Source organism: Dermacentor silvarum, chromosome 3, assembly GCF_013339745.2.
Source record: "Dermacentor silvarum isolate Dsil-2018 chromosome 3, BIME_Dsil_1.4, whole genome shotgun sequence".
In the NCBI taxonomy this organism is placed as follows: domain Eukaryota; kingdom Metazoa; phylum Arthropoda; class Arachnida; order Ixodida; family Ixodidae; genus Dermacentor; species Dermacentor silvarum.
Genome location: NC_051156.1, coordinates 182,082,664 through 182,224,132, shown reverse-complemented (window position 1 = coordinate 182,224,132; position 141,469 = coordinate 182,082,664). Strand labels below are relative to the sequence as shown.

General features: G+C 47.3%; 7 protein-coding genes and 1 long non-coding RNA gene across 23 annotated transcripts in view; 3 read left to right on the top strand and 5 right to left on the bottom strand.

Moving 5' to 3' along the window:
* The window catches only part of LOC119446199 (inositol polyphosphate 5-phosphatase K-like), a 33,380-nt gene extending 11,348 nt beyond the window's left edge, over positions 1-22,032 (bottom strand). For 6 of the 8 annotated variants that reach the window (XM_037710560.2, XM_049663987.1, XM_049663986.1 and 3 more), the window contains exons 1-11: positions 19,668-20,030; positions 19,036-19,137; positions 16,678-16,794; positions 9,343-9,451; positions 8,187-8,303; positions 7,409-7,516; positions 5,307-5,374; positions 5,108-5,219; positions 4,100-4,209; positions 2,686-2,842; positions 1,094-1,231 (exon numbers count right to left, since the gene is read on the bottom strand). In XM_037710560.2, coding sequence (XP_037566488.1) covers positions 1,094-1,231; positions 2,686-2,842; positions 4,100-4,209; positions 5,108-5,219; positions 5,307-5,374; positions 7,409-7,516; positions 8,187-8,303; positions 9,343-9,451; positions 16,678-16,794; positions 19,036-19,082 — 1,083 coding nt within the window. In that variant the 5' untranslated portion in view covers positions 19,083-19,137; positions 19,668-20,030. Of the gene's footprint in view, positions 1-1,093; positions 1,232-2,685; positions 2,843-4,099; positions 4,210-5,107; positions 5,220-5,306; positions 5,375-7,408; positions 7,517-8,186; positions 8,304-9,342; positions 9,452-16,677; positions 16,795-19,035; positions 19,138-19,262; positions 19,614-19,667; positions 20,031-21,915 lie in introns of those variants that run through there. The other 2 variants (XM_049663985.1, XM_049663984.1) reach the window with 2 other exon arrangements.
* LOC119446196 (vacuolar protein sorting-associated protein 29) lies at positions 20,471-21,885 on the top strand. Its single transcript, XM_037710557.2, has one exon. The coding sequence runs from the start codon at positions 20,670-20,672 to the stop codon at positions 21,216-21,218; it is 549 nt and encodes a 182-aa protein (XP_037566485.1). The 5' UTR covers positions 20,471-20,669; the 3' UTR covers positions 21,219-21,885.
* Positions 22,033-25,361: 3,329 nt separating the features above from the next.
* LOC119446195 (eukaryotic translation initiation factor 3 subunit C-like) lies at positions 25,362-56,536 on the top strand. The gene is given in 21 exon segments (XM_037710556.2): positions 25,362-25,502; positions 26,142-26,249; positions 26,954-27,019; positions 27,191-27,267; positions 27,814-27,935; positions 29,130-29,301; positions 30,824-30,927; positions 31,028-31,134; positions 32,547-32,679; positions 34,670-34,932; positions 36,376-36,550; positions 38,809-38,967; positions 43,799-44,308; positions 47,043-47,168; positions 49,205-49,358; positions 50,849-50,932; positions 52,882-53,195; positions 54,861-54,974; positions 54,976-55,024; positions 55,929-55,994; positions 56,447-56,536. Coding segments are annotated over 20 exon segments (2,919 nt in total). The 5' UTR covers positions 25,362-25,502; positions 26,142-26,154; the 3' UTR covers positions 56,476-56,536.
* Positions 56,537-66,210: 9,674 nt separating this feature from the next.
* Positions 66,211-87,507, bottom strand: LOC125944096 (titin homolog). 4 transcript variants are annotated; one of them, XM_049663977.1, is made up of 4 exons: positions 85,910-87,507; positions 77,736-85,498; positions 68,796-68,926; positions 66,212-66,622 (listed from the first exon to the last, which is right to left on the bottom strand). In XM_049663977.1, the coding sequence occupies exons 1-2, from the start codon at positions 87,329-87,331 to the stop codon at positions 82,043-82,045; spliced, it is 4,878 nt and encodes a 1,625-aa protein (XP_049519934.1). In that variant the 5' UTR covers positions 87,332-87,507; the 3' UTR covers positions 66,212-66,622; positions 68,796-68,926; positions 77,736-82,042. The 4 variants fall into 4 exon arrangements, with proteins under 4 accessions (XP_049519935.1, XP_049519934.1, XP_049519933.1 ...); XM_049663976.1 differs by having other exon boundaries at positions 77,743-85,498; XM_049663979.1 differs by having other exon boundaries at positions 66,213-66,622; positions 77,743-85,498; positions 86,321-87,507.
* On the bottom strand, positions 77,739-80,060 carry LOC125944408 (uncharacterized). The gene has a single exon (XM_049664862.1). The coding sequence runs from the start codon at positions 80,058-80,060 to the stop codon at positions 77,739-77,741; it is 2,322 nt and encodes a 773-aa protein (XP_049520819.1).
* Positions 87,508-91,916: 4,409 nt separating the features above from the next.
* LOC125944098 (uncharacterized) lies at positions 91,917-95,639 on the top strand. 4 transcript variants are annotated; one of them, XR_007466125.1, is made up of 3 exons: positions 91,917-92,656; positions 93,068-93,145; positions 95,615-95,639. It is a non-coding gene; the product is annotated as an uncharacterized LOC125944098 (long non-coding RNA). The 4 variants fall into 4 exon arrangements; XR_007466126.1 differs by lacking the exon at positions 95,615-95,639 and adding an exon at positions 94,793-94,814; XR_007466124.1 differs by lacking the exon at positions 95,615-95,639 and adding an exon at positions 94,382-94,456.
* A 4,429-nt stretch (positions 95,640-100,068) lies between these two features.
* LOC119446194 (titin-like) lies at positions 100,069-134,130 on the bottom strand. Its single transcript, XM_037710555.2, has 8 exons — positions 131,894-134,130; positions 128,959-129,074; positions 128,208-128,313; positions 105,190-112,814; positions 103,460-103,812; positions 102,895-103,000; positions 102,188-102,435; positions 100,069-101,728 (listed from the first exon to the last, which is right to left on the bottom strand). The coding sequence occupies exons 1-8, from the start codon at positions 134,128-134,130 to the stop codon at positions 100,379-100,381; spliced, it is 12,141 nt and encodes a 4,046-aa protein (XP_037566483.2). The 3' UTR covers positions 100,069-100,378.
* An 86-nt stretch (positions 134,131-134,216) lies between these two features.
* Positions 134,217-137,592, bottom strand: LOC125944097 (collagen alpha-2(I) chain-like). 3 transcript variants are annotated; one of them, XM_049663980.1, is made up of 3 exons: positions 137,512-137,592; positions 135,343-135,528; positions 134,217-135,297 (listed from the first exon to the last, which is right to left on the bottom strand). In XM_049663980.1, the coding sequence occupies exons 2-3, from the start codon at positions 135,513-135,515 to the stop codon at positions 134,217-134,219; spliced, it is 1,254 nt and encodes a 417-aa protein (XP_049519937.1). In that variant the 5' UTR covers positions 135,516-135,528; positions 137,512-137,592. The 3 variants fall into 3 exon arrangements, with proteins under 3 accessions (XP_049519937.1, XP_049519938.1, XP_049519939.1); XM_049663981.1 differs by having other exon boundaries at positions 134,217-135,273; XM_049663982.1 differs by having other exon boundaries at positions 134,217-135,273; positions 135,367-135,528.
* Between the last annotated feature and the right edge of the window lie 3,877 nt (positions 137,593-141,469).

Below are 141,469 nucleotides of genomic sequence, written 5' to 3'. Positions count from 1 at the left end.
TCGCCCCACGCAAGAGGCCGCATTTCTACCAGAAAGCTCGCCTTCGTGCATAGCGTTTGCCGCCAGTGTTTCCCGATAACCATTACGGTTGCTTAAGCTGCAGTTGTCGGGAAGTGCGAGAAGCAGTCAGGGATCTTTAAATGCTATCGCGTTTCACTCTTAAAAGCGAAGCTTAAGTGTCCTCCAATTATTTTTGGCCTCTGACAAGACGTTTAGTACGGAGTCGAGTGAAACTTAAAGACAATCCAACTGGAATCTATTGGAATCCACAGAAATCAGATATATGGAGCTGACTGCAACTCTGCTATTTACCATACAGCCAGGTAAAATAAAGCTCTGTTTACTGTCAGCAGTGAGGACCAAAACAAGACTGAAGTGGTCTAGCTGCAGCTAGAAGTTGAATGTGCTAACCACTGATCTATCACTCAAGCAAACAGCGCAAACAACACCAACTCATGCATGGTGCGCAGTACACATGACAGTTTTAGAGAGCAAAGTCATGCATCCAGTTATTTCGGTAGGAATAGCTGACGGGAAGCATAGGCAAGCAAAGGTTCATTCACAACATTTTGGCGTAAAGTCAAAGCCACTAATTATGATGGGGCAAAAGGAAAAGAACCTAAAGGGGATGTATTGCTGTGATGTGCTGATGATAGCAATCAAACAAAATATTGTGTGGGTGCAAGATTAAGAAGGTATCAGGCAGAAGCCACCAATGAGTCTGAACGTCAATGACAAGAAAGGCGATTCCAGTGCAAACAATGATTAGAACACAAATTTAGTCATCACAAGCCCCTACATGCTGAGGCCACATGACTGCAGCACAACACATGAATGCACCCTCCTGCAGAATGGAAATAGTTGCAAATGTCAGTTGTTTCCCTCATAACCACAATATGTACACAACAAACATCCAACCATGTGCCAATACAGCAGCCATCACGGAAAAAGTTGGAATGAGCTTAGGTATACAGTGACAAGGACAAAAAAAAAAAAAAAGCATTTTGCGCATGTAACTACTTCCTTTTTTTTTTTTTGATTGTCATCAAGGCAGAGACTTGGAATAATGGACAAAAGCATAATGGCAACTTGCCCTGTAGAGGCCGATCCAATCCCAGGACTTGAGTTCGGTGTCCGCACTTGTGTAGTACCAGGCAAAACTGTCCTGATTGATGATCCAGGTACCCACAGGAAGAAAGTAGATGACTGGCTGCTCAGGCTTGGCAAACACCTGGATGCATACAAAAAGCAGAATTTAGTGCTATTGCTATAACGAACCTCCATACTTACTGCAAGCCACAAACGTATGCGGAAATGTAAAAAATTTTCGTACAATGTTCATTCCCTCTCAGTCTCCTGATAATGAAGTACTGTCATAAATCCGCATGCAAATGAGAACTGGAGGATGCATTTTTTAAAATACTCGTGGAAATTTCAAGTTTAGCCAGCTGCTGCTAGACTACTGTGATGAGCACATACCAGGTGCACAACATATTTGAAGACATTATGCAGATTTCAGAAAGAGCAACAATTTTTTAGATAAGAATCGAAGTATTTGTTCCAAAATTTTAGCATTCTCTTACCACTCCTTTGAAAGACAGCTGAATAAAACATCTTTAGTCTCAGTTATTGACTAAACTGAGCTTCCTCTATGCTCGCGTCAGATAGTGCATGTTAATGTTGAGCAGTGCTTCAACAATAGCAGAGTTTAGAGAGTTGTTTTGCATTGTGTGGATGCTTGTTAGTCTGCCTATCAGTGACACCCCTAATACATAGTAGAGTACAAAGTTTATATTGGGAACTAGGGCGCCACATTGAGGGCGACGTGACAACCACTGAAGTTCATAAACAGCCACTCCTGGATTGCACAGGCCCTATGGGAGCAAGCATATCAGTTGCTCAGGAGTGTCGCCTAATGATATCGTGCAAGGGAAGCTTGGCTGTTGACTCTGCTACTTGAAGCTACTGGGCAATGTGCATAATTGGCTCTTCATTGTTCTCACACATAATATGGCCTCTACCTGCTGGAGAAACTCAACCGCCTGAATGGTGTCTGACAACTGAAAGCACTTATTTTTCTTTCTGGACAAATGACAATTGGCTATAGACTGTTTTCATTCCAAAAAGAAGGAATTTGGTGACATTTAGGAAGGCAGCTATGTCCAAGCCGCTGTGGTCAGCGTGCAAGGCAACTAGGTCAGTGTGCGGCTTCATCTCCTCTGTCAGACCTGCAAGCCAATACCCTCGAATAAATGCGCTAGCTAAGTGACAGAACAATGGTGAAGAGGAAGTTAGGCGCCTAGACAAATAGAATAAGAATGATAGCGTCTAGGGCAATTCAAAGCCAGGTTCTCAAATACCTCGCACACCCATTAATCTTGTTGGCTGTTACCCTCACAAGTGCTCTTAATATTAAGAAATTATTGGAACAACGAGTAAACAGTGCTGCGAAGTGATAGAGCGATATACAACAATGTTCTGCCACCATTATCTTGCAACAATTCACTCAAAGATAGGCTCCATTGCATTTGAAAGTACCTACTTCTGTCATTAGCATCTGTGACAACGAGCTTTTCTTGTAACTATTTACTTCAAGCTAAAATACTCCTTCAAGAGGATTGATGCATAACCGCAATAAAGGGAGAAAAACTAAGTAAGCTTTGGACATGCAGCAGTGCAACATACCTTCAGAGTGAAGAAAGCAGACACAGGCTTGTGGTCACTCTGGATGTACAGGTCATGGCTGACATACTGGTGCTGCTTTAGATCAAGGGTCACATTCTCGTAGGCGTTCTTGGTGAAGCGGTAGAGAATCCTGTCAGTCCAGGCCGGCTTGCGCTGGCTACATCAGGAAAAGAAACGAAGAGAAGTTCACAAACCTGCACATAAACTTGATGCTTATGTAATGTGTAGAAAAATATTAGTCACTGCCATGCACAGAAATTCCATCTGCCTGCTCACATCTCTCACTACCATTAGCCCTGCCAAGCCCAATGTATCTACCATATGTGCTACAATGAGTGATACCTCAAAACTGATTTAAGCGTGGGAAACTTAGTGCACAGCACCAAGTAGCGTTTTAAATGCATAAGCATTTCTATGCTGACCCAAAGAGAAAACTGTCCGAGCGTCCGTCCGTCCTTCGTGCAAGACGATCGCTTTCAAGTTTGCCAGCTGTGGAAGGAGACGACGACGAACGCGCGAGCAGTGGCAGGAGCGCGTCTCTGCGACTACGTGACGTGTGCAATTGGGCATGCACTAAGCACACATTTAGTAAGCCAGAACTGAGGAGCAGCCGTGGCTTAGGATCGGAACGTCATTAGTGCACCTGGCGCCGCCACCTTCATTAGTTAACTTGCCTCATCAGTTCACATTGTGCCGCCTTCCGCAGCGGTTTGTGTTGCCCCAGCGCTGTCGCATTTATCGTAACGGTGCCAAGATGACCGCAGCCGCTGAGCAGTGCTATGATTACCAGCAGTGTTGAGTGTGAGCACTCAACACCACGTTATTACTACGAAATGCTTACGCATCATTCAGATAACTCCCTGAGGAGATTCCCCATAAATTTTTTTATGTGCTGGAGCGAGCTGTCAGTTGTGGGTAGTTCACCAAAACAACTCATAATTAATTATACTAATTAAGTTCTAACTCAACTAACATTTCATTTTGGTTTCATTGCCTTTTTTTTTTGTTCACATAAAGGTGAACAAGTTGTTCTAATTTTCCTGGATGTGGAACTGTTGGGTTTTACAGGGTTAAAATCATATTTAAGTTCACTGCTGGACAAGGATATTTGCCTTCTCACAAGAATCTTTAATTAACCCTGTCATGTGCCCACTGTGCACATTTTCCTAGTCTCATTATGCTGTCCGGCCTCTGCAGCCTCTAACTTGTGCTCTTGCCTTGGCATTCAGTCCTCGTATCTTTTTGGACCGCTGGCCACCAGCCCTGCAGACCAAATGCACACAGCAACTCGCACCCATCCTCTAACCCATGCTGCTCCCTTTGCATTTAGTAATGTTATGGCTATCGTTTCCCATTCCACTGTTCGTCGCATTCTTCGTCAGTTTCCTTTCGAGCCTTCCCGGTATCAGCGTACCTGAAGTTGTAGCCCATGCGGTCAATCTGGAACTTGTAGGTTGGTGCGAAGGTAATGTCGTTTTCGCAGAACTCGTGGAAGGCTTCACCTTTGCTGCGCACGCGGTTCAGCTGAAAACACAAACACAGTAAGAAATGGGCCATTGGGCAGCGAGCGGTTCAAAGCACATATAACTGCTAAAGCTGCTGATAACAATGAACCTAACCGACAGTGATCGAACAAACTGAATTTCTCATGCTTATTGACCATGATGATGAATAATGAAATTCTTTCTTTAGTACTATAATCGACCACTAACCGTATACTAGTACCTTTAGTGTGGTGCCCAGAATGAAAATTATATACAAGTGGTGAAAACACAAATACAAAACACAGACGATTAAAGAAATATATGGTAGTACAGTCACGAGCAATAGTTTGTGGACCAAAGGTGCCACGATTTTATGGGGTTTTTTTGCAGCCTGGGCATTCCGGCTGAAATCAAGAGCGCACAGCTACGTGCATGTGTTTGACCAATACAACGTATTAAGCCAATTCGAGGTCGTGGAGCTGCGCTTGATGTATTTAAATTTTTTGCTGATGCCGAGGTCTCTAAACTTTCACTTGCGACTGTACATAGTGGACTGAATGAAAAGCCATTTGCGGTCAAAATGATGAAACAATGGTACTTCACAGGCCCAAATAACTTTTCAAAGGACTCAAGACAGCAGGAACTTAAGGTATTGGTGAAACACTGTAACTGACAATAATAATTGACCATGCTGATGTGACAGCAATACAGTAAAACCTCTATATAGTGAACACGGATATAACGAATTATCGGATATAACGAAGTAAACAAAAATTTCTCGCCAATATTAGTGTGTAGCAAATATATGCTTATAACGAATATCAGATATAACGAATACGTTTTCGTGTCAGATACAACTTTGTTATAATGAGGTCCAACTGTATATAATTTGGCCAAGAGCCCATCAGATGTTTCACCCCCACATCGATTTTTCCCACCTGGTCTTTCGGCAGCATCTGGGCATAGGTGTTGTTCTCAATAGAAGCCTTCATTTCTTCCAGGGTGCAGTCATCCACACGGAAGTTCAGGTCCCCGAACCAAAACGTGTAGCTGTTTCAGAAACAGCACAGTTAAACAGTAAGCGCAAAAGCAAAACACTGCTATCTAGGCAACATGAAATAAAGGGAGTTCACTTACTCGTGCGTCAAAATGTTTGTTGCCTGGGTGTCAAAAAACCTTTGCTTCTCAATTATTGTGTTATACTCCTGCAAGTACAGAGGTGTAATTAATGAAGATATACAAAGGCGCCCGCTCGCTGCTGTGACCGTTTCCTGGGGCGCAAATATTATTATGGACATATCAGCACATTTTGCAGATGTTCAGCACTGACTCACTTGCAGCATGCTGAAAATAACGTGATCATGTATTTTTATTCAAAATAATACATGGCCAGGTCTCACCTGAGAACTTAACATCGGCCAGGCTTGCATTAACCCTAGCGTTTTTTGTGTGTGCAACTCGCATAACCTGAGCCCCATAACACACGCCTTAACTTGGCAGATTGTTTTACGTCTTGATATCAATATTCCTTGCCAACGAGTTTGAAATTTACCTGATTTTTTATGTTGTCTTCGAGCTTTTGCAAAAAAATTTTACTTTTAGTTTGTTAAATATTTAATTTTATTCAGTGAGCCATTAGTATAAGGCATCGGTGCTGTTCATGTTCATGGTACTTAGAAATAAGAATGAATTAATTTATTTCTTGGTGTAATGAGGGGGTAAAAAAGTAATGTTGAACAAAACAACATTAATTCCATAACAATAATAATCACTCTCCCTTTCATACCGCAGAAGTTTAGATTAAGAAAGTGATCAGAAACAAAAGCGCACATAGAATCATTAGCATGCTTTTATTCAGACACAAACTGACAAACCCTCTCCACATTAAATGACATACTCGCTTCAGTTGCAAATTATGGTGCACTATGAATAAATGTCAAAGTTACATAATTTTATTCTGAGGTGATGTAGACTCTATTGAAAAAAAAAAAAACCTAAGGATGGTAGGATAGTGTTTTGTGCATTTTGTAGTGGCTTATCAGAATTAGAAAGTAATTAAAGTTTGATTTGTATTACAGCCAGTCATGTCACATTTTTTCATACAATGATTTGAATCAGTGGCTGAAACCACATGCAAAAGTTAATTATTGGCTGCATGCATTAAGTGGAAGGAACAAGTTTTCCTACACTATTGCTGATGAATCGCATCATATTGAACATGCCGTCAAACATGATACAGTTGAACCTGGATATATTGAGTCTGAAGGGGATCACAAAACAGTTCAACGTATCGGTAATTCGATATATAAAATAACAATTTTATATACAAATTTTCAAGAGGATTTGACTGCTGTTCGTTATACACAATAAGTCATTATACGTATGTGGGTTCGATATATCCGAGTTTCGTAGTGCCTTCAGTAAAGTGGTTGTGTGTACCAATAATGTGCAGTCTAAAGCAATTGGGAGCTACAGTGTTACCCACTGTAGTTCCCGTTCGCTGTAGAGGGTCAAGTGGGCTCAATTGATTCGCAATGCAATGTCCGTTGTTTTTTCCTTACCACTATTGGACAGAACTGGTAAAAACAAATTGTGTATACAAATGTATGAAGCCTGACCATGACTGACCATGACCGTGAGTGATTTAGGGGATAATAATGTGAATTCAGAAACCCTTTTTCATATTGTGGAGGTCGAGGTGCATTGGAATAAAGTTTCCCGTCCCTTGTGTTCAAGGGCCTGGGTTGGGAAATATCGCTACTTGCATATTCTTACAACATTTTTAGCTTATGATCACTTCGCAACATATCTTTTCATAGTACACCTCACTTGTCACTGTCATATTTTTAATACACATATATTTTAAGCATTTATAGAGCAACTGATTTTAGGCCTCTTTACAGCCATGTTACATCCACAATTCATGTACCATTGTCAACTCATCAGCACCAAGTGTATGGCACCCTTTGGCCAGAACTGTCCCTTGCGGCAAGAAAAATCGTTAATCAATTAAATTAAATCGTTAATCTGAAATGAAGCTCCTTTCGACGATTTTTAATCTACCTTCTTTACTGAAACACAGCTGTCAAAGGTTGGAGAGGTGTGTTTATCACTTCCATATGTACAAACTGCCAATGGTATTTAACGTAGTGATCATGTTCTTGTTTTACAAGCTTGCAGCAATCAATTTGCTGTGCTATCCACAACTTCACATAAAAAGCGATCAAAGTAGCACTCACATTTATCCGTTGGAATGTTTCACTCTCGTGAGCAGCCAGATGGCTGTTGACAAAACAAATGGAGCAACCGTAGACACAAAGCCGTATCGTCACTCCGCCTTTGTTGCCCTTTTAAAAAGAAAGGAGACCGTTTAGTTGCTTTACTTTAATACAACTATACTACCAATTTTGAAATAGTCACTTCTAATAATAGTGAAGTCCTGCTGACAAATTTCATAAACTTCTAAAATTCACTGTAGTTCTGACTATTCTCCAGAAAATCCTTTAGGTATCCAAGGTATCCGCACAAATCTGTAGATGCGATAACACTACTCATGACGACACCGTGGCTATGAAAATTAGCAGCTACACTCTAGAGCACCGTCTATAAGCCCAGAACATCAGTTGCAGTGCAGTAGAGTTTACATTGTGGTCCACACTTAAACGAAACATGCAAACAAATGCCTTAAACTGTTTGGTTGGTCCAGCTACAAAGTGCCAACAGAAGCAGTGTGGTCACACCACCTATGGTCATTGCAAAGTATTTGATTACTGTTCGTCTATGTTCCAAGAAGTGTGCTGCCTTTGAAACAATAATGATCTATCAACTAGCTCATCAATATGTCTTGAACCACCTATGGTGCTAGCTGTGTGCTACAAGGCTGGGCGCTACCAGACTTCAAAAAGAAAAATGCACACACATTCCACACTCGCTTGCTCTGCTTAACAGTGGGTCAAACTGTATATACTATATAAAATTAAAACAAAAACAACAACATAAAAATGAAACCAGCCTCACCCAGACACCTCCAAGGCCAGTCCTAGTGTATGTGGACTGGATGCCCCGCAACTGGATCAGGTGCTCGCGCTTGGTAAAGATGGTCAAGATGAGGCCCTGTAGGCGCACATGCTTCACCTGCCAATCAAAGAAGACTGTTTCTTGCTTATTCCACACTTGCGTTTAGGCGAGTGCTCGGATTTCTTAAGTGCTTTTGATCATGAAATGAAACATATTGCACGTTAAGATACATATGGCTAATCTTTCATAAGCTTAGATAAGCTTTCATAAACTTTCATTCGAAACTTGGAAGTAGTAAGAGAAGCACTGTCCGACGTAGCAACAAAATGCACAAAATACAATTGCAGTTCCTCGGTAGATACTATAGAGTGTTCTCTTATTGCATGCTATACAATCTTCCTCTGGTACCAGAACTGTGGGAACACAGAGCGAATTTCTGTTTGGGCTAACTTGTTCATATTTGACACTACGGTGGAAAAGTAGCCCTCGTCGTCCTGTTGCGCTGTCTTTAAGATTAGTAATGTCAAACACAGTGCACTCTTAAAGGCTGCATATACCATTGTGGTTACTTGCCGACTGGGTGTGATTAAGAGTGCAATAGCAATTTCATCGAACATGAATCAACCACCATTTTAAGAGCATACTGCCACAGACTGTGCTTTTATTATGATTCTTACAGGCCACAGGCTGTACACAAGCCTTCCTTCACAGTCATTCTGTACGCCAGTCTGTTCATGAGAAGAAACTGCTCAGATGGATTATCTCAAACCAATAAACAAAAAACAACTCAACAATGTTTGCAGACTTTCCCTGCACAACAGGGGCCAAAGTGCACTGAACACTACGAAATTTGTGATGTCACAATGCCTTTTAATTGGCATTGCAGCCTGACCGTATAGCCTGGCCTTTAGTTCCATTACAAATCAGTCATCTGTTTTCACAAAAGAAATTATGGGAAGAGTTCGTGGATAATATAAACCAGTTTATGCCTGGTTTAATGTCTCCTTCTAGCATCCCTTTGGGGCAACACAGCTAAGCGTGAACCTTCAGTGACATAGATATGTATGCTTTAGCTAGTGTAGAATTAGCGTAGCTGATGTATAACTCGCTTTCAGAGAGCTAAAATAAAGTTACGGCAGCTCGTACGCATACTTGCCTTGACATAACTGTACTTGTGCAGGGCATTCCTGATGGCTTGAATCCAGGGCTCTTCAAAAAAGGCTTGAGACAGGAGGTGCTGAGGTCTCGCACTCACCTCCTGGAACCTGGAGTCATGTTTTTTTATAGAAGTTTGTCAGCTGTATGTATGTAACTTGTATGAACATCACACTGCTTCATCATCTACTGGTGTTTCAAGTAACTTGAGCCAACCTTAAAAAAAAAGGTACATCTTAGGTGGATGAGACTTAATGGCATACCATTTGTAATTGTCCTGAGTTACTCATAGTATTTATTAAAGTGCAATTAGTTGTCTAATTAGGTAAGGTCAATCAATTAAAATTAAAATTTTAGGTGTCTGATTGGTAAAGTTGTATAGCCTGCCCAGAACATCCACTGAAGTTGTTCCTATGACATTTTTTTTTCTTTTTTTCTGGGCTCTGAAGAAAGCATGTGAAATATGGAGGGGAAAAAAAAAAGAAACACAAGGACATCACATGCATACTTGCGCATCTGGTTTTCAGTGCTCACAACCATGTTTCCAAAAAATTAAGCTTGCATGCCCGTTGTAAAAGAAGCTAACAAGTGCATTTCAATATGATTTCCAACACTGGCTAATTGCTAATCATTTAGCACTACAGTGAATTTCTACATTACAACAACGATGGTGATATTGTCACGTACGAGTTTGTACCGCTGTGGACAAAATGACGTTGGTTGGGGGAAGAAGAGGCTGAAGTGTCTCGGAGCTCGGTAGATGGTGTCACCCTGGCCACAGAGCTACAACCCTCTGTATATATTGTAAATACATATATTTTCTCCCCGTAACATTTTGGTGGAAGTGCGGGGTAATCTCGCCACAAGCCGGCCCTGGATCTTCGCAGCGGGCGTCACATCGGTTCCGCTGTTATGGCTACTGACGCTGCCTCCGACGCTGACGCTGCCTCCGCCGCTCAGACACCGGCGGAAGTGGTACTAACCCAGCTACGTCACCCGGGAATCTTCACTGGCACTGGCAAGGTCGACGTCGAAGACTGGCTGACGTCGTATGAGCGCGTCGGTAAGCACAACAAGTGGAATGCCACACATTTGCTGGCCAACCTGATCTTTTACTTGGGAGGAACCGCGAAGGTATGGTTCGAGACGCATGAAACCGAAATTACAAGCTGGGACTCCTGCAAGGAAAAGCTACGCGATCTTTTCGGAAGGCCTGTAGGACGTAAAATGGAGGCCAAGCAAGAGCTAGCGTCTCGTGTCCAGACACCAACCGAATCATACGTCGCGTATATTCAAGACGTTCTGGCTCTCTGCCGTAAAGCGGACGCGGACATGCTAGAGGCCGATAGGGTTGGACACATCTTGAAGGGCATCGCAGACGATGCATTCAACCTCCTGCTTTGCAGGAACTGCTCAACGGTTGAATCCATCATAAAGGAATGCCGGAATTTTGAGCAAGCGAAGAGCAAACGCATCGTACAACGCTTCGACCGACTTCCCAATACGGCTGCCACTTCCTCCTGCAACGACCCTCCGGCATCACATCCGCCTGCCACGCCAAGCTTGACACAGGTCATCCGCCGCGAACTTGAGGCTATGGCTCCAAGTTCTCACTGTCCCCATACGCACGACAACATGACCATCTCGCTCATTCAAGCTGTTGTCCGCCAAGAAATTGCCAACATGGACATCCAGTCTGCCGTCCGCCCACGTCCCACCCCTACCACTCCTGTCATTGCCTCTGCTGCACCTCGCCAGTCGTTCCCGAGTCGATATCGGAACCCATCTGAGTGGCGAACACCGGATGACAGGCCGATTTGCTTTGCTTGCTCCCGGGTCGGTCACATCTCCCGCCACTGCCGTAGTAGCCGCTGGTACTCCTCGCCTCGACCATACGCTGATCGCCGCTTCAACCGAGACCCTCGGTCTCTGTCGCCCCTTTCTGAACCATACCATGCCGGCCTTCCCTCTCAGGGACACACAACTAGCCGCTCGCCCTCGCCGCAACGCCATCAGTCCCGCTCGCCTACACCTCGACGTCCCTCGTCCCCGTCCTACGCGGGCCGCTTCTCGGGAAACTAAGCAATGCAGCCCCCGGAGGTGAGGCTGCGTTGACGACTCGGACTGCAAAACCTCTGCTGACGCCTGCTGCTCGACCGAACCTTGTTGAAATTTTTGTTGATGATGTACCCGTTCAAGCCCTCATCGATACTGGCGCTCAGGTGTCGGTTATGCGATCAGATCTTCGTAGCCGTCTCCGTAAAGTCCTGACACCTGCCGAGTCGCCTGCCGTCCGAGTGGCTAATGGCAGTACAACAGTCGTGATGGGAATGTGCGCCGCCCGTGTTACCATTGCCGGTCGTCCTGTGTTAGTCCTGTTCACTGTACTGGCCGAGTGTCCCCACGAAGTGATTCTTGGAATCGACTTCCTGAGTGCTCATTCAGCACTTATTGACTGTGCAACCGGCACCCTTCGCCTTGAACTGCCCCATTACTTTGCCGACCCGACCGGAGACCACAAGTCACGACTTCGTGCTGCTGAATTTGTTCGCCTGCAACCTGATGCTGCGACCTACGTCCTCATGTCGCCTTCTACTCCACTTCGAGATGGTCCTTACGTGGTGTCCCCACTTTGCGACGTTCTCCTGGCACGCCAAATCGCACTACCCAGCTCCATTGTCACTCTTGTTAACAATCGAGCGTGGCTTCCCCTTCTGAACTTTGGTTCGTGTCTGCAAGTGCTTCCTGAGGGTGTATCTCTCGCTTTGCTGTCTCCTTTGGAAGAGTGTGCAGTAGCTGCTCTTACGCCCGAACCACGATTCGACACTGCTGCAGCTTCCGACCGTCCTACTTCAAGCAACGACAAGTTTACGCCCATGATAGCTACTGACCTACGGCCTGCTTACACCGACGCCCTTCGCCGTATTCTAATGTCCTGTGAAGACATCTTTGATTTTGGAAATCGCCCGCTAGGTCGCACCCGTGTCGTCACCCATCCCATCCTCACTGGTGACGCTCCTCCTATACACCGGAGGCCCTACCGTGTGTCAGCAGCTGAACGCCAGGTGATCCAAACGGAGGTGGACAAAATGCTCTCCAAAGATATTATCGAGCCTTCCTGCAGTCCATGGGCGTCACCTGTCGTTTTGGTTAAAAAGAAGGACAATACCTGGAGATTTTGTATCGATTACCGTCACCTGAATAAGATTACGAAAAAGGACGTGTATCCGCTTCCACGTATTGATGACGCGCTGGACTGCTTACACGGTGCCAGTTATTTTTCATCGATTGATTTGCGCTCCGGCTACTGGCAAATCGCAGTGGATGAACGAGATCGCGAAAAGACCGCCTTCGTCACCCCAGATGGTCTCTACCAATTTAAAGTGATGCCTTTTGGACTGTGTAATGCCCCTGCTACCTTCGAGCGCATGATGGACTCTCTTCTGCGCGGATTCAAATGGACCACATGCCTCTGCTACCTTGATGACGTCATAGTTTTTTCACCGACGTTTGAGAGCCACCTTCACCGACTGTCAGCTATCCTTGATGTTTTTAGACGTGCCGGTCTACAACTCAATTCTGCAAAATGCCATTTCGGCCGCCGCCAAATACGAGTACTTGGTCACTTGGTTGACGCTTCTGGCGTCCAGCCTGATCCTGACAAAGTTCGTGCCGTTGGGGAGTTTCCCCTTCCGCGTTCTCCTACCGATGTCCGCAGTTTTCTAGGGCTGTGTTCCTATTTTCGGCGATTTATCCAGAACTTTGCCGAAATCGCTCGTCCTCTCACAGACCTTCTGAAAAAGGACACCACTTTTCGTTGGGGACCCGACCAGGCTGAAGCATTTTCAACGCTTATCAGTCGCCTTACCAATCCACCCGTGTTGGGTCATTTTGATCCGCATGCCTACACCGAAGTTCGCACTGATGCAAGCGGCCATGGCATTGGCGCTATCTTGTCCCAACGACAGCGGGACACCAATCGCGTGATCGCGTATGCTAGCCGTCTTCTTTCTGCACCAGAGCGAAACTACTCGATAACAGAACGTGAATGCTTGGCCCTTGTTTGGTCCATTGCTAAGTTCCGCCCTTACCTGTTCGGTCGACATTTCACCGTCGTGACAGATCATCATGCCTTATGTTGGCTATCCTCACTCAGAGACCCGACAGGCCGTCTTGGCCGCTGGGCTTTACGCCTGCAAGAGTACACGTTTTCCGTGTCCTACAAATCTGGGCGGTTACATAAGGACGCCGACTGCCTCTCCCGCTACCCTGTCGACCCACCGGATGGCACCGAAACCGATACAGATACCTGCGTTTTGTCGATCTCCGACTTCTCACGCATCGCCGACGAGCAGCGTCGTGACCCATATTCGCGATCCATCATCGAACGCATTACCTCGGAGCAACAGGACGCTTCTCTCCGTATGTTTGTTCTCCAGGACGGGACCTTATATCGACGCAATATGAATCCTCATGGTGCTGAACTGCTCCTCGTCGTTCCCCAGCATCAGCGCTCGACAATTCTCTCGCAGTTACACGATGCGCCTACCGCTGGTCATTTGGGTGTCTCCCGTACATATGACCGTGTGCGCAGACGATTTTTCTGGCCTGGGCTATATCGCTCTGTTCGAAGCTACGTCGCTGCCTGCGAACTTTGCCAACGCCGCAAGAAGCCTCCATTGTCTCCCGCTGGCCACCTTCAGCCTATCGATATCCCCAGTGAGCCATTTTTCCGCGTCGGCCTGGACCTTCTTGGCCCATTTCCTGCCTCATCCTCGGGCAACAAGTGGGTGGCTGTTGCGACGGACTATACCACGCGTTATGCCATAACGCGGGCCCTCCCTACAAGCTGCGCAACTGATGTGGCTGATTTTCTCCTCCATGAAGTCATCCTACATCATGGTGCCCCACGTCAGCTACTCACCGATAGAGGCCCCTGTTTTCTTTCTAAGGTTGTCGACGACCTTCTTCGTTCTTGCTCAACGTCCCACAAGTTCACGACGGCTTACCACCCACAGACAAACGGACTTACCGAGCGCCTCAACCGTACACTTACGGACATGCTCTCCATGTACGTGAGTGATGATCACCGGGATTGGGACTGCACCTTACCTTTCGTGACGTTTGCGTACAATTCGTCGCGTCACGATATTACTGGTTATTCCCCGTTCTATCTACTATATGGCCGTCACCCTCTCCTGCCTCTTGACTCACTGCTCCCTTCTGACGCCACCACTACCACGTTCTATGCTCACGACGCCATTGTTCGCGCGGCCGCAGCACGTCGTATTGCCCGTGACCGTCTTCTGGCATCTCAGACTATCCAGAAGCACCGTTACGACAGTCATCGTCGGGACGCTCATTTCAGCCCTGGGTCCCTTGTTCTGCTTTGGGTACCCTCCCGTCGCGTCGGCCTTTGCGAAAAACTGCTGCCACGATACGTCGGGCCATACCGAGTTCTTCGCCAAGTCACCAGCCTCACATATGAGATCTCACCTGTGAATTCAAAGTCTTCTACCACCCCAGGAACTGATATCGTGCACGTTTCGCGACTAAAGCCCTATAACTCGCACGCTGATTCGACACCCTAAGAAGCATCGAGACGATGCTTCTGCCGCCGGGGGGTTCATGTCACGTACGAGTTTGTACCGCTGTGGACAAAATGACGTTGGTTGGGGGAAGAAGAGGCTGAAGTGTCTCGGAGCTCGGTAGATGGTGTCACCCTGGCCACAGAGCTACAACCCTCTGTATATATTGTAAATACATATATTTTCTCCCCGTAACAATATTGCTGCTTGGACACTGGGGCAGATTGCTTCCTTTTACAATGAACATGTGGCCTTCATTCTTTGAAAACATGATTAAGAGTGTTGTAATCTAAACACACAAGAGCACAGTGATGTCACTTTTTTCTTCTTTTCACATTTCACAGGCTCTCTTTAAAAAACCTGCAAAACAAATAAATAAAAGTGCAAAGATGACATAATATAAACAATTTCATTGAGTGTTTTTGAGCACGTGTTACAACTTTTCCAATTAAACTTATTCCCTAAAGCAAGTAATTCAAATTGTTCCCAATTGATCTTGGCTATAGTTAGCTAACTAATTGGACTTTAAAATAGAATATGAATAACTCAAAGTTGACAGCGAATGGTAGACCATTGGTCACACTTGCCGAACATGTACTAGTACCTTTATTTTTAAAGCTTGGTTCAAGTTCTGTGAAATATCCGGTATATTTTATGTGCATGTACACCCACCCACACATACAGTGATGCCCCACATTCCAGCAGCATTATTTCCTGCTATTGCAGTTTCTTTCTTGATTTCTTTTTATTACCCAGCTGCGTGGAGGTAATAGAACTGTCAAAGAAACTTTGTTCTATGCTCTCAATTGAACAAAAATAAATTGCATTCCTTTTCCTTTTTTTTTATGACATGCTTTGAGCTACAGTTTCACACCAGGCACAGTGCTCCAAATTTATGTGTTTACTTGTTTGTGTTTCATGTTGTATGGGCCTCCTAAGTAAAAAGAATTTTCTTAAAGCAGTAATGACATGTTAGTTTCGACTTGTAATCTTGCACCGAAGTCCTAACGCTCTAAAGCTAAAAAAAAAGAAAAAAAAAAAGATACTGGCAAATGTCATAATGCTCTAAATAAATTTAATATAATATATTTGTTTCATCAACCCAAATTCGGTTTCGTTACCCAGTGGGTTGATGTGCCATGACGTCATGATACAGTGGTGGGCTCCGTTCCTGTGATCGTTGTGGCTGCCACATGTGAGTGCAGCAAGAATAAACATACAGCGTTGTTGTTTATTGTTTTATGACCAACATCGTCACACCTAGCCTTAATGCTACGCAACAAGAACAAATTTCTGTTGTGACGTCACGACGTCAATGACACCATGCCGGCATTTTGAGACCAACGCTATATCAAATTAAAATATCTTTCCAAGTGTTTCCCCACTTTCATACTTCTTAAGTGTGGTCCTTTCACGTACGACCCACCGTGGTCACTTAGTGGCTATGGAGTAATTGCACTGCTCAGCTCAAGGTTGCAGGTTTGATCGTTTGCTTAGATTTGGGTGCATGCTAAAGAACTCCAGGTGGTCAAAATTAATCCGGAGTCCCACACTTCGGCGTGTCTCACAGTCAGATTGTGGTTTTGGTTCGTGAAACCACAGAATTAAATTTTTTAAACAGTTTACACACGTAAAAGGGCATGTTAGAGCCTCCACAACTCCAAAAATATGTGTCAGTGCTCCTTGAGGAGGATGTGCAGCAATATGGAAAGAGATGCACTGTGTTGCACCCACACTCAATAACTCACCCAATGGCGTACATGTCTGGCAATGCCTCTGGAATTATGGGAGGCTCTAGGCCCAAGGCACTGCGGAGGTCTGCGATTGGTGCTCGACAGACTACATTCCATGTCAGGATGTACACCCTGCAAACGTAGATGCTCATTAACACGCATTTCTCCGTTTTCCAGCCATTAAGCCATAGATAGATGGTTCATGAGGTTGACACATTTCGGAGCTCTCATCTTCAGGACAAAACGATAAGAGTTGCAGCAGTGAAGCAGACAAATGTGAAGTGCCAGCGTTTGTCCGCTTTGCTACATCCCTTGTCTGTCGGCGCTCTTTGTTCTGAAGATGAATGTATACCAGCTTGTCAGGGGTTTTGGTTCTTTAAAGCTTTAAAGCCCCAGTTATGTTCTGAAAGGCTTTGAAGGCGAGCTCGTTGGTATGCATCCATGGTAGAACACAGTGCTAAAGACACGGACAGAAGGTAGAGCACAGGACGCAGCACTCATCCTGTCTTCTACCTTCTGTTTGTGTCTTTAGCACTGTTTTCTACTGTGTTCTGAAATATTTTTTTTGTAATGGCAGACATGCTTTCTGACCACTATGGTTGGCATACAATGCAGTAGTCAAATTTTGTCCCATCTGATTGAGTGTCCACTAAGGGATGTACGCAGCACTAGTTTAGTCTTGTAAGTGCACGCAATAGTGTGGTCACATTAACGCGACAAATTCTTAAGTCATTCTACTCTGCATATTAAAAATGTTTTGCAAAATAAATGCACATGAACTGGCAGAGAAGATTCACACAACCTAGCATACCGTTACCCAAAGCAGCAACATTTTGATTCTCACAAATCCATGGATGTTTTTCTTTTCAATACCGAGTTACTTTGTGAGAAGTGGCATGCCATGTTTATGTTCTTCACTTATAATCACAGCTACATTGATCACGAACCAAAGAAATTCACATTCAATTACGCATGGAGAAATGGTACCTCAGTCCATCTTATATTTTAAAAACTACCGCACATTCAGCATTCATCATTACAGTCAAGGGAGCCATATCTTCATTTAAGTGAGGGTCAGAAATTTTTTTTTATTTATACAAAAAGAAAAAAAAAGGTTTTGCAAGAAAAAACATAAAAGAAGCCAACACGTGGAAGTCATGTTATGTCATGGTAACTGCCCTCCACCATGACTGTCAGCATGACTGGTTAATTTCGATAATGATCGGTGAACAGTGTACGTGCATCCCAATTATGAATCCTAATTCATAGTGTAAAGTATTTAATATGAAGACTGCACAAGAACAACTTTCTCACGCAAAATCTCATTTGCTTCTCTCTTTGAAGTTGTTTTATTGCATCCATTTCTTAATTATTTTGTCAGGACACATGACTCGCTTAAGTGAGACACTGTTTTAATTGGTATACTTAATACAGTGCAGTGCGTGGCCTCTCTTTACTGCTGTATCATATATTTAATGTGCATAATATCCCATCAAAAATATAACATGCAGTTATAACAATAGTTGGATTTCGTAAACACACACACATATGTGTGTATGTATATATTACAGGGTGTCTTAACTATCATGCACCAAGATTTAAAAATATGCAAATGCCACGTAGCTGAACATGAAATAAGGTAACATTGTTTGCTGTCACTTGAAGATAGATTATTTTTTTGCATTCTGCCTAATTACATCATTAGTCTTAATTAATCAAATTCTCAAACGTCATAATGAGATGAAAAGTGTAAATTAAAAAATTGTAGAGCAACATGAAAAACTCCCGATACAGCTTTTGATACACACGCAAAGTTGCGTGGCAATTTTGCGGGTATTCGCGGGCTTCTTTCATGGACGGAAAAACACTTTTATGCAGCACGTATTGAGCACCAGAAATCTGTATCGGGAGTTTTCATGTTGCTCTACAATTTTCTCATTGACACTTTTCATCTAATTATGTAATTAGACGAAATGCAAAAAATTATCTCAGTATGTCCAAGCGACGGCAAATAATGTTACCTTGGTTCTATCCAGCTATGTGGCATATTTTTAAATCTTGGTGCATGATAGTTGGGACACCCTGTATATGTGTGTGTGTATATATATATATATAGCCAAAATTGCTTGTAATATGGAAGCTATGAATGTGGTAGACAAGCTAACTTTTTTAACAATATAGTCCTTCATTTGCACACATTGGCAATGTTAACGAAAAACAACAAAGAAGAAAAAAACAGGCAGGAAAGAAGACAAAAAGTAGTTGGAAATTACCTTTACAGTTTCGACTGCAAACACTGTTTTTCCTCACAGCTAGTATATGAGCAGATTGTTTATTGAAGAAAAATTGTGCAGCGAATACCAGGTCACTTACTGGAAATCTCGGAGCATTTTGTTGGCTGGAGTGCTTTCTGGAGGCATGGCAGACACTGTTCTAGTTACCCTTGATATGCAGAGGCACTGGCGTCAAAGAAAACTGAAAAAGAAAGTACAATCAACGTTCGTCTCGCATTACGTAGCGAGGTCGCATTATCGCGCGCGCTTCCTCCCTCCTGAATTCTCAGCTCAAAATTGTAATGCAATTAAGGTTCGCCCGGGTACCTAGCTAGCCGCTCGCCATATGCTCAGAAGTGTCAGACCACAAACAGCGCCCAGTTTCGGTCCAGCGCGGCACCAGTATGCGGAAAGTGCTGCAGTGCACAGCAACGACAGGTTTGGAGCACTAGCCGTCCAGCGGCATCATTAACAGTGTGCGTGCGCGTGTGTGTGTGCCACTTTTTGACGGAATCTCCAAGGATCAGTCTATCCGAAAGGCCACCATCTCTTCCTTTTTTTCATTGACACTACCGCAGCTTGTGCTAATATCTTAGCTACGATGCGCCGCGTAGAACACTGGAGAAATTTGCAGCAACACCTCCGATAGCTTTTCTTTTTTTTCTTCCTTGTCCCTCTTTCGAACTCCGTTCTCGAAGACGGCAACACAGAGTAGCAAGAATTCTCGCTCACCGAATTCCGCAATCGTCGTCCACCCAATCACACAGGTCCAGAGTGCAGATTATACAGTTTCGATTGGTGCGGGCTTCAAGACGGTCAAAGAGCGGTCCCCCCGTCACGTCCGGGAAAAGTTTCTCATGTTCTCAGACTCGTCCGAATACCTGCCATGAGAAACACGGGGCGCGCTATGCAGCCCGTCCGCGGTTGGCCGCTGCAACTGCGCGCAACAAACTCGTCCAGCATGACACACTCGCATTCAGTTAGCAGCTGCTGCAGAAGAAACGGCAGTAGCCCATAGCGCCAGCAGCAATGATCGCTGCGGCCTTTTCTACATTTGCTGGCAGCCTTTGCCGATAACGAAACTAAACTACAATCAAAAACAAAACGCAATTACGTCACACGCAACAACATAGAGCGCACTAGAGAAATTATAGTCGACACCAGTCTACACAGTCCTTGAATCAGAATGCTTGCAGCGCCTCTGTGCTTGATGCAGTGACAAAAACAAAATGTATTTTTTTTTTATGTTCATATAAAATAAAATTTTCGAGTAACTTTTCTTTTTGTAATAAGTTGTCTAGTACGTCAGCAAAGTGTTAGCCATGTCCTGAGCACACTAATATTCTATATATTTTAGTAGCGTCCGTCTACGTTCAAAATGTGCGTTCTATCGTGCATAATCCATATAGTAGCGCTGCAAGCGTTACGTGCGCCAAATAGTACAAATCTTTGTTACATTTATAGCTTGTAACGATCCGAGCGCCCCCACCCCCGTATTCATCGCGTAGTGTTCATTTTTGTAAGATCATCGTCGCACTAGTCGGTAAAGTGAAAACGTCGAGTGCACCCGTCCGCCCGTTTCTTCAGCCGTCATCGTTAGCGTGTAGTCCGAAAGGGAGGCGGTGTTTGCCGTTCGCTGACCGCCGGTGGATAGATTTGCTAGCGGGAAGGCAACGAACGTCAGGCGTATCCCTCGCTCTCCTCTTTCCGCAGTGCCAGGCGGCGTTGAAAATCATGCTAGTCCTCGTGCTGGGCGATCTGCACGTCCCGCATCGCTGCCACAGCCTGCCAGCCAAGTTCAAGAAGCTGCTGGTGCCCGGCCGCATCCAGCACATCCTGTGCACGGGCAACCTGTGCACCAAGGAGTCGTACGACTACCTGAAGACGCTGGCCAGCGACGTGCACGTCGTGCGCGGCGATTTCGACGAGAACCTCAACTATCCTGAGCAGAAGGTGGTCACCGTGGGCCAGTTTCGCATTGGGCTGTGCCACGGCCACCAAGTGGTGCCGTGGGGCAACCCGGACAGCCTGGCACTGCTGCAGAGACAGCTGGACGTGGACGTGCTCATCTCGGGACACACGCACCGCTTCGAGGCGTACGAGCACGAGAACAAGTTCTACATCAACCCGGGATCGGCCACCGGGGCTTACAACGCACTCGAGAGCAACGTCATTCCGTCGTTCGTGCTCATGGACATCCAGTCGTCCACCGTTGTCACCTACGTCTATCAGCTGATAGGGGACGAGGTCAAAGTGGAACGGATCGAGTACAAGAAGTCCTAAGAGGCACCCGCCTTCGTCGCAGACCGCCGATTGAACGTTGCGCCGTTGCGTTCGACATTCCTATGGACCAGGGCGGCTTACTGCTGGAACCAACTCATTCACGTTGTTTTCCTAGTGTCGCTACCATACCAAATGGCAAAATGGGAAGAGCAGTGTGTGTGTGCGTGTGTGTGGTGTGTGTGCGCGCGCGCCTGCGGTTGTTGCCCTTTCGCAGCGTAATAGTGCTCCAATTATCGGGCTTAGCGTTTTGCTAGTTCGATTGCAGCACTGCTAGAACCGAAATTAGAGTCGGCAGACCCATGTGCGCCGTACTCGCCTTTTACAATTGTATTTACAATGAATATTGAAAAAGAAACAAAATTGTGCGTTTAAAACAACTATTTGTTTAAATTTTGCAATTGTGTCAGACCCTATTTGTTACCGTGCAGTTTTTTTTTTTTTACTAAAAAATGCAGGCTTAAGTTAACAGTCTACCTGCAATTTGAATAATTAGTCACAACAAGGATGGCCTATCTGATTATTGTGCTTTCTTATGCTTCTTTATGTATATATGTGAATGTTCATTGATTTCTTATATTTCCTGTTCTTCTCTACAGTCACAGTCACTTAGTTGAATGTGTACACTGAGATTTCCACTTTAATAAAGGAAATTCCAGTTTATTAGCTACTCGTTTGAGGCTTGCCTCCACTTACTCACCACAGTACTGTCTGGCTTGCCTTACGCTGCTCGAAATGTCAACGGTGGCAGACTGCTTTTCCTTGAGCAATCTTCCGATGCAGGGCTTGCCAGGAGAAATCATGGGAACTGAAAGAATAATGTAGAAAGTCTCGGTGGAAGACTTCAGCAATCGAGAAGTGAGCTCTCGTCGTGGCTGTTCAACTAGAGCTGGTATAAGGGCCAGTGTTCAGGTCGCCAGCTGTGGTTACAGTACATAACAGTGTGCCTATAGATTCCTATTGCTGAAAAGCATTTCAAGTAACGCAGAGAATGAGCACAAACAGGTTGAAGTTTTGCCCAACATGCCAAGGTGATGACAGGAATAGTGAACGCATCTCGCATACAGTAACCTTGCACTGTTTGACACAGCGTTATTTGCAGCAAACAATACCTAGGAAATCATGAATCTGCATTGTGGAACTGCAGCTTTTGCTTTTTACTCATTTATTCCTGACACTTCTCAACGCTGGCTTCATTTCATTACCCTCACATCAGTGCTGGTTTATTATATTGTGCACCGCTGCAAGTACTGTAACCACTGCCTTGTGAGGCAATGCTGCTTTTGGCAAGGTGTTGGCTTGGGCTAGTTGGCAAGGTTCCACATTGAAAAGAAAGTGAAATACTTCGACGAGGTGTGCAGACAACTCATTCATGTTCATTCCTGTGTTTTCAATTTAGTACTCCTCTTGGTGCGTGGACTCTACCAACACCCTACTAGTGGCACACTTTGTTTGAACATTATTTTTTTGGAAGGGAAGGTCCCAGGTTCAATACCAACTGATATGACTTCTTTAATTGATTACTTGTAAGTATATTATTTTTATCATTAGCATTATAACATTATAGGGTAACTGTCACTAAACAGCTTATAGTGACACTGCAAGTACATGTACTAGTTGGGACTGTACCTACAGAAACAGCTATCATGGTTAATAAGCATACAGTGAAGTCATAGTCTAGTATTTGCGATGAGCTTGGAAATCTTCATGTGTATAAAGAAACCAAGAAGTTTCCAAGAGTATGCCTGTACCCAACAATGATTGCTATTCTGACAGTGAAGCAGTATAATGTTTGCACTCCAAATTTGGCATTCACTTACTGAGACATGCAGAGAGCTGCTTGCATTCAATTTTATTGAGCATTTGACTGACTTACCAAAAAAAGACAATGTTAGGTTTGCACCAAGCTAAGTTTGCTGGCTTTCCAGTCTGTGCATGTGTTTCCTGTATTGGAATATAAAAATCTACAGGAGACTCACCTGCCATATGAATTCCACTTTCACCACTACTAGCAGAACTACTGTTAAAATATTTCTGGAATGTTAAATATATTCTGGAATGGGAATTGCAGAGAACAGGGAGGGAGGGGTGTTTTTTTTTTTTTTATTCTGAATTATATGCACTCCTACCACACTTTTGCAAATGTTAAGCAGGGTATGCTGGGTGTTTCAGCAATGACAAGCTGACTATTAATGTAGGAAATATGAAACACCAACTGGATGATGTGAATATTATGTTTGGTCTCCTCGCCTTGATTCAGATCACATAACAGCCTCGTACCACAGAAACATGATCAAAGCATTGCAGTCCATAAAATCTTCATGCTGTATTATGATTTGAGCCAAGAAATGCAGTCTTACAGCAAAATATTTGAGCCATAAAGAAAGCAATAGCTAGCGCCAAACTTTTTTTTTTTTAGATAGAAAGACTGGTTACTGTACTAATTTTTCAATGAGAGATGCATGCAATTGTATATCTCACCAGAAAAGTCTTTAAAAAAAAAAACAAAAAAAAAAAACGATGAAATGGATGACTAGGGAGGGGTCGTTCAAACTACTTGATATAGCGAATTTTCGGTATAACTAAACTCGACATGGGCAGTGCCAATCTTACTTTTCGGGCACTAAACATACATTGCTGCCTTTGACGCATACAAAGCCATAAAAAGTGTCAGATTACCGCAATCGATGCAAATGCACCCCGTATCGCGTTTGTGCTATGCGGAGGAAGCACGTGCTGATGAGAACATTACTTGCCTGTACAGACGCATCCGGTACTCGATCAAGTGCTTCGCGACGAGGTCATTTTGCGGCCATCTGCTTCCACGGGGTCCTCCGCGCACACGAGAGAACATGGCGCGTGAAGGCGGCAGTTTCGATCTTCGTCTTTATGTGACACATTTTCCCCAAGCCGCCGCCTTGAAAACTCATATTGTGAAAAGCTCGTGGGGATCGATGTTGTCAGAACGTCCGTACTTCCTTGGAAGTATCACGTAAAATTAAGCCAACGAACACTGAACAGCGTGAATTTTTACAGCACTGCACGTGCACGGGGCATTACCACGTGATCTGCTGCAGCACCTAAGCTTGCTGGTACCACCTTGAACCTCGAGGTGCACCTTCAGCTCAATTAATCACGTCACCATGCACAGTTTGGACATTGAGGAAACGTCCCTGGCTGACAGCATACCGGACGTGATGACGGTCCAAGACAAACGTCCGCCGCCAATCATTCCTGACTACATTGTGAACGTTTTCACTGTGGTGATTGTTGTGTTTGTGTCCATCGCATTGGTCGTCATAGGCCTGTCCTTCGGGCAAGACGTCGAACGTGCCATCAAAGGTATCGTCAAGGAGATTGACAATCCAGACCTGCGACTCAAAGGCAACCACGTGATACCGCTCGCTGTAATGAACGCCTGATTTTAGTCATGTGATTACGCCGGTTTGTGTCACCTTTACGGTACTGGTTTGGCGTCATGGTTCGACGGAGAACGTTCTGTGCACTGTGTAGTACAATGCCGATCGCCCTGGTGACGCAAGCTTCTGGAACTTGCTGCAAAACCTGGTTCGATTACTGAAGACACCCATCCTGGAGCGGTCAGATGGTGTACAAGATGTATGACATTAAATACAAGCAATGAATGTTACATGCAGCTGGTCACCGGACAAACAACCGCACAAGAATATTTTTGTCTTTATTAAAGCGTCTAGTCGTGATCAAAGTAGACTACCAAAGCTGTACACGCTTGTTTTACAAATGAGGCTGCTATGCGGGCTATGCTGCTACTTCGATAAGTACATGGCAAAATCACCGAGATTACTCGGCGGTTTTGGTATCGGCTTTAATTTTGAATCACCCGACGTTAAACTCTGTAAACCCTCCGATAACATCGAAAAGTCATGACTACATGCAGTGAATGATGTGAACTGCAGTCTGCACGGACAGCTACTACTGCGACCACCAATGGCTACAATACCGTGTGATATTTGAGAGCATAAATTTATATATACAATAGAACTTAACATAAACTTATTATGGGCTACAATAAGCTTATTCAGATAACTTTTTTTTTTGCAAAGTTAGCTGTGTTTTTGTTTCGGAGCAGTCTCTCCAGTTTTGAACAATGTTTATTGTCTATGCTAGCAACATTGAGAAAGCAACTTTTGATATTTAGGTATTTATGTTGTTTTGCTGCGTTTCCTTCTCTCACTTGTGACTCTGTCGCCGTGTTTTACGTGTGTTAAGCCTGTCTTGGAGTTTGTGAGCCTTCTTGCGAGTGCGAAAGTAAGTATTGTTCTTATTAGTAACACATAGCTGACATTGCGACTGGTGATTAACGGCGAGAATGAGTTAAGGATCGTCAGCTGCTTGTTCATGGCAACGCGTCGTCGTGAGCGGCGGCATGGGAGCCGGCGTGATCACACAGTCAGTGGTCTTCAACATTCGCATAGTAGCTAACGCTCGAATTCTCGTCATTGTATAACGCACGCGCATCGTACTGCTCTGCATGAAAGGTTCGAGACGCATTCAGTGCAGCTGAGGGTGGTACAGTACATGTATTGGCAGCCGCACTAGATCGGTACTGTTAGTGCATTGGTTGTCGAAGTAAACTGTCACGTTGCTAGCCGTATTTTATTGGCGTCATGAAAAATCACTGCTGTACCTGCGAAAAGCTATGCCGACAAAAATGTTCATTTTAAATGTTCAGCGAGTTGTTTTCTTATGTGCAGCGAACTTATGATCGACACCAGGCACTGATGCAATATGGCACAGATGTGTTACTTCCTTTGCGGTGTTGTCAAACTAGATCATATACTTCGAGAGAGCAGATTTATTTGTTCTGCGCTTGTAACGGCTGGGCCACTATTTAACCCATCAGGTTTAGACCGGTCATGACGACGTTCTCGTTGACTCCATGTTCAGGTAACCGCCCAACATGAGCAGATTCTTCGCCACCGGATCGGACTCGGAGTCCGAATCCGAGTCATCGGAGGAGGAGCAGATCCCGCAGAAGGCAACAGCCATCACATCGTAAGTAGTGTAATCAGACATGATCATACATGGCATTGTATTTTGTTTACTGATTGTAGTTGTCGAACTTGAGCGCACTAATGACTTCAACTTGTGATAGCGGTTGCTGTGTAACTGTAAAAACACTCATTGCCAAAATATGTGGTGTGTTTTTGCCATTAGAAGTTGCGTATTTCTTTGTGACACTTTAAAATATGTTGCTAATGTAAAGCACTGCCAGGCCATGGCAAGTTTGTCAGGGTAAACCCTGATAAGCCGAGGCAACAGACTATCATTTTCTAGGCTTACTAGAATGTGTCTATAATTGCCAGGTAAATTCACATACATTTGGAGCATGAATTCTTGGAGACATTGATTTAGTCTGACCTGACTAGGGAGGAAGATACTTGCTAAAGTAGCACCTACTTGAGGTGATGTAATGTGCCATGCATGTTTCCAAATCGCCCGTTTCTTGTTATGGTTGGAACACGCATGAAATTTTATTTGTGGAGTACAGAGCACAATGGGAAGTAAAATTCTCGAGTCTTCTGTGAAGCCGGAATGTATTTAGTTTTGACACTGACCGTGTGACTATAGTGCACAAGAGGGACGTGCTATTTTTGCTTGTAGCTCTGTAAACATCTTAGGAATATCTGTAAGAGCCCTATCATGTATATTGTTTGTCTTTGTATTGAGCAGGAGCCTCAGTGTGCTTTTCCATGCAGGGCCTATGCCTTCAGCGATGACGAGGAGGAAGCGAAGCGTGTTGTGCGCAGCACGCGAGAGAAAAGGTGAGCAAGGTTACTTTTGAGTCCTGAGCATAGCTGTTTCCCCTTATGAAGCTTATGCCTGCATTTCTAAAGCAGCTGCTGAAGCACTCTTTCTTCGCCTTGGAATATAAAAAGCTATATTGTGGTAGTGACCCTGGCAGTAATTCGATAGTGGCCATGATTGCTTTACAGATTTGAGGAACTGACGGACATTATTAAACAGATCAAGAACCACAAGAAGATCAAGGACATGAGCAAACTTTTAACAAGTGAGTCATTTGTTTTATGGTTGAAATGTCATTAGTTGCGTGCACAGTTGGGCACCTGGTGCTATTATTGACTCGGTTCAGTATGATGGTAGAGCTCCAAAAGGCATAAAACTGAATTCGCCATAATATTTATGAAATCAATTATAAGTTTGATGCCATGATTATACTAATGTTTTTACTTATGCATATTTGGATTTTCAAATTAAATATAGGCAGCTGTGGCACCAAATCCTTGTTGTAATGTTGCCATTAAAAAATGCAGAAAGTTCACTTCAAGAGGCAACTAAAGTTGCAGCCCACATTAAACGAGGCTGGTGGGAATCGTGCTGTAATGCATAGCAGTGCCGTAAAAATACATATGAAGTAAACTAATCTATTTCTGTGCGATGTCATAAACTCAGGAAATTCACTTATGCTTGCTGTCCTGACTGCCCTGTCCAAGTGTTCTTCTGTAAATTTTATTGAGCAGTGAATTTACTACAGCAATTTGGTTTCTGAGGCATCTTGTGCTTGTAACTATCTGTATCTGTGTACTTACTTTTTCAGGTTTTGAAAACTTAACAAGGGCGTTTCAGAAAGCCAAGGTAGTTATTGATAAGGAAGAGGGCGGCAACATTCCGAAATTTTTCATCCGGAGCCTTGTTGAGCTGGAAGATTTCGTGACTGAGGTATGAATTCTATGCCATATGCCATGCATGGTGCGTGTCGGTTTTGTAATTCTGCTTTTATGACGCATTTAGCCTTGGTAATGGGCTGATAAGTTGATGCTCTTGTTCTGCATAGCAGGTGCCCATTAAAGATTCTACAAGTTTTAACTTTATTGTTGTTGACTTTGGGTGGCAGGTTAAAGTGTTCGACATATACCAAGTGTATTTTTTGAAGCCAAGGAGCAGCGAAGTCCTACCTGCATTCGAGGCATTGCTTTCGATATATCAGTCCCCTAAATTTTATTTAAATAAAAAAATGCCTCCGTGGTTGTGCTGATTGTCCCAAACTGTAGGAGGCACATCTTTCAGAAACTGTTAACTGGAAAGTCAATGTATTTCATAGCACATTTTACGGTCACATATCTCGAAAGTGGTGCTAGTCTTACGATTTCTTCTAGGTAGACATGACTTCACTACTCGTCAGCTTCACTTTTGCAATTAGAACTTGTGCTCCAATGAGTAAATAAAATATTAATTAGCACACTTTCGCTGATTAGTGAAGTAATTTTTTTCCATGCTAATGTCCGCTAGCCACATAGCCTATCTGCAATAACATCAGGGGCCTAGATATGACAATTTATAAAAATGTCTTTTATAGAAACACCTAGTATAACTTCTCTCCAGCAATCATTTATTGCTCCTGCAGATGCTTTCTGCTGTTCTGGGTATGAAACATGCAGGCTACAACATCACTTAACATAAAGCTGTCAGCTTTATTTGCAAAGGTCCATCTGCTATTTCTTGTATTTTAGCAGGGTGCTGTACAGGAAACCAAAACAAGCACTTTGATGTTTGTAAAAGCAAGGAAGACAGGTTAGCTGTACCAGTGTAACTCGGCACACTAAAAAGAGAGAGAGAGAGACACGTGCAACGCGGATGAGGGGATTCTTGAAAAACATTGCTACCGACGTCATTCTATTCACTAACTGTTCTTGAAATGAAAGAAAACCTAATTTAATTGTTGACCTTCGTTTAAAACTGACCATTGCTCTTGCTTATGTGTTGGGTGGTTGGACGCTCTCAGAATTGGTCCCGGTGCTGCAGTTAGTCTTGTGGGATTGTCTTGTGTTCGTGGGATTGCATCAAGAAGGAGAGATGAAGGGCTTCCTTTCATTTGACTGCTGCATATTGTTTTCACGTCTCTTCAAACCACAGTGCTGGGAGGATCGTGATGGACGTAAGAACATGTCCAAAAACAACTCCAAGTCGCTGGCCACCTTGCGGCAGAAGCTGCGCAAGTACAACAAGGACCACGAGGCCGACATTGCCAAATATCGCGAGAATCCGGAAGAGGAGGATGAAGAGCGTGACGATGATGAAGATAAGGGTGAGTATTTAACCTGTTTTTCACTTTATTTTAAGGGACATCGAAGAAAAAAAGATATGTTGAGCTATATTAGTAAATTACGCCCTTCTAAAAGACGAAAAAAGCCCTTCTTACCGTGGGAAGAGGCTTGGTAGGCTAGAAAATAGGCGAAGACGAAAGACGGTTGGTGACACCGCAATGAAGTTCCCGCACTAGCTCATCGTGAAAGCTTGGATTTTGATGGTTTTTTTCTCAGGCCTAGCTAATTTTTGATCGGTACAGAAAGGAGCAGCGTAGTGAATCGACATTGGTGCATTTGCCTGTTCTTCCACTGTGCTTGTCGGGCTGCATAGATAATCCAGTCTAGAATGTGCCATTTCGAGTTGCTCTTTCGAGTGTTTGTCACTTTTGTTGCTAGGATAAAGTATTTTTCTGCATATAACCCGCATCCCCAATCGCAACAGCCCGGAAAGGAGAAAAAAATTTAAAAAATCTGCGTGTATATTTTGTTGAAATAACTGCATACAAGAGCGCTCGCATCTTTGCAAAAACAGTCATTTGCAGATGCATGACTCGTCCAAGTTATATTTTCGGCCAGTGGCTGTTTCTCCCCTCTTCAGCGATGCTGATAATCTACAGCTTCGGCGCTGTAAAGCGATGGCCGTTGAGCACAGCTCATTGTGATCCGAGTTCTAGTTTGCTGGCCCAGCGTGCACTATCGCTACATGTACTTCGCTAAATACTAAACGCAAAGTGGCGACCTGTAGTAAAGAGGAGGCGAATGGGCGACCATGAAAGCGGGGAAAAGGGAGTTTCAACATGCAGGGATAGTGGAAGGGTTGGGTTCCCTAGAAGATCACTAAACTTTGAATGGTGGAGAACCTTGCCTTGAGGTGTGTGGCAGCGTGCCCCGCGTTTGCATCGAGTTGCGGCTTCAAGACAGCGCACACCTCGAACAGTTTAATTACCTTCTAGGGGAACCCTATCCCCACCCCTGTGGTTCAAACTCTCCTCTCCCTGCCTTCATGGTCGCCCAAAGTGAAATTCGCATATAACACGCACCGCGACCTTACTGTTAAATATTTCAAATTTTTGGTGCGGGTTATATGCACAAAAATACGGTATTCATTTTGAACTTTGATTCCCTTCTCTGTAACTGAAACTGACTTGAACCTTGCATATTTAGCTTTGTTGTAGTTGTAGAATACTCACTGAAATAAAGCATAGCCAACAAAGTTTTAGATTTATTACTTTCTTACTTCCCCTAATTCGTTATAGGCCCATAAGTTCATTTACATTTGACTGTATATGCCTTCAGTGTCCTTTAATAAGCAGTATTGCATTTTGTACAGCACAGGACGGAGATTTAAGGCGTGATCCTGTGTTCATTTTATAAAGTACTACACCTGAATAATGCTACAGTTTTGGTCAAGTCATCTTTGGTGCTTTTGGCAATGTGGCATATTAGTTCCTTTTGTTCTAGGATTGTTTAGACCTTGCAGAAGTGCCTGCCATATTAAGAGAAATGTTACACATTATTCAGATTCCGACGTCGATGATGAAATGAGCTTTAAGAAGAAGGTGTCCTCCAAAGCTGATAAAGATGACGCCAAGGCCAAGTTTGTCAAGGGTGGCTCCGATGATGAGGTAAGGCTTTTGTTGCAGCTTTTTGATTTTTTGCAAAGCTCTTTTTCATCATGTGCTGTGCCCTCTAACTTTGCACTAAAAAATTTATTTTTCTTTATAGTCGGATGATGATTCTATGGACTGGGGATCGTCAGATGAAAGTGAAAGCTCTTCATCGAGTGACGACGAGAAGTATGGTGGAAACCTGGCGAACAAGTTCTTGAAGAAGTAAGCATCTGTGATGTTATGTTGCTCACTGTCTTGTGTAGCATCACCTGGTGTAGTTGCTTAGTGGCTGTGGTGTTGGGCTGCTAAGCACGAGGTCGCGGAATCGAATCTCGGCCATGGCGGCCACATTTCGGTGGATGCAAAATGGGAAAACACCTGTGTAATTCGATTTATGTGCACGTTAAAGAATCCCACGTGTTCCAACTTATTCCGGAGTCCCTTGCTATGGCGTGCCTGATAATCAGATCGTGGTTTTGGCACGTAAAACCCCATAATTTAATTTTTTTTTTGTAGCGTCAGAAGTTGTGCAATCTGAAAAATGTTTCATCACTTTGATCTGAGAATAATTCTTGTTGTCGTTAAATGAACAAAGCCTTTGCTAGAAATGTGATCATCTTTGCTAAACCTAGGTGATTCAAGCAGTGACTTTTGATGATAGGTGATACTCCAGTATTAAAAAAAGAAAAAAGATTCTTTTAGTTGGTTAGAGTTACAACTTTAGTAGGGGTGTGCCAGCAGTGATTTTTGAGATCGAATTAAATACGAATTGAATGGTGCCAAAAGCAAATTGAATCGCATAACAAATACTTTTTGAATGGTGTTTGAGTAATGAATAGCCATTATCAAAATGATATAAAACGATGTTCCCATTCCAGTTTTCGTGGGGTTAGCAAGTTTATGTCATTACATAGTACGCTATGATTCATTGTTTATTAAAAGCACAAATGGGGCATAAGGAGCGAACAAGTAGTTCGCATGCACAGGGCTCTTCAGTGAGTGCGAATGATCGCTCTACATACTGTAAAGTATGGCTACCTAAGTGACGTAGCCTGCTCCACTATGCAAGTTCTCATGCTTTATGTCTGTGCTATGCTTGCAGGGGTGAACATTTACCGTACTTTTCCTCCAATTTTATGTTTATGTGGGTGCAGTTGACATTTAGAAATAATAGAAGAAGAGTATTCGAAAGATATTCACATTTACGAATAGGGACGATTCGATTCAAATCCAAATCAAATAGGACACTATTTGATTCATTATTCGAAAGTTGTGAATATTCACCTGCCCCTAAACTTTAGTTTGCCACTGGAAGCAAATACAGTCAAACGTAAATGAACTTACCTAATAGGCATATAACGAATTAGGGGATGTAATAAAGTAATAAATTAAAAATTTTGTTGGCTATGCTTTATTGCTATGTCTATTGGATAAACTTTAGTCTACCCAATAGACAGTGTCAGTGTATCACGTTTTAAGGACTTGTCCTTCTTTTTTCCAATCTTATACCCCAGTCACATGGGCACCCACGAACTCCTTTAAACTAGCCCATTTGTCAACTTAACTGACTTCTGTATGTGAACCAGTTCCACATCAGTCTGTTAATCGCCTCTGTTAATTTACCTACCCAACAGCAGAGCTGGCGGCGAGAAGGACGAGCAGAAGGAGCAGCGTCGTCGTGAGAAGAAGCGGGAGCAGAAGGACAAACGCCGAGAGGATGACGAGGAAGGCTGGGAGGAAGTCAAGGGCGGAGTGCCACTCATCATGGTTGGTGCCGTCTGTTGTTGCCCGTCTCAGCTCTTGTAGTCTGCTCTGGCGCCTGTCTAAAGCTAAGTGGCGTGCCATGTTCGTACCGTTGTGCTGGCTGGTAATTTACGCAGTGGAAACGGTAGGGAAGATGCAAAAAGTTAACTTCCATAGAAGCATGGAACCTGCTCTCTAACTTATTGCACTAGCAGTGAGAACTACAGGTTGTCCAGGAACAAGAACCAGAAAGGCTTGTCCTGCTATCTGTCGTACGACAACAGCTAAAAGGACAATGGAGGAATTAGTTGCTCACAATCTGCAAGTCCTCCTCATTTCTCTGATGTACACAGATCGGCTGATGCAACCCATTGCACTCACTTCATCTGTATGGAATTGCTGGCTTGTGGTGTTTGATACACCTTGTAGCGTTTTCTGTGTTTATCAGGTTTATTTTGTACAAAACCTGACTACGGATCAGGAAGAGTATTAAATGTCCTTTTGATTGATCGTTTTTTGAAATAAACAATGGATTAGCTGAATATACATTATCATCACAGCTTATATGTTGTCAGCTTTTGCAGAAGGTAAACCTGGAAACCGCTCTTACAGTCGTTATTCAGAGCAGAGAAATAAAAAAAGTAAAACCTGGGCAAAGGAAAAAGTTTAATTGGGTGCAGTGCTCACAGCTGTCGCTCTGGCTTGAACGAATGCCACTTGGTGTGCATGGTTGTCAGATGTGGGCTTCTCAAAACTCTTTTTTGATAGTTGGTCAACTTCTCTGGCAGCATCCACTGGTCCAGCGAGATTTGCATTGGCAGTTGGCAAGGTCCAAGGACAACATGATATGACAACGGGATATGATATTTCACTTTGGCGAAGTTCATTATAAGTGCGTAGTATATAATACAGAACCAATCTTGGTGAAGCCACAGAGCTGGTAATGTAGCCTTTTTGTTAGCAGCATTTAAACGGCACCTAAGCAGACAAAGCGTGCACATCGGGGTGTTGCTATGATGCAAGTGCCAGCACGCAGTGTCCGAGATTTTGTTGCACGCCACGGGCAGCTGCAGCCGTGAAGCGCCAGGTGCACGGGCTGGCTCATGTCGCCACACCTGGAGAGCCACAGAGACCAATCGGAGCATGCGGTATTTCGATTGTCTACTATGGCGAAAATGTTCGTCGCGACACCCTGTGGCGGCCGCGGTATCCACGCTACAGCGTGGCCTTTGTTATTGCAGAAAGTTGTGCCGAGGAGCTGCGTGCTAGGTCATGCGTTACTTCTGGGGACCGGTAATGGTGGTGTTCTTTTCAGTTTCAACATCAAAAACGTCTATTTTTGCGAGCTTTTCGTGAGGCTTCCGCTCGTATTTCAAACGTCAAATTTTCCACGTAGGCTTCTCTATATCTACATTATCCTAAATTAGGCTTTTTATGTGGTCTAAAATTTTGTTACAGTTGGTCTTCAAGCAGGGCTTAAGGAATAAATGCAGCTGAAAGTACAGTATTTTGTTTGAGACCCAGTACAGATGTCTTGCAGACAAAGAGATATGGTAATTCGCAGTGAATAAATTTAGCTGAGCTTGTTGGTGGGACGCTGCTAGTACGCGCAGTGCAAACAGACGTGGACACTGGCGAGAATGAGATGGGATGCAGTGCTGTGCCCCATCTCGTCCTCACTTTGGTCGTTTTCTGTCAACGCTACATACTCGCAATCCTCAGTGACTAGATTAGCCGCAGGTGACGTGTTTCTGGAAACTGCGAAGCTTGAGTAAGCCATTAAGCGATTGCTTCTAGCAGTATTGCTATATGCTCGTGCTATATCTGACCTTATTTTTTTATGTTTGTTTGGAAATGCAAGGCAGCATTAAAGTTTCCAGACAGCACCTGTCATGTCTGGTCGCAGTGTTTTCGGTCCTGTTTGCAATGTTGTAGCAGTGGGGTACAATTTAAATCTACTGTAGCTTCACAAAAGACGCAACCACTTGCTGATGGTTAAACCTGGAATATGCAGGAGAAGCCCAAAATGTTTGCCAAGGATGCAGAGATCAACCACCAGGTGGTGCTGAAGAAGCTAAATGAAATCATGGCTGCACGTGGCAAGAAGGGCACTGACCGCTCTGAGCAGATTGAGCTGCTGAGCGAGCTCCTGGCCATCTCGCAAGCCCACAACCTCGGCCCAGGCTTTCAGCTGAAGATTGCCTTCGCTGTTGTGTCGGCCATCTTTGACTACAACCCCAACATTGCGACCTGTATGAAACTTGATATGTGGCACAAGTGAGTGGAAGTGAATGCACACTTCTCTGAAGTCTTGCATATCAAGCTGTACTGATTGCATGGAAACATTGCAATTTTTCAAATTATATCAAAGGAACACTCAAGGAAGGCAAGTTAAATATAGACCTCCCCAAACTTGCATCTCCCTAGATTTGCTTATCGCCAAAGTACATTTGTAGCGCATGCAGATGAGGACGCAAGAGGGTACATGAAAGACGCAAGACGCAACACGGCGCCGTGTCTGTGTCTTTCATGTGCCTTCTTGTGTCCTCATCTGTATGCGCTACAGTATTACTCCAAGATGCCATACCAACGAGCCCGCCTTGCAACCTTGTTCAACACATTAATCAGTGCAGCAAAAGTAATTTTAATGGGAATAATAGTTCATTTTCCCAGAAAGATAGATAGGCTATGATGCCACCTGTATCGGAAACAGCTCCATCTAATGTCAGATTGTGACAGTGTTGAGCTGGTTGCTGACTATCAATGAAGCTCATTGCAATCAATATAAAATGACAGTACCCTGTCAACTGTAGGAGGCCTTTCTTGAAGAAAAAGGCACTTCATCTGAAAACTGCGTGGAATCAGTGATGCACTGGTGTCACATGTTGACGTCATAGCCATGCGAGGAAACTTCTGAATAGAAAGTTTGGCTTAGGCAGATGATAGATAGCTTGTTGGCTGTGTTGAAATGTGACATTTCTGAAGCTTGTTACTGCAGCTAAATTGTTGCCCTGATATTAATTTTTCTGAGCTGTGGTTACCTGACTGAATTATTTGTGGTAATTTAAGCCGATGGGGGGAGAGGCGTTAAATGTGGATTCTATTAATTTGGCCATGAAATAACTTTTGAACTAAATACTATATGCATTTGAAATACTGTAGTATTTTGTGCCCATATTTCGAAGGGCTGTGGAAGTTCCTTTTGTATCATTTTCTTTTGGCTATTCCAAACACTCACACATTATTTATCTTTTTCCCAGTGACTGTTTTCACCCGGCTAATCACTGTTACAAAGTTATCGCTTGGCACAAGGCACACCTACATCTATCACAACTTTCCTGAATGTTGTCGCCGATTCTGTAGGAAAACAATATCTTGTCTAATCAGATTGCATGCATGACGTGAGTAGTGGTGTACATTCTGGAATGTATGCAAGCACCAGCGATTACGCTGGAATGTATGATGAATCGTGTATAAATAGCCGACACTAAAGCTGAGGTACATTTGTGACTTGTTTGGGGCACTGCCTTGTTCGTCACAATTTGTGACAATATTGGCCAGAGGTTGGTGAGCAGTGAGACTGTTCTGATAATAAGGGGTGTGCTGTTCTCGTCAATCCTCGAGCAACTCTGTGGCCCGTGGTACTACTTGTTCTGAATGCAGTACCCCATCAGTACAGCAGTTCTTTCTGTTCAGTGCAACCTTCTGTTGTGTGCACAGGTGCCTGGAGTTTATCCACATGCTCCTCGACATTTTGATTGAGAACAGCAACATATCCGTTGGTGAGCACGTCGCGGAGGAGTCTGAGAGTCTGGTGACACCACCGTACCGAGTGAAGGGATGCATCCTTACCGTGGTTGAACGCATGGACGAGGAATTCACCAAAATTCTTCAGGTGAGATGTTGCTTCCATTGTGTGATATGTCTAGGTGTACGATAGGGGTAGCCTAACTGCTGCTTGCGAGAGAGACGTGGCCACTTGTGGCTCACTGCTGCCACCTCTGTCAGGCGTTCATTGTCTACAATATAAATGTGCTATTTTGTACTAGCTTTTGCTATGTTAGGCAGTTTTGGTGAGCTAGCTCATTTGCTGCTTTCAGAAACTAGACCAGTATTTCTTAGCTAAAGGGACAGAGTCAAAAGGCAGCCAGCAGCATTAGTGTGTCAAACCCCTGTTTTTTGCTGGCACTGTTGAGCAATACATTCCTTATTTTAAAGATTTTTTAAACAACTTTTTGAATGTGCCTGCCTGGCTGTCATTGCCATATGTGCGTCTCCCACAACTGAGGACCAATGCTTGGATTTCGTTGATGCCACAATGGTTACATTGCAGACAAAAGCGAAATCTGTACTAGTACTTTGCTGTACACAAAAACAGTGGTTGTGCTCAATTGTGAGAACGTTGGGAAGCTTTCACGCACTAGTAAAGACAATGTATTCATGGTAACACACAGAACTCTGAGCTAAGATGCAGTACTAAGAAAGGAGTGCACAACACGAATGCTGCGTCACTTGTGTCGTGCACTCCTTGCACTGTCCTTCGTCTTAGCGCTGAGCTTTATTTGTTACCGTGAATCTAATCCAACTAACCCAACTTGCAGTCTTAATTGAAAAATAATGCAATATCCTAATTTAATATACAGTAGAATCTCATTGCTACGATCCTGTTTCGTACGATCTACTCCCGTTGCCAACGTTTAGGTTTGAGGACACAAAAAATGACCCAGTACAGTTACGCTTCTTTTTTTTTATGCGTTAACAAGTTCCTGGAAAACACAATCTTCTGGCACTAATGTTCAGTACATCGCCAGACTGCGATCGTATGATACATTTTCTGGTGGCTAGATCCCATGTGAACTAGAAAATATGCGAGGTGTGCGCTGTTGAGAACAGTAGGTGCCCGCCGCGGCAGCTTTCTTGCAGTGCTCGCCTGCCAGAGTGTAGCAGATATCCTCGCATACTGTTGCACGCCGCATTCACAGCTATTGCTGCCAACCCTATTTGGACAAGAATCTTCAACTATCTGTTTCACAGAGCGTGTGGCGTATAGCACAGTTGGACGCTTTTATTAGGCGATAACACCAACACGTCGTCAATCCCTGCTGCAGGCGGTGCAAAGTGAGCGTCATGTTTTGCTCTGGCGGCACCGTATGTCGCGGGATCGAATCCAGGCCACGGCGGCCGCATTTCGATGGGGGCGAAATGCGAAAACACCTGTGTACTTGGATTTAGGTGCACGTTAAAGAACCCCAGGTGGTCCAAATTTCCGGAGTCCTCCACTACGGCGTGCCTCATAATGAAATTGTGGTTTTGGCACGTAAAACCCCATAATTTTTTTTTTTTTTTTTACCGTATTCTGCTGTCTCCCATCGGCTTGATTTCATTTCGGTTTCCTGTGGCAGTCTTTTATTAAAACACCACGCAATAGGAAAACAAACAAGCGTGTGCGTCTTGGGCCACTCGGGGCCCCACCACCCTGATACGACTCGGTGTCTTGTGCCACAACGTTTCTTGCTGAGTAGGCAGGTCGAAACTTCCCCTAAAATGCCTTGTCCAAAGAGGCTGTATACGTATTCTGAGGCAATCTCTTTCGGTGACACTCCAACCTTCTGTGGTGTAGTACACGGCAAGTTGGACGATTCGAGCACCTTTGCTCAACCAGCTCAACAGTTCACAGTTTGCTCAACCAACCAGTCAGTGCGCACTGATAGCGATATCTCCGAAAGTGACTGTCTGAGAATACGTCCCCTGCTGACTCAGGTTGAATTCGAGGAGTACGAATGTAAGCTTGTCGAAGCTGCAAGAACGATAGTGCACGTCTCGGGTTGCTCGGGCCCAACCAGCTCGCCGCATGTCAGCATCTTGTACTGCTACGATTTGCGCAACACTTCGCCTTACGTAGATGTCAACTACAGTTGAGTACGCCAAATTTTTTGCTGACTTCTTGTACGTTTTCTTGGTTAGTACGCTTTTTTTTTTTCAATTTTTTTCGAGAACGTATGAACGAGGTTCTACTGTATTAAATTGAAAGCTTTAGTTTAGGCTTATTTCTCAAGTAATTTCAACAGTACAGCAAGCGCTTTGTGTTCGTTTTTTTCCTGTCTGGCACGAGTGCTTTCTCTTATGTTTCATTCTTGCATCTCTTCCATCCAGGGTTGTGATGCCCACTCGCCAGAGTATGTGGAACGCCTGAAAGATGAGAAGAATGTCTGCATCATCATAGAGCGACTGCAAGGTTACCTGGAAGGCCGTGGGTCTGCTTCGGAACTCTGCCACGTCTACCTCCGCCGCATTGAGCACCTCTATTACAAGGTGAGGAAATGTACCAAGTGACGAAGGTTCTCTAGAATGTTTTTCTGTAGAGGTGGGACACATTGCTTTAGGGATATACCAGGCCTTCAAATGTCACTTTTTGAAGCGCTCAGAATAATTTTATATTATACTTATTTCTGCAAATTGGTTTAGGTAACCAAATAGGTGGAAGAGTCATGTGGTAATGACACAGTTGACAGGCTCCATTGCTGTGATCGTAGCGGCTGCAACACATGAGCACAGCCAAGAGACTTGTGCAGCGCTCTCATCTTTTTTTTTTTTTTTTTTATGAGCAGCACCAGCGTATTTAGCCTTATTGCCACACATAGTCGGCGAATTCCTGTCCAAGTCATGACGTCACCATGATGTCGATGAATCCACGCCTCACCTTCCTCTCGAAACCAACTTTAGCATCACACTAAAATATCTTGCGAGTGTTTCTCTACCTCCATAATTGGTAATTCGGATCTTTTTATAAGCGAGAAGCATGTGCTAAAGTTTCTTTGACTACGAATGATGCAGACATTCCAGCATCTATCTTGGTGGAGCTTGTGGACCGTGAATGCTTTAAACACATGTCATCTCCTGTTGAAAATGCCCGTTTTCATCCTGCTTTTTGGAAGATTTTCAAACAATAACCGTATCTCGCCATGTGTGATTATAGTATTTACCCAATTCTAAAGCACATCTTTTTTTTTAAAGAAAATTGAGCGAGAGATTGTCTGCGCAATGCAATCGGACACGAAACCAAAACTACTTTAGTGACGTTTGTATGCTTCACTAGAAAACACGAATGTATTGCAGCGAAGCTGACTTGACAGACTGCGACACATATTAGACCATGGGTTCTCAAAGTGGGTTCCGCGGAACCTACGGGTTCCGCAGGCCCCTGCTCGGGGTTCCGCGAGCCACTGATAAATTTTCCCTGGTCCCGCTCCCGACAAGTGTCTAAAACGGCGAACACGAGGTGCGCTTGATCCAAAGAACCCCCATTACCCATGCCCGAGTGTCAAAAAGCAAATCACAGTGCGTAACAGCAACGCGCGAACTGCACAATAAATACGCAAGCAGCTTGTAGCCACCCAACCTCTGAGAACGGGCAGCGCGCCTAAGCTTTCGCACTTGAATCTCGGAGGCCGTAACTTACCACCATGCGCCTTTCTCCATTTTGTAGATGGGGTAGGTGCCGATAGCGTGCGCACTGACCTATACGTTGAAGGGGGGAAAAAAACGCGGAGCACCGCAAATGCGCGCCGCAGAAGAGCAAGAACGGCGTCGCGTCCAACCGAAACGAAGCGGCGCAGTCCGCATCGCCGTGGTCCTCGGCGGCAATCGTACGCGGCACGTGACTGACAGCAACGCCGAAGCGCTTCGTGCCTAATTGTGCCTTTAAAGCCTTTATTCTTTTGTTTATCGCAGCGCGTAACACCGCGTTGGCGGCTAGCCGCGTGCCTCCGTAAGTGCGTAGTCGCTATCTCTGATCGCGTCGATAACCACCGCAGTTTCGTCCGCAGCGGTTGCGGCAAATAGTAGTTTCGTTTTCACTCGATGCGCGCGTCGGCTGCGTGCCTTCACAACTGCGTAGTCGCCTCCCATGGCAGCGTCGATAGCGACCGCAGTTTCGTCCGCACTTCTTGCAGCGAAAGGTAGTTTCATTTTGACTTGGTGCGTGCGTCAGCCGCCTGCCTTCTGAACCGCAAGATCGCCGTCCATGATCGCGTCGATAGCGGCCGCGGTTTCGTCGACAGCGGTTGCGGCAAGCAGTAGTTTAGCTTTTACTCAGTGCAAAGCTGTCAAAGATAAAAAGCACCGGCTACATCGCGATGGAGGGACAATTTGTTGGCGAGCAGCAGAGTGGCGAAAAATTAATCGGGATGTGCGCCCGTTGGTGCAAAGCGCGTCTCAGATGAAAACGCGCGCCGCGAAGGATGTCGCGAGGCCTTCGCAATCAGTCATGAGATGAAGAGAATTTCAGCTTCCTTACTGGTCTTGCGCTAAATAGAAACAAGATTTGACGATTCATTGAGTAAATAAAAGCGTGTTGACGTAGTGCAGCATTTGTTTGTTTTCTTGATACCCTCGATAATTCGGTTAAATCGGGGGGGGGGGGGGGTTCCTTGGCACTTTATGGAGCTTAGCAGGGTTCCCTGGGATGAACGTACCTGAGAACCCCTGTATTAGACCCTTGGCCATTTTTCTTGCTAAAAATCGGGTGTGCATAAAATTTATGCTATGTTTAGGAGCTTTAATGTCATTTCTACGTTAGTCTTCTACTTTTGAACACACAGTAAGTGGATGTGTATTTGATTTGGGGGTGTGTTAAAATCTGGCAAATACAAGTGCCAAATGAATCAGCCGGGTGTTTTGTCGATTTTTCTGTATCTTGTTTGATTTGATGAGCCGGATAATTCAATAAATTTCATCGGTCCCGTAGGGGTCGAATTAACTGAAGTTGACTGTACCTCATTTGTATGTTTAAGGGGGACGCGGGTCTTTAGGATAGAGAAATCGCGAAAAAATAGTTTTTTTTTTCTTTTTTTCAATTTTGTCATATTCGTAATTATTGGGGTGGGGTCCCTTCCACCCATAGCCGAAGTTTTGGGCCTTTGAGATGCATAGTTTTAAAGAAGTAGTTGGCAAATAAATGAGCAAACTTGATGTGGTTTCTTGTGAAAACATTGCAAAAAAACGCTCTTATTTGGCGGCACCGCATTTCATAGCCGTCCGCCATTACGTGGCCATCTTGGCCTCGTTTGAAAGAGTGATCCTTCAGCTCTTTTTCTCGCCGTAGATGAGCCTCATGCGTCCCAACAATGCAGTCAAAAGCGCAAAAAAAGTAAAAAAATGAATGCGAGCTCGTCGTTGGCTGCTTGTTATCATGTGGCAAAATGGAGGCTTCTCATTGGCCCGCGCGGCGCGTGTGAAGTTAGCTGCCCGCATATCGTTCGTGCGGGCCGCCATTTTGAGAGCGGATAAAGACGCGCGCGGTCGTGCGATATGCCGCCGTATCAGAAGTACTGCACCGTCCAGAAGTTCAGAAGAAAGCGCAGGGAATGCTTTAAAAGGCTAGCGGAACTCCTTCGTTTCACCGACCATAACATCAGGCAATGGCGCGCTATCGGAAGGCGAATCAGCGGAGGCACCTACGGCCACCTCAACGACGTCGGGCGAGTCCGCGATACCCTCTGTCGGCTCCCTTGGAAGTGGCGGCCAGGAACAGCGACGGAGAATTGACGCAACGTTCCTCAGCAAGGATACGTCGGGCAACGGCGCGCTATTGGAAGACGAATCGGCGCATGAGACGACGGCGTCGGGCGAGTCCACAGTGCCTGCTGCCGGCTCCCTTGGAAGTGCTTTTTGCGATTTTCTCAGTTTCAATTTTGCAGCCTGTGTGCAATCTTCTGATCAGGTTTTCTCAGCTTCCACAAGTCCAATTTTAATCATTCTTCTTTCATTTGAAACCTTAGGGCTCAGTAAGTGCCGTAAGACTACCAAATAATGCAAGGTAAAACTACAAATTAAAACAAATGACAATTTTGATCTAAGTAATTATGCCTGTACTGCCAACATGAAGTTCAAATGATTACAACTTTTGTTCTGGAGAAGCTAGAATGACAAAACTCGTCTTAGGGCACTCCTTGACTAGTGTAGGTTGTAATGGTAAAGAGTACAACAAAAAATATGCCGTACATTTTTTTAGAAACATGACCAAACAGTTTTACCAAAATGTGTCTGTTAAGAAAGAATGGTATGAAATACATTAAAATAAGCTTTATATTTAAGACCTGCACATAAAATTACATAAACCTAGAAATTTCATTCTAGCTCAAATATTAAAGAAAATTATTCAAAACCCCACATATCCCCTTAATTGTGCAGGAAAGGTGAGAACTTTCCAGAAATTAGTTGCTACAGAATTATTAAGGATTGGATCACTAAAGAGCTTACCCATGTAGTGATCCTTAGAGAATAGGTCGGAGGACAAAAAGTAAAGAAAGGATTTTGATCAAGCTTTATGTCCCATAGCAACACAAGGGCTGTGAGATGCCATAACGCAAAGCTCCAAATTAATTTTGACCACTTAGTGCTCTTTTATGTGCACTCAATGATCGGTACACAACTTGCTCTGGGATGAAACAATTCAGTAATCACACTAAAGATGCTTATTAGTGCAGTGACTGGTTTGCTTGTTCGATTCCTGCTGCCTGTGTCATGGCTTTCTCTGTAGCAGTTGCACCTGAAGAAAATCTCATACCTGCCAACTCTAGAAAATTTTCTATAAAGTATACAAATCTGGGCTCGTTCTACGATTTTCTGAATGTAACGTCAACCTTTATGAAAATCAAAGTTGTGTCTACGAAAAAGTTTCGCTCGTCGGTCTCCGACCATGCCCTTGGAAATCGGTGAAAGGATATTAGAGGTGCACTTGCTTTGAGAAAGTTCCTGAAGCAAGTGAAATTGGCAACAGCAAGGTTGCTTAAAAAGTTGCTTTGATATAAATACAATGCATAGTTAAACCTCAATATAACAAAGTTGGTAAAATTGACACTTACTTCGTTATAACGACATTTGTTTCTATTGTAACTAACCTTCTGTGTAAGTAAGGGGTTGCCAACCGATTCGTCTTACATGGAAGGGGCTGTAAAAATTTCCGGATGATTAGGCAATCAATGTGTGTGCTTAGGGTAAGCTTAAAATAAAATGCGTGCTGTTCCCCCCCCCCCCCCCCCCCCCCCGCCTCTTGCTTTGTTGTTGTGTGTGCGATTTTTATGAATTTTGAAGTGCACAGATTGGCAGGTATGCAGTCTAATTGCCATCTTTTCTGTGGCAGTTCGACCCAACGGTCCTTGCTCAACGCAACAAAGCAAAAGGTGGCGACACCATGGCTGAGAAGGAAGACACGGAGACTGAGAAAGTGGCGGCTGCGACCGAGAAAGTGGAGACTGCGACCGAGAAAGGGGAGACCACGACGGAGAAAGTGGAGCCTACAACAGAAAAAGTGGAGTCTACAACTGAGAAAGAGGCGGCTACGGCTGAGAAAGCCCCTGAACCAACAACAGCGGAGGCACCGGAGTCGAACGAGGCTGGTGGCGACCAGCCAGCTGCGGTGCCCGAAGGCGAGAAGCAGCCACCCCCAACGCCGCCCAAGAACAGCTTGGAGGAGATGGAGCAGCTCTGCAAGTTCATCTATGCCAAGGACAGCACGGACCGAATCCGGACGCAGGCCATCCTGTGCCACATCTACCACCATGCACTGCACGACAACTGGTACCAGGCACGCGACCTCATGCTCATGTCTCATCTCCAGGAGAGCATCCAGCATGCAGACGTGCCCACCCAGGTATGTGTGGCACTGGCATATTTTATGGATTCTGCTAGCTATGGTGAAAACTTGTAGATATATCTAATTTTATGAGCTTATTTTGATTATGAGGTCTGTTAATGTTTTGTCTCATTTGGTTCTAATTTTATACAGGTGTCTCTTACTTAAATTCTTGAAAACTTTTGTAAAGAATATTTTTCAGATTTAGTTAAATCAGTGGCTTCTGCATCATTCAAGAAATCCAGTTACAGTCGAGTCCCGCTAAACGAAATTCACGGGACACTCGAAACATTTTGTTGTGGTGGAACTTCGTTGACGCGAAATTGGTTTGTATATACGTACGCCAAACGGCAAAGCCGCGAACGAAACTGAAACTATCATCCGGGAAATCTTCGCGATGGCGTGGGGGCAAAGGTTGAGATGTACCGAAGGCAGTTGATAAAGTGTCAGCTTCACAAGAGTGAATGCATTTCGCACTGCTGTTACAGCATTTTTCGTACATTGCGGCCGACGCCTAACCCAACGCGCGTGCCCGGCTGATCGCGAGACACTCATTTTGCGGCACATGCACCGTCGCAATGAAGCGGTTTGAATTATCACAATTTCACTGCATATTTATGACAAAGTCGGCAAGCTTGCGCTTACCTGAAGTTTTATTTCCAGAAGTCGGTCAGCCTGGATTACTTACGCTTCACGGCAAGCAAAGCCGTTACGCGAGTCTCGCAGTCCATTAAAAGAGCCATTGCAATGTAATTGTCATGGCAGTCACCATAGTCGTGAGTTCTGATAACATTTCTGATGAGGTGAAAAGGATCCATTACTTTCAAAGCAGTCGCCGGAGTCGGTGTGTCTAGCGGATTATCATTTTCCCCAGACGACGAGACGTTAGCATCTTTTTGTTGACAACTGCGGCTGCGGCGCGGCCAATTGAGCGCTATCTTGAAAGCAATCTGCGACATGCACAAAGTGAGCGCCCGCGCGGGCCTGATCTTCAAAGCGATCTGCGATGTAGGCAAAGTGCAACTAGTGCCGGTAGAGTCGTGTGATGTGTGCTTTCGATGTTTAGTTCGCGGTGAAGCAAGAGACGGCACAGAGGTCAATTCGCTCGCTGCTATTGCCACGCCTTCTCACTCCAGCGTGCTGACACCAAGTTTCCGTGGTCATCGAGTGAGATGTGTTTATGTTTACCTGTGCGCGCCTGACACTGTGCTCGGTAATTTAGTTAGCGAATGTTTACAAGTTTATACGGCCAATAAAACTACTATCCTTAGTCCGTATAGCTGTCTACTGATCTGCTATCGCAATCGATGCTTCGCCTTTCGGGCGAAACTGCGGGATTTTTTCCTTCCCCTTTTTGCTTCGGTGATCATATATGCCTTCTACTCGAGAGAGAGAAATTTGTGCTTCTTCGTTGGTGTAGCCATTTTGACCGGACACAGACCACAGAAAACAACCGTGATTGCGGTGATCCCCTGCAGTCTCGCGCAGGCGCGGGATGACCACGCGTGGCTATGGACTGCAGTGGCTTAAATCGGTACTTTGAATTTGATTTTGTTCGCGAAAACCTCGTTCAAGCGGACATACGATCGTCACAGCTTTGGAAGGGCCTTCTAATTTGACTACTCGGCAGCTCCAATTTCAATTCAGTCCCAGTTTCGTTTTCGTAAAGTTCGTTGAAGCGGAAATACAGAATAAAGCGCCTTCGTTATGAAGGGACTTTTTTGTATTATTTTCTCTGGGCAGCTGACGGGGAATCGGAAAATCTTCGTTGTGGCGGAAATTTCATTGTAGCGATATTCGTTGTAGGGGGATTCGACTGTGTCTTATTACTTGTCTATGTTATTACTGTGTCTACCCTAGAACAAGAGTTGCAAGACTTGCGAAATCTCGCAGCTCTGGATTGGATTTCTTGATGGGAACTTGAAGCAATTAACAATGGCTGAAGGAGGGATGTCTCGGGCGGGAGCCAATGTCTCGACAAGGGGGGATTGCCTTTGTCAAAGCAACAACTTTGTGTAACAAGTTGTGGCCCTGAACAAGACAAGTCCCCCATAGGATTCAGGCTTTAGCCTCTCATTCATTCACTGATCACCATTATGGAAGGCTTTCAAGAAGTTTGATCGAAATTTCTTTGGTAAGGTAAGGTTGATTTGATTATTTAACCCTTTGACTGTTACGTGGGTCTCGGGTGTGTCACGGCAGTTATTACCCTGTGTAGCTGTGCAGGGCTTTCCTGCAGTGCGCAGGTGATGTCTTCCTGAAGACGCCCCTCTTATTTTTGTCAGGTGTCAAGACGTTGCTCCTTATTCGTTATCTTCATTCTCTTATTCATTCACTGATTACTATTATGGAAGGCTTTTAAGAAGTTTGATTGAAATTTCTTTGCTAAAGTTGATTTAATTAATTAACCCGTTACCCCTTTGTGGCTTACGCGCTTTCCTGCAGTGTACAAGTGATGTACGTCTTTGCTAGAAATCAACGGAGAGAAAAAATTTATTTTGCTTGTGATTTGATGTGTCGTGGTGCCATCTGTCTGCATCTTGAAGAAGTATTAAAAGAGCACAACTTCCTGATGACTCACCGGTGGGTCATCACGTACAGGAATCGGAATTTCGAACAGTGCTGCCACAGCAAACATGTTAAATTGACTATTTGCAACCTAAGGTTCGTATTGTCTGTGCTTGTGTGAAGAGATCACGCTTATGTCTGTGTCATTTTAAAAATTTTGTTTTCTCGACTTTCTTCTGTCCAGATTATGTACAACCGAGCACTGGTTCAGCTTGGCCTTTGCGCATTCCGCCATGGAAACATTCGTGATGCTCACAATGCCCTGCTGGACATCCAGAGTGGGGGCCGTGCAAAAGAAATGCTAGCCCAAGTAAGTTGTGCATAGTTTCCTGTTTGGCACAGGATCTTTTCAAATCTTCAGGCTTAATCTCTTACTGCATGAATTTTTATTTTCTTCTGAAACAGTTAAAGTTAGACAAGCTTTATTTAGGCCACATTCGCCTAAACCAACCTCACTTTTCTAAAGAAACGCTTGATTGTGATTTTATGAGCCAGAATTGTGCGTATCTTATATGATAACACCATGCAGTTATAGGTATATTTTGCGACCATGCAAAAAGCACATTTGAATTGCAGAATACTTGCAAAAATTATCAGAACCACTGAAAAATCTTGACACAGTGCTTTAAGAAAGAAGTGTATTTCTCACAGTTCAAGCCAGTACAAGTTTAATTAAAGTTTGATGACATCATCCTTGATTAAATAATTGGTAGCTTCAATACCTAGGCCGTATCATTTATTGACTTTGGTTTTATGTTAACTTTTGCTTTGCATAGTCTTTAGGAGCTTCATGCATGATGAAAGAGAACCTTCTTCCTCGCCCTGTGAGAGTTATTTGTTGCTGCTCTTGTTATTGACGCCTGTAAAACGGCAGGCCCCTTGCTATCTTCATCGTAAACACTGCTGGCATTTTCATTTTCTTACCTGTTCTACAACAACATGGGTGCTAAGGAAAAGCATAGCCCGTACAAACATGTTTTGCCACAAAATTTTTTATTTCGCGAAGAAACAAATTACCTTCCTCCATAAAACGACCCATAACTGCATGCTGTATCAATTAATGGTTGCTTCACTGAACTGCCCGAATGTATTTCTCAATCGAAACATCACAGTAGGCCAATAAATAGTAAATAAACACCCTGATATTTTTGTCCGCTGATTTTAAGTGTATAAATTGTGAAAATAACCTGTTTATTTATTAAATTTTTACACATTGTGTCATGAGCTGATGCCGTACATTTTTAAAGAAAATATAAAGCAAAAATTATTTTTAGTGTTAATGCTAAATTCGCTGTGTAGTAAATAGTAAATAAATAGTAAATAGTAATAGTAATAAATAGTAAATAAACACCCTGATATTTTTGTCCGCTGATTTTAAGTGTATAAATTGTGAAAATAACGTGTTTATTTGTTAAATTTTTGCACATTGTGTGATGAGCTGATGCCGTACATGTTTAAAAGAAAATATAAAGCAAAAATTATTTTTAGTGTTAATGCTAAATTCGCAGTGTAGTAAATAGTAAATAAATAGTAAATAGTAATAGTAATAAATAGTAAATAGTAAATAAACACCCTGATATTTTTGTCTGCTGATTTTAAGTGTATAAATTGTGAAAATAACCTGTTTATTTATTAAATTTCATTTATTATCACCATTTCATTTATTATTTCATTTATTATTTAATAATTTATTATTAAATTATTTATATCACCGGAAATAGATTCTCGCGAAAGTGAAACTACTATCAGCGAAAGTGATCGCTCAAGAATACCGTCCCATAACCCTTAGTGCAATGAACTATCGTACCAAGCTATCCTGCTTCAATGATTACTTCGAATAATCCTGCTACATGGAAAATAAACGTGATATGCTTGTGCCGTGCAGTTTTGTTCTTCTTTTTCAGTTTCTTTTCCTTTTTTTCGAGTACTAATTTGAGAATTAACTTAATTTGAAGATTTCTCGTGGTCTGGCAAACTTTGAATTAACAAGGTTTTACTGTGTGGTATTTCAGCATTCATATCGGTTCTGTAATCAAGCACTTCCATAATTGGTCTTTGTTTAAACTAGAACAGTATTTGAGACGGGTGCGCGCCTCGCTTGCAAGGTGTCGAGCTTGCACAGTAAAATTTTGTGCATGATGTTTGCCATCTTCTGTAGTTTTTCTGGTTAACTTGAAGAGTTGCTAACTATGAATGCATTTCTCGGTCCGAAAAACTTGCGAATAAACAGATGGGGCGCCATATGTTGGTGATGCGGGTGTTGGTTTTGTGCCCCTATCGTGCTACGGTCGGGCGACAGCTTTGACCCTTCCTCCTTAACATGCTTGCTGCTGTTGTGTATTGCAGGGTCTCCTGCCGCAGCGCAAGGAGGAACGTACGAATGAGCAGGAGAAGATTGAGAAACGCCGACAGATGCCCTTCCACAAGCATATCAACTTAGAACTGCTCGAATGCGTCTACCTAGTGTCTGCTATGCTACTTGAGATTCCCCAGATGGCCGGTAAGTTAGCTTTGCCAGCTGGTTGCAACAGCATTTTGTGTTCTCTGTTGTGTTATTTCCCCAGTTTTAGCCTTCGAGCAATCTCCTCTGGTTTTGAAAAAGTGCTGAAGGCTTCACCTTTTCTTGCACCCTACGTAGGCATGAATAGTGTAGACAAGGGCCCTTAATAAATGCATGCACTTAATCGGTGAAATTTGCACAAATTGTGTTAGACGGAAATAAAATTGAAAATGCCTCCTGCAGTATGAAGCCTGTAGAGGGTGAGCAAGTATACTGCTGAAGTGTTGAAATGTTGAAAACGACAGCATGTGCATCTTTTCAAATACTACTGAGTGTGGAAGAGACGTGAGACCATGGAACATAGAGAACCCCTGCTTTGTAGTGTGCAGACCTATTTTCTTGACATTCGCTTGTTCCTGATGACTCACCTTTTGCATAAGATTCCATGCATTTGGCTATGAAGCTTGTTTCGTAGCGGTGTGCGAATACCGAATAGTAGATTTCGAATTGAATATCTAATTGAATCAAGAAAAAAGTATATCGTATGTCAGAAAACATTTCACAAAATTTAATGCTTACCAATTTTGGGCAAGAAATTATGGTGCTGCACATGTTCGGGAGTCTCCCAGCATTGCTTAACAAGAATGTAGCATGCTATCAGTAACTTAGGTACTTAGAAATCAAGATATAGTACAGTGCGGTGTACTTTCAATTGGGGAGCACCAAATTACTGTGCCAGTGCTGATTACAGCTCAGTTTTAGTATACGAAGGTCTGCAAAAAGATTTTTTTTATCCATAGAATTGCTGTTTAATAGAATCATGTCCTTTTTTCCTCTAAAACTAATAAATTATGTTCTGTTGTACAGAATGCCAATGAGGTTCTCAGTTTAATAGGGGACCTGTGTATTGTGGCAATCTTTTATTTATTGCATAGGACGCTTTGCTTCACAGTTTTTCTCCAAAATAGAGGAGCACTTTCCTATCTTTACGGCAGATGGCTAGTGGTGTATCCAGGGGGTGGCACACTGGGCACTGCCTCCTCTGAGATTTTTCTGTTAGTATGCGGCCTTCCTAAAGCGGACCGACTTTCCACGGCACTTGACGCTTGTGTTGCGCCAAAAACGAAATGAAATGCTTGTCTGGGCAGCATCAAGCACTAGGGGTACCGAGGTGCACGCAACATGTGACACTGTGCAGGTCTCCACACATATTTGATTCACGGATCGAATTATCAGAACGTTCACTATTCAATTCGATTCGATGATATTTGAGTATTTGCGCACCCCTAATGTTTCAATGAGGTTTGCATCTATTTTGGTTGTGCACTCATTGCTCTGTGATGTTGGTTCAAGTAGTTGACAAACTATTAGCCATTACTTTGTGGATAAGTTGTTGATGGAAGACATTCATTATGAGTTGCCTTTGGTAATAGGGCTGCTGTTGTCGACAGCCTTTTAATGGTCTTGGGGATGTTTGCTTCTTTCTGCAGCTCACGAACTGGATGGCAGGAAAAGAATGATCAGCAAATCGTTCCACTACCAGCTTCGCAACACGGAACGACAGCCGCTTGTTGGTAGGTGGCACTGACGGAACTTGTGGTCCATAGTGATGGTCATTGGCTATTTAAATATTACTATAGCTTTCTTGAAAACTGTAATTAAGTGACAAGTGGTGCAGCGCTAAACAAGATAAGAGGACGAGTAAAGACCAGGAAAAGCGCTTATTGCCAATTGAAATTGATTGATTGAAATGGGTGTTTATGTACTGACAGAAATGACGGAAGATCAGCAGGAAAAAACACATCAGACCTAGTAACAAGAACAAACTGATTAATGAATAGAGTAACGAAGATCAGCAGGAAAAAACACATCAGACCTAGTAACAAGAACAAACTGATTAATGAATAGAGTAACCAGGATGTTACAATTGCCTGCAGCTTGGGTGGCGAGATAGAATGTTGCTACCCCTTATGTCGACATGACTGTGAAGATATGGAATGACCTCCAGAAGCTCCTGACGGCGAGAAAGGCTGAAATGGCGCTGGCGGTTGCATCCACGGGAAATGTAGAACATTTTATAGTTTGCAACTCCGTGGGAAGGTAGTGTCCCCATGTCATGCTGTGCGGTGTTCTCGTGCAATTGAGCGGTCGGCGGGTGGTCATGATTTTTGCTGGGCTCTGACAGTAATTCAACAAACAAAAAGCAGGTTAGCAGATGCACGTTGAAGTGTAGTGCTCACTGAAGTAGTGAAGGCTAAGGAACCTGGGAAAGAAACATAGCCTTACAAGTATTCAAATAAACATGAGTAATTCGATGTAACCGAACCTAACCTAACCTTTAAGTCTCGTACCTTTATGTAGCAAAATATGATGCAATTATTACATAAAAGGCGTAGCAGATCTGATCCTATTTACCACTGAATTAGCGCAGTGACACGTTTCTTCAATCAGCAGCCACAGCACACCGCGTGCTCTCTCAGCCAAAACATAGTACGTCGCATACTGGATAGCACAAAGGCACAAACAATCTGTAATTTGATGTAATCTTTCATTCAAAAGTTTTCATGATATACTAAGTAATTGCTCTGTAGAGAGTGTTGATCAAAAGTACCGTATTTTCCGGTCTATAAGTCGCACCTTTGTATAAGACGCATCCCCCTCAAAACGGCAGTTTCTCAGAAAAAAACAAAACAAAACAAAAAAACATATGCAAGTCGCACCGGTGTACAAGGCGCACCTGTTTGTTTGGTAAGCAATTAAAAAAACTAGTGACATTTCACTCAGTGAATGCGGGTCACGCGTAAGCATATGGGTGCCATATATTTCAATGCAATGATACAGACACTCCAGGCGCATTTCTGCCATCACGGTCGCCACGATGTTCTGTATAAAGTCCAAGGGCGATAACATCGTCCCTGCGCGCCGTATGCTGCATGTGCGAGTGAAAGCGTGCAACAGTGAGCTGAATCGCACACAAGGGAGGAAAGTGGGAAGGCAGTGCGAGAGGGAGGGTCTTGTACTCTGGTAGCAACTGCGTAGTTTGCGCAGCCGCGTGCGCCTTATCTAGACGGTGATCTGCTGATGTGATGACTTTGGGGTCGGTCGACTCGTGGTCGACCTGCCGCCGCTTGCGTTGCTGCTCCGTCCTTCTCGCACGGCGCTCGGGAACTCGATCACGAGAAGAACCCGGTACCTAGATAGCGTGCACAGAACCCATTGCAGTTAAGTCAACCAGAGCGCTTCGCGTGGCCATAACATCGAATCTGACTTTACGGCAGTTTTTCCGAAAAAAAAAGAAAAATGTACATTGTTCTATTCAGAAAAAAAAAAAAAACTGCGTCTTATACACCGGAAAATACGGTAACTGCACTGTGGAAGCCTGCAGAATGAGGCTTCTGTGACCGCACTGTACCTGCGCGGCTTATGCAGCATTGCCTGCTAGGTATGAAACGGAGTTAAGAAAGAGTGGCGGTAATGCTTGGCTGTAGAGTAGATTGATGCATCGAGCCGACTTATTGCCCAGGTCCCCCCGAGAGCATGCGGGAGCACGTGGTGGCAGCCTCCAAGGCGATGCGAGTGGGCAACTGGCGCGCCTGTTTCAACTACATCATCAACAGCAAGATGAACGCCAAGGTGTGGGACCTGTTCCACCAGGCGGACACTGTGCGTGCCATGATCGCCCAGAAGATCAAGGAGGAGTCCCTGCGCACCTACCTGTTTACCTACAGCAGCGTCTACGACTCGCTCTCCATCGAGACCCTGGCCGACATGTTCGAGCTCAACAAGTCTGTCGTCCACTCCATCATCAGCAAGATGATCATTGGGGAGGAGCTCATGGTGAGTGCACATTTGCTTACTGGCCGTGGCTTTGTATATATGACAGCACTGCACCGGAAAGGAGCGAAAAACCTCAAACGGTCGGTGGCAACTCCTTTCCTGCCCTTGTATTTGGTTGGTTGGTTGTTGCTACCAATTTGCTTGTGCTTTTTTCGGTTATTAATTTTTTGATTGAATCCAACATTACGCACCTGCAGGTTGTGACTGCCTGCATTAGAGAGTTTTCAACCTGTTCACATTGTTAAAACAAACAAGAAATGTTGGTGTGAGTAGTTTATATTCTTTCTGCACCATACGCACCAGGATAGGCACCGTAAGTAAACAGGTAGTCAGTCAGTGCCATTGCGATAGTTTGTAGCAATTCCTCTTTGTTGAAGTATTTGTTATGGCATGCACATAAAATACTGAAAGCCGAAGAAATAAATGTAGGGGTGTGTGAATATCGAAATTTTGTTATTCGAATGAAATACGAATGCTTAGCTTCAAATCTCGAATCGGAAATCGAGTAATGATATTCACCTGCATTTATTAGCAAGTTTGGTTATTTTAACATGTTGGAACATCGCAATTACATTGTCAGTGGTAAAAAATTATACTAGTAAGCTGTTCTACGAAAACATTGTCTATAATGGCTCATGTTAACTTGGAAAATCGAGTAATTCTCACTAGCTGTCTGTTCTCGCCTACCTGTGCCTTATTATACAGCATCAAATGCCCGTAAACTCGTAGGCATTTGACCCTGTGCCAGCCGTCACTCGTCGCATTTGCCGTCAAGCAATAAGCTCGGATTGGGGGTGGCGCTGCCGAAGAGTGCACCGCCGCTGTCCGCAGACCCGTGCCTCTCGCTACTGAGAGGCTGGCTTTCCCACAAATTTTAGACGTCCATTGGCTAAGCGTTCTTTACAGGCGAAATTCTGTCAGCAGCAAAAAATTATCACAAAATTCAGCATATCATCAGACAAATATTCTTAGATTTGTATTGAGTCAAATGCTCAGAACCATGTTTGCTCCCGCATAGCCAACTATATATTTTATTTGTTTCAAATATTCGTATCCAATCGAATATTCAAAAATGTTTGAATACCTAGTTTTTGAATATAATATTAAAATTATAATATTTGATAATATTAGAACTTCATGGAAAAGAGTAATTCAAGGAGCAAAAGTTGAAGTTCGCTTTCTTGTATCTACTGTTGAAATGTTGTTGCAACAAATGCTGAAGCCATCGTTAGGTCTCGCTCTTGTGGCCTGTTAACAAAATGTAGAAGCTTGGCATCTGTTGGAGGGCACACTAGTGGCAAAAATCACGTTTAACTACAGTGATAACTATGTTCCTAGAAATCCCTTTGGATTTTTACTGCTGCGCCAAGAATACTGGTATTACTCAGCTTCTTTGCCTCGGTGCTGCTGTTATGATCTTGTGGGCTGTAGTGCGTGGCAGCTACTGCATTGAGAGACAGTGCTGCTCTTAGTGCTTGCACTTTATCAAGGACTTTATAGCGCAGTTTATGTGAGTGTCATTTCACAGGAGTGAAGGTTTTCAATTCATTGTTGGCACGACAAGGTTATGGGGATAATCAAGCTGTGACATCAAGCTATGGTGATGCCACAAATGCAGGAATGCAGGTGAAAAGTCGGTGTTGTAGCCATTGCTGTTATATGCAGGCATCTCTAGATGAGCCCAACCTGATGGTGGTTCTACACAAGACAGAGCCGACGCGTATTCAGGCCCTGGCCTTGCAGCTCTGTGACAAGGTCACCAACCTTGTCGACTACAACTGATCGCCTGCTCGAGATCAAGCTGGGCTCCTTCTTTGGCCGTGGTGCAGGTATGCAGTCAATCCATTTGGTGTAGTCGGTGTAATGTTGCACGCTTTTGTGCCCGTGCTGTTTGTAAATTTTTGTTTCCCTATCTTGCAGTCGTGTGCATATTGTAATTGATTGAAATGATTTGTGTGTAGTTTCCAGAAGTAATATGCCTTCCCTCGATTTTCAACTAGTTCGGCCTCAATTTGTAAAAGCATGTTTTGCCATGCCACACTGCATGTTTTGCTGTTTGGCCATATTTTTAAATCCGCTTTCCTCAGAAGTTCCTAATCTTTTCTGTACAATTTTTCTTTTGCTTGCTGCTTTAATATAGTTCATGATTATGCAATTTTTTACTGTATCTCAGTGTTTCATGATTTACTTTTGCAGTGAATGAATGGCCTTTATTTTTCTGTCATGGGTCTTACAGTTGCAAATTGTAAACTGTCATGCTTTCTTTTGGAGACAAACTGAGTCGAGCCTTTCTCGGTCACACCAACTATATGTTAAGTAAAATTTGTATTGAACAAGCTTCGACATTGAGTGAAGACCAATATTTTTCTATCAATAAAAGTTTGCCTGGACCAGGTTTTGAAAAATATCTTAATGTTGACAGTAAATGTGCCATGGTGTTGCCATCAATCTTTCCTTCTTCCTGTTAGTGGCCTTTGTGGTATACAAAGTGCCCGTTTACTGTATGACTGGCCTATTTGAAAGTGGAGAATTTTAAATATAATAATGTTTTAAAAGCATTTCTGTTTGCGTGCCTTTAGATTTGATTGGGTATGTAATGACTACTAAATGTGGTGTTCGTTCTGACTCATAGCTTCTCCTTGCATTTTTTAGGTGCGAATCCTTCAGTTCATTAGCATTTCTTCCTTGACTGAATAAGTGAGCATTTTGATGAACATAACTCTGCTGCTGCAGGCCCTCAAGGATTCCGGGACTCGGGATACCAGAAGGACGGCTATGGCCAGCGTGAACGAAACTGGGGTACGTGTTGGATTTCCAGTCCTTTTCTGGTTTTACCGTCTTGCTCAAAGTCAGGCGTACTAGTTTCTAATGCAGCACAAAAGCATTGGTTAAGCGAGATATTTTAGCCATGGTCTGGCGCATATGTGGTGTGTATGCTTGTGGTATTTCCCTTGAACAAAGAGGTTGTAAGTCTAGACGTATTGTTGGGCTGGTAGTTGGTGGTGGTTTGCAAACAGTGTCAAAGAACTTGAAGGGCAAATATGGAGACGAGACAAGTGCAAGGCTTTGTGATCGTCTTGGCGTCTCCCTGTTTGTCCTTCATTGTTTGTCCTTCATGCTTTCTGGTGCTGTTTTCATGCCATGGAAGTGCAGCTTTTGTTCTGATGCCATCTCCATCTGTGGCCTTGCTGCAAATGTTTCAAAACACGTTTTTGTTCGAAGGCTAAGAATACATTTTTGTTCTTTTACAGGCAGAAGACAGAACCAGAGGAACTATTGAGGCGGTGGTTCTTGTGGATAATTATTGTTTGCTAAATAAACTAGGAGGTTCTGCGAAATAACTTGTCATTTTTTGTGCACCTAGAAGGGGTCCTGGACCACACCTTGAGCTAGGTGAAAAAACACATTCCACGGATAGCATACGCTACTGTGAACATAGCCAAATTTTGCACTCGTGCTTGGCGCACAAGGCTCACAAGCGGAGGCCGAAGTCACTTTTTTCTCAAATGCTCTTTTTCAGCCTTCTCCTCTCGCCTTTTTGGGGCTGCCATATTTCATTAAACAGTCGAGCCCACTTAAAACGATCTCAGATATCACGATTTATAGGTTATAGCGACCACATTTCACTGCATTTACGACCTTCCAACCTTGCCTATTGAAACTGCACCCAGCTATAACGAACATTTTAAACAGTGGTGTACTGTTACAACGCACACTTCAAAGCCAGTCGAGGTAAAAGGAGGGCACACGCAAAGTTCCGAAGCACGGAATTGCGGCCGAAGCGGGTGCACGGCAGCCCCTCCCTCCTGCTCCAGTCCAGCAGCGATGAAGATACAACTGACGTAATGAACGAGTGCCGCGCACGAATTTCAGAAGCCATGAGTGAAGTCGCTCACTTTCAGCCATGCTAGGGTAACCATGCTTCAGGGCAAGGCAGAACGGCGGCCGTGGCCTCCGCGATGGCACGCGACGGTGCTATCGCGGTGGCCACCACAGCGTCACTTTAGCTTTTACACAGTTTTCCGTGCGGCACCGCATGCAATCTCGAAGGTCACGATAGCATGTTTAGAGTAAGCAGATGTTACTACGTCGTTTACGGGAGATCGCAGTTCGTTGACGCTTCATTTACGTCATTGCCGATAAGCATCGTGATGGCGTTCTACCTTTCGAACTTAGTGCTTTTTCGACCGAAGCGACATAGAAAACGTAATTTCGCGGCTCTTGGTTGACGCTGCAGCTGTAACGGCAAGACCTTGGCACAATGCTGGCACGACCACTTTTTGTAGAACTATCGAATTCGTTATAAATGGGTTCGACTGTGCTATAGCAGATTCCCACACGCAGCTGCTATTGGCCAATAGCGTCATCACTTAAGAAGCTTGAGTCGACTATCGTCTGCTCATGCTCGGCCACGCCCGCCCACTTAGGAAAGAAACCTTGGCCACATTGCTTGTTGGAGTGTCGTAGCCGTGCTGGCTCCCGCTAATTTCCATTAGTCTGGAACACTCAACTCGCTTTGAATGGCGCGTAATTTAAGCCCAGGCCACAGTACGCTATGCCTACCGCGCCTTGCTATGAATAGTGGTTACCATCTACATTTTTCAATTTTTTATTATTTAATAAACGTCTTTCTCTCTCTCTACAAGGGATGCACACCATTGTGTGCTCTCTCCCAGTCGCTCCTGGCTAGACGTGCTTCAAAGTTTCAAAGTTTTTATTTCTTATTTAGAGTACATGGTTCATAGTATATTTACAGCAGGAGACCCAAAAGTCAAAACTGCAATTAGGACCTCCTACAACTACATGAACAGAGTATATTAAACAAGGGCATGCACAACAATCCAAGGTGCAAAAAAAGAAAAAAAAAACTAACAAAAGAGCCACAAATTGTACAGTGATAGGTTCTGATACAGAATGGCTAAGGATTCAACGGTTTAAACGTGCTGCTGTAACATTTTTTTTAAAACTTGTACAACTACAGTAAAAGCTCGATGATACGAATCTTACGGGGTCACGAAAAATATTCGTATTAGTCTAAATTCGTGTCATCGAAAAACAATTAAAACTACCGTCGAATCTCGATAATTCGAACTCGAAGGGGCTCGAAAATTTGTTCGAATTAAAAGGACGTATTTTTGAAGTATTCGTGCACGATGCACGAACGGTGCGAGTCGTGAAATATCGCGGCGCGCAAGCGCATAGCAAGCGCGGGCCACGAAACTGCCCACGCCGGCTAACGGTCGCTTCCCGATAACGACAGAAAACGAAGCTTCAGGGAGCGAGCGGGCGGCGCCGGCACACGGGTGCGCGCGGAGACCGTCGAAGGTGAGGGAGGAGGGCGGCAGGGAAGCGGATTTGGCCGCGTCAACTCCGCCGCTTCGGTGGCTCCCCTCGCCCTCCCTCTCAACTCCCTCGTAGCTCTCTCACCTTCGACTCCGTGCACACATCTCCGTGCGCGCCCGCCGCCGTGCTGGCGCCAGCTTATTTTAGCCGCCCCCTGAAGTTTCGTTTTCTGCCGTTATCGGGAAGCGAGCGTTTGCGGGCGTGGCAGTTTCGTTGGCCCGACTGTGCCTCCGCCGCTGCTTCCCTCTGCGCTGCTGCCGCAGCGTGCGAGGTCAACATGTGACTAGAAAATAGAGGAGAAGGGTTCACTGCCATTTTATTCGCGTGGCTGAGACGTCGGCACTAGTGTGTGCTAGAATACGGTTGTCTAGAACACTCTAGTCGGTACGTACACGCCTGTTCCGGCGCGATGCAGGAACGGCGACCTTGCAATTTGAGAGAGGGGGAAATTTCCGCCGCGGGTTCTTTTTTTAACACGAAAGTGTTTTATGCCGGGGTCCACCAAGACTTCACTGACGTATTTCCGTCACGGAAATACGTCATAGAACATAATACAAAGAAAGAAACCAGAAGAAAAAGTTCCACAAACATGCAAAATTTCGAAATCGAACCCACGACCTCTCGGTCCGCGACGATAGATCGCCGAGCGTTTAACCCATTGCGCCACAAACGCATTTGCAGAGAGCTACACAGACGCGCCTTATATATCTAACACTCCTCCGTGTACCCGCGCTCTTGCTCGGGGCGGTGCCGCCGCCTACGAGCAGAAAAGAGAAGTACTGCATTATGACACTAACGCGCACCGACAGTGAACGCTTCGGTGGTCTCAGCACTACGACGCCTCGATGCCAGCATTCGAAGGGACGCTGGCATCAAGAAGCACTACCAACGCCACCTAGGTGGCGTTGGTAGTAGCGTTCACCGTACTCAGCACAGCGGAGCGTGGCCTCCGCAATTAGCTCTGAAAATGTTTCTGAAGTTGATCGCGGAGGCTGCAATTACGACGCGCTGTACGCGCTGATTTGACTCGGTGACGATTCAGTTACGTGCTTTGTCTTGCGCGTTGTATTAGTGTGTCAGTTACGTGCTTCGTCTTTCGCGTTGTGCTAGCGTGTGCAGCGTAGTGCAGCTTCCATATGCACCGACGGTGTTTCTCCGCTGTCTACTGATACGAGTGTGATGGCATCGACTACGAAAACTGCGGCATTAAGCGCCGTCGAAAGACAACGACGTCGGCGAGCTAACGTCGCGCAAGTGAGTTTAGTGCAGCGATGGACACGCCAAGGGGGAGCGGGAGGCCTTCGCGCGTTCACGGCTCAAGCTGAGAACTCTGCCTCTCGCTTTCCAGAAGTTGACCGCATCGCGACCCAACTGGCTGCCATACACACACCGAACCAAGACCGAAATGATCGTACCTTCGCCGAAGCGACCCGCCAGCGGGACGCCGCTCGACAATACGACGCAGGATGCCCAGCACACCCACAGGATGGTCCACGACCCGCAAATCATGCACCCTTCGCTGCAGCGGACCGCGAGTTCACTAAACGATTCAGTGACAACCCGTTTGGTTTCGCCTGCACAGTTTGCGAACGCCTGTGGTTCACGTGTGATTTGCGCGATGCTCCGCCGCGTGCAATGCAGTGTCTCCGGACAATGTATCCCGGTCGCGAGTCTTTCCAAGACTTCCGCTTATGTGCCAACTGTCGAGGATTCTTGTGCAATGGTAAGGTGCCCCTGATGTCGACTTGCAACAGCTTTAATTACCCGGAGTACCCAACCCATCTACCTCCCCTCGATTGCATCTCCGAGCGGCTCATATCGCCCAGATTGCCGTTTATGCAGATCAGACGTTTGCGAAACGCTTTCACTTTCGTGTTCTATACCGATTCCTATATAAGAGGGATCAACCACATTTTTTTTCCGTTCCTTCGCGCGCGGCATTGAGGGGTCTCTCCTGAGCGTTTGCTCTATGGCGGTGTCGGAGCAATGGCGGTCGGAGGCGCCGCCGCGTTATTTGGCGCGCTGCTAAGAGCATTGTCGGTACGCGGTATGTTCGAAATAAGCGTGTTCGAATTAACGAAATTCGACTGTAGCTAAATTAAAGAGTCAGAGGTGAACTCACTCAGGCACATGTACGTAAAAAGCATTTATTTCTTGAAGCGCCACCGCTTCAAACTCTTCGCGCCCAGTCGCGGAGTCTGCGCTGTCCGGCGCCGCGCCTCCGCACCAAAAGAGAAGGAGAGAAAGCGCGTGACTGCGCGCTGTTCTCTTTCGCGGCCGTCGGTGGGGCAGCGTTTATTCGTATCAACCGACGCAGGCTGAAAATCGATTCGTAACAACCGTTCTCTAGCACGTTGCAAAGTAATGGGGCTCGGCCGGGACCACAGAAAAATTCGTATCATCCGGAAATTCGTATTAGCCGTGATCGTATTGAGTTTTTACTGTACATGGTGATTTCAGTGGTGGACACAGGTTATTCAAAGTGGATATGGCAAAGAAGTCGTTTGCTTGCCGAAATTTCTTTTTTTATTGCGTTAGTTTGCCTTACGGCATCAAAAGGACGTGTCACAAATGATTGTGAAGCTTTGTTTCTTGCATAAAGTCCAATAAGGTAATTAGTCCACACTTTTGGTAACAATAAATTGTTTGACAAAGCAAAACGCGTCATATTATTGTTAGTAATTATATTTTCATGATGGAAATTAACAAATTCATATCTATTGTCTTTAAAAAGGAAAACCAGGATGTGAAATTTATGTAGTCTTTCAACCGGCAGGATATGCAGTGACTGGAACAAAGTCGCAGATGGTTGGGTAAAAGAAGAGAAAGTGATGATTCTAAGTGCTTGCTTTTGCATAGAAATAAGTCTAGAAAGATGGGTTCTGTACGTACTGAGTGCTACAATGTGCACAATCTGTACGTGCCTACTATCAATGTGCTCTGCTCCTTTGGAATGGAGCACATTTAGGGCGAACAGGAAAGGTAAACGCTGCGCTCTTAGTACCTATGCTCATATTAGGCCTTTTTGAAAAATTCTTTCGGTAACACAGTCAAACCTCAATATAACAAACACGCATATAATGAATTATCGGATATAACGAAGTGAATAAAACTTTCTCACCATCAGAGTGTAGCAAATATATGCTTATAATGAATATTGAATATAACGAAGGTATTTTCGTGTCAGATTTCACTTCGTTATAATGAGGTTCAACTGTATATTCCTGGAAGGTACCATACTCGTTTAAAGTCGTTTTTGAGGCTCCAAAGAAATGTGGTTTAGGGGCTCTTTAGAAGACCCCTCACTAGGCCACATAGCAGATTTGGGTATACGCTGGAAGTTGTTACGTGCCCTCTAGGGAGCATTCTACCGCAAGAATTTTTCAGATTGGTTCATTAATAGCCGAGAGAGAGAGTGAACTTTATTGAGAACCAGCAGTTTAGTCGGCTGGGCCTAGGCCTCCCACGAGGGGACGTCGAGGTCTTGCCTCTTCGCCGCTTCGTAGGCCTGCTGGGTAGCCCAGAGTTGACCGTCGAGATGGGAGCTGTGCACGGCGACGTGCCATCTCGACGAGAGGGTCACGGGATTAAGGTCTGGGTATTGATGTTTGCACTCCTATAGCATGTGGGGGAGTGTTGCTGGTTGAGTTTTACAGATCTTGTACGTGTGGCTTGTGTAGATGTCGGGGTATATGATGTGATATCGTGTAAGGGAGGGGTATGTATTGGTGTGTAACAGGCGAAGGGTGGTTGCCTGTGCTCTGTTTAACTTGCCGATTAATAGCTGAGATAAAAAAATGTGGTTGATCCCTCTTATATAGGAATCGGTATAGAACACGAAAGTGAAAGCGTTTCGCAAACGTCTGATCTGCATAAACGGCAATCTGGGCGATATGAGCCGCTCGGAGATGCAATCGAGGGGAGGTAGATGGGTTGGGTACTCCGGGTAATTAAAGCCGTTGCAAGTCGACATCAGGGGCACCTTACCATTGCACAAGAATCCTCGACAGTTGGCACATAAGCGGAAGTCTTGGAAAGACTCGCGACCGGGATACATTGTCCGGAGACACTGCATTGCACGCGGCGGAGCATCGCGCAAATCACACGTGAACCACAGGCGTTCGCAAACTGTGCAGGCGAAACCAAACGGGTTGTCACTGAATCGTTTGGTGAACTCGCGGTCCGCTGCAGCGAAGGGTGCATGATTTGCGGGTCGTGGACCATCCTGTGGGTGTGCTGGGCATCCTGCGTCGTATTGTCGAGCGGCGTCCCGCTGGCGGGTCGCTTCGGCGAAGGTACGATCATTTCGGTCTTGGTTCGGTGTGTGTATGGCAGCCAGTTGGGTCGCGATGCGGTCAACTTCTGGAAAGCGAGAGGCAGAGTTCTCAGCTTGAGCCGTGAACGCGCGAAGGCCTCCCGCTCCCCCATGGCGTGTCCATCGCTGCACTAAACTCACTTGCGCGACGTTAGCTCGCCGACGTCGTTGTCTTTCGACGGCGCTTAATGCCGCAGTTTTCGTAGTCGATGCCATCACACTCGTATCAGTAGACAGCGGAGAAACACCGTCGGTGCATATGGAAGCTGCACTACGCTGCACACGCTAGCACAACGCGAAAGACGAAGCACGTAACTGACACACTAATACAACGCGCAAGACAAAGCACGTAACCGAATCGTCACCGAGTCAAATCAGCGCGTACAGCGCGTCGTAATTGCAGCCTCCGCGATCAACTTGCATCGCTCGGCGATCTATCGTCGCGGACCGAGAGGTCGTGGGTTCGATTTCGAAATTTTGCATGTTTGTGGAACTTTTTAACACGAAAGTGTTTTATGCCGGGGTCCACCAAGACTTCACTGACGTATTTCCGTCACGGAAATACGTCATAGAACATAATACAAAGAAAGAAACCAGAAGAAAAAGTTCCACAAACATGCAAAATTTCGAAATCGAACCCACGACCTCTCGGTCCGCGACGATAGATCGCCGAGCGTTTAACCCATTGCGCCACAAACACATTTGCAGAGAGCTACACAGACGCGCCTTATATATCTAACACTCCTCCGTGTACCCGCGCTCTTGCTCGGGGCGGTGCCGCCGCCTACGAGCAGAAAAGAGAAGTACTGCATTATGACACTAACGCGCACCGACAGTGAACGCTTCGGTGGTCTCAGCACTACGACGCCTCGATGCCAGCATTCGAAGGGACGCTGGCATCAAGAAGCACTACCAACGCCACCTAGGTGGCGTTGGTAGTAGGCGTTCACCGTACTCAGCACAGCGGAGCGTGGCCTCCGCAATTAGCTCTGAAAATGTTTCTGAAGTTGATCGCGGAGGCTGCAATTACGACGCGCTGTACGCGCTGATTTGACTCGGTGACGATTCAGTTACGTGCTTTGTCTTGCGCGTTGTATTAGTGTGTCAGTTACGTGCTTCGTCTTTCGCGTTGTGCTAGCGTGTGCAGCGTAGTGCAGCTTCCATATGCACCGACGGTGTTTCTCCGCTGTCTACTGATACGAGTGTGATGGCACCGACTACGAAAACTGCGGCATTAAGCGCCGTCGAAAGACAACGACGTCGGCGAGCTAACGTCGCGCAAGTGAGTTTAGTGCAGCGATGGACACGCCAGGGGGGGAGCGGGAGGCCTTCGCGCGTTCACGGCTCAAGCTGAGAACTCTGCCTCTCGCTTTCCAGAAGTTGACCGCATCGCGACCCAACTGGCTGCCATACACACACCGAACCAAGACCGAAATGATCGTACCTTCGCCGAAGCGACCCGCCAGCGGGACGCCGCTCGACAATACGACGCAGGATGCCCAGCACACCCACAGGATGGTCCACGACCCGCAAATCATGCACCCTTCGCTGCAGCGGACCGCGAGTTCACCAAACGATTCAGTGACAACCCGTTTGGTTTCGCCTGCACAGTTTGCGAACGCCTGTGGTTCACGTGTGATTTGCGCGATGCTCCGCCGCGTGCAATGCAGTGTCTCCGGACAATGTATCCCGGTCGCGAGTCTTTCCAAGACTTCCGCTTATGTGCCAACTGTCGAGGATTCTTGTGCAATGGTAAGGTGCCCCTGATGTCGACTTGCAACGGCTTTAATTACCCGGAGTACCCAACCCATCTACCTCCCCTCGATTGCATCTCCGAGCGGCTCATATCGCCCAGATTGCCGTTTATGCAGATCAGACGTTTGCGAAACGCTTTCACTTTCGTGTTCTATACCGATTCCTATATAAGAGGGATCAACCACATTTTTTTCTTCTGGTTTCTTTCTTTGTATTATGTTCTATGACGTATTTCCGTGACGGAAATACGTCAGTGAAGTCTTGGTGGACCCCGGCATAAAACACTTTCGTGTTAAAATATTTCAGTGCTGCAAACCCATGATTTCAGGAGGCGAGCGCCACTGCCAAGGGAGACTCTCTCTCCACTTGCCCCGTCTACCTTCCACAAGCGAAATTCCTTCCCTGCATTCTCCCATGCCGCAGCCGGAGAGTCGCGTGGTGCATACATCACGGGCCCAGCCTCTCTTTTTTTTCTTTCTCGTTTTTTTGCTGTGCAGTGCACTTAAAGTGATGGCCTGGAGGCGACTTTACAATTGCTAGTAGGTACAGCAGGGGCGTGGCACTGTGGGTCACGTGACTTCCGCTTAGCACGTGTTGTCATGGCAATCGTGGAGCTCCTAGGTGCCTAGGGACATAATCGCTTAGGGACTTTTGAGGCACTGGTTTAGCACGAGACGGTCTTTGGAGGGACTGCCAGTCGTTTGTCCGCAGGTGCAAGGACAAGCGGGTGCAAGAGAGAAAATTGCGTCTGCTCTTGCGCAAGCGGATACTGCTCGCGTTTGTACCCCGGTGCCGGGCGCCGACGCGAAGCAGTGGTCGTTGGGGTGCGCAGCACCCCAAATTAGAAAATACTGCTCTAGTCAGGTAGACTGCTCCCTCCCTGATAGTGAGATTATATTTGGATCATCAAAACTGTAATGCGTTTATTTAGGAATACCACCGTTTCTCTCTCGCACCCACCCGCTTGTCCTTGCGCCTGCCTTGAAGATGTTGCCTTGAATACTCGAAGTCACGTGTCACTATGGGCGACGTCACAGCACAGACGTAGGTGCACTTGCATGTATACGTCAACCCTCTGGCACCGTACCTCTGGCTTGGAGCGCAGCGCCCGCTTTCATTGTTTTTCAGTTGTTCAGTTGTTGGCGTGGCGTGTAACGTTGTAATACTTAGCACGCACAATCGATAGCGTGCATTGTATGCAGTGCGCTTGTCAGCTCAAAATGGCCAGACCTGGTGTGGAGCCCTTTAAAATATCTTGCAAATCTTCTCATATGATGCAGGTGTTGCCTACTAGTGATTTTGCATAGTTTTGTCAAGTAGTGTTTAACACTCACATTTTCGAGTCTTGATTCCTGTGCATGATTACGCAATGGTGGGTCACTTGTCATTTTACTCTGGTGTGTTGTGACTCGCAAAGAGTCACTCGGTGTTGTGTTCCTTTGAAACTTACTCAAAGTGGAGAGAGACTGCGCCACACTGTGTGAGATTAGAAGCAACAAGAATTTTTCCTTTCCATCGATATTTAGCAAAGATGCTGCTTGCCTACTGTAGGGAAGACTTCCATGGCTGTACAGGGGGAAATAACTGCCATGACCCGGACGTCGCACTGAACACCGCAGGTTTGGCACAGCTATGTTGGAACTCTGGATCTATCTAGCTGTTCTGGCTTGTGCACTGACAGGTTTCAATTGTGCAATTGGAACATGTGTGCTAAAGCTTTTGAGTATGGAGTTAATCAGTAAAATTCAGTTAATAAAAAAGCTTGTTGGACTATTATATAATAATTTCTGATGCTTGCCACTGCTATAGGTATTGTCTTAAATCTCCTGTTTTTTAAACAACCTGTATGCGATTTGAGAGAACAGCAAGTGTGCTTTATTGGAAATTTATGCAGATAGGAAGGAGCTTTGGCTGGAAAGGGTTTTGATTCTGGCTGTTGTAAGCCGATAGGCAGCTCTCTGGGAAAAGGCCAAGTACTTTATTCTTCAGAGATTTCCGATTCAGTAGTCTGCGTCTGAAAGAAAGAACAATGGCACAAAGGACTTGAGATAGCTCCTAACAACATAGTGAATAATGAGTTGATTAATAAGTGTCATTACTGGTGACTCGCTAATCTCGAATGGTTAAAAGTACTTAGGCACACATCCAACAAGGAAGTACTGTATAAAGTGGAATATCGGTCGGCCCGGACTAAAAGTCAGCCCCTGACCTTGAATTGGCCAGATGACGACTTAACAATCTGTTAAAGACCGCTATATAACTTGTTCATTTTGGGGAAAAAGCTGTCAACGTCTATTCCGGTTTACACCGTAAGGAGAGGATTATGATAGTGGTGAGGCTCCTCATACCCGACTAAAAAAATGATACCGATTAGTTCAATGCATTGTTGCGAGTTATGCTGATAAAAGGTTGCAGCCTCCATAGAATGTACACGTATAAACGCAGTGCTTTTTTAAAATATCAATAAAACATCCCAGCATTTTTCACATTGATGTGCAACTGAATTTTAGCTACATAGAAGTGGCGCCGTATTTTGTGTAGTCTATTGTGGCATTTCAGTTTCATACTCGCAATGTTTACATTCTGCCATCGGCAATGCCTTGCTGCTTTTTCTGCATAGTTCCTCGCAAAAGGGCATGCATCATTGCACATCTTTGTAGCTGTGCTAGCTGATAAATGACCACGCAGTCTTTGGTAAACAAGCCAACTGTCACAACTCATATCTAGTCCACTCCCTGCTACTACTTTCCGCGAATACGAGGTGAGGGGGTGAGGCTAGCCCATCTACGTGGACATTTTCTTTAAGATTTCCCGCTTACTGCGGCTCTGTTTCCGCTATTTAGCAGCAAGTTCACAATTGTTGGCTCTGTTTGCACCTTTGTTTGCATGGCTCGGCAAAAAAAAATACGGGGGATGCTTAGAACTTTCTAAGAATGTGAAGGCGAAAGCTTAGTTGGTTCGCCACCAAGCCTCTCCACCAATTCTGCATTCCCGGAACGCCTGCGTCGCATTAGGGCCGCATGTTGCTCTTGTTGGGCCGCTGCCGCAGCTTCATCCATAACCGTTTCCTCCCGACGGTGGTTACGATGAGCGGCATTCGAGGTTTTTTTCGGACATACTGCGCTATCGGACGTGAAGGAGGAGGACTATATTTTAGTTTTCTAAGCAGTTCGCTTTTTTCCCGCGTGGAGGTGATTTTTTAAACGCGCTCCGAAGTTTCGCGATCGTCAAAGCACAACGCAAAAATGTCCGGCTCCGGAAATGACGCGCGCGCTTCGGGAGATCGCAGATATTGCGATTCCGCTGATCTTATCGATGCATAGAATAGCAGCGAGTCAGAGGAAGCTGAATTTTCGTCGGACTTTGAATCTGAAAGAACGACGACGCAAACCAGCCCGGAACATCGGCGGCCGCAGCCCGGCGCGCCCAACTGTAGTACTTGCAGCTAAATTTTTGCAGCGAAATACCTGTTCAATAAAAAAAAAAGATGATTTTTTTTCGGAGATAGTGCCTAATAGACGGCAATACATTTTGTATACCTCAAAATTTTCGTAACATTTTTTCCTTAGTATATACAAGTGTGGCTTTACAAACTTTGTTCAATTTTATCGCAGAATCTTGATTTTATCAATTTATATCTTTTTTATGACATACATCTCGTTAATAATACTTTTATGCGTGAAAAATGCATTCATTTTGCTTTCTGGTTATGTATTACATTAAATATTGAGTACAGTAGTTACTTCAGAACAAATCATCTGCCGTAACATGTAAAAAACACCTATTTTCCCCATGGTTGGGAAAGAGTTAACGCGCAGGTCAAATAATATGCCTAACAGCCATTTTACTCGACTGATTTTCGGTATAGCCTCTATCACCACGGTGCTCTGGATCAGTATCGATTGTGGTCTGGATATTGCGAAAATTCCGGCATGTTGTAAGATTCGCCATCTTGAACGCTATGATTGGCTGACATGATGGCTAGCCCTTTCTGATTGGCTAAGTAAATAAAACATGGCGGAATTATATGCTTGGCAGGGCGATCGACGCTTTGCTGTGCTCGCGGCATTCTGTTCGTTTACGGACGGACGGCGCGTTTGCCGATCGACATGAAGGACTGTGCTCAGGCTGTCTGTCAGCCCAAGCATGAGATCTGGTGGATGTGGCATGATGGGAAAGCAACGCACCCATATTGGCCACGGATGTGAACAAGATAGCAGCCGCCGCGACGAACGCCACCAGTGCGAACGACAACGCCAGCACGGGAGCAGCTGTGTCCAGGGGACACCCGTATTCTTCGGGACGACGCCTCGGTGGCCTGCACATGGTTCATTATTAGAGTATATAGGAGAAATTGAATGTCGCGGTGCCATATGCTACCCGGAGGCTAGCTCCACTGCAGACGCAGACACTTCTGATTCGACTAGCGCCCGTAAGCGACGTTTCTTCCCATGCCTTCTCCCATATACCAGAGCCGAGGGAACGTGTCACGTTGACGTCATAAGCCCTGCCTCCTTTTATTGCGATAGCAACTAGTATATGGACACTGCAAGCGAATTTTTGCCGTCGCCGTGAGGTTACGTATATATTTTGGGTATATGTATGCTATATACCATGCCACGCTATATATGACATGCGGTATATGCGGGTTATATTTCCACGCCATTCCATCACAAAAGTTTCTCATACCAGGTCTTACATTCCTGACAAAATTATTCCTCAGAATTTTGAGGATGGCAGCCCATAGACAAATGTCATGAAACAAAACACCGACAGCACATGCCTTTTATCTTAAATCTTCTCAGAAGTAAATATTAAAAGTGCGAAACAATAACAGAGCTTCAACCTGAAAATGATGTAATTTTATTGGCGCGACTGTGCACTGCCTCCGGGATCGGCCCAGGAAAGAGGTTTGAAACACACCCGCTGCGGAAAAGTGGTGGTAAAGTCGCTAAGAAAGACGTTGCCTTTAATTAATTAACAAAAATGAAATTGAGCGATGACAGGATTCAAACAGAACACCCCCTGCACAACAACTCGTTTTTACTTAGCTTACGTTTACTTCAATTCATACTGTCACCACAGCTTTGAGTCTTACACTTCGTGTTAATATTCTAACGTGTTGCTATCGCATTCATTGTTTCGCACTTATGGCGAAACTGTGATATATTTTTTTTTCTGCGCGGCGCACTCCGTGGCGGTATTGCGCTTTCACATTGGGCGATTCACCGAGACGACGTGCCATGATCGGTGACGTTGCAGGCAGTGCGTCTCACGTAGAGGCATTTGTGCGTGTGACCTTGACCGCCTGGCTAGAAGCGACGACATCTAGCTCCTTTATCGCATTTGCCCGACCCAGAAAGACCCCAGAGAGAAATGTCGGGACTCTTTGCCGAGGAATCTTGCCTTAGTTGCACCTCAAAATGTGACTTTGCGTAGATCTACGCAAAGCCTGCTTAGTTACGATACTTAGGAGGACGACGGGCTTTGCTTTGTCAGCCGCCTAAAATTCCATCCAAATGAGATCACAGTAACCGATACAGTCTGCCATGGCGAAGCGTATGTTCTTTATCATCAGTGTCAATGGGGCGCAAGTAAAATCAGGTCTGCCCCTTCGCAGTGTGTGTTCGGCGCTCTGCCAGTGCCACGGTCGTCGGCGACGGGAGGAGTAAGTACGTGCCACATGGGCATAGTTTGCGTTATGCGCCGCCCAGCCGTGTACAAGAACATCAGTATAACGCCCAATTGATTATTTCACACTAAACGAATTCGCAGTAACAACGTGTCATTATTCATTGGTCCTGTGGCCGCTAAAGCAACATCTACCTAACACCCCCCCCCCCTTTCCGTGCTTCGCCCACTTTTACAGGAACTCTACATTTAAGGCCATGTAAAAAAAAAAACACAAGAAAAACGCCGTTTCACTTTAAAGGCGAAGTATTGATTTCGATACAATTTATTAGACAGATATACGCAGTACGGTTAGTAGCTTTATCAGTTTTGGAAACTGCTGTAAGCATTTGCTAACAAACTAAATTAGCAACCACGGTAGTATGCGGGAACAGGCCAACAAGAACACAAATCACTCGATGACCGCGGACACTCGCTGTCAGAACGCTGCCGTGATGAAGAGCGCCAGCAACAGCAAGAGAATTCCCCTTCGTGCTGCCTCTCGCTTCTACGCAAACTAGGCGAACTAGGCGTACGAGAACACAGCGCGCACGAAGCCATCAGCTATTTCGGGTAAGCTAGCCTTCGAACCCAGCGCAGACTGCCTCCAAGATAGGACACGCGCAGTCGCGCTCAACCGCGGTCGGAGTATAGAAGTGGAGCTGCACGCTACCTCCCCCCCCTTGTTTGTCTGCGCTGAGGGGCCTTTTGATTCGCACGAGAGCAGGAAAGACTGCCGCATGCAACATCGACTCAATATTTTCATTGCCTCTCTTAAGGAATGATGATTCGTACGAGAGCAGAAAACATTGCTGCTGTTCTTATTTGGGTACATTTAAAACTAATTTATATCATTCAAATGCACGTATAGAAATGTGTCGTTGCAGAGACTACAATTATACTTGTTGCCTCCAACTGTGCTTTAGCTAACCCAGTTCGCCCTTTATACGTATCGTCAATGACAAAATATTAAAGCAGCAATATTTTACTTGTTACTGGCCCCATATATCGAAGTTACGGCGTGTTTTCGCCGTCGCAGTCCGCTCAGAAGTTCGATTAGCATTGATTTTCATTGACCATCTTCTTGTGCGCCACAGAACCTTGCCCACTACCTGATGGAGTGCGTGGCAGTACCAAGATAATTTATCTACTCACTTCTAGTTGAACTTGCCACAGATCGACATAGTGCATACAACTTGCCAAGATTACATGATACACTTTATCAACTGGATACCGAATACTGCATGGGGACCGACGCCTTCGACATCCTTGTCCTGCTTCCGGAAGAATGAATGCCTGAACCGGTGGACTCGAACTTAAAAATAGTCACTTAAGGAATGGAGGTGGGGCGTGAGTGTATGGAGGGGAGGGATGTGATGCCCCGCATTATGCAGTAATTCTTTCTGCGGAATGACTGCTTCCGCAGAAAGAAACTGGGCAAGTAATGTGGCGGGCAAGTGGCCATTGCCCAGCCAACACCCTCATCTACCAAGCATTTCCGACCGTCCCACTGCACGGGAGGGTCGGAAGTGCCTAGGCCACGCGAGCCTTACCGGAACTAAGTACATGGTTGGCTAGGGCTGTTTTTTCTTCTCATTCATTTTTTTGCCCGTGAAATGTACAGTGTGAGTTAAACGTTTAGAAGCAATTACGCAAGTGACAAGGCCGGTGGCAGGGCTCTTGTAGCGTGCCTGACGCTTTAAACAGGTCAGCGAAGATTGCTGACCCTCTTAGTCCACCTTTTTAGGTTTAAGTTGCACTCACTATGTGTGCATTTTGACGTCAGGTGCGGTCACGTGCGCAGTGACCTCGAAATTTCCAGGTCCCACGCGAAGCTCATGTAGAATTTGACGCCAAGGACACGTGAACTCGGTGACGCAAACCAAACGATGAGCGCGCGTTTATACGCAAGCAATATGATTCTACGAGACCCACTTGATTTGCGTCGGACCTCGAGACAGGAAAGTGGAAAGAACACTTGCCACTCAATTGTTGTGAGTTCGCTTACTCGCCTAAATACGTATCTAGTTTTTGTTCTGAACATCTTAATCTTTCTTACACTGTCGCCCTTTCACGAGGTAGTTACGGTATGACGCTTTATATGGCGTGACTATTTTTACAGCAACATAATTTCAGTCTTGCGCAGTCTTTGCGGTATGCACTCGTGTCTTTAAACTGTTTTTGCCTCTTTTAGGATTTCAGGAGCACTTGCGCTTAGTTTTCATTGCACACCATTCGATAGTATGTTTTCTTAATTGAGCATGATCAAGTCAACCACGTACGTGCGAGGCAACAACGGCTGTCTTTGTGCTCACGGACTCTCTTGCCTTCGGTGAGCGTCATCTTCGGAAGGCGAGAGCGACGCCATGTATGAAGGAGCGCTGCGACACACAAGATTTGGAATGTGACGCCTGCATGGTCGGCGTATATAATTTCACCATTAAAAACGATGGCTTTTCTTTGATCGACGAATGACTGTAAACCCATTGACCCCCCGAGAAGCTTGTGGCCTGGCTAATGGCGCAATAATACTAAAAAAAAGGAAAAAAAAAAGAGAACCTCATTGCTTAGTCGGTTTGTGTTCTTCTCAGGACCAAGATTCGATTTAACGGAAACATATTTCATGAAATTTTCGATTTAATGAAGTGCTTTAGATTCGCCGACACCTATTCTAGAGCCCGAAAACTTCGAAGCAACCAAGTCAACTCAACGTCTCACCCGATTCAACGGAGCTTTTTTTCTTTATTGAGGGTTGGGAGGGGGGTGGATTCACGTATGTATATCTATAGCCACGCATTGTCTACCCGGTATATCCCGGCTACGGCGGCCGCATTTCGATGGGGGCGAACTGCGAAAGCACTCGTGTACTTAGATTTAGGCGCACGTTAAAGAACCCCAGGTGGTCCAAATTTCCGGAGTCCCCCACTACGGCGTGCCTCATAATCAGATCGTGGTTTTGGCACGTAAAACCCCATAATTTTTTGTCTACCCAGTATACATATATATATTAATGGGTGTTGATTTTAGTAAACATACGATAGTTTCGCTCACACCAGATGCTCCGTAAACGTGGTATTATGTTCTTTGTTCAAGATGCGATAGCAATTGTATGTACACTCGAGACGCACTTCTGCCGTCGGTGTCGCCGTAATGCTCCTTATAAAGTCCAAGGGCGATAAAATCGTCGCTAGTGCCCCGTATCCTGTATGTGCGAGTGAAAGCTTGTGACGGTGAGCCGACGATCGCGGCTCAATCTCGCGCACGCAAGGGAGGGAATCGGGAAGGAAGCGCGCCGTCTTCCGTGCGCGCAACGCTCCGGGGAAAGAGGGGTGGGTGGGGGGGGGGGGGGGGGCTGCGCGTTCTACTCCACGCGTCCTGTCTTGGTCCTGTGCGGTTGCGCGCGCCCGCCCGGGCCGCAAGGCTCCGAGGGGTGGGGTAGGGAGGGAGGAGTGCGTTATACTCCGGGCGACCCCGGCGGCCGCGGGCGCCCGTCCGGACGCGTATATTGCTTTCCGCGGATGATTGCACACGCCATAGAGAAAAAAAGGAGGGCGAGGAGGATGGCGCGACCTTTTTTTCGACGATGACGACGACGCTCGAACGCAATCATTTGGTTTGTATGAATGCAGGACTTCAAAGCGTGGCTGACAGTGGTCGGGTCGCCATTCTAGAGATCGACCTCGAAAAGGCTTTCGATTGCGTGGCTCATGAAATTCTGTTTGCCGTCTTAGACCACGCAAATGTCGGTTCTGTTATCTGCGAGGGAGTGGCCCTGGCGCACCGAAACTGCACGACGAGATTGATCGTAAATAAGAGCCTGGGGGCCCCCATAAGCGTGCACCGTTCGGTGCGCCAGGGCTGCCCCCTCAGCCCGCTATTATTTGGTATATACATTGAAACCCTGTGCATGAATATATTGGAAAGCAACAGCATTAGAGGATTTAAGTTACAAGGAGCCGAAGCGAAACTGCTGGCATATGCTGATGATGTTGCAGTTATCACGGATGATCAGGGCAGTTTAATCGAGGCTGTCAAATGTGTCCGTAAATTCAGCCGTGTCACCGGTAGTGGAGTTAACTGGTCCAAGTGTCTTGGGCTCTGGCATGGAGCGTGGCCGGAGAAACCAGACCTCTTCGCCAGCGTGCCTTGGGTGACGACCCCTGGGCAAGTACTTGGGCGTACCGCTCAACGCTTATAGCGATAGTGAGCAGTATTGGAAAGAGCAGACTAAAATGATTCGGGAGAGAGCGGAGAAGTGGAAAGGAGCCAACCTATCGATTTTTGCCAGAGCCACCGTTTGCAACATTTTCTTCATTAGCAAGCTGTGGTATGTAATGCAGGTATTGCATTGTTCACGGTTAAACGTTCAGAAGCTACACAGGGTCTTCGCAGTCTTTGTCTGGGCGTCTGAATGGGAGCGCTGCAGCCGTACCAACTTGTTCCGCCGGGTAAAAGACGGGGGTCTGGGACTGGGTCACCTCTTTTTACGGCAGTTGGTCAACCGTTTCTTGTTTTTTCGGGACGCAACAGACCCGTTTCTGCGCACTGTATGCCAAATGAAGCTAAGCCGACGGCTGCCCGAGTATGTTGTTTCAACCGAAGAGCTTTCGGGAGGGATTCGTGGTTTCTACAAAGAAATCGTATCGAGTGTAAGATTTCTAACAGCGCGTTTTTCGAATGATTACCTATTCAGTGTGAAACAGAAAAAACTGTATTGTGCTTTGTGTGACATTGTTTTCCCTAGTGCCCTTGTACAGGTCCGTGTACAGTGGAGGCCCAGGTAGTGATGTTTTAAAGAGAGTTAAAAAAATACAGGTGCCACCAGGAATGAAAACTTTCTTTTTTAAATTACACACCGAAACATTACCAGTTAAAAAGTTTTTGGAGGGAAAGGAATTGTTTTTACCGTGGGGAACACACTGTTTAATTTGCAAGCAGCCGGAGACAATCGATCACGTTTTTTTTACACTGTTGGGAAGGCGTATATTTTCGGGATGTCTTACAGAGAACAGTACGGAAAGAATTTCCACTTGACCCGTATGGCATTCGGTACTTAAGCGTAGATAACGAGGATGGGGTGCCTTTTGATTTAATTATGCTTATGGGCCTCCACTGTATCTGGCGGTCCAGAATGGCAGGATATTACGTTGATAAGGATGCACGGCCTGCACGAATTTATTTTCGTGAGAGCATGCACTGGTTTGTTGAAATCAATAAGGCATTAGCGGAACCCCCCGAGTGGCTCTCAAGAGTAGAGCCGCTTGTGGATCTGCGCGAATTCTAAATAGACGCAGCCAGCACGATGGTGGTTGAATACGCCTTCCCCTACTTTGTATTGTAATTGTATATTGTACTGTTCCTTGTGTGAAATTTTGTGTGTCAAATCCAGGCAATAAATAAAAAAAAGTGGCTGTATGGCCTAGTGGTTACGATGCTCGCTTTGGGATGTGGGGTACGCGGGTTCGAATCCCGCCTCGGATTTTTTCTCTTGGTATCCCCATTTTTTCCTCTCTGTTTGGAGGCACCGTCGTTTGTGCCCCGGTGCCATGGCGGAAGCCGCGGTGCCGGGCGCCGACGCGAAGCAACACCCCAAATAAAGAAATACTGGTCCAGTCAGGTAGACTGCTCCCTCCCTGATAGTGAGATTATATTTGGATGATCAAAACAGTGATGCGTTTATTTAGGAATACCATCGATCCCTTAACGGCAGCCGCAGTTGTGCCTAGTTACCAGCAGCCCAGCGTGTTCTCCGTTCCAACGCCGGCGGCGTTGCAACGTAGGCGTCCCGCCGGTACCATCCTCCTCGCCCTCTTTTTTTCTCTCTCGCGTGGCAATCATCCGCGGAAAGCAAAATACGCCGCCCCGCTTTATCTTGAAAGCCACTTGCGTCGGGGGCACGGCCCGCCGTGCGCTGTGCTTTCACGGCTTAATTCGCGTTGATACGAGACGCAGCACGAAGACTGATTCGCTCGCTGCTGCTGCCGCGCTTCATCACTCCAGCGTTTTGACAGCGAGTTTCCGCGGTCATCGAGTGAGATGTGTTCATGTCTGCTTGTGCACGCGTGACACCATGCTTGTTCATTTAGTTAGTATGCCTATGTTTACAAGTTTATACGGCCGATAAAACTAACTACTATCCTTACTGCGTATAGCCGGTATAGCTGTCCACTATCGCACTCGATGCTTCGCCTTTCGGGCGAAACTGCGACTTTTTTTGTCCTACCGAAACGGTCTTATTGCACACATATGACAGGCTCAGTGAGCGTCTTTGGCACGTCTTTGTAAAACATTGTTCACTGAAATAGCGACCGAAACGTCTGAAATAGCGACAAAACGGGCAAGTTTGCACTCGGTCGCGCAAAGCCTAGGCACAGAGAAACTTACTGGCTGCTACTGCTAGGTCTTAACTTGGTTTAACTTAACTACGCATGTGGGAAGGTACTCTCGAGCGATCATTTTCGGAGGCTATACCTGCCCTTTCGCGACATTTCGCGTGACTCCGTAGCTCTGGTTTGCATGGAGACCGCTAGGGGCGCTGCGGTGCACAAGGGTTATATAAGCGCTGTATATACTGTACACATGTACAGTATATATATATATATATATATATATATATATATATATATATACATATATACATACATACATACATACATACATACATACATACATACGGGGGGGGGGATTCACGGTTACTCAAATGATCCCCCGGTGCTTCGCCCACTCATCATCATTCACTTCGTGGATATGCGGTGACTTTTTTTTTATCCTGGCTCAGCGCGCCGCGGAGAGAAGAGAAGCGGGGGTCAGGAAGGCAGGGAGCTGGCGAGGAGACCACGTGCCGCGTGCGCATGCACGCGGTCTCCTCCTCCTCCTCCGGGTTGCCATGGCTACGGCGCGGCAGTTTCTTGGCACGCACCACAAATTACGGCTGGCTTAAAAAGCTTCGCTGTTAGAAACCATTGCTACAAGATTACAGATATACTTTGTGTGCAGTACCCATATAGCAGTGGTGCGAATACATGGCGAACATCGTGGCACAACTCCTAGTAGGTAACGGAAGACAAGCAAAATGACTCCACATCTCAAGCAGCCACGCACGAAGGCCCACTCAAAACCGTGCTTTGGGAAATTCCGCTTTTTGCATGAGGCGCTAATGTTTGAGGCTTTTTAGTTCGTGAACAATGCTTCCGTGCGGCAGCCGAAACGTCTACTCCCTTTGACAGAACAATTTTGGTCGACATTCTGTTTATTGTGTTTCTAATATGAATCCATCCTGGCCAGACGAGATGTCTAGTTATTGATTTCAATCGGCAGGTTCGATCCACTTGCTGGTCACGCATTTCTTTTTATTGACGAGGTTCGAAATGAGGCAAGACAGGAACGTATACCTACCGCACCGCACAGTGCCTGGAATGAAGTAAAGAATTATTTTTTAGTAATAAAGACGTGCTCACCACTCACCTCGACGTTTTCTTCTCTCTTCGACTCTGGCCCGGCTCCTCGCCCATCGAGCTTTCAACCCTGGCTGGCACACCAAGCTGCGAAATCTCGATCGGCGCTGTAGACGTGCCCGGAAACGCTTCCACGACAGGCCAGTCTACGCGGGTCACGGCGGAAGGACTGTCTTCTCTCAGCTGCACCAGCGGCTCCGGAGGCTGCGCTTCGGCGACCATGCTCGGACTGAAGTCCATCGGCGGCACGGGCACCAAAGTGTCCTGGGGAAAGCCGCCGATCTGCGCTTGCAGTTCCGCGTCGATCGTGGCCAGGGGAGTCAGAAAGTCGATGTCGCCATATACGGCGAACACGTCGCGGTCGTCTGGATACGAGAGCGCCGCGTACGCGACGCCTTCCTGCACCGCGACTACCGGGTGTTTTGCATCGGCCGACACCAGAGCCGTGATTTCAGGGGAGGTCCGCTGCGAAGGCGGAGCGGCGTGTTCCACGGAAGGTACGAAGTCTGGCGCCACCACGGCTTCCATGATAGGACCGTGTTCAAGCGTGTGGAGTTCTGACGGTTCTATAGTGACTGTGTCCTCGGTTCGCGTTTTCGGTGCTTGCAATCCCGGCAAATTGCTGAAGTAGGATTTGGAGAAACTATTGTAAGGCAACACGGCTAGCTCGTTCTTCTGCCTGCCAGTCTCGGTGGTCGCGAGAGGCGAGGTCTCACTCCGAGCGTCGTCTCCTTTCGGGACTTCTTCGGCGCGTAGTTCGGACCAGAGTCTCTGTGGAGGAGGTTCCAGCTCTTGCGCAGCTATTTCCGGCGGCACGCCTAGTGTCGCACCGAGATTTGACCTGGACTCGATTGCTGTTCCTTCCGGAGGTCGTGCGCCTTGTTCTGTAGTTGGCGCGAAGCTGCCTTTAAGCGTTCTTTCAGGCATCTTCTGAACAATCGCTTCCGGCATGGCTTCCGACTCTCGCTGCGCTTCCAGCGAGGATTGTAACGTTGTTTCTGTGGGAAACATGGAAACCTCCTCGCTATATTCTGGTTGTTCCGTGGCTCGCATTTCGCTATCAGACGTGCCTTGCTCTTGTCTAGTGCTACGTGGCATTATTTTATCGGATGTTTTTCCAGCGGACTCTCTGCGACTCCCTCCTTCCAAGTTTTTCACACTCAGCCCTGTTGGTTCACGTGCTGCTTCGGCAGTGGAAACTGAATATTCTGATTCAGGAACTAACGCGTACTCCGGCTCCGTTGCTTGTACGGATGTCTTCGCGAAGGGCTGGTATTGCAGATGTGGTTCGGGAGCGGTGAAGGTTTCACCAAATGCAAATTCAGTCGGCTGCACAGCTGATGGTTTCATCAAATTCTCGACTTCGGTTTGTTCTTTCTCGCGTGCTTGGCGTGCCGTTTCTGTGGCTGGTACGGAAAGTTGTTCGGTCTCGACTAAATGTGCCGCAGAGGGTTGGTGTACTTGTCTAACAGTGACGTTACTAGCACATTTAGCAGCCAGACTTTCTTCGGATGTTTTTTCTACTGGCTCTTCAGATGATGGTTTCATGCTAATCTCGGACCCGGCTTCAACTCTACCTGACAGCTGATACGTTAACTCTGATGTTGGTACGGAAGAGTCTTCTATCTCTACCAATTGCTCAGCCACGGGCTGGTCTTGCGGGTCTATTTGGAAAGAGCCACCGTATCCTTTCGATTTCGGGAACAGAGCTTCTTCCGACGTCAAATCAGTCGATTCTTCACCTGGTGGCTTCGTAATAACTTCGACCTCTGGTTGCAGTCCCTCGTGCTGCTGAAGCGCTGCTCCCGAAGAAGGCAAATAACCATCCTCCGTCTTCGCCAAAGGCACCGCAAACGTCTTGTGTTGCGGAAAGGATTCAGGAACGCGTTCGTACTTTTTGGCAGAGCCGGATATATTCTGAGATTTTACTTCTATTGCTTCTCCATCTAATCCTTTCGAGGAGTCGAACTCTGACCGCTGGTGCGTCTTTTCGGACAGTTGGTACTCTTGTTCCAATGGATGTACCGAGGTTCCTTCGAGATCACTTGACTTAGCGAGCGTTTGGTAGGGCGCATCTGCAGCCTCAGCGCTGCCATGCACAGAAGCTTCTTGAAAAGTTTCCTCCGCTGACTCCAAAGGTGATGATTTTGTGATTTGTTCCACTTGTGACCGCACCTCATCTTTTTGATGCGCTGATTCCGATGTAGGCAACGAAAATTCTTTTGTTGCTTCCGATGGCTCCACGGCGCTTTGGAAATCCGTACTAGGCCTGTGAGCGCTGTAATATTCGTCCAGTGTGGCGGGACTGTGTGCTTCTTGCGATGTCATTTCTACCGATGCTGTAGCCGATGGCTGCGTAGCGGTTTCGAAGTCGGATTCCACTTTCTTGGACGCCCGGAGATACGCTGGTTCTGAACTTGGTAACGAAGATTCTTCGGTCGTCCCTGCTAACGGTTCCGTAACAGCCTGGTTTTGCAAACCACTGTCGTGCTCGCGTTCAGTGTTCTTCTCTCGCTGCAGAAAGAAACACTTCTTCTGAAGTAGTTTCACTCGATTCTACGCCTCGCGGTTGAGTGAGAAGTCTTGGTTCTGGCCCTACATTTTCGCCCGGTTGTACATCGGGCGCTGCGGTTGCCGCACCAGCGGGCCGGAAATCGGTTATCGCTGAGGAGAACGCTTCGTCCGATGAAACGCCAGCCGAACCCTCACCGAGTTTCTTGACGGCTTGAAAGCTGGATTCTTTTTGTCGTGTATCTTCCTCCAAAGTGGAAGGTAACGTTCCATAAAGTTCTTGTTGCGGCTTCACGCTACGTTGGAATTCAAGAGCCGTTTCAGCAGCGTGGTCATGGTCCCTTTTCTCAGTTGATTGAAGGCCGTCTTCGGGCTGTAACGATTCATAATTTTGCGACATCTGCGTCCTCTCGAAACCAGGCTCTGTTTCCGCGGGTGCTGGGCGCAATGATTCCACTGATGTTACCGGAGACTCTTCAGTCAATTTCAACGATTTCATAACGGGCTCGTATTCCGTGGATGCTACGGTGGCTAAGCTATGTGCGGGTGTGGCAAATAGTTCTGTAGACGTCATTTCCGCTAATTCATCACCAGGTTGTTTCTCGGCTGCGCTCATACTAGGGCGTGTTTCTATAGTAAAAACTGGAGCCTCTGACGTGTCTTGTGATGCCTCTGCGGTGTTTTTTTCAAATGGAGGGCGGTACTCGGCACTGCTTTCAGGCGCGATTGAATAGTCCGGAAAAGTGAAGGATGACTCTGCTGCAAGCGTATCTTGAGCTGTGGACGGAGATCTAATGTTTTCAGCATCCGATTCGTGTTCTCTTGGCAGCAAGCGTTCTGCTTCGACTACTTGAAGGTCACCTGCTGGGGCTTCTGCTGTCATGGAGTCGGGTTCATAGCGGCGATAATATTTTTCCGTTTGTTGGTAGGCGGCAGCAGCTGCAGTTATGGCTCCATGCCCTGCCATTTCGTTTAGGCTAGGTTCAGGCTGCTCGATGTTGGAAGATTCTTGATAATGCAGTGGTGACGGGTGAGAAATGACGCTAGTTGGGTGAATCGCTTCTAGCCCAGATTTGACAGATGCTTCAGTCATCATGAATTCTGGTACGTAAAGATATTCCAACTCATACTCTGGTGGTTGCACGTCCCTTGCATTGATGTCTTTACTTGATTGGCTTGCTGACCCTTTTTCTTGATACGTTGCCCTGCTTACAGAACCTGAAGCTTCGCGACAAGGTGCTTCCATGGACTCGGGGGCATTGACATTCTGCTGTACGTAACGTAGGGGCTGTTCAATAGACGCCATGAGAGCAGGCGCCTTTAGTCCTGCGATTAGCTCTTTGGTAACGTCGGAATGTGAGAACTCGCCTTCAAATTGCTGTTCGTAAGTTACAGGAACACTTGCTGCATCTTTTTCGTCAGAGGGAGCTCGGGCTTTTTTTTTACACGGCACAGCGACGTTCGGACCTCCGGCTCCTTCTGGCAGAGCTTCCGATTTCATGAAATCCGGTACGTACAAATATTCCAGTTCATATTTTGGCGGTTGTTCTTGGTCCAATCCCGATGCTATCGCTGACGTGTGTTCACTTGGTGCTGGCTGTTCTTTTTCGCTTGGTGCCTTCGTGAATGGCATCAGACGTTCTTCGGATATATACCCCGTGGTCTGTGCGAAGCCCGACTCTGTCTCATGTGGTGTGGTTTGTGCGAGCAGTACTCCGCCCTCTGGTAGTTTTTCCGGAGATATTGGATATGCCGGCAAGCTAGGCTCCATTTCTGAGCTTTGTAAATTTGTACCTTGCTCACGTAGTTAGAGCCGGTGCTTCTGACCTCATGAAATCGGGTACGTACATGTACTCCAGTGCATACTCTCGAGGTTGTTCGTAAGTTGCTGGTGTGACTGGTGCCAGAGGTCTTACAGTGGGTGCAGCTGTTGTCATATAATCGGGTGTATACACACGTTCCAGAGTAAATTTGGGTGACAATTTTCCGGAAGAATCTGAGGTCAGAGCTTTACTAGCTGTTTCTTGCTTCATAAAATCGGGCACATATAAGTATTCTAGCTCGTACTGCAGTTCATGGGCTTGGGGCGCGTTAGGCGGTGGTTTTGAGGCAGCTGATTTGGCTTGGCCGAGAAGCTTGAACGTTTTATGTTTCATATCTGGGCTAGATAACTCAACTTCGGGAAGCAAGGATGCGTCATCATGGTCTTTTTCTTCTGACTCAGTGTCCTTCTCAAACGTTTTATACGCATGTGCCTTGGAGGTCTTTCTAATTTCCGGATAGGTAGAACTACCCGGTACGAATTCTTCATGTTGGTCTTGGGGTTCCTCTTCAGCTGGAATATCAATAATCTTGTACGTGTGGTGTCCCTCCTGTGAAGCTATACGCGGAGGAAGTGGTGGCTCGGTTTGTAGGTTTGGCTCAGTTGCAGCACTGTCTGGTGTTGCGGCGTCCTCGATCAGATGGTATGTCGGCGAGCTGGGGCGCAAAGTGAGAGGTGCTTCGGGAATATGCAGTTCTTGTGGTTGGTTGTCCTCGGAAACAGTGCTATCCTTGTCGAATTGCTCTAGCAGCAGACTTTCGTCAGCATCTAGTGACGCTGTGTCGCTTTTAGGCGCTGCTTCGGCCACCACCTCTTGTTCAATAGCAGTGAGAGGCTCCTGCACCGAACCCTCGCGGTTGTACATTTGGTATCTGGTGCTATCATGACGAGCAGAGACGGGCTCGAGCACTACCTCTTCTTGCTGTTCCACGGGTTCTTCAACTGTCATCACGTCGATGATCTTGTAAGTGTGGTGCGCATCAGGCGAGGCTAATTGAGGATAATGCACCGGTTCGGGCTCGAGCGTAGAAATGAGCTGCGTGGTCTCTGGTGTCGCGGTTTCCTCCTCAAGAAGCCTGTACGTCGGTGAACTAGGGCGTATAATGATCGGCAACTCAGGAATCTGGGGTTCTTCCGGCGGCTGGCTGTCTTCACTAGCTGTGATTTCCTTGTAACCATGCTTTACTGACGGCCTTCGGTCATCGGGAAAAGTTTCCTTGCTCAAAGAATCGCTATGGACCTTTTCTTCATGTACGTTTTCTTGCTCAAGTTGCTTTAGCGACTCTTGTTCCAAGCCCTGCCGGCACTGATGTTCTGCGAGCTCCGTTTCTCTCACTGCGAGCTGAGGCACTGTGGAAAGTGCTGAAGGTGAAGCGCTGCTCTCTTTAGGGGTAGCCTGCACGCTCGGCGCCATTGGCCCTTGGCTCTCGAATTTGTGGCTCATGACCGGGAGTGACAAATACACGTCCTCTGGAGCTGGCTTCTTTCGTGCCTCAGTTGCCGCGTTCGACAACGGTTTCGGCCTTTCTGACTGGCGCCTGCATGTAGGCACCGAGTCGGTGCGGGACCGCAAGGCTTCTTCCCTGGACAGCTGCGGGCTTATAGGAAAGTCGGCTTCTTCTACGGAAGGCGCGTCCGAAACCGAGTGCAGCACCGACATCTCGACGATGTTAGTCGGGCGTGGGGCGAGGCTTTTCGCACATAAGGAATAGTGAGTTTTGACCACTTCGGTCTCTTCGGCATCTGGAATTCCGTCCGCCATGTCAACCGCGTGCATCACGGTGCTCGCGTCGATCTTCCGCGGCGGCGATCCGATACCCATTGGTGGGTGCAAACTCAGCTCCAACTCGTCAACTGAAGGCAGTTCGTCCGCGAAGTCTCTCTCCAGTGGCCGTGAGCGAGGAGTGCGCATTTGCGTCTGGCTACTTGGTTGAAGCTGCCGCTGTTCGGCCTCTACCGGAATGAACTTCACGGTTTCTTCTTCGGCGACGGAGGGTTCGGGCCGCAATGAGGCGATCATTTCGGCCTCGACGACCTCTAACCTTCGATGTTCCGCCTCGTGAAGAAACTGCTTCAATGTGACTTCGTTGCGGAGAGAACTTTTGACCAGTTTCTTTGACTGCGGATCTGCGTCGGTAGTCTTTCGTTTCTTGCCTGGTTTCATGGGCTTCACGACTTGGAATTTCTCCTTAACGCGCGTCTCCTTTTTGACATTGGTTATGATAAACCGCTCCTCATCCTTCTCTGGCGGACATTTACTGGCCTCCAGGGAGCGTGATTCTTTGGGGCCTGCGGCAGAATTGCTCGGCTCTCCGCCTTTGGAGCAGATCAAGGGCACGCGGTCGGCGTACTGCATCTCTTCCTCCTTTTCGCTTTTCAGGACAATAGTTGTAGTTATAAACTCGGCAGACTTGCTTTTCTCGTCGTCGGAGTTTCGGCGAGAAGTACCGGTAGAAAAATCTTCGAACAGAATGGGCTCGATGTATTCAAGTTTCTGTTCCATGTGAGTAACCTTCTCTGTGGTTAAAACATCGAAGTTGCCCCTGTGAGCCGTGGCCTTTTTCTGTCCGTCGGACGAAGTCTGTGACGGAGCTTCTTCGGGCTGTCCCTTTTCGTTCATTGACGGCAGTAGTTTCTGGAAACGCTCGACCGTCGTGACGTCGCGAACCATTCTTCTCGTAATAGCATCGGCGTGAGTTGAGAAAGAACTGAAGTCGGATGAAGACGAGCTGCGCCGCACTTTTCCGGCCGCTCCCGGAAGCTGCTGTTCGGGAGGAAAAGGTAATCGGCCAAATTCCTGCTTTATTTTTTCGAGGTCGGCATCGCAGAGCGCTTCGGTTTTCCCGAAAGTGTCTGCGAATCGGGAGTAGTGAAAAAGTCCGTTTGCGACATCCTCTTGCAGCGAGCTGCGCCCATCAGTCTTAGTCTCAACAGTGACTGGTATCTGAAAACCGGAAGTGCTTATCGTTGCCTGTGCGCTCGCTTGTTGATCAGCGGACGGCATCGCGGTCTCGCCTTCCTCTACCCGGCTTGCACCGAGCGACGAGGTTGACTTGCAAGACCGTGCGTCACCGGGAACATCGACAGCGGCGTACTTTTGCTTTTGCGCTTCCATGAAAGTAGATTCGGCGCTTTCAAACACATGGGTAGTTTCGCTACTTGACGATACTTGCTGACCAAGAGCAGTATCAGAATAAACCGGCCCTGGCATGGAGGCCTCCCTGAAGCTTGTGCTGTCCGTCCCCGAATACTCAATGGTGCTTGTCTTCTTCGCCAGGTCTACGCCAACGCTATACGATGGAATCTCCCGTATTTGTGTTTTTGTAACTTCAACTGTCGGTTTCATAACAAAACCTGCGACGTAGGGAAATTGCACTTCATAAGCTGGAGGTGGCATGGCAAGCTCTCTGACCTGCATTGCCGCTTCTGGAACCTGTGCTTCCTTTTCTTCTACTAAGACAGCCGTAGGTTGTTCTCGCGTCATGAATTCTGGCACGTGGAGGTACTCCAGCTCGTAAGAAGGAGGCTCTACGTAAAGCACTCCGGTTGGTCTCACGGCCTCGAAAGCTCTCGCTTCCTCTACTTCCGGCGGCGGTGCTACTTCAGGTTGTTCAGTTGTCATGAATTCTGGCACATACGTGTATTCCGAATCGTAAGTGGGAGGCTGTGCTTGGACGTATTCAGGCGCTTCTATCAGGGGGACTTTGACAGGAGGTCCTTTTTCTTTCTTGGGAACTTCTGCTTCTGGTTTAATTGTAGCAACACCTGTAACGTAGGGAAATTGCACTTCATAAGCTGGAGGTGGCATGGCAAGCTTTTTGACCTGCATTGCCGCTTCTGGAACCGGTGCTTCCTTTTCTTGTACTGGAACACCCGTAGGTTGTTCTCGCGTCATGAATTCTGGCACGTGGAGGTACTCCAGCTCGTAAGAAGGAGGCTCTACGTAAAGCACTCCGGTTGGTCTCACGGCCTCGAAAGCTCTCGCTTCCTCTACTTCCGGCGGCGGTGCTACTTCAGGTTGTTCAGTTGTCATGAATTCTGGCACATACGTGTATTCCGAATCGTAAGTGGGAGGCTGTGCTTGGACGTATTCAGGCGCTTCTATCAGGGGGACTTTGACAGGAGGTCCTTTTTCTTTCTTGGGAACTTCTGCTTCTGGTTTAATTGTAGCAACACCTGTAACGTAGGGAAATTGCACTTCATAAGCTGGAGGTGGCATGGCAAGCTTTTTGACCGGCATTAGCGCTTCTGGAACCGGTGCTTCCTTTTCTTGTACTGGAACACCCGTAGGTTGTTCTCGCGTCATGAATTCTGGCACGTGGAGGTACTCCAGCTCGTAAGAAGGAGGCTCTACGTAAAGCACTCCGGTTGGTCTCACGGCCTCGAAAGCTCTCGCTTCCTCTACTTCCGGCGGCGGTGCTACTTCAGGTTGTTCAGTTGTCATGAATTCTGGCACATACGTGTATTCCGACTCGTAAGTGGGAGGCTGTGCTTGGACGTATTCAGGCGCTTCTATCAGGGGGACTTTGACAGGAGGTCCTTTTTCTTTCTTGGGAACTTCTGCTTCTGGTTTAATTGTAGCAACACCTGTAACGTAGGGAAATTGCACTTCATAAGCTGGAGGTGGCATGGCAAGCTTTTTGACCTGCATGGCCGCTTCTGGAACCGGTGCTTCCTTTTCTTGTACTGGAACACCCGTAGGTTGTTCTCGCGTCATGAATTCTGGCACGTGGAGGTACTCCAGCTCGTAAGAAGGAGGCTCTACGTAAAGCACTCCGGTTGGTCTCACGGCCTCGAAAGCTCTCGCTTCCTCTACTTCCGGCGGCGGTGCTACTTCAGGTTGTTCAGTTGTCATGAATTCTGGCACATACGTGTATTCCGAATCGTAAGTGGGAGGCTGTGCTTGGACGTATTCAGGCGCTTCTATCAGGGGGACTTTGACAGGAGGTCCTTTTTCTTTCTTGGGAACTTCTGCTTCTGGTTTAATTGTAGCAACACCTGTAACGTAGGGAAATTGCACTTCATAAGCTGGAGGTGGCATGGCAAGCTTTTTGACCGGCATTAGCGCTTCTGGAACCGGTGCTTCCTTTTCTTGTACTGGAACACCCGTAGGTTGTTCTCGCGTCATGAATTCTGGCACGTGGAGGTACTCCAGCTCGTAAGAAGGAGGCTCTACGTAAAGCACTCCGGTTGGTCTCACGGCCTCGAAAGCTCTCGCTTCCTCTACTTCCGGCGGCGGTGCTACTTCAGGTTGTTCAGTTGTCATGAATTCTGGCACATACGTGTATTCCGAATCGTAAGTGGGAGGCTGTGCTTGGACGTATTCAGGCGCTTCTATCAGGGGGACTTTGACAGGAGGTCCTTTTTCTTTCTTGGGAACTTCTGCTTCTGGTTTAATTGTAGCAACACCTGTAACGTAGGGAAATTGCACTTCATAAGCTGGAGGTGGCATGGCAAGCTTTTTGACCGGCATTAGCGCTTCTGGAACCGGTGCTTCCTTTTCTTGTACTGGAACACCCGTAGGTTGTTCTCGCGTCATGAATTCTGGCACGTGGAGGTACTCCAGCTCGTAAGAAGGAGGCTCTACGTAAAGCACTCCGGTTGGTCTCACGGCCTCGAAAGCTCTCGCTTCCTCTACTTCCGGCGGCGGTGCTACTTCAGGTTGTTCAGTTGTCGTGAATTCTGGCACATACGTGTATTCCGACTCGTAAGTGGGAGGCTGTGCTTGGACGTATTCAGGCGCTTCTATCAGGGGGACTTTGACAGGAGGTCCTTTTTCTTTCTTGGGAACTTCTGCTTCTGGTTTAATTGTAGCAACACCTGTAACGTAGGGAAATTGCACTTCATAAGCTGGAGGTGGCATGGCAAGCTTTTTGACCGGCATTAGCACTTCTGGAACCGGTGCTTCCTTTTCTTGTACTGGAACACCCGTAGGTTGTTCTCGCGTCATGAATTCTGGCACGTGGAGGTACTCCAGCTCGTAAGAAGGAGGCTCTACGTAAAGCACTCCGGTTGGTCTCACGGCCTCGAAAGCTCTCGCTTCCTCTACTTCCGGCGGCGGTGCTACTTCAGGTTGTTCAGTTGTCATGAATTCTGGCACATACGTGTATTCCGACTCGTAAGTGGGAGGCTGTGCTTGGACGTATTCAGGCGCTTCTATCAGGGGGACTTTGACAGGAGGTCCTTTTTCTTTCTTGGGAACTTCTGCTTCTGGTTTAATTGTAGCAACACCTGTAACGTAGGGAAATTGCACTTCATAAGCTGGAGGTGGCATGGCAAGCTTTTTGACCGGCATTAGCCGCTTCTGGAACCGGTGCTTCCTTTTCTTGTACTGGAACACCCGTAGGTTGTTCTCGCGTCATGAATTCTGGCACGTGGAGGTACTCCAGCTCGTAAGAAGGAGGCTCTACGTAAAGCACTCCGGTTGGTCTCACGGCCTCGAAAGCTCTCGCTTCCTCTACTTCCGGCGGCAGTGCTACTTCAGGTTGTTCAGTTGTCGTGAATTCTGGCACATACGTGTATTCCGACTCGTAAGTGGGAGGCTGTGCTTGGACGTATTCAGGCGCTTCTATCAGGGGGACTTTGACAGGAGGTCCTTTTTCTTTCTTGGGAACTTCTGCTTCTGGTTTAATTGTAGCAACACCTGTAACGTAGGGAAATTGCACTTCATAAGCTGGAGGTGGCATGGCAAGCTCTTTGACCTGCATTGCCGCTTCTGGAACCGGTGCCTCCTTTGCTTGTACTGGAACACCCGTAGGTTGTTCTCGCGTCATGAATTCTGGCACGTGGAGGTACTCCAGCTCGTAAGAAGGAGGCTCTACGTAAAGCACTCCGGTTGGTCTCACGGCCTCGAAAGCTCTCGCTTCCTCTACTTCCGGCGGCGGTGCTACTTCCGGTTGTTCAGTTGTCATGAATTCTGGCACATACGTGTATTCCGACTCGTAAGTGGGAGGCTGTGCTTGGACGTATTCAGGCGCTTCTATTAGGGGGACTTTGACAGGAGGTTCTTTTTCTTTCTTGGGAACTTCTGCTTCTGGTTTAATTGTAGCAACACCTGTAACGTAGGGAAATTGCACTTCATAAGCTGGAGGTGGTATGGCAAGCTCTGTGACCTGCATTGCCGCTTCTGGAACCGGTGCTTCCTTTGCTTCTACTGGAACACCTACAGGTTGTTTTCGCGTTATGGATTCTGGCGCGTGGAGGTACTCCAGCTCGTAAGAAGGAGGCTCTACGTAAATCACTGCGGTTAGTGTCACGGCCTCGGAAGCTCTCGCATCATCTATTTCCCGTGGCGGTGCTACTTCAGGTGGTTCAGTTCTCATGAATTCTGGTACATACGTGTATTCCGGCTCGTAAGTGGGCGGCTGTGCTTGGACGTATTCAGGCGCTTCTATCGTGGGGACTTTGACAGGAGGTTCTTTTTCTTTCTTTGGAACTTCCACTTCTGGTTTCATTGTAGCTACGCCTGCAACGTAGGGAAATTGCACTTCATAAGCTGGAGGTGGTATGGCAAGCTCTTTGACCTGCATTGCCGCTTCTGAAAGCAGTGCTTTCTTTGCTTCTTCTGCAACACCTATAGGTTGTTCTCGCGTCATGAATTCTGGCACGTGGAGGTACTCCAGCTCGTAAGAAGGAGGCTCTACGTAAAGCACTCCGGTTGGTCTCACGGCCTCGAAAGCTCTCGCTTCCTTTACTTCCATCAGCGGTGCTACTTCAGGCTGTTCAGTTGTCATGAATTCTGGCACATACGTGTATTCCGGTTCGTAAGTGGGGGGCTGTGCTTGGACGTATTCAGGCGCTTCTATCGGGGGGACTTTGACAGGAGGTTCTTTTTCTTTCTTTGGAACTTCCACTTCTGGTTTCATTGTAGCTACGCCTGCAACGTAGGGAAATTGCACTTCATAAGCTGGAGGTGGTATGGCAAGCTCTTTGACCTGCATTGCCGCTTCTGAAAGCAGTGCTTTCTTTGCTTCTTCTGCAACACCTATAGGTTGTTCTCGCGTCATGAATTCTGGCACGTGGAGGTATTCCAACTCGTAAGAAGGAGGCTCTACGTAAAGCACTCCGGTTGGTCTCACGGCCTCGAAAGCTCTCGCTTCCTTTACTTCCATCAGCGGTGCTACTTCAGGCTGTTCAGTTGTCATGAATTCTGGCACATACGTGTATTCCGGCTCGTAAGTGGGGGGCTCTGCTTGGACGTATTCAGGCGCTTCTATCGTGGGGACTTTGACAGGAGGCCCTTTATCTTTCTTTGGAAATTCCGCTTCTGGTTCAATTGTAGCTACTGCTGCAACGTAGGGAAATTGCACTTCATAAGCTGGAGGTGGCATGGCAAGCTCTTTGACCTGCATTGCCGCTTCTGGAACCGGTGCTTCATTTGCTTCTACTGGAACACCTACAGGTTGTTCTCGCGTCATGAATTCTGGCACGTGGAGGTATTCCAACTCGTAAGAAGGAGGCTCTACGTAAAGCACTCCGGTTGGTCTCACGGCCTCGACAGCTCTCGCTTCCTTTACTTCCCGCGGCGGTGCTACTTCCGGTTGTTCAGTTGTCATGAATTCTGGCACATACGTGTATTCCGGCTCGTAAGTGGGAGGCTCTGCTTGAACATATTCAGGCGCTTCAATCGTGGCGACTTTGACAGGAGGCACCTTTCCTTTCTTTGGAACTTCCGCTTCTGATTCAATTGTAGCTACGCCTGCAACGTAGGGAAATTGCACTCCATAAGCTGGAGGTGGCATGGCAAGCTCTTTGACCTGCATTGCCGCTTCTGGAACCGGTGCCTCCTTTGCTTCTACTGGAACACCTACAGGTTGTTCTCGCGTCATGAATTCTGGCACGTGGAGGTATTCCAACTCGTAAGAAGGAGGCTCTACGTAAAGCACTACGGCTGGTGTCATGGCCTCGAAAGCTCTCGCTTCCTTTACTTCTAGCGGCGGTGCTACTTCCGGTTGTTCAGTTGTCATGAATTGTGGCACATACGTGTATTCCGGCTCGTAAGTGGGGGCTGTACTTGGACGTATTCAGGCGCTTCTATCGTGGGGACTTTGAGAGGAGGCCTTTTTCTTTCTTTGGTAATTCAGCTTCTGATTCAATTGTAGCTACTCCTGCAACGTAGGGAAATTGCACTTCATAAGCTGGAGGTGGCATGGCAAGCTCTTTGACCTCCATTGCCGCTTCTGGAACCGGTGCCTCCTTTGCTTCTACTGGAACACCTACAGGTTGTTCTCGCGTCATGAATTCTGGCACGTGGAGGTATTCCAACTCGTAAGAAGGAGGCTCTACGTAAAGTACCCCGGTTGTTCTCACTGCCTCGAAAGCTCTGGCTTCCTCTACTTCCTGCGGTGGTGCGACTTCAGGTTGTCCAGTTGTCATTAATTCTGGCACATACGTGTATTCCGGCTCGTAAGTGGGAGGCTGTGCTTGGACGTATTCAGGTGCTTCAATTGTGGGGACTTTGACAGGAGGCCCTTTTTCTTTCTTTGGAACTTCCGCTTCTGATTCAATTGTAGCTATGCCTGCAACATAGGGAAATTGCACCTCATAAGCTGGAGGTGGCATGGCAAGCTCTTTGACCTGCATTGCCGCTTCTGGAACCGGTGCTTCCTTTGCTTCTACTGGAACACCTACAGGTTGTTCTCGCGTCATGAATTCTGGCACGTGGAGGTACTCCAGCTCGTAAGAAGGAGGCTCAACGTAAAGCACTACGGCTGGTTTCACGGTCTCGAAAGCTCTCGCTTCCTTTACTTCTAGCGGCGGTGCTACTTCAGGTTGTTCAGTTGTCATGAATTCTGGCACATACGTGTATTCCGGCTCGTAAGTGGGGGCTGTGCTTGGACGTATTCAGGCGCTTCAATCGTGGCGACTTTGACAGGAGGCACTTTTCCTTTCTTTGGAACTTCCGCTTCTGATTCAATTGTAGCTACGCCTGCAACGTAGGGAAATTGCACTCCATAAGCTGGAGGTGGCATGGCAAGCTCTTTGACCTGCATTGCCGCTTCTGGAACCGGTGCCTCCTTTGCTTCTACTGGAACACCTACAGGTTGTTCTCGCGTCATGAATTCTGGCACGTGGAGGTATTCCAACTCGTAAGAAGGAGGCTCTACGTAAAGCACTACGGCTGGTGTCATGGCCTCGAAAGCTCTCGCTTCCTTTACTTCTAGCGGCGGTGCTACTTCCGGTTGTTCAGTTGTCATGAATTCTGGCACATACGTGTATTCCGGCTCGTAAGTGGGGGGCTGTACTTGGACGTATTCAGGCGCTTCTATCGTGGGGACTTTGAGAGGAGGCCTTTCTTCTTTCTTTGGTAATTCAGCTTCTGATTCAATTGTAGCTACTCCTGCAACGTAGGGAAATTGCACTTCATAAGCTGGAGGTGGCATGGCAAGCTCTTTGACCTGCATTGCCGCTTCTGGAACCGGTGCTTCCTTTGCTTCTACTGGAACACCTACAGGTTGTTCTCGCGTCATGAATTCTGGCACGTGGAGGTACTCCAGCTCGTAAGAAGGAGGCTCTACGTAAATCACTCCGGTTGGTCTCACGGTCTCGAAAGCTCTCGCTTCCTTTACTTCTAGCGGCGGTGCTACTTCAGGTTGTTGAGTTATCATGAATTCTGGCACATACGTGTATTCCGGTTCGTAAGTGGGTGGCTGTGCTCGGACGTATTCAGGCGTTTCTATCAGGGGGAATTTGACAGGAGGCCCTTTATCTTTCTTTGGAAATTCCGCTTCTGATTCAATTGTAGCTACTCCTCCAACGTAGGGAAATTGCACTTCATAAGCTGGAGGTGGCATGGCAAGCTCTTTGACCTGCATTGCCGCTTCTGGAACCGGTGCTTCCTTTGCTTCTACTGGAACACCTACAGGTTGTTCTCGCGTCATGAATTCTGGCACGTGGAGGTACTCCAGCTCGTAAGAAGGAGGCTCTACGTAATGCACTACGGCTGGTCTCACGGTCTCGAAAGCTCTCGCTTCTTTTACTTCTAGCGGCGGTGCTACTTCAGGTTGTTCAGTTGTCATGAATTCTGGCACATACGTGTATTCCGGCTCGTAAGTGGGGGGCTGTGCTTGGACGTATTCAGGTGCTTCAATTGTGGGGAATTTGACAGGAAGCCCTTTTTCTTTCTTTGGAACTTCCGCTTCTGATTCAATTGTAGCTATGCCTGCAACATAGGGAAATTGCACTTCATAAGCTGGAGGTGGCATGGCAAGCTCTTGGACCTGCATTGCCGCTTCTGGAACCGGTGCTTCCTTTGCTTTTACTGGAACACCTGCAGGTTGTTCTCGCGTCATGAATTCCGGCACGTGGAGGTACTCCAGCTCGTAAGAAGGAGGCTCTACGTAAAGTACCCCGGTTGTTCTCACGGCCTCGAAAGCTCTGGCTTCCTCTACTTCCTGCGGCGGTGCGACTTCAGGTTGTTCAGTTGTCATGAATTCTGGCACATACGTGTATTCCGGCTCGTAAGTGGGAGGCTGTGCTTGAATGTATTCAGGCGCTTCTATCGGGGGGACTTTGACAGGAGGTCCTTTTTCTTTCTTGGGAACTTCCGCTTCTGGTTTCATTGTAGCTACTACGCCTGCAACGTAGGGAAATTGCACTTCATAAGCTGGAGATGAAATGAGAAGCTCTTTGACCTGCATTGCCGCTTCTGGAACCGGTGCTTCCTTTGCTTCTACTGGAACACCTATAGGTTGTTCTCGCGTCATGAATTCTGGCACGTAGAGGTACTCCAGCTCGTAAGAAGGAGGCTCTACGTAAATCACTCCGGTTGGTCTCACGGCCTCGAAAGCTCTGGCTTCCTCTACTTCCTGCGGCGGTGCGACTTCAGGTTGTTCAGTTGTCATAAAATCTGGCACATACGTATATTTCGGCTCGTAAGTGGGAGGTTGTGCTTGGACGTATTCCGGCGCTTCTATCGTGGGGACTTTCACTGAAAGCTCTTTTTCTTTCTTTAAAACTTCCGCTTCTGGCTTAAGTGTAGTAAAGCCTGCCGCATAAGGAAATTGCCCTTCATAAGCTTGAGGTGGCATCGCAAGCTCTTTGACCTTCATTGCCGCTTCTGGAACCGGTGCTTCCTTTGCTTCTACTGGAACACCTACAGGTTGTTCTCGCGTCATGAATTCTGGCACGTAGAGGTACTCCAGATCGTAAGAAGGAGGCTCTACGTAAATCACTCCGGTTGGTCTCACGGCCTCGAAAGCTCTGGCTTCCTCTACTTCCTGCGGCGGTGCGACTTCAGGTTGTTCAGTTGTCATGAATTCTGGCACATACGTGTATTCCGGCTCGTAAGTGGGGGGCTGTACTTGGACGTATTCAGGCGCTTCTATCGTGGGGACTTTGACAGGAGGCCTTTCTTCTTTCTTTGGTAATTCCGCTTCTGATTCAATTGTAGCTACTCCTGCAACGTAGGGAAATTGCACTTCATAAGCTGGAGGTGGCATGGCAAGCTCTTTGACCTGCATTGCCGCTTCTGGAACCGGTGCTTCCTTTGCTTCTACTGGAACACCTATAGGTTGTTCTCGCGTCATGAATTCTGGCACGTAGAGGTACTCCAGCTCGTAAGAAGGAGGCTCTACGTAAATCACTCCGGTTGGTCTCACGGCCTCGAAAGCTCTGGCTTCCTCTACTTCCTGCGGCGGTGCGACTTCAGGTTGTTCAGTTGTCATAAAATCTGGCACATACGTATATTCCGGCTCGTAAGTGGGAGGTTGTGCTTGGACGTATTCAGGCGCTTCTATCGTGGGGACTTTCACTGGAAGCTCTTTTTCTTTCTTTAAAACTTCCGCTTCTGGCTTAAGTGTAGTAAAGCCTGCCGCGTAAGGAAATAGCCCTTCATAAGCTTGAGATGGCATCGCAAGCTCTTTGACCTGCATTGCCGCTTCTGGAACCGGTGCTTCCTTTGCTTCTACTGGAACACCTACAGGTTGTTCTCGCGTCATGAATTCTGGCACGTGGAGGTACTCCAGATCGTAAGAAGGAGGCTCTACGTAAATCACTCCGGTTGGTCTCACGGCCTCGAAAGCTCTGGCTTCCTCTACTTCCTGCGGCGGTGCGACTTCAGGTTGTTCAGTTGTCATGAATTCTGGCACATACGTGTATTCCGGCTCGTAAGTGGGGGGCTGTACTTGGTCGTGTTCAGGCGCTTCTATCGTGGGGACTTTGACAGGAGGCCTTTCTTCTTTCTTTGGTAATTCCGCTTCTGATTCAATTGTAGCTACTTCTGCAACGTAGGGAAATTGCACTTCATAAGCTGGAGGTGGCATGGCAATATCTTTGACCTGCATTGCCGCTTCTGGAACCGGTGCTTCCTTTGCTTCTACTGGAACAACTACAGGTTGTTCTCGCGTCATGAATTCTGGTACGTAGAGGTACTCCAGATCGTAAGAAGGAGGCTCTACGTAAATCACTGCGGTTGGTCTCACGGCCTCGAAAGCTCTGGCTTCCTCTACTTCCTGCGGCGGTGCGACTTCAGGTTGTTCAGTTGTCATGAATTCTGGCACATACGTGTATTCCGGCTCGTAAGTGGGGGGCTGTACTTGGACGTATTCAGGCGCTTCTATCGTGGGGACTTTGACAGGAGGCCTTTCTTCTTTCTTTGGTAATTCCGCTTCTGATTCCATTGTAGCTACTCCTGCAACGTAGGGAAATTGCACTTCATAAGCTGGAGGTGGCATGGCAAGCTCTTTGACCTGCATTGCCGCTTCTGGAACCAGTGCTTCCTTTGCTTCTACTGGAACACCTATAGGTTGTTCTCGCGTCATGAATTCTGGCACGTAGAGGTACTCCAGCTCGTAAGAAGGAGGCTCTACGTAAATCACTCCGGTTGGTCTCACGGCCTCGAAAGCTCTGGCTTCCTCTACTTCCTGCGGCGGTGCGACTTCAGGTTGTTCAGTTGTCATAAAATCTGGCACATACGTATATTCCGGCTCGTAAGTGGGAGGTTGTGCTTGGACGTATTCAGGTGCTTCTATCGTGGGGACTTTCACTGGAAGCTCTTTTTCTTTCTCTAAAACTTCCGCTTCTGGCTTAAGTGTAGTAAAACCTGCCGCGTAAGGAAATTGCCCTTCATAAGCTTGAGATGGCATCGCAAGCTCTTTGACCTGCATTGCCGCTTCTGGAACCGGTGCTTCCTTTGCTTCTACTGGAACACCTACAGGTTGTTCTCGCGTCATGAATTCTGGCACGTGGAGGTACTCCAGCTCGTAAGAAGGAGGCTCTACGTAAAGCACTCCGGTTGGTCTCACGGCCTCGAAAGCTCTCGCTTCCTCTACTTCCTGCGGCGGTGCGACTTCAGGTTGTTCAGTTGTCATAAATTCTGGCACATACGTATATTCCGGCTCGTAAGTGGGAGGCTGTACTTGGACGTATTCAGGCGCTTCTATCGTGGGGACTTTGACAGGAGGCCTTTCTTCTTTCTTTGGTAATTCCGCTTCTGATTCAATTGTAGCTACTCCTGCAGCGTAAGGAAATTGCCCTTCATAAGCTTGAGGTGGCATCGCAAGCTCTTTGACCCGCATTGCCGCTTCTGGAACCGGTGCTTCCTTTGCTTCTACTGGAATACCTACAGGTTGTTCTCGCGTCATGAATTCTGGCACGTGGAGGTACTCCAGCTCGTAAGGAGGAGGCTCTACGTAAAGCATTCCAGTTGGTCTCACGGCCTCGAAAGCTCTCGCTTCCTTTACTTCTAGCGGCGGTGCTACTTCAGCTCGTTCAGTTGTCATGAACTCTGGAACGTAGAGGTATTCTTGTTCGTTACTGATTGGTCGCCTGTAAATGTAATCGGCCGCTACGGTTTCGTCAAGATCTTGCGTTTTCTTCTGTTCGGAAGTGATTTCGATATTTGTCTCTTCTTGTGTCATGGATTCTGGAATGTAGAGGTATTCAAGTTCGTAACCGGGTGGCTGCGCGGATATTACTTCGGCACCTGTAGTCCCTTCCGCAGAGCGTCTTTTTTTCTCTTCATGCTGGGATAGGGCATGCAGTCCTTCTCGCGAAGTGTGGGAAATTAAACTTTCCACGCTCTTCAATTTAGCACCCTCCTGGTAACTTGTAATACCTTGAGATTGCGTTGCTTTCCCTGCGGGAGCAGATACTTGGAATTCTCGGCCGCGCTCGAAGTGTGCGCTCGTTGTACGGCCTCGCACATCACTCGGAAAGTCCATCCTTGAAACTACTTTGCTATAGTTAATGAAAAGATCGAATGTCGACAATACGGGAAAGCCGCCTTTTTTGAAGTCTGCTGATGCTGATTCAGATATTTCTTCGCTTTCCAATATAATTTCAGCGGCGGGGGATTCAATACGGTCGCCCAATAGCCTCCGTGGCTTGGTGACCTCCGAGACACTGGTCGGCTCTCTAGGTGTTTCCGACACGGCTGCTTGTTCCTGCACATCTGGAAGGACGAGACCCTTTAGCTCCGCCACTTCCTTTTCCTTGCGTTGCGCGAGCTCTGGTTCAGGTTGACCATGTAACTGCGCCATGTCAATCATTTGATCTCTTTTCTCTGCAGGCCATTTGAGTGGTGCTTCCGGCACAGCTTCCTGTTCATGAACTACTGGAAGCAAAGGTTCTTCCATATCTGCCTGTACTTTTTCTTTGCTTGGCCCTGGCTCAAAAGCAGGTACAGCGAATAATCCTTGCATTTCAATAGGCGCAGGTTTTTCCTCTCTCGCTGCTTCCAGCAGGGCTTTCTGTTCTTGCACCTCTGGAAGCGTAAGTTCTTGTAGATATTTCTCTTTTTCCATTGGGGACCCAGGCTCGAATGCACGTTCAACGAATACAGCCTGCAGTTCAATGGCTGGGGCTCTTTTTTCCGGAGCAACTTCCGATAGGGCTTCCTGTTCTATGACTTCGGGAAGGAAAATACCTTTTTCGACAAGCGTCTTTTTCTCGCGAGGCTCCGGCTTGACTTCTTGCTCTGGAAAAATGGCTCTCATTTCTACAGCTTTAACTTTCTCCTCCACCTCCTTTACAATATCCGCTGGCGTCTCGGGAATTAATGCTTTCTCTTCGGCTGACAGTTTGTGTGGAACATCGGCTTCCTTCTTGAAATCTTCGCAAATTTTAGTTGCGTGAAATGGAACTTCAAGCAACGCTTTGCTGTGTTCTACCTGGTCTGTGTTTGAACGAGAGAGTCCGGCCAACATGATATCAACAGGTATTTCATCTTTGAGCGCTTCAGTTACAAAGGTTCCAGTGTCTCCTAAAAGTACTGGCTGAGTCGCAGGAACTTCAGAGACCGTAGTTGTTTCATGTTCGGGAACAAGTTCGAAGTCCGCCTCTCGTGTTACAGGCCCCTCGCCAAGGCCTGGAGCCAATAAATCTTCACCGGCCATCTTGCTTTCCGCAACTGCTTGAACAACCGTCTCCGGGAGAGCCTCGGACACAGCATATTCATCTGCAGCTTCCGTTTCAAAATGAATCCTTTCTTCTGGAGGAACGATTGGTATTGACTGCGATTCTTCAAGTGGGATTTCGTCGGGCGCGGGAACAAGTTCCAACTGCTCTGCTTTAGTTACATATCCTTCAGTTTCCGCCGGAAGAAGTAACTCCTTACTGATCGCGTCTCTTCCTTGAAGGAAAACTTCAGTCGGCAGCTGTCCTGCACTTTCCACTAGTAAGGGTGATACCTTTTTTTGAGATGTCAGTTCTTCCATTTCGGCTTCTGGAACTGGAGCTGCTTCCAGGGCTGGTACAAGTTGGAGCTCCTCCGATCTACTTGGCTGCTCTTTGACAAGATGAGTAACAGACGTTTGCGCGACTTGTTCTCTTTTGTCAAGCACTGCTTCTTGTGCCATCTCTTGAAAGTCGATATTAGCCTGTTCTCCCTCTGCTAAGTCAGGTTGCAACAGCAGCAGGTCTTCCTGTGGGGCTAGTTCAACGACTTGACGTTCGGACGTTTCGGCATGGGGCTCTGGAGAAGCTACTGCTTTGTGTGTTTCATATTCATCTGGCCTAAGAATCATGGTTGCCTTCGCTGCAGCTGATGTGAATAATCCCGACGTCTCTTCCGAAACTTTCTTAAGTTTTTTTGTTGTCTTTCTTGCCTGTGCGGCAGCTTGAGCAGGCTTCTCTTCCACAGGTGCTATAGACTCTGCCAGCGACGTTAATCGCGATGTCTCTGCTGCCAAAAGTTTAATTTCTTGGAGAGGCATTACTTCAGGTTCTTTAATCTCGGGCGATGTTGGTTGAGCACTGACTTCAGTCACTTCTGGCATTCTTAAACCAGATGTATCTTCGGGCAACAGCTGGTAATCTTGAAGAGCCTTGTCTTCGCTCCCTTTAGATCTAGCCGGCTCCGGTTCTGCAATTTTTGCTTCTATTGGCGTTGTTAGTCCCGATGGGTCTTCCGACAAGAGTTGTAATTCTGGAGAAATTATATTACCTGCATCAACTCGTAGCCCTGTGCCAGGCTCTTCTGGCACCGACACCGGGGAGGTACCAGAATCTTCCGCTTCCCGCTGTGCTTCTGTTTCCAACATAAGATTAAGTTCCTCAAATGCGTTTTTGCCGGGAAATCCTATTCTAGAAATCTCAGCCTGTTCAGTATCTGGCGGTGAAATTGGTTGCGACTCGATCGCGTCCTGCAACGTTTCTTTCAGTGTAAACCTGCTTACACTCTCAACAGTGTCCTTTCCGGGGACTGCATAGTCAGGAAGAAATGGCACAGGGGCTTGAGTTTCTTGCACATGCCCTTTTTCCCTAAAATCATGCATTTTAAGTTCCTCTGCTGTTTGGTATTCTTTCACACATTTTGTTTGTATGAGCCTAATTGCCTCGGCTCCTTCTGGATGGAATTGGGCTTTTGCAGACGCACTGCTGTCGACTCCTCCTCCTCCAGGCGGTGTTAGTTCAGTGGTCAGTCTTGCCGTGTCCCGAGGCTCATTAAGCGGAGTTCTCTGTAGTGCAGACGTAATCTGTGTGAAAGCAGCTGCAGGCATTGTCATGGTCCTGACAACGGGCGCTGCTGCCGTGAGCACTTTCTTAGAAGAAACGTCCTCGGAGAGCTCTGGAGGAGTGAAACCTTCACTAGGTTCTTCACTAGGAAAGGTAGGCGGTACCACGAGGTACTCCGGCACGATCGATTCTTCTGACAAAGAGCGTTTCTCCTCTATTGGTATCAGGTGAACAAGGCCATGCTCATGCAGGGGTACCATCGTGACTGCCGGAACCCTAACCTCTTCAGGTGTTTCGGGAGAACTTACTTGAGCCCGAGCCTCAAGGAGTGTTATGCCTTGCGTGAGCCCTTCTTGTTCTGTTGGACGGAAGTCCAAATCTGACGGGGCTGTTTCCTGTGGCTTTTCCATACCTGACGTTAATCCGCTACCCTCAATCTTTCTTGAGCGTGTGCTTCCACAAAAGATTTTTGTTCATGCATTTCAGGAAGGACGAACTCTTCTACGGGCGCCTTTTCTTTTTCTAACCCCAGTAGCACCAGCGGTGCTGTGATTATGCGTGCTGCTTCGGCATCAGAAACAATTTTTTCTGCAGCTGCTTCGCGTATGGCAGCTTCTTCAAGTACCTGGGGCAGTACAATGTCTTCTACTGGCGTCTGTTCAGTGCTGGATATTCGCTCGATGCCCGATTCAGTGAATGGAGGTACCATATCAATAGCTGGAACTGCTTTCTCCACGCGTGCTGTGGTAATTGTTACCTGTTCCTGAAATTCAGGATGGAAGTGTTCTTTGGCTGGCGCTTCCGTCTTTCGTGACACTGGTTGCGGTGTTGGTACAGCGCATATTAGTGACATTTTCTGCAATGAAATTTTTTCTGCAAGTGCTTCTCCGAGAACGTCTTCAACCCTGTCTTTTGGATGGATGACATCTTGGATCAGTGAAACTTTAGCCTTGCGGACCGTTGGTTGAACCGTAACACCGGGTTCCACAAGTGACGGTTCAGCAAGCAAGCTTTCCTCAATGGGTGCTTCCGTCAATGCTTCCTTTTCTTGCACCTCGGGGAGGACAAGCTCTTCGCCGATCGCTACTTCTTCTTTCTTGTGTGCGAGCAGCTCAGCCACCGCTGCTGTGCACAAAGGTGCCATTTCTGTTACCGACACTTTTCCCTCTGTAAACGCTTCAGTAACGGCTTCCTGTTCCTGCACTTCTGGAAGTTGAAGTTCTACCGGCGCCTCTACTGTTTTCTTGAGCGTCATCGGCTCTATCTTTTCTGCAGATACCACCGCCATAAATGGGGCTGCATCTGCGGGGGCCTCGGTCAGGGCTTCCTGTTCCTGCACCTCGGGAAGGGGGAGTTCTCCAATAATGGACTCTTCTGCTTCTTTTCGTGCCCGAACTTCAGCTGCTGCTGCAGTAAATAATGGAGCAGTTTTGACAACCACCACTTCTTCCTCTAGAAGAGGTTCAGTGTGGACTTCCTGTTCCTTCGCCATTGGAAGTAGACGTTGTTCTGTGGCCGCCTCCATCATTTCCTCGCGCACTATCGGCTCGATGACACCTTCAATAGATAACGGTGCTGCTTCAGTAACAATTAATTCCTTCTCTGTGATTGCTTCTGGCAGGAATCCCTGTTCTTGCACCTCCAGAATTACAAGGTCTGGTACCTGTTCAATTTCCTCTTGAGGTGCTGGCATGGCTGGCGCTTCAGAGGCTCTCGGTACCGAAGGAACTTGTGTCACTTCAACAAAAGGTGCTTCTTTCACGACGACCTCCTGTGCAAGTGCTTCCTTTTCCTGAACCTCGGGAAGGCCGAGTTCTTCCCCTATGGCCTCCTGTCCTTGCTTCTGCTCAAGCAGTTCTGCCACCATCGCAGTAGGTACCGGTTCAATTGAAATAACGGCCACTTCCGTCTCTGGCACTTTTTCGGGAACGGCTTCCTGTTCTTGCAACGTTGGTAGGACCATTTCTTCTGTGGCCGCCTCCATCATTTCTTCGCGTACTATCGGCTCGATGACACCTTCAATAGATAAGGGCGCGGCTTCAGTAACAACTAATTCCTTCTCTGTGATTATCTCTGGCAGGAATCCCTGTTCTTGCACCTCCAGAATTACAAGGTCTGGCACCCGTTCAATTTCCTCTTGTGGTGCTTGCATGAGTGGCGCTTCAGCGGTTAGTGGTACCGAAGGAACTTGTGTCAGTTCAACAAAAGGTGGTTCTTTCACGACGACCTCTTCTGCAAGTGCTTCCTTTTCCTGAACCTCGGGAAGGCCGAGTTCTTCGCCTATGGCCTCCTGTCCTTGCTTCTGCTCAAGCAGTTCTGCCACCATCGCAGTAGGTACCGGTTCAATTGAAATAACAGTCACTTCCGTCTCTGGCAGTTTTTCGGGAACGGCTTCCTGTTCTTGCAACGTTGGAAGGACCATTTCTTCTGTGGCCGACACCACCATTTCCTCGCGCACTATCGGCTCGATGACACCTTCAATAGATAAGGGTGCTGCCTCAGTAACAACTAATTCCTTCTCTGTGATTGCTTCTGGCAGGAATCCCTGTTCTTGCCCCTCCAGAATTACAATGTCTGGTACCTGTTCAATTTCCTCTTGAGGTGCTGGCATGGCTGGCGCTTTTGAGGCTCTCGGTACCGAAGGAACTTGTGTCACTTCAACAAAAGGTGCTTCTTTCACGACGACCTCTTCTGCAAGTGCTTCCTTTTCCTGAACCTCGGGAAGGCCGAGTTGTTCGCCTATGGCCTCCTCTCCTTGGTTCTGCTCAAGCAGTTCTGCGACCATCGCAGTAGGTACCGGTTCAATTGAAATAACGGCCACTTCCGTCTCTGGCAGTTTTTCGGGAACGGCTTCCTGTTCTTGCAACGTTGGAAGGACCATTTCTTTAGTGGCCGCCTCCATCATTTCTTCGCGCACTATCGGCTCGATGACACCTTCAATAGATAACGGTGCTGCTTCAGTAACAATTAATTCCTTCTCTGTGATTGCTTCTGGCAGGAATCCCTGTTCTTGCACCTCCAGAATTACAAGGTCTGGTACCTGTTCAATTTCCTCTTGAGGTGCTGGCATGGCTGGCGCTTCAGAGGCTCTCGGTACCGAAGGAACTTGTGTCACTTCAACGAAAGGTGCTTCTTTCACGACGACCTCCTGTGCAAGTGCTTCTTTTTCCTGAACCTCGGGAAGGGCGAGTTCTGCGCCTATGGCCCCCTGTCCTTCCTTCTGCTCAAGCAGTTCTGCCACCATCGCATTAGATACCGGCTCAAATGACATAACGGCCACTTCCGTCTCTGGCAGTTTTTCTGGAACGGCTTGCTGTTCTTGCAACGTTGGAAGGACCATTTCTTCTGTGGCCGCCTGCATCATTTCTTCGTGCACTATCGGCTCGATGACACCTTCAATAGATATCGGTGCTGCTTCAGTTACAACTAATTCCTTCTCTGTGATTATCTCTGGCAGGAATCCCTGTTCTTGCACCTCCAGAATTACAAAGTCTGGCACCCGTTCAATTTCCTCTTGTGGTGCTTGCATGAGTGGCGCTTCAGCGGTTAGTGGTACCGAAGGAACTTGTGTCAGTTCAACAAAAGGTGGTTCTTTCACGACGACCTCTTCTGCAAGTGCTTCCTTTTCCTGAACCTCGGGAAGGCCGAGTTCTTCGCCTATGGCCTCCTGTCCTTGCTTCTGCTCAAGCAGTTCTGCCACCATCGCAGTAGGTACCGGTTCAATTGAACTAACGGTCACTTCCGTCTCTGGCAGTTTTTCGGGAACGGCTTCCTGTTCTTGCAACGTTGGAAGGACGATTTCTTCTGTGGCCGACACCACCATTTCCTCGCGCACTATCGGCTCGATGACACCTTCAATAGATAAGGGTGCTGCCTCAGTAACAACTAATTCCTTCTCTGTGATTGCTTCTGGCAGGAATCCCTGTTCTTGTACCTCCAGAATTACAAGGTCTGGTACCTGTTCAATTTTCTCTTGAGGTGCTGGCATGGCTGGCGCTTTAGAGGCTCTCGGTACCGAAGGAACTTGTGTCACTTCAACAAAAGGTGCTTCTTTCACGACGACCTCTTCTGCAAGTGCTTCCTTTTCTTGAACCTTGGGAAGGCCGAGTTGTTCGCCTATGGCCTCCTCTCCTTGGTTCTGCTCAAGCAGTTCTGCCACCATCGCAGTAGGTACCGGTTCAATTGAAATAACGGCCACTTCCGCCTCTGGCAGTTTTTCGGGAACGGCTTCCTGTTCTTGCAACGTTGGAAGGACCATTTCTTTAGTGGCCGCCTCCATCATTTCTTCGCGCACTATCGGCTCGATGACACCTTGAATAGATAACGGTGCTGCTTCAGTAACAATTAATTCTTTCTCTGTGATTGCTTCTGGCAGGAATCCCTGTTCTTGCACCTCCAGAATTACAAGGTCTGGTACCTGTTCAATTTCCTCTTGAGGTGCTTGCATGGCTGGCGCTTCAGAGGCTTTCGGTACCGAAGGAACTTGTGTCACTTCAACAAAAGGTGCTTCTTTCACGACGACCTCCTGTGCAAGTGCTTCTTTTTCCTGAACCTCGGGAAGGGCGAGTTCTTCGCCTATGGCCCCCTGTCCTTCCTTCTGCTCAAGCAGTTCTGCCACCATCGCATTAGATACCGGCTCAAGTGAAATAAGGGCCACTTCCATCTCTGGCAGTTTTTCGGGAACGGCTTGCTGTTCTTGCAACGTTGGAAGGACCATTTCTTCTGTGGCCGCCTCCATCATTTCTTCGTGCACTATCGGCTCGATGACACCTTCAATAGATATCGGTGCTGCTTCAGTAACAACTAATTCCTTCTCTGTGATTATCTCTGGCAGGAATCCCTGTTCTTGCACCTCCAGAATTACAAGGTCTGGCACCCGTTCAATTTTCTCTTGCGGTGCTTGCATGAGTGGCGCTTCAGCGGTTAGTGGTACCGAAGGAACTTGTGTCAGTTCAGGAAAAGGTGGTTCTTTCACGACGACCTCTTCTGCAAGTGCTTCCTTTTCCTGAACCTCGGGAAGGCCGAGTTCTTCGCCTATGGCCTCCTGTCCTTGCTTCTGCTCAAGCAGTTCTGCCACCATCGCAGTAGGTACCGGTTCAATTGAAATAACGGCCACTTCCGCCTCTGGCAGTTTTTCGGGAACGGCTTCCTGTTCTTGCACCGTTGGAAGGACCATTTCTTTAGTGGCCGCCTCCATCATTTCTTCGCGCACTATCGGCTCGATGACACCTTCAATAGATAACGGTGCTGCTTCAGTAACAACCAATTCCTTCTCTGTGATTGCTTCTGGCAGGAATCCCTGTTCTTGCACCTCCAGAATTACAAGGTCTGGTACCTGTTCAATTTCCTCTTGAGGTGCTGGCATGGCTGGCGCTTCAGAGGCTCTCGGTACCGAAGGAACTTGTGTCACTTCAACAAAAGGTGCTTCTTTCACGACGACCTCTTCTGCAAGTGCTTCCTTTTCCTGAACCTCGGGAAGGCCGAGTTGTTCGCCTATGGCCTCCTCTCCTTGGTTCTGCTCAAGCAGTTCTGCTACCATCGCATTAGATACCGGCTCAAGTGAAATAACGGCCACTTCCTTCTCTGGGGCTTTTTCGGGAACAACTTTGTGTTCTTGAGCCGTTGGAAGGACCATTTCTTCTGTGGCCGCCTCCATCATTTCTTGGCGCTCTATCGGCACGAGGAGACCTTCGATAGATACCGGTGCTGCTTCAGTAACTGCTAATCCCTTTTCTGCGATTGCTTCAGGCAGGGATATCTGTTCCTGCACTTCCAGAATCAACTTTTTTCGTGATGGCTCGAGTGGCAGCTTTTCCTCGGCAGGGACAACCTCAAGTGCGTCCTGTTCATGCACTTCGGGAAGAACAAGTTCTTCGGGAATCGCCTCGACTTTTTCATCCTGTACCAGCCGCTCAAGGGCAGCTTTCGCGGACACTGGGGCTGGTTCTTTAACTGGGACTATTTCCTCTGCCATTGCTTCTGGTAGAGGTTCTTGTTCTTGAACTTCAGGAAATATGTCTTTTAACAGTGCCTTTTCGACTTCCTTGGATGCCAACGGCTTAACCTTCACCTCGCTAGACGCAGTCGACGCTGCAGCAACTAAAGTTTTTTTCTGGTCTTGTGTTTGAACCAGGGTCACCTCCCCCTGAACTTCTGGAAGGACAATTTCTTCTATGGGAGCTTTTTCTTTCTCAGTGCTTGCTGTTAGGCCGACCGCACTTTCAATTGGTGCTGGCGCTAATGTTACTGTGGAACGCACTGCTTGTGTGGCTGCTTCGGTAGACGTTACTTGCTCCCCAAACTGAGATAGCTCTTTCATTAGAGTGTCTTTCTTGTCTGTCACCAGTTTCGAAGTCGGCAGAGCTGCTACCGGTGCCATTTTCTCCGGAAAAATACGCTTTTGCGCCATTTCTGCCGGCAGCACCTTCATTATCTGGACTTCTGGAAGAAGGACTTCTTCGATCAGAGGTTCTTTATGTTCTTTTCGTGGCGCCGGCTCGACCACCAATTCAGGTGATACATACACATGTTCATGCAGGGGTACTCCTTCCTCGACGGGTGTCTCTTTGATGGCTTCCTCTTCTAGTACCTCTGGGAAAAGTTCTTCGGCCAGCTCTTCTTTTGTCTTGCCAACCTGCGGCTCGGTCGCAGCTATAGCGGATACTGGTGTCATTCCTACAGTCGGCACACTTTCTGTCGGGAGTACTTCAGTTAGACGCTTTTGTTCCTCCACATCGGGTAGAACAGTTTCGATACCTTTCGCATCTTCCACTTGGTTGGGCAGTGACGGCTCAGCTGCTTTCTCAGTGGCTAAAGGTGCAATTGCAGCTTCTGGCAGCCTATCTTTTGCCGATATTCCGGTAAGTGCATCCTGTTCTTGCACCTCTGAAATAAGTTCTTCGACGAGCGTCTCCTCCTCTCCTCTGTGAGTTGTTGGCTCTGCCTTCACTTGAGAAAATGCCGCGGCCGTTTCTACAATAAAACTTGCCTCTTTTGCAGTTGCTTCGGATAGAGCTTCTTGTTCCTGCACCTCTGGGAGGAGGAGCTCCTCGACCGGCTCCTCTTCCTTAAGTGGTGGCGGCTTCAATGCGGGTACAGCGAATGTCGGTGGAATTTCAACATATGGAGCTCCTTCCTCGACAGATGCTTCAGCGAGGACTATGCCTGGCTGCTCTTCTAGAAGTATGACTTCTGCGACAGGTGGCTGCTCTTTGGCCTTGTATGTCATCGGAACCTCTGTCACATCAGCTAATCCCGGGGATAGTTTAAGCGGTGGTATTTTCTCGGCAGTTTCTTCCATAAAGGCTTCCTGTTTCTTTATTTCCAGAAAACCAAGTTCTTCGCCCGTCACTTCTTTCATGATCTCCGGCCGCTGGACCGTATCTTCACTCAAGACTGGTGCCGTTTCTATGACTGAAACGTTTTCCTCTGTGGTCGCTCGAGGTAAGGGTTCTTGTTCCTGCACCTCGGGAAGAATAACTGCGACGTCTTGCACTGCTTCCATTTCACTGTGCGCCAACGGCTCAAACGCCTCTTCAGTGTTACCCACTGCCATTCTGCTAACGGGTTCTTTTTGCTCTACGAGTGCTTCGGCAACGGCGCCCTGTTCGTGCACCTCGGGAAGAGCAAGCTGTTCGAATTGCTCCTCTTCCGTTTCGCTACGCACAAACTTGTCGATCGGCCCAGAGACGGATACGGGCGACGTCTCAGTAACTGACACTTTTCCATCGGTAAGTGTTTCAATAAGGGCCTTCTGCTCCTCTGCCTCGGGAAGAGCAAGCTTCTCGACCATTACCTCTTCGTCCTTGCATGATATCAGCTGTACACTAGCTAGAGCGGAAGAAGCCGGTGCTATTTTCAGACCTGGCATTATTTCCTCTGCTGCTGCTTCGGCAAAGGCGCCCTCGAAGAATGGTCCTTTCAATATTTCGGGTGTTATTTTCTTCTCCATAGGGCGCTCTTCTTGTGCGATTTGCTGAATCGCGGATAGTTCACCAGCTGGCCGGAATGATGTTGTCTCAGACGCCAGCCTTTCTTCCCGCCTTGATTCTTCAGCAAACCCGAATAGCTCCGCCTTTTCTGCTTTTGGCACAATAAAAGGTGCTACTGGCGTTTCCGATGGCTTTTTGGGAGGGCGTTTCTTTTCTTCTGGCTCAATGGAAGGTAGTTCAAGATATGGGGCCGCGGTGATAGCTAAAACTTCTCCTTCTTCAACTGTTTCTTCGGCACGTCGCTCATGCATTCCTTGAACAAGCCTTCCTATTGATTGTGGCGTTGATGCTTGCGGTTCGAGAGAAGGTTCTGGTAAGCCTCTTGGTGGTACTGCTTTATCTAGAGATGGCTTCCTTTCTGGCTTGAACTCAATAGCGGGTAACTCAGACGATCGGGCAGCGGTGCAAGGCTGCAAGGACGATGTCTCTGAGATTTCTTGTAGTGCCTTTTCTGGAGGGCGCTCCTCGCCCGGTCTCACTTGAATCGGGGATATTTCATCAACTGGCGCCGTTGCTGCTGCGGTAACTTTTACCTGCTCCGATGTTTCAGAGACGAGTTCACGAGTTTCTTCAAGTGGCACGACCAGTTTCACCTCTTGCTCTTCTGGTACGAGGAATGGGCCTCCTAACCTTTCTGGCTGTACTTCTTTTCTTTGAAGGCCCTCTTCTAATATTGGCCTAATGAGGGGCTCTTCAACCGCGGTGGCCATGGCAAGTGGTACCACCTCTTTTGGTTCAGCTGTAGTGATGCTGAGCGCCGCAATCTGTGGTTGTGTGTCTGGAAAAGTATTAATCGAGGACACTTCTACTGATGATTCTTGCTCACTTAATGCGCTTTTTCTGTACTCTTCAGTCTGGGGCTGCATAATTGTGAGTTGCGTTAGTTGTGGTAACTCACTTGTTTTCAGTTCCGGCTCTGTTGTAGATGACTTCTCGCATTCAAATGCATCATATGAACCGAGTTTAGGTGATCCTTTTTCTGTATCTAGAAGGGCAACAAGTGCTGAATGTTCTTCAATATCAGGCTTCCATTCAGAAGAAGATATTTGTTGAAGTTCAATAAGCCCTCCTGGCGCTTCTTGCTTGATGTCAATCTTTTCATAAGACGGAATAACATGCGCTTCTGACGATGATTCTTTTATACATTGATCTGACTCAATCGGTAATCGATGTTCACTGAACTCAGGCGACGGTACTTCCTGTGGAACATATTCAGTAGCTGCAATGACTTGATTGGGTGCCCTTAGAGTTGCCCATTTGTCAGTAAGGGACTCAGTTTCCTTTTTACCACTTGGTTTCCATTCAATCGATGCCGTTTCTTCGGACACTAAAGCTTCCCTTGCTTCACGATCTCGTAATCTCTGCTCTGCGTCGGTTACCTCTGACGGCAGATGCCCTGACGGTGCCTCTGCGCCAGCGCTCCATTCAAGCGATAATGTTTTAGATTCTATGAGCTCGCCTGACGCTACAGATCGTACAGGGTGTGTTTGAACCGCCGGAATCATTTGACCTGCGGCCTCCGGCGGTCCCCTGGACGAAGCTCTGGTGTCTGACGATTCTCCAAGGCTCGTCTTCCATTCTATCGATGGCGTCTTTTCGGAACCAAACAGGTCGCCGGACGTTTTTCTCCTCGGTTGAGGCTTCCTGGTGATTGAGACTCGGTTAGGTCCTTGTTCTGGCAGCAACCACTCCGGCGCCAAGGAGTCTGGGGGCTCTGCGAAGCTAGCTTTCCATTCAATTGATGGCGTTTCTTCCGATCCAGCAAACTGAGCTGATCTTTTACGCTTTGGAGGAGCTCTTTCGAGGGTTTCACCTGTTAGCTGTGTAGCTTTCGGGTAAAGTGGTAGATATTCTATCGACGGCGTTCCCTCAGACGTAATAAATTCGCCGGATAGTGCTTGGCGAACTGGAGCCTTCTCCAAGCCTGGGATTTGTGCGAGCAGAAACTCCATCGTAGGACATCCGGAAAACTCCGACATTTCAGCAGTGCCTGACACTCCCTCGAGCTGCGGTGGTTCTTCCGAAGTCGTGCGCCGAATTGTAAGCATTGGTTCGACCTCTTTTAGTGTAATTGGAGTCTCCAGAGCTGCTCGCGCTTCTTCTTCCACAAACTTCGGTGGACAAATTTCTGAAAGTTGCTCGACACTCGCTGGTTTCCACTCAATCTGTGGAACTTCTTCCGTTGAGACAAGCTCGAGCGAAGGTAAATGTTCTGCTAACGGCTTTTCTAACGGTGCTACTTCTGGAACCTGACGTTCTGCGGCTTTAACTTTTGGAGGAGCCACTAGGGGCAAAAGCTCCTCGGCGCTAGGCTTCCACTCAACGGCAGGTACCTCTTCTAGTGGGACGAGCTCAATCGCAGGTGGTTGGCGCTCCGTCGGTACTTCTGTTATGGCTGGCACCTCTCCACTTAAAGCCGCCTCCGTTGGCATTGGCTTTGGAGGAGCGGACTCTTGGTCACCTTCCTCCGCCCTCGCTTCTTTGCCGTACTCTGGCCACACATCAGCCGGTGTGAGTTCATGCTGGGTTCCTTCTAGCCTCTGTATCGGGAATCCTTCCGTAAATTCTTGGCGGGCTTCTCCTGATATTTTTTCAACGGTTTCTGCCACGTCCAATTTCTCTGTAGCAGTTTCTTCAGCAATATTGTATTCTATAATTTCTGTGCATGTTTCTTCGGGAGCTCCCATTGCAGCTGCTGTTGCATCAGCCCTTGCTGATTCTGGCAGCGGCTTTTCCTCACGCTTCTTTCTGTCAGTAGGCTCCACGTCGGGCTTCTCTGCTGCCAATTCTGTGGACTTAGGCGCATGATAAGCGATTACCGGGTATTCTTGCTGTGGAAGTGGCGGAGCAATAGTTCCTTCAATCGCAGGCTGTTTCTCCAAGCTGTCCTTCATAGTAACGTCTACAGCATCCCGTGGGCTCGATGCTGTGTCGTCAGGCGTACGTAAAACTACAAGAGCCATAGCTTTTGATGCTTTCTTTGGGCGCCTACGCATTCCCTTCTTTACCTCAGGTTCAAGAACTTCATCCTCCTCCGAAGCCGACTCCTCGAGTACTGCTTCAGCATCAGCTGTCCAGACCCTCGCTTCAACATGGGGCACTTCGGCCGGTTTTTGCGCCGAATCAGGCATTGTCTTAGCTTCTCTCCCGACAGCGTCAATCACCGACGCGTCATCTCGCGGTCGTTGTTCTTCCAGTTTTTTGTCGGTCAACTTCTTTGTGTCTTCAATTTCTGGCTCCCAAGTTCCCTGAAAAGGACCTCCAGGTGACTCTTTCTTTTCTTTACCGATTTCCGCTGGCGATAGCTGCATCTCCAGCGGCGTTGCCCGCTCCATAAGTACGGTACTGTCGGGTGCTTCCTCCTGAACCTCGACGAGGGCGCTTTCTGTAAATTTTGGTTGATACGATTCGACTCCTACTGTTTGAGATATTTCTGCTTCCTCGATGATCGCGGCCACTGGACCTTGCTCATCCAGGGAGCGGCGAGACTTAGCGGCCACAGTGCCGTCACGTTTGGTGAAGAACTCTTGCAGCCAGCTGGGTATCTCTGCTTTGCCTCCGCTGTCTTCCGTTGAACCTGTACCTCCCCTTCCGCGATCGGAGCTCGCTCGCCGCAGTGGCACGTCCATGTGAGGGAACCGCACAATTACGTCATCACTGCCAAACGCTTGCCTGACCTGCTCTTCGCTCAGCAAGTAGAGCCTCTCAGTTCGACCTCTCGCCATTTCGCCTGCCAGTTGCTGGGGCATTTCCAAAATAGCTCCACCCGGTACTGATCCTTCCGTCTGCGAGCCGGTCGCACGTACGGGCTTTGGTGGCTGCTCCGCCTGGACGGCTTCCTCACGTGTGTCGGGCTTTGGCATCGGTGGCCGGCCGCCGGTTCCGTCGTCTGCGTCAAACCGAATGGTTCCTCGACCACTGGCCAGGGAAGACGTGGATGGAGAGAGCATTGTTGTCGAGTCCGTTCTCTGCGCCGCAAACGCGGCGTTCAGAAAGCGCACGAGCTCAGCGACGTCCTGTTCCTTGATGTGTTCGAGGTTGACAGAGCGGGACCTCCTGGCGCCCCCGCTGCTATTGAGCTCGGGCTTCTTGCTCCTGTCCGCAGAGCCGACTTCGAACGAAGATTTTGTGCGCGGCACAGGAATTGTAAATTTTCTTGGCGACGACTGTGTGGAGGTGCCGGACTTGCTCTTCCCAGCGCCGGAGGTGGTCGGGTTGAGCATGACCACGATGTTGACGTGCTGCGGTCGCGGGCCCGTGGACGCGCCACCGGTGCTCGTGGTAGCGGCGTCGGTCGCACGCCCACCACCCGTGGAAACTTCTCCCGCTGCATCAGAGCCCATCACCGGCAAGTCTCCGGGCTCCACCTGCGAGGGCACCGTTCTGGACATGGTGTACCGTATGATGGACACAGTGCCCATGCCGAGGCTGGCGGACCTGATGGGCCGGCGGCCGTCCCTGTCGACCACATCGTCGCGCGACAGGTGTTGCTCCACCCGGTAGTCGTCGAAACGCCTGGTGAACTGGACGACATCAGGCTGCGGCCGCTGCTCGGTCGATGACGCCGCTTCTTGATTATCCTCTTGATCGGCAACTCTTCCATTCGTTGCTTCAGAGGAAGTCTGCTGAAGCGGTGGTTCTCGGTTGTCTTCGGGCTGTTCCGGCACTGGCACGCCGGGTGGCGGTTGCCCCCGGGAGCCAGTGCCTCCGCCCGGTGGCGGATCCTTAGAGAACGCTTCACTCATGGTCACCTCTTGCGCATTCTGCGCAGCACCGCGGCGCTTCTCGTAGCTCGGCGCGACGCAGTCGGCGCTTACAGGCGCCTGGCGTGGCGGCGGGCCCTGTTTGCGGCTGCCGCGCCGGCGTCACCCCTCGAGGCCCCGCCTGCGCTAGCCGTGAGCGCGATCGACCCGTACCATTCGCCTCCAGTCGACCACGTCCAGAAAGGGCCTGTTCGCAGCGGTGGCATCGTAGCACGTATGTCTCCGACGCAGCATCGTCAGCACGTTACGCGACGCCAGGATGAAACGGCTCTCGGCGCACGCACGAGACGACGCAAATGCCATCGTGCACTCCTCGGCCACCCAGAAGACAGTCGCCTGCAAAGAGAGGAACGCTCGGGTACAACCTGTGACCGCGCTCCACGTTGTTGTGATAGTCGCGAATAAAAGGTTCACTTTAACAAAGGATGCACTTCACAAGTCTGGAGGCCAACGCAACAGCGCCTAATAGGTATGAATGTGGTAGACTGTGAATGTGGTGGCCACGTCACCCTCGCTTTCGGACAACTGTGTTATCCGCGCGTTCCTTGCCCACGCAAGCTCACGCCTGTGGTAAAATTCGCCTCGGTAATCGCTAGAAAGAAATTCATGCATAAAAAAATAAACAGAACAAATTCGAAAGGAAAAACGTTGGCGGTAGTGAGTTTCGAACCTACAACCCAAACTCTGAAGGCGAGTGTCTTACCCACTGACCTAAACCAGCGCCTCCGATATAGCAGGCCTGCGCACTCTCCTTTATGACATCATGCTATACTTGGACCGACATTCCCATTGCCAAGTCAATACCACCTAGATAGCACAAGGCCTGAGCACTCCAATTCATGACGACATGCTACCTGGCTGCCACAGAATCTATTGGGTATGCTCCCGAGTAAGCAGCGGGGATTTCGACGTCACCGCTTTCGTCACGCCAAGCTTGGCAGTGGAAATTTCGGGCATAGTAGCATGACGTCATAAAGCAGAGTGCACAGGCCTTGTGCTATTCTAGGTGGCGTCGGCCTCATCGTCTCAACGTGATCGCTTGCCCGCGAGGAGTTCCCAAACTCGAAGGACCGCGCAGAGGCTTTCAATTGTACATTAATGCTTTCGCATTCACAACTCAAAAGAAGGGCTTAGGTGTCCTCGGATGTGTTTTTAAAATGAAGCAGCGGAGAAACCGAGGACTGAGCAAGAAGAATCGATTGGAATAAACAGGACTTGGACTGCCCGGAATTCTGAACTTGAATTATTCGTTGAAATGGAACAATATTCTCGTAAAGGTAATTTAGAAATCAAGGGTGTTTCGTGCACTCAGGGTGAAAATGAAAACTGCCATAATAATGCAGGCTATCGACGAGAAACTTCAATGGCATATTTCAGACACGGACGTAGACATAGTCCATCGCTTTCCTTCGAGCTCGACTTAAAAAAAAAAAAAGGAACTTGATAGCACGATTTTGCTCACGAACAAAAAAGGCTGAATTTGTGATTAGAGCGAGAGAGAGACGGCTTCAGACCAAAGATATTAGTTTATCAGGAAGCGAGGTTATTAGGCCCGTCTACGCATAAACCATCACTTCACCGAACATAATAAAAATATCTTTGCAATGGCTTTGAAATTGAACACAGAGAGGGGGAAAAAAAAAGAAAGCGATTTCGATGGTTCGATGACTGCCAAATCAAGGCCGGCAAAACATCTGACAGGCCGTGTCTATCGAGTTCGAGACGAAACAGACCTAACCATTTCTTCAAACTAATCGTTATCACCATCCCCATGTACCACTACCATGCCTTACATCGATACCAACCACCTTCCGTCCTTATCATCTCACGCTTATCGTTCCGTCATCCGCTTAATTGGGTGCAGTCTCCGCAGGCATTTCGCTCATTTCCAGGTCCCTTTATGCTCGCTTCGCTTCCCCTTTATATTCATCAGTGTGTCCGTAACTTGGCTCACTGATTACGAGAATTTATCTTGCTTTTCAAACTATAATGCAGGATACCACCACCGTGCGTCCTCTTGTCACGGTAAGCCAGCGATAGTTATTTTAAACAACATTAGCTACAAACGCAGAACAGACCTGGTTATTGATGTACCTCAATGTGAAGCGGTTTGGATTGAAATCGATAATCATGACTTTAACTGCCATACAAAAGAACCATACAAAAAGAATTTGGTTGCATATATATCGCTCACCTAGCTCTTCCATTACCAACGTTCCATTACTCTCGGTGCTCTGATTAACACCTTCACACGCTCTCAGGCGAATCGAAAAACTTGCCTGGTGTAGGAGACATATAAATATCAACATCATGGATGACGCATGCTCGGGCGCTAACGAATATAAGAATATTTTGCTTGGATATGGTCTCAAACATTTAGTGAACGAACCAACTCGCTGTGTTGGTAACTCCTCTGGTGCTTTAATTGACCATGCTTTAACGAACCTACTTACTCCTCCTGAAACTTTTACTGCCCGTGCAAATATGACTGACCACTTCCCGGTGGCACTTTGATTTCGTCGCATTATAGCTCGATCACCTTCTAATAATCGATTTTCCTAGTCAGTGTATGAAAAAAAAACAAGAAAAACACTGATTTATTGAATGAATTAGTAAGATCGACTGGTCCCGTGTCAATTTCTTCACAGATCCGGAATTTGCCTACCGAGAGTTTTCTTCTCTCATATGCGATTCAGTGTGCTCATCAACTTCTGTTTCTTGCCGAAAAAAAAAAAAAGCTAATCTACCGTGAGCCCATGGCTGACATCACGACCACTCAATTCACAGTTCACAAACAACAGTGGTAGCACAGATAAGGACGAAGAAATAAGGTTAGTTCAGCGATCGCTCGGGTGGTTGAACTTACCTTATGTCTTTATCCTCGTTACCGTTAGCGCTTTTCTTTGTAGAGTATGAACGTACAAACCAACTTGACTAACCTTCCCTACTATCGCCTACTCAAAGACAACTTATATGAACACCCCCCCCCCCCCCCCCCGAAAAAAAATAACACACTAATTCAAGCTGTCGTTCAAAGAACAAGTCAACAAATACTGCAATACAATGACAGCTGTATTAAAAATACCAAAACGGGATTACTATGACCATCTAATGTGTCAGAACGGGAACACAGGAAAGCAGTGGCGCATGCTAAGTTCGCTTCTAAATAAAATAACTATAAGCGGCATTATTGAAATTTGTCACGAGCGATATGCTTTTAACACCTCTGATGACATTTGACTTTTTTTCTAGTCTACCAGCAACTCCAGGCCATCAGCGCATTGATAACACTGGCCGTCAGCACGGTCTTTTTAATGCGAAAGCATGATATTGTCACGTTTAATAGACAGGTGGCTACTAAAAGAGGCCATTAAAGTAAGCCCGAGTCGTTGAAGGGGCCGCGCAGCACCGACAAAAGACAAGGCGCTAGCTCGTGAACAAGACCGTCCTCGTCTTCTTCTGGGAGCAAGTGGCACAAGCGCGTGGCAATATGTCCCATGAGGCAGCGAGTCGTACCGAGTCGCAGCGAGTCGCAACGAGTCGTACCAAAAATTTCCTTAGGCCCGAAGAGTAAAAGCACGTAAAAAAATGCTCGGATTGCTGTCAAATTTCTCGGGGAGTTTCCTGCAAACCAATTAAACCAATGGCTCTGAAAATAAAATTTGGTAAATCTCGCTCCGGGTTGGAATCGAACCCGGGCTTCCGAGGTGCGAGACGAGCACGCTGTCCCGACGCCTCGTCGGCGCCAACGTTCTGGCTGACTAAAGGTGTGGCCTAGTGCGTGCGTCATTGGGCACGTGACGGCGCAGCCAATGGGGAGGTGGTGGCGGTACGTCACGAGTGTATAGAATGAGTATAAAATAAAAAAAAAATCAAAGGCCCTTTTTTCAAAAAAAGATGGTTGGACGCGAAGCTTTCTCCCATGCAAACTGAATCAAAGTCCAAAGCCAACGACCACGCAACGAACCCAAGAAATGCTGAGCGACCCGATGCGATGCATATGTGATTTGATTGCTTGTTTAGGATTGTATTTTCTGAATGTTGAAGTTGAATGAAGACACATTTCGTTAAGTTGTTTAGCCTTTATTTTAGATCATGTAGCCATTGATTACATGCACACACTAACACTTTCACGAACGACTCCACACTTGCACAGTATTGCCTTGTGATCGCTGAGGTAGACGGTCAAAGGCTCTGCCGTTGCCGATAGACGGGATCGGCCTTACGGGCACGATCGCGCTCGCGCTTACGTTCGCGTACGGCAGCCTCTTCCGCCGTGCGCTGCACCCGCGGCCCACCAAAGGTGACGGCCGGGAATGCATTGCGGGACACGCGTAATGCAATGCAGATATATACAGTTCGTCTGGGTAGCGTGGCGTTGCAGTTCCCATTGTTCTTATTGGTATAACTGCGAATGTAAACTGTAGTGTTCTACGATACGTATGTCATGCGCTATGCGCTATTGTTATATTGTGTGCACAGATGTGCAGCCGTTGTTATATTGTGTGCTCAGATGCGCAGATAGTTCTATTGTGTAAGTTGGCTTTCCTGCAGTGCGTTTTCGGCGCGCACGGACGAATCAGTGAGACATAGAAAGCTTCGCTTAAAAAAAAAAAAAAGAGAGACTCCACCCCCATTTCACCCTGTGAAATTGGATGTACAGCGAAGCTGTTGCCGGCGTAAGGCAACTGATTTTAAAGAAGCACCACAGCTTCAAGCGACGTTAGACAACCACAAACTTCCGATGTAATACTTTTATTTCGACAGCGTTTGTCATAATGTCGATTACGGTCGCAGCACACGCTGTGCGACAGACGCAACGGGCAGAGCGCCCGCGCATCAAAGACAGATACATTGTGTGCACACGTACAGGGTCGTCCATTCTTAGTACGGACACGGCGCCGCGTGGTCACGCTCCGCGGAGCACCAGCGCGCACGGCGCGGCCGCGCATTGAAGCTAAGCGGCGCAGGCGCACAGGGGCTTGGAGGTAGGGCTTCTTCCTATCGTCTGCTAAAGCGCGCGAGCGCGCTTTAGCAGACGATACGCTTTTACAGCGAAGCTGTATATGGTGTTTGGTTTGACGTTGGCTGACGGTTCCATTTCACCGCAGTCAACCACCATGCGACTCGTGTCTGAGCGGTCATTACGGGTTTACGTAGCTGGTGATGTACCATGGTGCCGGGTGATCAAGAGGTCCGGGGCGACGTCCAAGAGTTACAAAAAGTGGTTTATTTACAGCATCTACATTTTGAGAGTTTTCAGTGTGCGAGCACGAACGAACACCCTTACAGAACTGAAGGTACGCTTTTTAAGCCCTCCATTTTCCCCCTTTCTCTCGTAGGGGAATTGACTGTTGTTGTTCTCGTCCAATCACAATCGCCGAAACGTTCGCAAAATCCCACCCCTGACGTTGCACCGTTCCGCTGGATTAGGCCTCCAAGGTTGTGGAACCGCCCCCACATACGGGCAACCGCTTGGCGACTTGGGAACCTCAACTTTGATCCGTTCCCACGGAAAGTCTTGCCGTTGCCTCCTTGCAAGAATGATGGGGCTTTTCGCGAAGATCAGCTTGACAGTGAGATGGGCCTTCGCGTTAAATAGCGTTTCCGCGAAGGGCGGCGTTGTCGTCTCAAGTGAGCTCTTTTGTTTGACTTCCACAGTCCATATCGTGACGGAAATGAGTGACGATGTCTACATTTCAGGCTAACAGCTTCGCTGTAAAAGCATTAATTTCCAATTGAACGCCGCTGAGCGGTCCTTCGAGTTACGAACTCCTCGCGGGCAAGCGAGCGCGTTGAGACGCCTTTTGATTTCACCAAACATTTCACCAAAGGGACTATGATGCATTCGCATTCCCACACGTGAGCCGTCTTAAGTGTCTGTGCAATTTATCCTTTTCCCACTACATCCAGCTAGGTGCGCAATATTATCATGAATGTTAAATCGACTGACCCCGGTCCTGACAATATTTCCGCTTGTTACATAAAGGCCATTGTTGATGTCATAGCGCCTATTTTTGCCCACATTGTAAACCTAATATTGAAGCACTGCATTTTTCCTACTAAAATGAAGAAAAGCATGGTCATAGCTATATATAAAGAAAAGGTGATAAAACAGTCATCAATAACTATAGGCCAATCACCATGATCATTTCTTTAGTAAGCTTGTTGAGAAATTATTTGTAGTATGTATCACTCATTACCTTAAGAAAGTTAAGCTCGCATTGCCACGTCATGTTGGATTTCGACAGGGTAGATTTCCGCTTACCGCTGGTTGCATGGTTGCCCTTACTGAAAAAATTAAAAAAAAATTCGGCCGAGACATTTAGGACTGCTTACGGGCGGAAAATGCGAAATCATTATAGTCCCTTCGGTGAAAACGTTAGTCAGCCAGATGGCTGACTAAATCCTTACACCAGCACCTTACACCAGCACATGTCATGTGCCTTCGGATGAGTTTAACGTGAGCCTATTCTCCAGACAGTGTAATTCTAATAATCCTCATAATGGTATCCCATTAGTCGCTCAGGTGCGGCATGTAGACATAATGTATTTGCCTCGCGGTGTCAAACCGAACTGGCGCTGAACTGAAAACCGGAGATGAACAGATATTTTCCGCCATCTTGGAACTGAACTCGAACCGGGAACTTATTGGAGGAACCGTTCTGAAGCGGTTCGACAAGCTGCGTTGGCCGGTGTTGCTATAGTGATTTGTCGACAGATATTTAGCAACTTCTTTGTCCGTCTAACGACAAAAGTTTAAGTGACCAGCACCTTTTTTTATCGATGTAACAGAGCAGCCGGCGACATTTAAGCGACTTCGAAATCGGGAAAGTTTCGAAAATCGCTTTCTATAGAACGCACTTCGTTATTAAGAAGCTACATTTAAGTGGCCGAAATTGGTTATACGATGTGTGGGCTCTGTTACCATGGTGAAAGAACGGTTGAGTTCGCATCGATGATATAATTCAATCTGTGCTTCACAGCACGGTGGCCCTCACAGGATTCACATTGCGCTGGCAAACTGGATTTTTTCCCTCAAAATTCCTTGCAATAGCAATTCCAATGGGTCATATAACGCTGCGAGTTCAGCCCATTCACTAAATTCATTTGATTGGCGAACATTTGCCAGTGTAGCGGTAATACGTTTGGCAAAAAACTATTACAATAAACTTCGTAGTGAGATTTAGAACGCAGTAGCTGAACAATAAAACAGGTCGACTTTAGAAAGGCGTAGATATTGGAACGGCTATGCTCGTTCACGCTAGTCTGAACAGACTGCTTCTTTTTCTCATTGCTTTTGGACAAATCAGCATCGCACGGAGCTTTCATCTATATCAACGGGTGGAAACGCAGTATCTGACCTGTATACATGAAATGCAATTGTCATCGCCAGTATTAACATGCCGCCAAGCGTGTGTCGCAGAATTTAGCTCTGCTTCCAGGCGCGCCAAGTAGAAAATTTTGCAGGGGTAATGTGGACCAAGTGACTTTTCGTGCTGGGAACACCAAATAACTCGTGTTCATTAGAATTGTGCTGCATATGCAACCTCACAGTCTGAAAGTAAACGCAGAATTTTCGCTGTCATTGTCCTTCGTTATGTAAGTATACCAGTAAAGCAAAATTCCTATACATTTTGCTGGTTAATTCACTGCTTATTCCTAAGCTGCATGATATTAGACAAACGTGAAACGTGTCGGCAGATTATTTACGCCACATTAGCCTATAGTATAGTGTTCCAAAGCGCCTACGTTACTTAAAGTTCCCTCAAATATTTAAAGACAATTTTACCGACAATGCATAAAAATTTAGCGACTTATTTCACTCTAGCGACCCGCTAAAAAATTAACAGACGATTACTATACTCCTTAATGCGAAATGTGAGCGCCGCTCTATACGTGTTTTCATTTCGCGATATATTGGCTGGCGCGCACAATCGGTCTCGTGCGGTCCGTTGCAAACGGAGAGAAGTGTGGCGCGACTGCCTCGGCTAATCTGGAGATCGCGAGAGCCAGCGCGTGGGTGACGCGTGGGCGCGATTCACAGCAGCCGCCAATGAGAGGCCTCGCCGACGACGCGCGCTACTGTGGCGCCACCTCGTAGCCATCGTCGCTGCACTACGCTTTTCTTCTCACGCTTTCGCCATACCCTCCTCCGCTTTCCGCCTCATGGTTCCACTGAACTTCCGCTTGCCTCCTCACGCCTATTCGCTCTCGCCACTTTCTTCATCCTTCGCTTCGCGCCGCGTTCGCTCTCATCTTTCGCTGTGCTCGTTTGCTCGGTTATGAGTGACAACGCCGACGCTCGCCGCATGAACGGGCGCCAAAGAGCTGCGTTATAAAAATTGGCAACACTGCTGTGGACCCTCTGCTAGGGCACGTCAGACGGGAAACGTTGGACAAAGTCCTCCGTAATCGACAAACGACTCCCACGCTACATGGAAGACTCAACTCCAACTCAGGTTAGTTCTGACGCTCATTACGTCGTTAACTTTTGTTCAACCAAAGCTGGTTGAAAGGATTGAATGGCCATAAAATAATTGATCACTTGAACTATGCCGCAAGCTAAAATATTTTCGCAACGTCAAAAACAGAGGTCGCACAGCCCTGATCAAGAGGGATAGCAGCAGGTCGCCTTTTTAATACAGCGCACTACTGCGACTTCTTCTTCGCCGCGCCTTGATAGAAACGCGCATGCCTGCTCGTATAGTCCTCCTCGATCTTCATCAGAGTACAGGCGCGGCATTTGCGTCCCTCCAAAGGAAGCATCGTCCCGATGCGCATATGAGGGCGGTGTACAAATGGCACAGAGTAAGACACACAACACAAAACCACAAAAACAACAGAAAAGAACAAACGAAACTTAGTTCGACAGATACGGCTTCATCCGCACGACATGCACCACTTCGGGTAAGTTCTTGCGGCGACTAGAGCTATACTGTCAATATCGTGCGAGGCTCGTAACGTGAAAGGCGCGCGTTAATTGAAACACTTACGAAAAAAAAAAACTGTGATAGCGTCTACGTTTCAGACCTTTGAAATAACGTAACTTGCATTCGTGCGTCATTAGAGTGGGGTTGCAGGCTGTGCAGAAATTGAAATGAAAAATTTGGGGTTTATGCGTGCCAAAACCACGATATATGATTATGAGGCACGCCGTAGCGGGAGACTCCGGATTAATTTTGACCACCTGGGGTTCTATAACGTGCACCCAATGCAAAGGTACATGAACATTTTTGCATTTCGCCCCGACAGAAATGATGCCGGCGCGGCCGGGATTACATCCCACGCCTATCGCGCTTAGCAGCGCAACACCAAAGCCACCACGTCACCACGGCGAATGGCGATGCAGAACAAGACATCCTTGTAAAAGCAATGCCTGTGACGCGGCTCTGTGTTGTTACCAAATTTCACTATATTTCCTCCCCGGTCCCACAACCTCAACGGGCGAGCTGCACTCGCGCAGATGTACGGCAGCTTACAGGCGTTACAGTGGAATAATGGGCACTGTGTCCATCCTGCCTTCACGGAAGTTCTCTAAAGAATCGTGACTCACGGACAACACGATGCCACGGTTCGGGCCTCAGTGAAAACATGAAGCAACCATTCACTTGGCCGGAAATCTAATGTTAATGCACCCACAAAGAAAAGAGTTGTGGGAATATTTTCGTGCGTAGCTTCCGGCAAATCGCTGGGATAAACTGAGATAACGGCATGCGCGCCGTGGACATGAAGGTCTGCACCGAACTCCGCGCATAGCATCAAGCTCACACTCGCGTCATCTTTCAGGGACACAATTCGCGACACCGCTACGCCACGAAGACAACGCAGCTTGTTCAGTTGAGTCTGATGCGTAGGCAATACACAAAGAACGGTCAACACAGACAGCTTATCCGTCACACCTCCGCAAGACGAGGAAATGAAGGGTTCCAGTAAATCTCGACCGGTTCTGCGAGTTGCGTTGGATCGAGCACGTCGCGCAACACTGTTTCACGGGTATCCGATGTTTCGCCTCTCGGACTGCACGTTGGCGAGATAGCCGAGAGGCAGGCGTGACTACGGGCCTGGACGGGGCTCGAGCTAAGTGAGAAGTGAACGCATTTGCGCTTCGGCCACTTACCGCTCTCGAGGCGGCGGGGGTGTCCGGTCTGGAGGCCCCGGACGGGCGGCCTGGGCCGCAGAAGGCTGCAGCGCCGCTGACCCCTCGACCACCTAGGCCTGGCCTTGCTTGATGCTGATGCTGATCCCGCTTTCCTTAACCTCTTCTTTCACTATAGTTGCCCTTGACCGACGCATACATTAGATAAGCAAGGTATTGTACTACGGTTCGTGAGGTTCAACAGCTTCGATTCAGTTAAAGAGAAATCGGACCGCGTAACTTGATGGCCGGACGCAATACTAAGACGTGAAGTATATGTTTCGTTTCTTTTACCGCGTCCGCGCTATTACTACCGTTTGTTGTTGCTGCTATTGTGCTGTTGTTGTCGTTGCCTCAACACATGACTTATGACTGTGAGGACATATATACAGGGTGTTTCATTTTAGCTGCAACAAATTAAAAAAAAATTGCCTGTGGCAGATAGCACAATTGTAATCCTTGATCTAAACTACTCGATAAGCCGGTCATTGCTTCCACGAGAAATCAAAACGCCTAATTGAATGATTAACATAATTACGCTATTTAACTGTTTAATTATTTATTTTATGGCACATCTTTCAATCTACGAATTATAGCCGCTGAGTTCGCAAGGCGTATCCACTTGGAACGAATTCTCAGGACTGAACCAGTTTCGAGTTATTAATTTTCAAAGTGTCCGACGAAATGCATGGACGTTCTAGTTAACTTTGTGCTTCAATGCATCAAACAGCGTTTTCCTCGAAAAGTTAACTATACGGTACAGATAATTGTTCGTCCTTATGACACGTTCAGTACCATCGTCTTCGACTCTCCCCAAGCGTAGGTTAGCCAACCGGGCACGTCCTTGGTTAACCTCGCTACCTTTCCTTCTCGTTTCTCTCTCTCTCTCTCGTCTTCGACTGAACATGGCCTAAGGACATATAATCATATATATAAGCTTTAGAAAGCGAAGACCATCTTTATGGCCAGGAAAAAGTAAAGGCCAGTCTGAGGCGAGATTCGTGGAAGTCAGCGTTGTGATAAAACTTTATTGCGGCTTCTTTTGGCCAGGGTCTACTCCACGTGGGTGTGACAAGCTGCAGCTGTGAAGGGCATTGGTGCGAATGACGCACACGCTGATATCATATTCGAGCATGCGATTCAGATTCCTATTCGAAGTTCGGATATTTTCACATAATGTTCTTGGATGGGCACTTAAGGAAAATAGTAAATCGTGCTAGATTGAAAGATTAGGCTTCTGCAATAACTAATTCGTCATTCGTGGCGATAACATTCTTTTGTATACACGAGAAAGTGACAAAAATGTAGAATAAAAGTGGCGCCACCTGTTCGGGACAATACCTCAAATGTGACGTCAGTACCAGCTGATTCACAAAGAGCGGTATAGAGTGAGGTCACGGGGAGATTACGTCAACTCTTCTGCCTTTAGCGTGACTGGTTTAAATCAAGCAGAAGCAGCAGTACCTTCGGCGGCAATTTTCTACGCAACAATGTGATATACTGGCACACAGAAAACGACGATAGGCTTCTAGACGAATAGTCTATCGATTTATATCGACTAAATATTTTCCTTCATGTCCCTTTAAGGCGTGTATATGGAGATAGGGATTTTGCGGATCCCAGGATAAACGTTCTCTTTGAAGGGTGGGTAGTTGAGACGAGCCAGTGTTCACACTCGTGTTGTATATAGCAATACGGATAAAAGCTCGTCCGTAACATTGTATCTGTAAGCAAAATAAGGCGCGCATATATACCTGGGTCAGGCTCATATTGGTGCATGCATGAAACATGTTCTAGAGCTATTCATTGTCTAGAGAATTGAAGACTGTTTTTTTTTTTCACTTTGGCGCAGGAGAGACGAAGAGAAACAGCTTTCAATGCAGGGTACCAAGAATCGTTCAGGAGGATGTCACGCTACAGTGGGATGGGGGGTAAAAGCTTCACAGCGTTTTTCAATGTCAGCTTACTTACCTCGACTGTGGCGATGTAATGAAATTCTCGAATGGAATAAAATTGAATAGCAAAGCTTATTCGATTCGTATTCGAACTTTTAAATATTGGTACGCCTACCTGTACAATGGAAGAACAACGGAAGCACACGCCTCAGTCCGGTGACGCTGTTTCGGTATGACTTAAGAGTATTGTGGGAAACACTGTGCGTACACTTGGGTGCAGAGTGTAATGGTCGCTTCTTTTCCGAAAAATTGGCAGGGATAGGGAGGTAGTACAGGATTTGCCATTGTCAGAGTCAATTAGAGAGTTACTTGTGATGCCCACTATTCTAGAATAGAAAGTCCCTGTATTCAGGTCAAGCGGTTATTGGTTCTGGTGCAGAAACCTTTGACTTGCAGGGTATGCCTACAACCATCATGAACATTTCTGTGCCATTCGAAATGTCAACTGATCCGAAGCGTACTTTGGAATGACACAAGGCTTTTGGCACGTAATATTTGCTCAAAAGCAAAGAGCGAACTAGTGTTGCTTGAAGTACACTCGATTCGTCCGCACTTCTGTAAACCATTCAAGATGCACTGCACTAGTGCAACATCGAGGTGCATGCACGTCGTTGTTTGTTTTACTTGGTGCAGGCTTCGCGCAGGACTAGTTCACAGGCGTTCCATGTGTTTGCGGCAGACGTAGTGCAGTCTTCGTTCCGCACTAGCACGGGACAGGAAATGGACTGCCGTGAACCAGCGTACGAAGACGGATCGAGCGGAAGTGATATTCGTTCAGTCGGGTCATCCCGACTGCACAAGCTTCATTCAATAACGAACACAGAGGTTAAAAAATGACACCACCAGCGAAGGCTAGAACACGTTAAAGATACATTCTGTGCCAACTGTCCCGATCTGTAGGGCCAGCCATCTCTAAATCCCAAATATGCTACTCAGGCAAGAAGAGTAAAAAAAAAAAAATGAGGAAAGAGAATCTCAACCCGCACTATACAAGTACAACACACAAATACAAGTCACAAGCACACAAAGAAGTGTCACTTTTGCAGCATTAGCACTGACAGGACTGTCCACTACCCGAGACAGTCATCCATCAAACATACCGCTGATCCATCAGGGTGGGTAAACCGCTTGTGCAACGGGGACAACAACAGCAACAACGACGACGACGACAACAACAACTTGAATGTCAGCTTATATAAACTAAGAAAACTATAAAAACTAAGAATCTCTCAGAAGGCACTGCCGATCACACCCGCTAGAACCCTTGCCTCACGTGGTTGATGAGACTTCTTCTTTCTGGGGTTTTACGTGCCAAAATCAGTTCTGATTATGAGGCACCCCGTAGTGGAGGGCTCCGGATTAATTTTGACCACCTGGGGTTCTTTAACGCGCACTACAACGCAAGCACACGGGCGTTTTTGCATTTCGCCTTCATCGAAATGCGGCCGCCGCGACCGGGATTCGATCCCGCGATCTCGTGCTCAGCAGCGCAACGCCTTAGCCGACTGAGCCACCGCGGCGGGTGGTTGATGAGACGTGGGTTATCCTCGCAAGAAACGCTATCGCTATGCTGAACAACAGTACCCGTCAAGTTTGGTTTCTCAGAGAGGGCGTAGCCGCCCCGTAAGTTAACTAAGATGACATATTTTACAGCATAACGAATTTTCACGGTGTACAGAAGGACGACCTATATGGCACAATATAGCCGGCTCAATACTGCATGCTACCGCATGCAATATTGCTAACTGCCACAACGTTGCACAGAACGATACCAACGACATTGTTCGAAGCGTGTGTCGATCTTTCTCTTCGCGAGTAACAATCAGCTTCCACATATTTTACTCTTTAAATGCTCTGTCTACATTTCCGTGGCGAAAGACAACTTACCGGAAGAAGCGTAGGCCAAGTTATCCACTTTGAATTTTGCACGCGAATTTCTCGCCCCGTACCCGATTTTTTTTTTACTTCCAGGAGTACCTTATCAAGGTTAACCAAGCATTTCCGTTCTGAATCGGGGCCACATCATCGTAGGGATTCGACGGAGTGTTGACATCATTGGCCGTGTTTTGAAGAACTAACGCTTACAATGCTGACGTAGTCCCAAACCAATTATTTCCCCGCTTTTACCCTTGGCGAATTTCGTCCGTGTAAATGACTGCTTTATTGTGTTTTCCATTTACAACTTCTTGAACTGCCATCCAGAGCATAAAATTCGTCGTGAAAACAAACGAATAGCGGGAGTCTAACAGTCCGTTCCCATGTTCCTGATATGACACTACTTCCCACAGAATCATGTGCCTTTGAACCGTCTGTGTAGAACTCGTAAGTACTTCATGTTTCTTGTATTGTGCGGAATTCTTGTATTATGCGCTCCTGTGATGTATCCTCCTTCTTAAGGTGTGCTAGTGAAAAATCTAGAAATAGTGTAAAGTCGCACCAGGGGGCTAATCTGGATGGCTTATCTACAACATGAAGTGCCTGTTTTTGGGATATCGCACTCGTGACACTTTTCTTCAAATCGAAGTACGAGAGGTTTGATGGCATGTGGTTTATTCGTAACAGCGTAAGTAAAAGTAATTCAAGGTTCGGGACGTCACGCGTGCTGCAAACAAGGGATTCACTGGCCGTCTAATAAAAACCCTAACTGCATATCCTACTGGCGCGCAAGAGCATGACACACAGGCGTCGCCTCTGTAGCATACGCACTGAAATCCAATGAAGTAGTTTATTTCCATCAGCTGTTGACAGAATAGCCGCAGCAAAAGTCATTTCAAAGCGCTTGACAACGCAGCACTCGTACGTCCCCCCCCCCCCCACTTCCTCCCTCCCCCGTTTAACATCAGTAGCAGCACATTGTCCTAAATCTTGGGTATCAATAGCACGCATGTAAAACAAAATAGGTCGACAACCAGTGGTTATAGGCGCACGTATATCGCAATAAGCAATGTGATAAAATTAAAAGTGAAGAGTACGAGTCAGTGTACTCGTGAGTGGGTATGCCAACCTTTGCTGAAACCTGACTTACGCTTACAATGCTGCCGTAGTCCCAAACCAATTATTTCCCCGCTTTTACCCTTGGCGAATTTCGCGATATTTGCTGGAAAACACGTAAAAAGCCTACCATTTGACACACGTTTAACAGAGAGGAAAGCATGCATTATAAACGTAGTTTGCCTGTACTTAGTGCGTAGTAGTGTATAGTAGTGCGTGCTTCGTAAGAACTCGATACATCTTGTCAAATAATGTTAATTTCCTCGTAGTTTGACCAGGTTACGTGCAAAAACAAACAAACGGAGGCCTGCTTTCGACCATGCTTCACTTTAATGCATACCGTAGGATGCAAGAGCTAGTCGCGAAGGTCGACCGATTTCAACCAACAAGGCCCGCGCGCTAAAACGACTTTCCCGTCGTCTTGGCCGCTGCTGCTGTGGTCGAGGCGGCGGCGGTAGTGGGCGGGGCCTCGGTCTTCATCGTCGGTAGGGGCTGCGTCGCAGGGTGCAGGAACCCTGAAACAGGTCAACGTGCTCAGGTTAGAAAATAGAACTTGAATTATGAATAATTCCCCCGATGAAGACATCAAAGACCACCAATAGAAAGTCGGTAATTCACCAGTCGATATTTCTCTTCGCGAGTAACAGTCAGCTTCCATATATTTTACTCTTTAAATGCTCTGTCTACATTTCCGTGGCGAAAGACAACTTACCGGAAGAAGCGTAGGCCAAGTTATCCACTTTGAATTTTGCACGCGAATTTCTCGCGTACCCAATTTTTTTTTTTTTTTACTTCCAGGAGTACCTTATCAAGGTTAACCAAGCATTTACGTTTGAATTCAATGTAGTGATTTTTTCACTTTATTTCACGGACGAAAAGCTAACTAGGGGCAAGGAGATTTTACGACGCCGCGAGCCGTGGCGGTAAACTCACGGTGCCGTCGCTGCCAGTGTTTCCTTTTCGCGTTCTCAATGGTTCTGTCCCAAGCCTCCGCTGGCAGTCCTAATACAGAAGCATAATCTGACACTCTCGCTTGACTGGGTAATTAAATTCTCAGTTTGAAATACATGCGGCAATTTTGTTTTAATTTTCCAGTAAGGGCAGGTCTACCGTTTAGGAAGGCAATGGTTCGACGCCGGTGGACGCGGATGCCCACTCACCGGGACGCGAAGAGCCCATGACGGCGATCACGACGACCACGATGACGAATATAAAGATGAGAGCCAGAATGATGATCAGGGAACGCTCGGGGAACAGCGACTGCCTCTCGTTCTCGCTGCATGGGATAGGCAGGCGGGATGCACAGTGCATATAGGGTCAGGAAACGTCAACAGCTGTCTCGATTTATGCTATGTATACTTGATCTACACTAAGACCTCAAATTGGAGTAAAATAAGTAGGTAATAATTCGTGGGCTATTAATGGCAGCGTCTAATGAGAGCCGACGCAGTAGAGCGTTCCAGGTTAATTTTGATCACGTGTTCTTTCTTCCCTTTTTTTTACGTACCTACCAAGCTTGGTGCACAAGCGTTTTAGAACTCCACTGGCGCGAATGAGATCAAACCACGACGTCATGCATGAGGGCCGATCCGGATCGGATTTCTTGATCGCGATCAACAGTGGTGGCAATCTGGATCGAGTTATATCATCTGCTGATCGTTGGCAACACTCAGGACTGCATAATGCCTTGGCTACAAATTTAGATTTGCAAAATATGGTTAAATTTGGGCAATATTTCAATTTTATAGCTTACTATTGCTGATAAAAAGGTTTTTCGAAGACGGCTTTTTATTAAGCGCCATTCACTTATTGTTTTTAGCGTTTTCAGAATACTGCGCTAGAGGGCGCAGCCTGCGATCGAGATCAAGAAGCCTGATTGCGATTCGCGGATCGCGATTGTCCGGATCCGGATTCCGCAAGAGCGCGATCGCAAATGACCGTGTAGCAACACTCGATCAGCATCAAGCTCAATTCGAATCGGCCCCGATCGCGATCACAAGTGTACGTATGACATAGGTCTCAGTTTCGCCCGAAAGGCGAAGCATTGATTACGATAGCAAAAAATTAGACAGTATACGAAGTAAGGTTAGTAGTTTTATCGGCCGTATCAGCTGTTGCAAAGATTCGCTTACTAACTAAATTATCAAGCACGGTGTCACGCAGGCGCATGCACACAAACATATCTCACTCGATGACGGCGGGCACTCGCTGTGAGAACGCTAGTGTGATGAGGAGCGGCAGCAGGGGCGAGCGAATTATCCTTCGTGCTGCCTATCGCTTCAACGCGAACTAGGCGCGCGAGAACACGGCGCACACGACGCCATAAGCTATCTCGGGTCGGCTAATCCTCGAAACCACCACGGATTGCCTCCAAGATGGGACGCGCGCGACCAGATTACAAGCGGATACGCGTGCTATTTTGCCCCCTATCCCCCTCCTAGCGCGCGCGCATCTCCCGTTTAGCCACTGGAAGCGCGAAAAGTCGGCGCTCCACCAAGTCACCATCCTTCTTGGTACACCCTCGCATGCTTTTCTTCGCACTTTCAGCATACGGCAAGTGGCCGCGATCTTAGCGCACTTGTACATTATACGGAACCTCACGGCGACGCCAACGACGACAGCGACGACGACGGCGGAAATTCGCCCTGGGTTTCCATATAATTGCTATAGCAATAAAAGTGGAATTTGCCAAGGCTATGGAATGGTCACCCGGATGACCGAGTATCATTATGGTTTAAGAAAGTAAACGGTACACAGGAAAGGGCGGGGCTGGACGCAGTAGGTAGCGGTACAATCAGGTGTGGGGGGGGGGGGGAGAATTATAAAGTTTGGGGCTATATATACCAGCTCCTTCCTTGTATCCATAAGGGGCGCTTCGACACATAGTGTAGTGATACGTCATATTTGGACTCTATATATATAGGCGAAAAAAGCAAATCTTAGTGCATTGACTATATTAGTTGCTTCCTCGCTCTCTATACGGGCAGTGGACATTTCGATCAGTTTGGCCACTGCGCATCCATGCGCGGACCGCGAATATTGCTAACGCTAAGAACTTTTAACGTTCAAAATTCCCGCGAAGAAAAAGAAACTGATGGATATATAACTGTGCTAACTGCGTTCAAACAACCGATGGGCTCAGTCAGCGACTAAGAGATTATAGAATGCTTCCGCAACAGAACTACCGAACCCTTCCAAGATGAAATACCGCAAAGCTACATCTGTAGTATTCGAAACTTTTATGCCCAGCTAATGCTTAGACGACGGCAATTCGGGAGGCACGATTATGAACTTCAGAGACATGCTTTTTGACAGAAACGAATGACAATTTGCTCTATAAAGTACCTTAGGTAATCGCGAAAACTTTGACGATCTACTCGAGGCTCTCACAGTTCAAACTTCGCCGGAGTTTCAACCCTTCGGTCACAAAGAGACTGCACCGCGGTGGCATGCCTAACGCGCGGATAAAGAGTACTGCATGGGAGGTGCAAGCTTTGCGTTGACACGTCCTGTCACCGGAAGGCGAGCAGTAACGCTGGTGATGTTTACGTTTTCATCAGCATGTGCTTTCTTGCAGAAACATTAGCTCAAAAAAGTAATGATGCTGTGAGGCCTTTTGGTTAGAGCAGGCGAAGATAGGAAGCAAGCAGAGAAAGCGCGAAGAAACAATTCCGGTCACGTCGCTTCACTGTGACGCTAATGGTCCTGGCATATGAATTAACGATAAGTATATTTGAAAGATCAAGTAGACATAGTTTACTTGATAGATAAAGTTTACTTAAAAGGCACTTCTGTTTATAGACCAACCACATGGAACATTCAGCGGTAAAGGCACCTCCACATTGCGGGTCGTCTAGTGCTCAGGACACTGGTCATTCTCGGAGGACCTTCTCATTGTCCTAACGATTGAATTTATTTACTAAGTGAACATACGGTCAAAATGTTGGTCACTGAAGGAACAACTAATGTTCCTCCGTAAGGTTGCGTCGAGAGACATGGCGTGAAGCCCAGGCACGAGAAGGCGTTCCCCTATAGGCTTTATACTTTACTCTTTGCCTCAGAAGGTACAATCATTCTAATTTTAGTTACACTTACCTCGGGTACCGTTCTATGTACATCTTCTTCATGGCCTTCTCGATGGCGTCGAGGTCTCGGTGGTCGTTGGAGATGTCGGTGATGTACGGCGGCTGCGGTGCAGAAGCCGCCAGGCCCGCCGTGGGTGCCGCGCGCTGCGGCGTGCCCATCATCGGCTGCATCTGGTAGACTTGCTGCTGCTGCTGCTGCATGGGCGTCATGGGTCCCAGGAAGGCCGGCGCCGAGGGCACACTGTAAAGCGACGCGTTTTGCGGCATGCTCGACTCGGTGGGCGAATACGAGCTGCGTCGCGAGCGCCTGCGCTTGCCCCGGCTGCGTCGCCTGCCCCTTCGGCGGTAACCATCCCCGCCTTCGTAGTAGTCATCGTCGCTACCGGACCCCGAACCGCCGTAGCGCTCGATCTTGCAGAACACCTTCTCCGAGTTGGACTTGGAAGGCTGCGGACAGGGCATCATAGAGCCCATCATCTGGGGTCCCATCATTGGCCCCATCATCTGTGGTCCCATCATTTGGGGTCCCATCATCTGCGGCCCCATCATAGGTCCCATCATCATCGGCGACATCATCGGCGATTGCATCATCGGCGATTGCATCATCGGAGATTGCATCATCGGTGGTTGCATCATGGGCGACTGCATTGGTGGTAACATCATGGGGCTGGGCACAGGAGGCGGCGGCGGCGGTTGCATGACGATGACGGGAGGCGACGGCATCACCGGAGGTGCCATAGTGTTAACCGTAATCGAAGGCGATGGCGATGGCATTACGGGGCTAGGCATCGGATAGGGAATGAACGAAGGGGACGGCATCGGCGGCGGAGGAGGGGGTTGCATGACTATGGATTGTACGGGAGACGGCATCTGCATGGGATACATCATTGAAGCCGACGGCGATGGCCTCATGTGAGGCATCATGGAAAGGGACGGTGAAGGCATCATGGGAGGCATCATCATAGACGGTGACGGAGAAACCATGGGGGAATGCATCGGAGATTGATAGGGAGATTGATAGGGAGATTGATAAGGAGATTGATAAGGAGATTGCATGGGTGACGACATGGGCGACATGGGAGGCATGGGTGATGCTGGGGGTGACGCCATCATGGAACCACTAGAACACATCATTGGGTACGACGGCATTGAAGACACTCGGTGGGGCCGCCGAATACGGTACGAAGACACCGACACGGTCGCCTGGAGCGGGTTGAAATTAGCGTTGGCGGGCGTTGCTGGGGGCGCAGGTGGTGGGGAACGTGGGCGACGCATGGCGGGAGGCAAGTATGTTTGTAGTGGATCGGAAGGTGACTTGTATACCGGGTGGTAGTGCGGCGGAGGCGGCGACGGCGGGGCCGTAAACGAAGGCGACTGTGGAGCCGTAAATGAAGGCGATTGAACCGGTTGCGGATACTGCGCCATGGGAGGCGATGCTCTGCGACGGGGCATAAACGTAGGTGACGGCGGGGACGTATACGAAAACGATGGCGTAGGCGAAGGTGGCATCGGTGCCTGTGGGTACTGAGCCATGGGAGACGGTGCTCTGCGGCGCAAAATAGGTGGCCTCGGAGGCGGAGTTCCGTAACCAGGCATCGGTGAAGGGCTGCTATAACTTCTCGGTGGCGGTGTCCCGTAACCAGGTGCGGGAAACCTTAGCGGCGGGCTTCCATAACCACCACGACGCAACCTTCTAATCCGACCGTGCACGATTCCAATTCCCCCAGACTCGGCTGAGGCTGATCCGCTGGTGGACACATCCACTTGAACTCGCGGCGAGCCTCGCGTGCCTACTCCTTGAGGTGGCATCATGGGCGCTGATAGATTGGGACTCATTTGCATCGATGCCTGAGGGTACTGGGAGTACTGAGGGTACTGCGAGTACTGTTGCATTTGCTGGCACTGCTGGTTCTGGAACTGTTGAAGCTGTTGACCTTGTTGCATTTGCTGGAGCTGTGCGGATCTCTGCGCCTCTAGCTGCTGTAGTTGTTGCAGCTGTTGCATCTGTTGCATCTGTTGCTGCTGTTGCTGTTGTTGCTGCTGCTGCTGCTGCTGCTGCTGTTGCAAGAGCAACTGCGATGTCTGCGCCTGCGCCATTTGCTGTTCCAGGAGGGCCGACGACTGCGATGATTGTTGCAGGAGATACGAGGGTGGCTGTTGTATCTGTATCTGTTGCTCTATCGGCACTTGAGGATGAATAGTTACCGGAGCGCCGATGTTTTGCACGTCCATTCGTGTCATGTCCATGGGCGATCGCCCCGTTTGGCGTATTATCTGCTGAAAGGTTGGCTGGCATTTGTCTGCCTGACCAAGGTACTGTTGCGGTAACGACGTCAGGTGCATCTGTAGCTGCTGTATATCGGGGGCTGCGATATCTGCTGCTGTCCCAGACCAAGCAGTCGCTCCTTGGACCTCGAGACCCGCAAGTCCATAGATATAGGCTCCGCCGGCGGTTGCAGGTGCACTTGAATTGTGGGCGAAAGCATGGGTATCCCGGGACCATCGCCGGGCGCTTGCAAATGCGTCTGCGGTGGAAACGTCAAGCCACCCAGGGGCCCCTCGCCCTGCGAGTATAACAGGTCGGCGGGCGGGTAGCTCGAGTATCCATCGCCAAAGTAGCTGTCTTCGAAAGAGCAGCTGGACAGCATGTCCGAGTAGCTGTCGGACGAATCGCCGTAGAACATGGCGTTGGGCATGTAACGCATGTCGTCGTATAACACCGATTCGGGTGCTAGAGCCATCTGCGACGAAGAGTACGAGCCGGTGGGCGTCCCGAAAGAGCCGAAGGGCCTTTTCTTTCTCCGGTACTTGACGTCCACCACTATGCCACCGCCTTCCTTCGACGGTATCGAGATTGTAGAGGCACCACCACGTCTCACGCGGTACGTCTGGCGCAAGGCTGGCCTGGGTCCGCCGATCGAGGAGATGCTGATGTCGCTCGTCCGCATCATCGGCTGGCCGTACGTACCAGGGCTGTATGCGCCGTACGGTCCGGGAGCACCGGGAGCTCCGTACGCTCCCGCAGCTCCGTACGCTCCCGCAGCTCCGTACGCTCCTGCTGCTCCGGACGCTCCCGATGCTCCATATCCTCCCGATGCTCCATATCCTCTTGATGCTCCATACGCTCCCGCTGCAGCGCCTGCCGCACCAGCGGCGGCGCCTTTCGCAGCTGCTCCTCCGTAGGGACTTGTGGCGCGCGGCGTAGCCGCGCCTGCTGTGGCCGCACCGCTCTGCGTTGGGCTCGGGCTCTTGCTCTTAGTGGGTGATGTGGGTGATGTGGTTGCATCTGCATCACCACCCTTCTTTCCCTTCTTGGACTTGCCCTTTTTCTTTTTAGACTTACTCCCTTTCTTCTTCTTGGACTTGCTTCCTTTCTTCTTCTTGGACTTGCTTCCTTTCTTCTTCTTGGACTTGCTTCCTTTCTTCTTCTTGGACTTGCTTCCTTTCTTCTTCTTGGACTTGCTTCCTTTTTTCTTTTTGGACTTGCTCCCCTTTTTCTTTTTGGACTTGCTCTTTTTCTTTTTAGATTTGCTCTTCTTCTTCTTCTTGGACTTGCTCTTCTTCTTTTTCTTCTTCTTCTTCTTGGCATCGTCGTCCTCCTCCTCCTCCTCTTCAGCGCTCTCTTCGGTCATGTTTGCTCCTCACCTGGGAGAAGGTGGGACGAGAACACAGTAGTGGACCCCGGTTAGCGTCCGTACGCAGGGACCACGGCGCCGGCCACCGCCGCCGCCGCCCCGCCATGATGCAGGATGACAGGTGGACACCGCAAGTATGCGACGCTTGCGGCGTACGAAGGGAAAGCGCAAAAGCACGGCTTTGCTGCCTTCTTTTAGGTGAGTACGGGCCGAGGAACATTGAATTGGCATTCCACTTAAGTGGCACTCACTGGCAGCGCGACGCGAAAAGTTTTTCAGCTGCATCGGCGGCGGAGCGGCTGGCTTGTTTTGAGGGTCGGTTCACAGAAATATTCCACGTTCCAGCAGTTTCAACTTTCCTAACAAAATGAATGCCCATTCCCAGCTAGTGCACTATGTTTGTTTTCGTCAATTGGTCAATAGGCACTCGTGATTACCGTGCGCAACGTTCCAACTTGCGACTGCAGCCTGAAAACAGCCTATTAACTAGCTGTAACGTAACTAGCTCTAATAACGTTATGACTACTTATGTCCTGTTTCAGGTCTTTTCATTTTGAGTAGTAGACAGGTACGCGGTTTGGTACGGAGATGCAATGCACCCTTTTCAGGAAGGATAAATCGAGCAAAGACTATTGGTACAGCGAGTATCGTGATATATGCTAAAGGGAGACGGCTACGCGAATTGGTCTCGACACTGTTTTTTGTAAAATACAGACAATTTCTTAGACGGACCTTGTGTTTAAAGTTTAAACGACCTGGCGCTGTATGTTGCAGTATCAGCGTATAAGTAGTTCTAACTTCTGGTAATTTTTTTCACTTCACACCTCGAGAGGCAACACTTATAACTTGATTGCCGCGCTGATTATCGTGTAAAGAATGTCTGGAGGACTATCAGAAACAGGAAATGTGCGGGCTTGTTTCCTTGATATTATCTGGTGTTGGAGTAGCGTTGAATGTTGCGACAAAAAGTAATTGGTCAGAATATAGCTGTAAGGCTCTTGGGGGAACCAAGGCACCAAAATATTACTCCGAATACAAAAAAAGGTGGGGGGGAGGGGGGGGGGGCATACACGACTGTGGAAACCTGCAAATAGTGTTGTGATTAGATCAGAGCTTGTTGCTCGCGGGTTCTTATGCTCACATCTACTAAGCGCGAAAGTTTCATTACGTGGTACAACGATAAAGCTTTCTAAGGATGTGGCATCCATGTATTACAATAGCACGATTACAAGGTGTAAAAGCTACAACAAGAGTTCTAATCTTATTCGCAGTGAACGAAAACACAAGCACGCCCTTCCTCGTTCGAGGCGTGTATACGCTGCGCTCCGACATTAAAGATAAACGTTTAATGAGTTGGCGCCTCCAGAATGAATATGCTGAAATGCGGTGCTGAACGTCTCGAAACTGCAGAGAAGGTTATGGCGGGACGCCGTATAGCGGAGGGCTTCAGATTGCATTTTGCACCACCTGCGGTTCTTTAACGGGTACACAAATGGAGCGCTGCAACCGAAAATGTGGCTGCAGCGGTCGGGAGTCGCACCGGCGACCTTGGGCTCAACAGTAGAAATTTGATTCCACCAGATTATACAATGATTTAAGCTCGAAGCTCACTTTCTTGCACGCTGAAGCATAGCTCCCGAAGTAAAGAAACCGCCTCAAATGTAAGAAACACTGCGGGCGTTTAAGCAGAACTAAAGCGTTGCCTTTAATTTCGGCGCACATTGTGCGTCATATCTGTCCCTTTTCGTGTTCCAGTATGTTCGCGCCCATTTCAGGCAATGTCCAAATAGAAACTGGCCCGGATGACGCTACGACAGCCTGTTATGCCTGCGTTGTTGTTGTTGGTTTCATTTTTTTTGCTAGTTAAATAGTGCTCAAGGCCGAAGGACGCGTGGCGCGGGCACCGCACACAGGCGAGAATCTGCGTGGCGCTCTTTGCCCGCGATCAGCACGAAGCAGAGAAACTCGCCGAACTCGAGGTTCGCTCACTCACCGTCACCCAAGCGGCGGGTCCAACGGCTCCTGCTTCCGGCGCGGGAGCTGGGGCTCCGGGACCGGCTGGACGAGGCGCTCCTTCCGCGGCGCCCAGCCAGGGGTCGAAACGCGCCGCGCGTGCCCAGTGCGCGCGCCGCAGGGCACGTACCAACGACGATAACGATGGGGTCTCGATGATGACGATCGTGATGATGGCGATGACCACATGGCCTATGTGGGAGGGCATGTAGAACGCCCCACGACCAGCGGTGGTGTCCGCCAGAGGGGTTATACAAGTTATTTTACAGCCACCGGCTTTCGCAGCGGGCAGATCAGCAAAGCTTCTCGCATAGGACGACGAAAGAAAGAAAGAAAGGTTTTGATGAGAGTTGCAAATGATAGCCGCACCAAATACCCGGCATGCCGCGCCAAATTATTTTGGTGAAATGTGAAACAACAATAACAATAAAATTTCATAAACGTGACAAATGAAAAAATCGGAACGCATAGGGATGCCACACTAAAAACGATGAAAGCGAGGAGAACAAGGAAGTTAGTCACCGATTTTCTCTAAGCGCCCGATTCCTAGCCAATCACCCATTGTGGGTACGTGTCATAGCTGAGGAACGTCATCATCATCACTAAACGTGAACTGAATATATATTCACGTGAAGTTAAACGTGAACTTGACTGAGGCCTGCGTCACGCGAAAATGTCAAAATCGCATTTGTTGCGCGCAAGGCGGAAGCAGCGCTCCGCCTATAGTTCGGAGAATATCCCGCAGTTCGTGGCATGCATTTAGGTCAGCTCTCACAGTTTTGAAACGCTTGAAGCCAAGTCTTCGCGAACACTTCACGTGTGGCACAGTGGAGTGCGGCGCTGCTGAACTTTCAATAGGGAGTAATTGCCAAAAGTGACATTTAGCCGAATGTGATGGAAACACGTGCACGATTCGCGCCTGTCGAGGCCACGCGGCAGGTGAAAGTCGCAACTCAAATTCTCACTGCGGAGAGAGAGAGAGAGAGAGAGAGGAAGAGGGTGCATATAAAGGCAGGAAACAGGGAGGCGTACCATAGGTACTTCTGCTTGGCTATCCTGCAAGGAAGGAAGCAGTGGGGAGATAGAAACAGAGAAAGAGAGCAACACGAACGAAGTCAACTGAGCACACAATAATGCAATGTAGCAACGGTAGGAGGCAGCGTTATCAAAGTCTCTTATGCAGGCCCGTGGACTTCAGGAACTTCAGCAATGTAGATATAACTTCCTGCACGGAGTTTCTTTGCGAGTACTGCCCCAGTACTTTTCGTTCTGATAGCCCACAGTAGTTCAGTTCATGAAGGACTGCGCACATCACTTTCCTGTCGGCATTACAGCGCGGCCGGACGCAAGCGAGGTGTGCGAATGTCTCGTCACAGTTGCATGTGTCACATGCAGGGCTCTCTCAGCCATTTCCAGTGAAAAAGGCAAAAGAGCTAGTAAGCGTGACACCGATCCACATACGGTACAACGTGGTCTGTTCGTGCCGTGGTAACCGGCTGAAGCGGGACCGGGAAAAGCGGAAATGATCGACAGAGGCCCCCGCCCTAAGGTGGATGTAAAAGAGGATGATGATCATCACTGCTGTCTCGTCGGTTATAACTGCTGATCTCTACTATAAGGGGGCAAAATATAGTAGAGGTCAGTGGTTCTAACGGACCAATTTTTCTGTTTCATTGTCTTGAAATGTATCTATCAGCCATTCCACTGTAACCTCAACCAACTGTGTAAAAGCGGTTGCCTTGTCATTTCTATAACCGCCCTCCGTGTGCTTCACCTTTCCTCCGCCCAGCGGCGTTCTTTCGATGCTTCGCCGTTGCAGCCGAGAAGCGCTACTTTTGCCTCATTCAGCGCGAATCCTCACTGTTTTTCGCTCTTTTCTCCCCTTGCTTTTTTATCGCAGGCACTATGATTCCACCGAAAAACCTCAAGGCTGCGTGATGGCAAAGAAAAAAGAAAGGAAGGAGGCGTACACAAGTAGTAAATGCACACAACAGGAGTGTGGTGTTGTATACTGTGTGAATCCCCGCCGTAATTAACACTTCTTTGTTTTTTTTTACGACTGAATTCACAGCGAGCGAATAACTAATGAGGGACATGCAGAGAGTGAAGAAGAGCTGCTCGCTTATACGTGTAGCACAAGGATGATACCATGTTAATTCTCTTAATCGATAATTGGATAGCTCATCAAACCACCAATAGTGTGTTTGAATTAGGTCTAATACCACCAAATTTGATCTTTATATAAAAATATAATTAATTTTATTTCCGTCTCTGACAAGTAATTCTATTTCCTAATTATCAAAAATTTCTGCCTTATCTTGACTTTTTTAAATTTTCTCTCACTCCCGTCCCTTTAACCGCCGGCTTCTTGGCTAATCCACCGTAGTGGGTAGGCGCCATGAGATAAGAAGCATGCAACACCCCTTTTCGTTCGGTTGAGCGCGTTAGCTCGGGTGTGCTTGCGCATGCCCATAACATGTGGTAGAGCTGCTGAAGTGGTAAGCTTGGCGACACTATAAAATTTGAATTTGAATTACTTTTCCGGCGTTTGTTGACGATGTGTATGTTAATGCACCTCCCATAACAGTATGAAAAAGGTGAATTTGAATTACTTTGCCGGCTTGTGAAGGAAATTTTGGACACGTTCTTGACGAGTGTTCGCTTTCGAAATCATCAACCCCCTTTTTTATGCCTTGGTATCTCTCTTCTTCTTGATAGCAGTGTACGTATTCAATTTTTCAAGCAATTAAGATCTGTTTCAGGCAGCACTGTTTCACTCTCTGCATTTTTATTTTCTCCAACCATTTGTGTGCTGTCAATATCGCAATCAAGCATCATCAACGCGCTCAAGATTCTATGAATGTGGAGTCAACAGTGCTGCAATTCAGTGCACAGCCGACTCGTTTCAATGAGCAAGCCGCCGCCGACGCCTTAATGGGAAGTTATATCTCAGGAGTCCCTATCTAAACACACTGAAACGGAGAAATTGTTTTTCTCCGCATATGAAGATGTTTGTCGCAATATAGAGAGAGAGAGAGAGCAAGCGAGAGAGGAAAGGCAGGGAGGTTAACCAGATGTCGCAATATAGAAGTTAATATATATCGACTATATGAGGCAGATTCTTGATTTAGTCTCAAGGATCAAGCTTGCAACTCCACCTCAACTTTACAAAAAGAAATGCAAAAAATGAAAAATAGGAAAAAAAAATTTCACGATTTTGTAAATTGCACCTATTGAGACATCTAAAGCGGACAAAACTGATGCCTTACACAACGCTCTGAAACAAGGCAATAACTTGAGTAGGACTTTTGCAATACCCTCGCAAGCATCGCAACAAATGCAAAACTAAACTTTAGATGCTATAAGAAATACAGTTTATAGAACTGCGATATCTGTATTTGGTGCACAATAAACTTTCTCCTTGGTTTTTTATCTTTCTACTTTTCGGCAATTTAAAAAAAAATTTGACACTTTAAATCGAAATTCTCAATATCAAAACAACATTACCTTCTTGTGGCAGGTGACATTGAACCCGCGCTAGACAAACCAACGTTTTACATTGTTTGGATCAGATATTCTGTCTTGGATTACTTGCTGTTGTTGTGGCACTGGACAGGAGACTTCGAAGCGTGCTTCGGCACTAAAGACTTGTGCTAAAAAGTCGCTGTTTCGCCCTGAAGGCGAAGCACTGATAGCGAAACCAAAGCACTGGACAACTACACGAAGCAAGGTTGTAGTTTAATCGGCCGTATAGATTGCAGTAAACTTTTGCTTACTCATTAAATGAACAAGCACGGCTTCACGCAAGCACAACGCTGGCCTGATGAAGAGCGCAGGCAGAGGGGAACGAACGGTTCGCGCTGCCTCTCGCTTCAACGCGCCTCCGAAACTTGAGATTACGCGACCTCCGGCACTAGGCCTGTGGGAAGTCAGAGCAG

Excerpts from the sequence above, each read along its gene's own strand:
- LOC119446196 (XM_037710557.2), top strand. The coding sequence starts at position 20,670 with ATGCTAGTCCTCGTGCTGGGCGATCTGCACGTCCCGCATCGCTGCCAC.
- LOC125944408 (XM_049664862.1), bottom strand. The coding sequence starts at position 80,060 with ATGACATCGCAAGAAGCACACAGTCCCGCCACACTGGACGAATATTAC.
- LOC125944096 (XM_049663978.1), bottom strand. The coding sequence starts at position 87,331 with ATGACAACTGAACAACCTGAAGTAGCACCGCCGCCGGAAGTAGAGGAA. Across the intron at positions 85,499-85,909 it reads TACAAGAAAAGGAAGCACCG|GTTCCAGAAGCGGCAATGCA; the intron begins GTTCCAGAAGCG and ends AAGGAAGCACAG.
- LOC119446194 (XM_037710555.2), bottom strand. The coding sequence starts at position 134,130 with ATGGACATGACACGAATGGACGTGCAAAACATCGGCGCTCCGGTAACT. Across the intron at positions 112,815-128,207 it reads GCGGCCAAGACGACGGGAAA|CCGGCGCGGCAGCCGCAAAC; the intron begins GTCGTTTTAGCG and ends CGAGGGGTGACG. Across the intron at positions 101,729-102,187 it reads AGGAAGCACTTGCAGAAGAG|GTCGTCGTGAAAGAAGCACC; the intron begins GTCGTCGTGAAA and ends CTTGCACAGGAG.
- LOC125944097 (XM_049663980.1), bottom strand. The coding sequence starts at position 135,515 with ATGACCGAAGAGAGCGCTGAAGAGGAGGAGGAGGAGGACGACGATGCC. Across the intron at positions 135,298-135,342 it reads AAAAAGAAAAAAGGAAGCAA|CAAGTCCAAGAAGAAGAAAG; the intron begins GTCCAAGAAGAA and ends GAAGAAAGGAAG.